The sequence below is a fragment of the Salmo trutta genome, chromosome 29, assembly GCF_901001165.1.
Source record: "Salmo trutta chromosome 29, fSalTru1.1, whole genome shotgun sequence".
In the NCBI taxonomy this organism is placed as follows: Eukaryota; Metazoa; Chordata; class Actinopteri; order Salmoniformes; family Salmonidae; genus Salmo; species Salmo trutta.
The window spans coordinates 32352923-32497101 of NC_042985.1; the positions used below are offsets into that span (position 1 = coordinate 32352923).

Sequence of the window (144179 nt, forward strand, 5' to 3'; positions counted from 1 at the left end):
CAAGTATGCTTTATGGAGAATGTATGGGATCAGGTACAACTAGGTTGGAGTAAGATGGAGTAAGAAAGGCCGACATGCGGGCACCCTGACAAAATTATGTTGGCTAATAAATAATCTGCCTCTACCCTCTGTTCTATTGGCGAATGTACAATCACTGGAGAACAAATTGGACGAGCCCCTTTCAAGACTATACTATCAACGGGACCTGAAGGACTGTAATATATGTTTCTCGGAGTTGAGGCTGAATAAGGACATGAGTAATATACTGTACATCTAGCTGGTTTTTCTATGCAACAGCAGGATTGAATGGCAGTATCGAGTAGGTAAGCTTTTCTCCTAGTGGCCAATGATTTTAATGCTGGGAAACTGAAATCCGTCTTACTGAACTTCTACCATCATGTCACCTGTTCAACTAGAGGAGACAAAACTCTAGATCACCTTTAGTCCACACAGAGAAACACGTACAAAGCTCTCACTCGCCCTCCATTTCGCAAATCAGACCCTATCTCTATCCTCCTGATTCCTGCTTACACACTCAATACGGAAGTGGTAAAATGAAGCAGATGCTAAGCTACAGGACTGTTTCACTAGTACAGCCTGGAATATGTTCTGGGATTCATCCGATGGCATTGAGGAGTTTACCACATCAGTCACTGGCTTCATTAATATTGTAAGTGTATTGATGTTGTCTTCCCTATAGTGACCGTATGCACATCTCTCAACCAGAAGGCAATTGATTACAGTCAACTTTCGCACTGAGCAGGACACTAATCCAGATGTTCATAAGAAATCCCGCTACAACCTGAAAAGATTTGTCATGGGCCCTCAGATCCTAAAAAAGTTCTACAATTGCAACATTGAGAGCATCTTGGCTGGCTGCGTCACCACTTGGTATGGCAACTGCATGGCATATGACCTCAAGACGCTATAGAGGGTAGTGCATATGGCCCAGTACATCTCTGGGGCCCAGCTCCCTGCCATCCATAACCTCTATACCTGGTGGTCAGAGGAAAGTCCTAAAAATTGTTAAAAGACTCCAGCCATCCAAGTCATAGACAGTTCTCTCTGCTACCACATGGCAAGCGGTACCAATGCACCAAGTCTGGAACCAACAGAGACCGGAAGAGCTTCTACCCTAAGCCATAAGATTGCTAAATAGTTTGTTAAATACTGTAGTTAACAAAATAGCTACCTGGACTATCTGTATTGACTCTTTTTGCACAAACTTTTTTGACTCATCACATGCGCTGCTGCTTCTGTTTATTATCTAACCTGTTGCCTAGTCACTCTATTCCTAGTTACACTATATGTACAGGTGAAGTCAGAAGTTTACATACACTTAGGTTGGAGACCTTAAAACTAGTTTTTCAACCACTTCAAACATTTCTTGTTAATTAACAAACTATAGTTTTGGCAAGTTGGTTAGGACATCTACTTTGTGCATGACACAAGTCATTTTTCCAACAATTGTTTACGGACAGTTAATTTCACTTAGAATTCACTGTATCACAATTCCGGTGGGTCAGACGTTTACATACACTAAGTTGACTGTGCCTTTAAACAGCTTGGATAATTCAGTTGGTAGAGCATGGTGTTTGCAATGCCAGGGTTGTGAGTTCGATTCCCACGGGGGACCAGTACGGAGAAAAAAAATGTATGAAATGTATGCATTCACTACTGTAAGTCGCTCTGGATAAGAGCGTCTGCTAAATGACTAAAATGTAATAAAATTATGTCACGCTTTAGAAGCTTCTGATAGGCTAATTTACATAATTTGAGTCAATTGGAGGTGTACCTGTGGATGTATTTCAAGGCCAACCTTCAAACTCAGTGCCTCTTTGCTTGACATCATGGGAAAATCTAAATAAATCAGCCAAGACCTCAGAAAAAAAATTGGAGAACTCTACAAGTCTGGTTCATCCTTGGGAACAATTTCCAAATGCCTGAAGGTACCACGTTAATCTGTACAAACAATAGTACGCAAGTATAAACACGTACTTTGGTGCAAAAAGTGCAAATCAATCCCAGAACAACAGCATAGGACCTTGTGATGATGCTGGAGGAAACAGGTACAAAGTGTCTTTATCTACAGTAAAAACGAGTCCTATATCGACATAACCTGAAAGGCCGTTCAGCAAGGAAGAAGCCACTGCTCCAAAACCGCCTTAAATAAGCCAGACTACGGTTTGCAACTGCACATGGGGACAAAGATCGTAATTTTGGAGAAATGTCCTCTGGTCTGATGAAACAAAAATAGAACTGTTTGGCCATAATGACCATCGTAATGTTTGGAGGAAGAAGGGCGAGGCTTGCAAGCCGAAGAACACCATCCCAATCGTGAAGCACTGGGGTGGCAGCATCATGTTGTGGGGGTGCTTTGCTGCTGGAGGGACTGGTGCAATTCACAAAATAGATGGCATCATGAAGGAGTGAAATTATATGGATGTATTGAAGCAACATCTCAAGACATCAGTCAGGAAGTTAAAGCTTGGTCGCAAATGGGTCTTCCAAATGGACAATGACCACAAATATACTTCCAAACTTGTGGCAAAATGGCTTAAGGACAACAAAGTCAAGGTATTGGAGTGGCCATCACAAAGCCCTGACCTCAATCCGATAGAAAATGTGTGGGCAGAACTGAAAAAGCGTGTGCAAGCAAGGAGGCCTACAAACCTGACTCAGTTACACAAGCTCTGTCAGGAGGAATGGGCCAAAATTCACACAACTTATTGTGGGAAGTTGTGGAAGACTACCCGAAACGTTTGACCCAAGTTAAACAATTTAAAGGCAATGCTACTAAATACTAATTGAGTGTATGTAAACTTCTGACCCACTGGGAATGTGATGAAAGAAATAAAATCTGAAATAAATAATTCTCTCTACTATTATTTTGACATGTCACATTCTTAAAATAAAGTGGTGATCCTAACTGACCTAAAACAGGGCATTTTTTCTTGGATTAAATGTCAGGAATTGTGGAAAACTGAGTTTAAATGTATTTGGCTAAGGTGTATGTAAATTTCCGACTTCAACTGTACATATCTACATCAATTACCTCGTACCCCTGCACATGGACTTGGTACTTCTGTCACGTGTATATAGGCAAGTTATTATTACTAATTGTGTATCTATTATTACTTTTATTATTATATGTTTAATTTGTCTATTATTTCTCTATTTCTTTCTCTCTGCATTGTTGTGAAGGGCCCTGTAAGCAAGCATTTCACTATTAGTCTACACCTGTTGTTTACAAAGCATGTGAAAAATAAAAATTTGATTTGATTTGATAATCAAAGAATGGTTTGTTTCCTGTGTGCTAATGGAGCTCCTAATTTAGGCCTGCAGTGGTGACATGCTGAAGTCCCAGTCTAGGATGCCAGTTGTACACACAGCAATGGCTCTGTGATTAATTCCTCTGACAAAGCAGTAACTAATGATTGATTGAAGATGCCCAGGCCCTAAAGACCATTTCCCCTTCACTTACTTTGCCTTTTTCAAAGTCATCTGATATTTTGATCACCAGTTAGGGCCATGTCAGTACAATTAATCACATATTTAAAGCTAAGCAATTAGCCTGTCCTCATTTAGATAGTATACAGCGTTTTAGGGATTTCTAAGATTTTTTATTTTTTTTATTTTTTTATTTCACCTTTATTTAACCAGGTAGGCAAGTTGAGAAGAAGTTCTCATTTACAATTGCGACCTGGCCAAGATAAAGCAAAGCAGTTCGACAACATACAAAAACACAGAGTTACACATGGAGTAAAACAACATACAATCAATGATGCAGTAGAAAAAAAAATAAGACTATATACAATGTGAGCAAATGATGTGAGATAAGGGAGGTAAAGGCAAAAAAGGCCATGGTGGCAAAGTAATCAAAGATGATGTTCACTTATTTCATTTTTTTGTATTTTATCCGGAAAAAACTGTAGGATGTTAATCTTATTTAAAACCATCATGACCTTCACTCAGTGTGGAGAAAAATATTGGTTTACATGCCAGTGGTGTAAAGTACTTAAGTAAAAACACTTTGAAATACTACTTAAGTCGTTTTGTAGAGTATCTGCACTTTAATTTACTATTTATATTTTTACTACTTTTACTTTTACTTCACTACATTCCTAAAGAAAATAATGTACTTTTTACTCCATACATGTACCCCAACACCCAAAATTATTTGTTACATTTTAAATGCTTAGCAGGACAGGAAAATGGTCCAATTCACGCGCTTATCAAGAGAACATCAGAGGAAGGCCCTAAAAATTGTCAGAGACTCCAGCCACCCTAGTCATAGACAGTTCTCTCTGTTACCGCACGGCAAGCGGTACCGGAGCGCCAAGTCTAGGTCCAAGAGGCTCCTAAATAGATTCTACCCCCAGGCCATAAGACTCCTGAACAGCTAATCAAATGGCTACCCTGACTATTTGCATTGCCCCCACCCCTATGGAACTTAGCTGCTACTCTCTGTTATTGTCTATGCATAGTCACTTTAATAACTCTACCTACATGTACATATTACCGCAATTACCTTGACACCGGTGCCCCCGCACATTGACTCTGTACCGGTACCCCGTGTATATAGCTCCACTATTGTTATTTACTGCTGCTCTTTAATCATTTGTTATTCTTATCTCTTACTTTTGGGGGGTATTTTCTTAAAACTGCATTGTTGGTTAAGGTTCTTGTAAGTAAGCATTTCACTGTAAGGTGTATTTGGCGCATGTGACAAATACAATTTGATTTGATTTGGTCATCCCTACTGTCTCTGATCTGGCAGACTCACTAAAGACACATGCTTCATTTGTAAAATGATGTCTGAGTGTTGGAATGTGCCCCTGGTTATCCCTAAATAAAATAAAAAACAAGAAAATAGTGCCGTCTGGTTTGCTTAATGTAAGGATTTGTTTTATTATTTATACTTTTGATACTTATGTAAGTATATTTAAAACCAAATAGTTTTAGACATTTACTCAAGTAGAATTTTACTGGTGACTTTCACTTTTACTGTAGTCATTTTCTATTAAGGTATCTTTACTTTTACTCAAGTATGACAATTGGGTACTTTTCCCACCACTGGTATATGCACAAAAAATCCTTATCAAGATTATTTAAGAAGACGGAGTAGAAACACAAAAACTTCATCCTCTCACTGGTCCCAAGCAAGTTACATAAGTCTAAAGTTCTGCTAAGTAAGATAATAAAGATGAGATTCCATAAAGCATAACATAAGCATAAAGATGTGTTACTCTTAATTTTAAATAGACACTCCAATGTTAAATGACATACTGTAGCATAAGCAAATGCAAATGGCTTGAGCATAAAATAGGGAAAACATTCCTACATAGCAGAGGCTCTTAAAAATATCATTTTTGAATTCCCATCTGAAATATGCTGCAACATCAAAGTGTGAGTGGGCGGGAAATTAAATGGCTCATAAAAAATAATAGTAGAGTTGATATCTTTGCTAATTGGGATCTATGGCATCTCGGTCAAAGGCCCTAAGTAGTGAGTCAGGGGGAGAAAAAAATTGAGGATAAAGAGAAATTATGTAGTGTAAAACATTTTGATTTTCCCGGAAATTAATGTCTGGTAAAAGATAGATTGACTTCTACCACTATTACTGCTACTATTACAACTACTATTACTATTAAGTATGAACCAATAATATTGATAATTGATATTGAATTATACTGGGAAATAGTGTCAATGTAGTCCCAGTCTTGACACGAATATCAGAGGAACAGTAGGGCCTATAAGCATTCATGCATTATGTGCAGCACAGATGTTTAATAAGGAGGTCTCACAACTGAAAAACACAGACGCGTCCCTGGGTGTTTATTGAACCTGACCATCCACTCGGACTAATAAAGCCCATTCCCTGAAGGCCTGAAGGACTGACCAGTCTGTGTCTCTCTCTGTCAAGGCTGCAGCTTAATAGGCTGCTGAACACTAGAGGGCTCTCACTGTTACTCCGTTTCACTGAGACACGCCACTTCAGACCTATTCTGCTAGTGCACAGGCCTATATCTCACATTAAACATGGAGCGTTCGTATATCATAATCTACAGTGTTACCACTACCAGTAACAATGGAAGTTGTGGTTAAGTTAGCAGTGGTAGTAGTTTATCTGTTGTTTTACCCTTCAGCTACTGTTTCCATGCGACAATAGCTTTGCATGAAGCAAGAATGCAATACTATCCCTTGTGTGTTGCATTGTATGAGTACAGCAACTATTTCATCCTTAGTCAAGCAAATAGAGTGCCCTTTCATTGAAAACATACTCTATGACAATATAATTATGCATACACCTTTTGTTATAGCCTGCTCATATTACCTAAATCTAGGGTTTTCAAAGAAGACAATTTTTCTTTTGATAATAATTGTTTATGTTATTTTGATGAAGGACTTCAACACAATACAAGAAATCTTGTTTTCTCTCCATCATTTCAGCACCTCTGGCTGCAAATAATTGAGAGTAAGTAACCTTTCTTCTGAAGCAAAAAGTTTTTAGTCAAAGGAAAGTGTTGCTTAGACATGAATAAGCATTTTAAGGAAAATGTCTGTTTAAACACATTTCTACATAATCAGCTATAACTGAGGCAAAACACGGCAGTAAGCCCACATTATGGAAAATACAAACGTGTCCCTGGACATGGTTTCCATTAAAATAAAAAGTATAAGTATTTGGCTAAATTAATTTCCACCATACATGCTGCAAGTTTACAAAGTACATTTCTCACAGCTTCTCGCGACTTACCTGTTTGGGTATCAGGTGACCGTGCAGGCCTGCCTAAATGAGTAGCGGGTTAATTGATATATTTAATGTCACTATTGTAATGGATGGGGGGAGGAAAACCCAACAACAAATGCTTTGTGAGCTCATATAACTGGATTGAAGCAACTAATTGAAGTCCATTTGTTTCTATTGCTTTGTTATACTGAAGACAGTGTATGATACGGATACACTATATACACACAAGTATGTGGACACCCCTTCAAATTAGTGGATTTGCTTTTTCCACCATACCCGTTGCTGACAGGTGTATAAAAACGAGCACACAACCATGCAATCTCCATAGACAAACTGGCAGTAGAATGGCCGAGCAGCCGCACACAAGCCTTAGATCACCATGCACAATGCCAAGCGTCGGCTGGAGTGATGTAAAGCTCGCCGACATTCATTGGACTCTGGAGCAGTGGAAACGCGTTCTCTGGAGTGATGAATCAAGCTTTACCATCTGGCAGTCCGATGGATGAATCTGGGTTTGGCGGATGCCAGGAGAACGCTACCTGCCCCAATGCTTAGTGCCAACTGTAAAGTTTGGTGGAGGAGGACTAATGGTCTGGGGCTGTTTTTCAGAGTTCGAGCCAGGCCCCTTAATTCCAGTGAAGGAAAGTCTTAACGCTACAGCATACAATGACATTCTAGATGATTCGGTGCTTCCAATCAGGCCTAATCGCCCAACATCAGTGCCCCACTTCACTAATGCTTTTGAAGCAAGTCCAGAAAGCGATGTTTCAACTTCTAGTGGACAGCCTTCCCAGAAAAGTGGAGGCTGTTATAGCAGCAAAGGGGGATCCAACTCCATATTAATGTCTATGATTTTGGAATGAGATTTTCGACGAGCAGGTGTCCACATACTTTTGGTCATGTAGTGTATCTTTGAAGCAATACTCTACCACCGGCCCGACCATAAACGTTGTGTAGTGTCTGAGCGCCTGCATTAATTTCCGAGGCTGTTGACCTGCCTCTTCATCAGTCCAATGAGCGCGGCAAAAGGGGAGGCTCTTCACACCGAACATTTCTCCTCCATCTCCTCACTTTTCTAGTCAGCAAGCAAGCCTGTCGGAGCTACAATAAGTAGTGCCACTGCGGGGTTACTGAACTGTAAGGATTTCCACCACGTCTTCACACTTTTTGTTATATTTTTTTCATTTGTAAACGTCTCTCCTCGAATGAAAAGAGAAACGCAATTGCAATGCTTTTAATCCATTTTTGAAAGGGTAAAATGGTGCAAGCACAAGGATGCGAGATACTGTAGTAAGTAACAAGGAAAATATATTAACAGGTGCATGAAAATGTTTGGGAGAAAACGGGGCTTTTGTTTGATCTTCTATTGCATGTTTGCATATCGTTCTGCATATCAAAACCACTCAGAGATTAGCTTGTGGATGAGAACATCACAATGAGTCGAAAGAAAGGTTGGCAAATGACCGGCTAACTATCTATGTGAAAACTATTTAAGAAGTGCAGCTTTCCAATGTCGTAGTATATTTTCAGCTCCGTGTATTTTTCTCTCTCTTCGATGGATAGAAAAAGAAACTACATTTGTTGAATGCTTAACTTCCAGGCAGTGCAGTTGAGACGATGTGCTGTCCATTTGCAGTGAAGCCATAGTATGTAAGTAGTTTAACTTAGCAACTTGTCTTCGTTTTTTTGTGGTTGCCAACTATTTCAAATGAATGAGAAAATCATACATTGTTGACCAGGCGTTATGTTGTCACGGGACATTTATTTAGAATGACTTATTGCCTACGTGTTGTAGTCTATTTTGTTTCTCGACGATGCAGGCTACGTGTAGGCTAGTACGGTAGTTGTAGCCCAACGTTACCTCATGTGGCGCTATCCACTCCGAGTGGTGCTGAAACAAGCCGGCAACCAGCTAATACGGCACCGGTCTCCATGTAATTCAATGAGGGTTTCAGTCATCATTAAGCATGTTTATGATGTCTCTATTCCTTTATTCCAATAACAGCAAGTGAACGTGATTAGGCAGCAGTCATAGTCATAGCATGTTTCAATGTAAACTTGCCATGTCGTCCACATTGAAACATGCTATATATATATATATATACACACACACACACATTCAACTGTAATAACCACGGTTGACTGTTTTCAATTATTATTTGGCACAGAGTATGTTGTCATGTTTTGCTTGGCACTAACAGTAGGTATTTGAAATCCATCCAGTTCATAGAGGGATTATGTCTGTCTACTGTCTGTGAAAATTCGGTATTTGCCTCAGAATTGCTTTTGTGCCTGACTTGTTTATCACAGTTTATTTTAGTAATATCTAATAGCTATGTCTTACACAGGCCTTTATCAAGAAATCCTTATGAACTCCAATGCTGTCACTGCTGTCTTTTTTCTTGAACAACTTTGATAAATGGAGAGTCCGTTTTTGAGTGTGTGCATTTGCCCATGGGATTTTAAAATTATTTTATTAATGAGGAGAATGATTGGTCTTTTCCCATTTCATATTGTTTAATTTCAATTGACATAATGTGGAAGATTCCCTCATTGGTCTGTATAGGCTATTTAAAATCCAATGAATTCTATGATTGCAGGACTAAAATTGGCTTCTGTATGCACATTGCAACATGCCACTTTTACTTTTTCTAGTAAATTAACATCAGGTTCTGTAGACATTTCTTGTATATTAGATTTAAGTACCATGAATGATATATTTGTAAAACAGTTTATGTACCACAATGTTTACACTGATTTCTCTCCTTACAGTCAAAATAATAGTTGATTTTCATTCAATCACTGTTTGTATAGAAGTAGTAGATGAGTTGATAAGCAAGATTATATCATATTACTCCAGGCATGATCTCATCAGGGATATAAGTACTTACTGAAATAGAATACCTGGTCTAATCTTTTCAAGCCTCAATTACAGTTATATGTGGGACATTTGATTCATATGGCTAAGGTATTTGATGAAAAGCATATTAGTAAATACATTTTATCCAAAGTAATATGAAAACAATTATCATAACTAACATGTAATTGCTCAAAATCTTTCAAGGATAATCTCCAGAACATCAGATTAAAGATAGGCAATCTCATGTATCAGACTAGACCAGATGTATAAGACCAGAGACACAGTAATTTACCCTACATTGTAGCAGTCTGATATGAGCACAGGATCACACAGGGTAATGCTCGCTGCTGCTTTATACCATTTGTAATGAAGAGGACTGACTCTTCAGCTCTTCCTGCTCCTGTCAAAATCACACAGAGATGACAGACATCAATATATTCATTTTCTTTGATTAATAAATGGTTGATATCATTGTTATATTGTCCATCGATTAACATAAACTAACTCTAGTGATTGATTGTATGAGTTAAATATGAAATATTGCTTTAAAAGTCAGGTACCACTGATCTAAAGTGAGGACCTTGATTTGCTCTCTCAGGTTCCTTCTTTGAATGCTGGAGTTGCCTTGTAATTTATACGATTAAAACAGATCACCTCTGTTTTCTCCCTTTTAGATCGTTCACACTGCTGGAACACCAAATGGATGGTGTATTGAGTAGTACATCCCCTCACCATTTGCAATGGAGGCAAATGAAGCCATGTGAGTGACCTTTATCGCACAATGAATACAAGCTCTGACGCTCAAAGAAGGAAGAAGTAACCATTGTTTATCATCTAAGGGAGAGCTGTTGATCTTGGGAAAATAAGTGTCATAACAATGCCCAAACGGTCCGAGGAGATGCTGACAGACGTGTGGACTTCCTTGTTGCTTGTGTGGATTACGTGTGTTCCTTATACATCCATGACCCCCATCATCAGCCAGTCCAAAAGTTTACAAACTGGTTCCACTGCGCTCCTACGTGGCCTCGTCGAAGGACAAAGAATACTTAGTCGAGCCAAGAGAGGATGGGTTTGGAATCAAATGTTTGTGTTGGAGGAGTTCTCTGGACCAGATCCAATTCTAGTTGGCAGGGTGAGTACTGTAATTGTCAGCTGTATATTAAGCTTGCTTATCGTGTAGAAACATTAATTCAGCCATTTGAATGCTCCACAATTTTTTTTTTTTTACATTTTTGTGGGCTAGTTTTAGTGCTGGAGAGAGAGACAGACACTGGCCTGATCTCATGCAGGGTTTTGGAGAGAACGAATAAATCCACAGCTACCAAATTCTGCGCTGAGGCGTTTTGTGTAGTGTCCCTGAAATATGGAATAACAGAGTGAAAATGAATAACTAATGATGCGTTACATTGCAGTGGAATGACCTACAGTACAACCATATATACAGTAGAAATATCTACTCATTGTTTTATTCTATCTTTTTCTTTTCTCTTTTCTGTTTTCGTTCTTTTGTTGGCCAGGGTGTTGGGTGTGGTTTCCCTTTGAAGTACTTGTCATAGGAACACAGGGATAAAAAGGGGGAATTTGTGCTACATTTCATTGTTGAGCACTTGAAAGAGCCCTACAGTCCAAAGGATGAGGGACACCTGGTACCTGGCCTGTGTAGATGTGGCAGGGCCAAGGCTCAGGGCCCAGGGCCCAGTGAGGGTTGTTGACGAGGCAGGCCAAAGCAGCTTGTTCACAGCTCATTGCAAGAACGCACCTGGGGATTCTCAACCTGGCAGCTACTACCTCTGACCATTACCCAACCACTCTGGCACATGCAACAGAATATGCCATCAAGGATAATATTTGACCCCACAGTAGCATGATTTACACATACCGTACTACAGCTGTTTAACGATTTATTGATGAGGTTATTTCTTGCTGTATATTTTGTACCTTAATGCTGTCATGACATTTACTACTAGTAGTTGGGGGCAAGCTGAAATGACAAGGCAGTTGTTATATTGTTTGAATGATTGCTGCACCTATATCTCAATCCCTATCCCACCATTGCAATATGAAAAAACACATCGTTTTATGTTCAATCATTGCCAAACATAACAGCGATAAAGAAGGAATTCATGCTGATCATAATTAATAGCACAATGGTACTATAAAGCAAGGGCTTCATGGTTAGGTAGAAGTCTCTAAATGTTCATGAGGTGGAAAATGAAACCCTACAGTACTGTCTGAAAGCCTATAGTTTGGCAGGATGTCACCTAATTTAGCACTCTAACTTGATTTCTTTGGGGGATTATTGTCACATGGGTATATCAATAAATCACATGCTCAAAGGCGGTGTTTACACCTGTGCTTTCCAAATACCATACAGACACAAAAATATAGATAAGTGCAGCATTTATATTTCACGAGTTTCAATTAAACAGCCTCTGTCGGATCCTCTAATGGCTCTTCGTATCCCTGTAATGATCTCCGAGGTGGATCTGTGAATTAGATGAATGCAGCTTTTGGCATGCATATAGAGTTGGTCACACTGCTGGAGAGAATTGCCAGGAGGGTTCATGGCAAATAAGGATAGCACTCAAATCTGTTTGGTTTTAGGTGTGCATGAAGCCTCTGTTCTTAGTCGGGATTGTTTTAAGCATATTTAGCCGTTCTCACTCAAAATAATTAGCATGTGTAGGTTGAAGGACATTCCAAGGATTGTAGGAGTTAGTTTGGTTGAGGATGGATTTGTCTCGCATTTGAGAGACAGTGTTGATGAGTTGCATTATTATTCACAAGGTTAAGTACACATGAGCATGGCTGGCAGAGCAAAGATAAGTTCAATGTTGCAGTAAGATACTGGTGTAGGATCTTAATTTGATCACCCTGTTGTTGCAGGAAATGTCCTGCATAGCAGGAAATGCTAACTTGTCGTGCATTCAAGGTTTAAAAAGGCTTCTAACATGTTTTGTATTTCTTACGAAAAACGTATCAACCTCAACAAAAATGTCCATTCATTTTAATCCACACATTAAAACCTTTTGCTACAGGATTATTTTCCTGCTGTGAGAAACTGGTCAAATTAAGATCCTACACCTGTTTGATGTCTCTCTCTCTCTCCTCTCTCTCTCTCTCTCTCTCTCTCTCTCTCTCACTCTTACTCTGGCTCTCTCTTTCTCATGCTTAATTAAAAAATGAATCAACTGGAAGTGGGAGGTGTGATTCAGATCTCAGTTTTTCAGCGCAGCCTGTGGTTGTGGGTTGATTATTGAGGAACCCCAGGCCAAGATTAGACTCATTCCATCCTTTACATTTTATTGTGCAGCACTCTGATGTTTAATTATACATAGATCTCCTGTCTTTTCAGCGACCAAGATCCCCTTGAGTTCCTGCTGGCATTGGAAGGAGACCGTTAGCATAAATGTAAAAGTGAGCGGTGTGGGAGTGTGAGATGGTCACAATGCGTGACGGCGTCATCCTGGCTGTTCTTTACAGCACCGCCATTCTGACATTGTGATTCACTGAGCTGGATCTGCATTACCCTGTGTCACTCCCATTTGAAGGGAATGCAGTACCTGTAAAACTGAAGCTGACGAGACAGCTGTAAAAGCTTGTTGCTCCAATGTAGAAGTGGTGTGCGGGGGATTTTAAGATTAACCCTGACTGAGCAATGTCTCCAAAATAACGACTCATTAAGAGCAATGTGAGTGCAGGTGGGAGATGTGATTTGTAGAATGTCATATTAACGCCATAAAGTGTATATTCTGGCATGACGTTTTATTATTATTATTATTATTATTATTATTTTTGTTTCCTAAATCTTCCTCAGACTACTGTCTGAACTTCTCACAAATCCTAGTCTAAGCCAGGATAGTACGTTTTCATGATGACTTTTTCTACTTTTCATCCTTAGATTTTAACTCTCTGTGAGTTTAACTCTCTGTGAGTTTAACTCTCTGTGAGTTTAACTTTCTGTGAATTTAATCATTTAATGTTGCAAAGTGCACAGTCATTTTCATCCACAAAACCAAACATTACACTGAAAGGAGAGATACATATTCAGCAAATCATAATTTTCCCCAACCAAAGCAAAATTAGATTCTGTTTGTAAAGTGTCAAATTGATTAGAGTCTGTGTTACAGTGTGCTCTATCTCACATAGCACTGTTGCCACTTTCATTTGCCTTTTCTTTTGATCTCATGTATTTGAATGTTTTTAAGAAGTGATAAGAATGGACTCCATTTTTTCCATTGTGGTGCAGATGTATCCAAATGAAACAAATCCTGACTGATCCTGTTTCTTATTGTCCGATGCTTTTATCTCTGATACAATTGTATGTTTTGCACAAAGAGAATTGATAATAAGCCATTAACATTCAACAATTCATACTGAACTACAAGATTGTGAGGACTGACAGTAATAAAGAGATTGGCTTTCATTATTAATGCAGAAAATAACATTTTATATTTTTTTGGGGGGAAGAAAATGTTTCCTTTCGCTGTTCAAAAGAAGATATCCGAAACCATAAGATGGATAGCATGCAAGGCCTGCAAAAGTGTGGGCTTGGATATAGATCCCGTATCTCACATCCCTGCTACCTGTTCTTTGGTTAGCGACTGATTTGATTAATATCACCCATATATCGATGCTAACTGTTTTATCAACATCTTCTCACCATCACTATAATTTTGAAATATTGTCATAGAATATTTCACTAAGTGGCAACAACTCTTAGTGCACTGCTCCTCACAGGTGAAAAGACACTCATCAGGTATCCAGTCAAGTCCCAGGTGTTTGTTTATTCCATAAGAGTAACAAGGAGTGGACTGAAGTTATACTCCTATTCACCTGTCAGTTGGCTCTCTACTTCTGTATGATAGGGTTTGTAAAGTGAGAGGGACTCTTGAGTCCTGGAAAGCTTGTCCTCGGGGGCGGTGGAGTGGGGGGGTGACAGTTTTCAAGTTTCGTTGTATTCGACTTCAATAATGCGTGGCGGCAAGCTCTCTCTGGGTGTTGGTGCTGCTACAGACAACTTCCTCCTCGGAGCTTCCTGACGAGGGTTTTTTAGTAGATCAAATTTAGCCCTGCCAAAGTTCGCCCTTGATTGAAGGCTTCGGAGTGGGAGTTAACACGAGTACTACTCCTCATTAATGAACGCTAATGTGGAGACCGAAATGATAGGTATTGGCTACAGAATCAGTCTAACTATAACATTTATAATGAATATTTTCTCCTTGTATGTCTCTCTACTGTGGGTTATCTTACTCTGTTACTGCTAGTGTATATCATGGAGGCCTTTATATCATTGGAACATGAGCCCAGTCCCCCATTCCATTTCTACAGTGACTGTAATAAAACACCAGGCCCCAGCATTGAGTCTGATTGAGCTGTGGGATCACATTATTGCTTCCTTGGAAGAGGCTGACAGGTTGTCTATTGCTCTGTGTTGTCGTTTTGCTCCCCATTAACAAGGTGTATGTGTGTGGTGTGGAAGGGCACAGGGACAAAACCAAAAATGAGTAGGAAGTATAATCTAAAACACCACGGTCATGATATGAGTGCAATTGCAAAAGTCCCATTGCAATTGCTTTTGACCAGGTGTTGTATCATTAAAAATGCATACAATGCAGGATTTAAATAAATGGCGGCGTTCTATTTCTCTTCATGCTCTTTCTCTCTCTTAGTCATGCTCTTTCTCTTGGTCTCTCTTGGTCATTCTCTCTCTCTGTCTGTCTGTCTGTCTGTCTGTCTGTCTGTCTGTCTGTCTGTCTGTCTGTCTGTCTGTCTGTCTGTCTGTCTGTCTGTCTGTCTGTCTGTCTGTCTGTCTGTCTGTCTGTCTGTCTGTCTGTCTGTCTGTCTGTCTGTCTGTCTGTCTGTCTGTCTGTCTGTCTGTCTCTCACTCGCTCTCTCTCTTTCTTTCTTTCTCTCTTTCTCTCTCTTTCTCTCTGTCTCTCTCTCAGATACACCACCATGCACACCTACGCCTTGTCTTATGGCAATAACACTGAGATGGTGTCTGCATAAATCACATACAGTACGTGCACATACACACACATACTCTATTTCCTCTCTCGTTGTTACCTTTTGGCTGACTGTGAGATTGCACAATGAACAGCATGCGTATATCGTCAGGCAAGATGTAGGAAGCAGGAGATGCCACAATCCCTCAGACGCAGTGATAGATACTCTTAAGGTCATATATTATGTAGAGTGAGACAATTGTTCCCTATACATGCATCAAATATTACAGTACATGCATACAGTGTCCAAGTCTGTTGCCACAGAAACCCTGACTATATGACAAGGTAGCCATTGTTCCCACCAAGGTGCTGGGTTAGTGAGTGTATGATCAGATTCATACAGCTACTTATGGGTATTTTCAGGGTTTAGTGCAGATTCATAATAAATGGGTGTTTTGTGATATAATCTTGGAAAGGCTTGCAGTGATTAGCGCTCCCATGTCAGTGTTAGCGAGCTGATATGTGGTATTAACCTCTCCTCTAGCGACTGGCGGCTCTGCTTCCTGCATCCTGGCCTCGGCTCGATCTGTAGATGTGGTATTGGTGCATTGAGCGGCTGAACGGAGTCGGCTGGCAAAGTGCCGTGAACTCTGCTCAGACTAATAATTGGAATTAAGCAGTTCACCTCTAATGCTTTGCTTGTGCATTGCTTTGGCTAAATCATCAAATTTTTGGGGGGTTGCTCGCTTTTCCCCAGCCCCAAAAAGCCATTTGTTTAATCCTAACAGGCTTAATGCTTTCAGTCTCACAGTCTTTTATTGACATTCCATCATTCATTGTCTTCTAGATATGCCAGTTAACTAACCCCAATTATTCTGGGGATATTATACATGCACCGTATGTGTACCACTATAGAGAGCTCATTATGGAGACATGTTGGGATGTGACCTTTATGTCACCCTCTATGGGTGAATGTAATGTAGGCCTATATTCATTCAAGACATGCACTAAACATTGGGCAGACAGGATCAATTTGCCATAATTGAGGTTACAAATGATTCAAATCTGATTATTCAAATCTACGATTATAATGATCTAAAAGCTACTAATTGGCCTCTTGCAGTGATCGTGGGCAGCTAAGATACCCTTTGAGCCAGTAGATGTTTGGCTCAGCTCTCCATCTCTCTCCTATGGATGGCATCCTCAGCATGAGTAGCTGCAGGCAGCACAGCTTATCCCTGTGCCTCTACTCCAATACACAGCCCAGGAGCAAAACTGGGACTACAAAGTAATCTTGTTAAGAATGGATGTTGTTATTGTGCATTTGGCTTCATGGTTAGCTAGGAGCACATGTGGGCTGCCGGAAGAAAACAATGGGAAGGGGTGGGAGGAAAGCCTATTTCTGGAATTTTCTAAGATGACAGAATCCACCCCCCTTCCCCCTCGCACCTCACCCTCGTGAACCAAAATAACAACAAAGCTGAAATCAACAATGGCGCTGACATTTGCTTGAAGACTCATTTCTTTACCAATCTCCACTAGCGAAGATGATGATAATCATAGCAGAGTGAAAGGGAAAAAAGGTGCTAACCTTAGTCACTGTTTTGTAGCTATTATGGTGAGTTGAGCAGGAAAAATTGTAAAAGAAAGTATCCATGGAGAATCAATGGCCCAGGCGTTTCTCAGTGACACTGCCTCAGCCAACAGACTGTGCCTCTGACCTTTATCACAAATGAATTATTTCTGTTTAATGATCCTTTTTGCAAAAAGAAAGAAATAGCTGAAATAATTGCTGAAAGAATAAAACACGGTAAAAGGGCAACCTAGCGGACTTTCTCAACAACCCAGTGCTCGTACAAACTCATATCCTCTGAAAATGTCTTTGGCTGTATTTGCATCTCCATGGTGTCCATGATTCAACAGCAAGGCCTCACAAATAAAGATTTCAAGTCCAACATATAGAAAGGATCTACTGGCAGGTAGTAGCGGCAACACAGTGAAATGTGTGAAACCTATGGATATACAATATTTGCCCATTTTTCCGTTCTTTCTCGCTTTTCTTTTGGATGACGGGGTGGGGGGTTGGTGCGTGCATGAAAAATTCAGAACGTTGTAATATAAAATCCAGATCAGTCATGAATCCTTAATGGAAATCAGGACCGAACATGTAGGGTTTTGGAATAGTGCTCGAAGAGGGATGGCTTTCTTTGTTAGCCGCCAATTGTGTTGGTAATGGGCTTCTGTTTTAGACACACACATGCCGTTATACAGCATCTCTTCGCTATATTGTGTTGTTCAGACATGTGCCCTTGGCTGATAGTAAGCAAGAGGGATGGGAGGAATACAAGTAAGCCAACAATTGTGTGAAAAGCTATGACTTGCAGTACAGTGAAATGCATTATTCTTGGGGCGTAGCTATAATGGTATATCATCAGTTTGGTTATGCAACTGAAAAGGACATGCATGATAGTGTTCATAGTAATTCACAAGATAAGTCTGAAAATCGGTTCAATTTTTCCTCACTCTCTACCGTTCTATCGTACAATGGACAACTACGATGTGCATATTTTTGTTTTGTTATCAATAGTAGAGGGTCCAATGATCAAATGTACATTTTTTTTAAGTCTTGTGACATTACTCTACATCACTGTCCATGTGGACTGACGTTTAACTTGAGCCCCATATCCCGAGCTCATCTGGTTACCCTGGAACTGAGAATAAACATCAAGGAGTTCACCTGCTCCACCACATAGTGAGAAATGGTACTACCTCATGTGCATGATCATTTAAATAGCACAACCAATGTCAATTACAGATACATATTTTGGGAACTACTCACATTGTAGATGTATGATGTTTATTGGTCATTGACCTATGAGTAACAGGTACCTGGGGAAGCAGTACCTATATTTACAGTTGCTGTGGTAGTTTCATCACTTCATATCTTCATTGATCTTAAACTGTACCACACTGACTCATAGGGGATGACCTAGCAAACCGAGTGCAACCTCTGGATGCTGCCACACAGCACCGTATTTCTCACTGTTTGTATATTCCCCTACCTGGTGATGTCTGCTGAATCCCAGTAGCCTGTATCCCCACTGCTAAAATGTACCATGTTTATCAATGTTTTCTTGCAGGAAAAAAAATAAAAAGAACGTGATGTTTTCTTATCTCCCATTTCTAGAGGTACACAGTGTGGGCTGTGGAAATGCTAATGCTAGTGGTGTATCCATGTTGATGACCTTTTCTTTTTGTTGATGCACGATGTTTTCATAAAGAGCGTACTGATATCCCAGGCTGTGTAATTACTGCACTACAACACATGGAGCCTCTTTATTAGTTTTCTGACAATGGCCTGCCTCGTCACAGCCGGCGGGTAGGAAACTCACTCCTGTTGTCTTGTATATACAAAGATGATTCCCTGTATGCCGTCCTCTCTTCACACATTTTCTCTTGCTTTTGATTAAGCTATTGCGTTAAAGATGCATCTTCAGTGGAACATATTCAGCCTAGATTTAGGTTCACTTTAAGGCTGTTGAGTTACATATCTTTGTCTTATTTCATTAATAAGGGCAAAATGGAACATGTGGGCGTTGCAATAATACAGCTCTATCACTACATCTGATTTATATCAAGTAGGATAAAAGCAAAGCCAATTAACGCTGAGATTATGACTAGCTGACAATGGCTGTTGTATTATTCATGTTCATTTCTGTTCTTTTCATTTAATCATGGCAATGATGTTCAGACATTAAAAGATGAATTCAATAACCTTTTCAACAATGTACTTAGTGAGAGGTACTAATTTCAAGGTAGCCTGCTCATCAACGGACTGAGCAGGTTCATCTCATCACATCTGAAAGGTTGGACCTTTGAAGAATCGGGAAGAGTCTTTTGGATTGGATTATCAAACATTTACAATGCAAGAGAAGGGAGATTCCATCCTTTGTTGCATCACTAGTAGCAAGGATGCTGCATTCCGAAAAGGTCTGTGCATATGTAATTGAATCCCACTCTGTCTGCACTAGCTTTGCACTTGTCGATAAGGATCACGCTCCGCAGGTTCGGCTCTTGGGATTAGGGCAGAGGCGTTTGATCTGAGAAAGGAGAGGGAAACGGATTGCATAAAATCACAACTCCACTGAAACCATTTTTAAAAAGGCTGTGTCAGCTGATTGAGGGTATTGTTACATGCCCAGCCCTGGACTTAGCCTAGCTTATTGTGTCCTCAGGATACCTTTGTCAACAATTAGCTCATACAATGGTGATACGGTGCTAGATCTTTCCTCTTGCTCTGTCCACATACACCGCCACACACCTCAGCACACTTTTCAAAACGAAAGAAACAGTGTTGCTCAAATCGCGTTGGCCCAACCAACACAGCATGTCTCATCACACCGGAAAGTTAACTTGACTTTTATCTTACGAGCTGCTGTCGGCCTGGCAGATAACGGCATGCCCAGAAGTGCCTTGGATCAGCTATCTGGGTCCCCTGTGCCCGACTGGGATCAACACAGTAAAGGGGCTGGATGTGCCAGTTACGGAACATAATTACTACTAATGACCATTAGGAGTTCAGTTTTCACCCTCCAGGGGTTGGAGAAAGGGCTTTCGTCTTATCAGTTGATTAGAGCAAATAGAGGGGCCGGATCCTGCATGTTAAGTAAACGGGGGCTAAAATGTGTTGCATTATCTGGGGAAGACTAATGGAGCAGCTAAGAGTCCATCTCCCACTAATGTACGCCACACATACGGAACTGCTTACAAGAGTGATAGAATCTGGACACAGTTGTTCCCCACTGAAATTACACCCTAACATACGTTTCAGGCTTTTGACATTTCTCCAAATTTTGGATTTTTAGCACTCGCATTCAAATGTTGATGGCACTGATGTTGGTTTTCCTCCTGCTAGATTCATTTGCATATGTAAATTAACAATTGATATGGATCTTCCACTCTCAGATGAACATTTTGCATAGCAAATTGCCAAGCAAGTAATTACTTATTGACAGACTCATATTTTGGAGGAAATTATAACATGAGGTGGAAACAGGGCCAAGTTGAAAACCTCTGCTTAATCAATAGGTGGACATGAGTTGAGAGAGAGAGAGCACTGCCAATCAAGACTGAATAATTAACTTTGTGCTGCTTCAGATTCACCTCGTGTTGAGACTCATCATCATTATTAGCATCCCGTCCACCTTCAGCTGTGGGCCAAAGTTGGTTGGTAACACTGTTTCACTAAAGTACATTTTTATCCTGAAGATACTCCACCTCCTAACATGCATACAATCTTTAAGAACAGTTGAGAATAAAATGTGGGAGAAGAAAATGTGCACAAAATAATGTGTTTTATTCACCAATGTCCGAAGGCATGTTTGCCAGGCTCACATATCCAATCTGGTGATGGCTGGACTCCAAGGCAACTCTAACCAACCAAATGCACCATGTAACCTTGAACACGATGACCCCCTGTGACCTTGAACATTGGGAGTCACAAAAGTCAATAAGCAATTAATATCACTTTGGCCAGGCACTTAGAATTGTGACTGTGGACATTAGATCCTTTGTAATTATCTCATTCATAATCCTCCATCAATAATAATATTTCCTTTGTCTGCATCAGCCTTAATTGCGAAATATTTTCATTGTGTTTGCATCAGCCCTATTCCCCCTTTAATATCATCCTCCCTGTGAGAGCGGCGCCATGAGGAAAGAAAGAGAGGAAAAATCTTTGCAGCTGAGCTTTCTACCAAGTAATCGAATCCCTCAAAAATGGTTTCATTTTTCTTCATTTCTCTGGCACCACAGGACCTTTAAACAGACCTATGCACCAAAAGAAGGCACCATAGAACACAATTATAATTCCAATATAGTGTTGTAGAGAAAATGTAAACAGATAGCTGGCTGCAAAGCTTGTCCTCCTATTTTCCCAAAAGACTGGTAATAAAGTAGAACAGATGTAACAGTCGAAAGAGCTTTATACCTCTGTCCTTTTCTTGCTCCAGAAATTGAAAACTGTGGGCCAGTCAGATGCTAGGAGAAGAAGGGATACCCTAGATTTATGGGAGAGGGGATTTTGCCATGGGCGTTAATGTGGTTTGTAAATAGAATATAATGTATGAGTATAAATCGTGTTCTCCAAAGCTGACATGCCTGCTTTCCCATACAATACGTCTCTATGTTTTGTCACAGGCTTAATTTCAAAGTGGTTAACTGCCAGACTCCGAGGGGAAAATAAACAAACACAGTCCCCCCAGATATCTGAACAAGTGCAAATTGGAGGAAAACTTTGATTTATAGAGTGCTTGTTGTATATTGGCAAATCTGGAATTCTCCAGGCAAGATATGTTTATCCCCATCCATTTTGTCAGAATATTCTGTTTGTTGCATTCTGTCTTGGGGCAGAATTTGTTTTATGTCTGATTTAGTTTTCTTGTTTATACCCCAATCCTTACGATGCACAAACACTAGTGGGCTGCTTATCATCATTGTCTGGCTGTGGTTACAACTGCTGTATTAATGACTAGTGGTGAACGTTATGCAAGGCATACAATTAGTGCCTCAGGACAAATCATTGTTTTTGTCTTCGTGTTCAATGACCAGAAAAGTATATCTGAAAACAAATATTGCATTTTAGCAAAGAAATGACAATATTGTTAATTATAGTGTCTTTGCACAGTTACAGTTCTTTGCATATTTAATTGGAGCGGAAATGCCTCTGCATTTGTGGATGGGTAGAATATAGAAGATAAAACATGTCAAATAATAAAAGTATCCTCTTAGGAAGCATTGTGTTATGAGCCATTCGTCACCATGAGCAGAAAGTGTCCCTTTAAAATATGAATGCCAATTAGCAAAAACAAGTTCCATCCCCCAAACACATTAATTAGTCAATAGTTTTTGTTTATTTCCTTCTCGATTCACTTGTCGTTTTGTGGTAGTAATTAACAATAGTGTTGAGGAAAACACATTTCAAGATAGCTTAATTTACCCTGCTACTGATGCCTTGGGATTCATTTCCGCCTCAGACCATGTAGGCCATATGATCTACTGTCCTGACCTTTAGCATATGAATCCAATCTTGTGGAGTTAGTCACTTAGCCTGGGAGAAGGCTTCTGCAGGCAGTTAAAGTGACGATCCCAACTGGCCTAGCCCTCTGATGTGTGTAAATCAGGGAGCTAGGTCGGGCCAGGCACTCTGGCAAGCAGCTCTGGGAATGCCAGGCAGTGTGACTTCACTGTCTGAGAGGACTAGCAAGCCACTGAAGAACAAGTCATCCGTCTGCTCTGACACTGACACTGTAAAAGTTGTCCTCAGGCAAGGACTCCCTCTGTACAGCATGAGGAGTAGGTGTTAGCGGGAAAGTCTCATGGGCTCTCTCTTTTCCTTTCTTTTTCTCGCAAACAGACTCTCGCTCTCTCCCACACACACACACACACACACACACACACACACACACACACACACACACACACACACACACACACACACACACACACACACACTGGTACATAGAGTGGTGGCTATGAAGACGAGGTTAGTCTAGCACCATCTGCCATATACAGCAAGCTCAGAAAATAACAATCCATTTTCAACAAATCATTGCAGATTCTGTGAGTGGATTTGTTGATTTGTTGTCAGGGGAATTTATATATTGACTTCTGATCATCTGATTAGGATATGATGAGATTTGCCCCATTGTGACTTCAACTAAATTGACTTTATCTATTGTATATCATGTATTATAGCTATGCCTCATGTAAGTACCAGAAACCTATTGGTTTCCAATTTGTGACTGAATTATCCCTGTTTGTTTGCTAGTTTCTTTCTACCAGCTTGTCCCCTTGAATAGAAGTTGTATTATGTTGTGATCCCTCCAATAACAAGCTGTTTGAGGTCTAGCTGGTGCCCCAGTTAGAGAAGGGCATGAAGTTACTGTAAGTTAGTTTAATGGCGGGCGCCTGTTAACCGTTCATGCTCATGAAAAGGCTATGTTGAACAATGGCTAATCAAAAGCTCCACAGTATGAGTGACAGAATCAAAGTGGATCTGCATACTGGGGGAATTCTCCAACTTTCTGATTCTCTGCAATTAAGTCTGTTTGGGGAAAGAAAAGAAATGCGGTGAGGATTTCGTTCACCAGGCACAAACAACACGAGCACTTCTCAATTCTGCTGTGGTGCTTGTGTACATTATTCTCAACCCCTGGAGAGCAAGGAGTTGAGAGAATTAAAAATGAAGAGAGGGAACTAAAGGGTGGGGAGAGGGAAAAATACAATATTTTCACACCATTATTGTTGCAGAGCCTTTTTACAGCAGGAACAATGTTAGACAAATTATACATCGCTCAAGGAAACGCTGTTCTTCCTCTATTATGACCACAACAGACCCCAAATAAGAGCTAGGTTTTGAACTAAAATACTTGGAATTGATTGTTTCTGGTTTTAAAATGTCTTGGAAGAAGTATCTATATCTCCATTCATTTGCTCTAAATGTAACAAAATATGGCATTTAACTCTTCTTATCTCTCCCTCTATATACAACTCCATATTTGTTTTTTTTATCTACCCCCACAGGTATTTCAGGTCAATAGATTTCACCACCCCATTTCTGTGTATGTAAGCATTTTTGTAAGCATCTGGAGCGACTAAATGGATATTGGAACGTGTTATAGAAGCCAGAGGATCATTGGACAATGGTGAGATTGATGAGTGTTTGGGTGCTTTCCCTGTGACCCTTCCGCATCTGGCAGGAACAGAGTCAGGCAGGTGTGACAGCCAGAATCCATCTCCCAGTCAGGGGTAATAGGGAGGGGCACTCATACAGGGACAACCCCCTCCCCCTTCCTGTTATAGCCACCATTCCAGGAAGGACTCTATTTGCTTCAGTGTCTTCCAGTAGGCTATTGGTCTGCTCTCTTATATGATCAGGACAACTTATGGCATTTTTCTGACACGTTTGCTCTGCATAAGACTGTAGCTTTCAAGTAACTATACTAATTCCATAGTGTAGTAAAATATACACTACATGGGCAAAAGTATGAGAACATCTCCTCGTCGAACATCTCATTCCAAAATCATGGGCATTAATATGGAGTTGGTCCCCCGTTGCTGCTAAAACAGCTTCCACTCTTCTAGGAATGCTTTCCACTAGGTGTTGGAACATTGCTGCGGGGACTTGCTTCCATTCAGCCACAAGAGCATTAGTGAGGTCGGGCACTGATGTTGGGCGATTAGGCCTGGCTCGCAGTCGCCGTCCCAAAGGTGATTGATGGGGTTTAGGTCAGGGCTCTTTGCAAGCCAGTCAAATTCTTCCACAACGATCTCAACAAACCATTTCTGTATGGAACTCGCTTTGTGCACGGGGGCATTGTCATGCTGAAAAAGGAAAGGGCCTTCCTCGAACTGTTGCCACAAAGTTGGAAGCACAGAATTGTCTAGAATGTCATTGTGTGCTGTAGCATTAAGATTCCCCTTCCCTGGAACTAAGGGGCCGAGCCGGAACCATGATAAACAGCCCCAGACCATTATTCCTCCTCCACCAAACATTACAGCTGGCACTATGCATTTGGGCAGATAGCGTTCTCCTGGCGTCCGCCAAACCCAGATTCGTCCGTTGGACTGCCAGATGATGAAGCGTGATTCATCACTCCAGAGAACGTGTTTCCACTGCTCCAGAGTCCAATGGCAGCGAGCTTTACACCACTCCAGCCGACGCTTGGCATTGTGCATGGTGTTCTCAGGCTTGTGTGCAGCTGCTCGGTCATGGAAACTCATTTCATGAAGCTCCCGACGAACAGTTCTTGTGCTGACGTTGCTTCCAGAGGCAGTTTGGAACTCGGTAGTGAATGATGCAACCGAGGAAAGACGATTTTTACGTGCTACGTGCTTCAGCACTCGACGGCCACATTCTGTGAGCTTGTGTGAACTACCACTTTGCGGCTGAGCCGTTGTTGCTCCTAGACGTTTCCACTTCACAATAACAGCACTTGCAGTTGACCGGGCGGCTCTAGCAGGGCAGACATTTTACGAACTGACTTGTTAGAAAGGTGGCATCCTATGATGGTGCCACGTTGAATGTCACTGAGCTCTTCAGTATGGGCCATTCTACTGCCAATGTTGTCTATGGTTGTGTGCTTGATTTTATACACCTGTCAGCAACGGGTGTGGCTGAAATAGCCGAATGCACTCATTTGAAGGGGTGTTCACATACTTTTGGTGATGTACTATATTTTAATGAATATGTTATAAGGTAATGCATGTATATTCTGAAATGTACTGTACTGTACTTTATCCCAAGATAACACTACAAGACAAGCTCTGTTTCATAGGGTATTTTCAGCATATCATATTTAAGTTATTTAATACTGTAGTAGGGAAAGTGACTAAATGCAGTCATGCAGAGTCTCTCTCTTGGAGATAAAAGCATCTCTGTGCCGTGTGGCCGAGCAGCATTGTTCGAGTGCGTAACTCCGGAGCCCTGGAGTGTAGCCCTGTCAGTGGCATGGAAAATCCCTTTGTGGCTCAGCTCTGATGTAAATCACAGGTAAGGGGAATCTGAGCCTGGCTGATGTACGGTACCAGCAGTGTGCTGTGAAATCTCTGTTGACATTACCCATAGGCAATTCCAGACAGAGAGAGAAAAAAAGACACATGAACAATTCAAAAAGTTAGTTTTGACTCCTGTCTCTTCTACTATGGAACTGAATTTGCAGCACTAAGGATACCATCCCTGACAGTAACTAGTTAAAAAAAAGAACTAATTTACCTGCTTGTTCTTACATTTACAATACCCTAAAGACCTAACCTGTTTTCTTGTTTTTTCTTGGGTAACCTTTAAACAGACTAAGATATTTTCCAGATTTGATGGGGAGAGAAAAATAGATAACTTTCAAATGAAGTGAGGTAGCTAGGATGAGCTACATGAAGCGATTTCCTTGTTCTTTGACACCGTAGGGAGAAATAAATGACTCTCTTTCTGTAGCATATAACAATATTTAGTTGAAATTATCAAGAGTGAAGTGCTGGACTAAAATGGGAGCACTTTATAGGAACGTTCAGGACCTTGTCTGTTATTTTGCTACATTCTTTTGAGTGGTGCAGTGTGATGTAAAAGGTCAGCCGTTTTGCCATGGGATAAAGTTATGTAATCCTGCGTATTTTCTCTCAAGTGACAGAGCATTGTGAACTGTGTCTCAGAGCTACAATGATAATGCACTTAGATGGCTGAGTTATAAAAGAAAGAAAAAACAGCATCACTGCTGTCTGTGTGGGGGGGTATGGTGATGTCTCTTTCCCTAGTCAATGGTTCCTTGTTCTCAGCGGTGTGAAACACATACACACAAGCATGACTCACGCAGTCAGTCCACTCGGAGGTGATGTGACATCTTCAAACACAGCTTTGTGTAATTCCACATTCAACTAGACTATCTGCGTTGACGGCGCTGCCTAAGTGAGGGACCTTTTCTCTCCACTAGCTATCTGAAGGGAGCTGCCAGCTGCTGCTGTGAAGAGCACTGCTTAATTGTTTTCCGCTACAGCAATGCATCCTTTTCTTTTGTTCACCTAGGAACATAAAATGGAGCTGTTATTTGCATATCTAATGACAATCGAAAAGCCAAGCTTCTTAAGGTGGGAAAAATTTAAATCTGACCAATAACAGCAATGTTTGTAGATTTATTGCATGCCTCCAGATACATCTCTCTCTGATACCTATACATGAAATATCCCAATGGAGAGATATGCAAGCCATGTTTCTATAGAAAATACAGCTTTTGCTGTGTGTTTATTGCTGGATTGTCTACTTAGTTTAATGTTCCTGCTAGCCACAGGGTACATATTCTTGTTTTTAGTGCACTTGTGGCATATTATTCAGTAGTACATACTTACAATGTAGTCCAACAGAGAAAGCTCTAAATGTAGTTGTCCATGACGCTTGGTCAAGCACTCAAAGTCAATTCTTTTGTTATTGAGATGTTGCACAGGTGGGCGTCTGGAGTCGCAATGGTCTGACTCTTTTTTCCGTGGGAGGAAGCTCTAAATAAAGGTTGTTGCATTGCATATCGCTCTTAGTGCTTCGTAATGTATGTCATGACTCATTGTACAGAACATGGGGGTTTAGTCCTCTAGAAGTGTACTGGTTAAACTTATCGTAGAATAAGATTCAATGATTTACTGGAATTATTATTATGATAAATGTATCATTAGCATATTGTCACGCTGATTGGTTGATAGGCTGTTCGATAGGCTGTTTGAGAAGGTTTGAATCCTAAGCAACCTGCTTACACATTGTTTGAAGTACAATAGACCAACATATGTAGCTACTTTAGTAGGTCAAAGCTGTGTGCTGGAAAATCTTGGTAGAGCATTTAAAACATTGTTTTTGTGTTTAATAGACATATGACTTAATAATAGTGTGTTTCAATGTTGACCATGTTCTGTGAAAAAGTTTTAAAAAATCCCATATTATTTTATTTTATTTTTATTTCACCTTTATTTAACCAGGTAGGCCAGTTGAGAACAAGTTCTCATTTACAACTGCGACCTGGCTAAGATAAAGCAAAGCAGTGTGACAAAAACAACAACACAGAGGTACACATAAACAAACGTACAATCAATAACACAATGTTAAAAAATTGAAAAATCTATGTACAGTGTGTGCAAATGTAGAAGAGTAGGGAGATAGGCAATACATAGGCCATAGAGGTGAAATAATTACAATTTAGCATTAACACTGGAGGGATAGATGTGCTGATGATGATGATGGGGTGCAAAAGAGCAAGAGGATAAGTAATAATATGGAGATGAGGTAGTTGGGTGTGCTATTTACAGATTGGCTGTGTAAAGGTACAGTGATCGCTAAGCTGCTCTGACAGTTGATGCTTAAAGTTAGAGAGAGATATATAAGACTCCAGCTTCAGAGATTTTTGCAATTAGTTCCAGTCATTGGCAGCAAAGAACTGGAAGGAAAGGTGGCCAAAGGAAGCTTTGGGGATGATCAGTGAAATATACCTGCTGGAGCACGTGCAACGGATGGGTGTTGCTAAGACGACCAGTGATCTGAGATAAGGCGGGGCTTTACCTAGCAAAGACTTATAGATGACCAGTGGGTTTGGTGTGACGAATATGTAGTTGGGGCCAGCCATCGAGAGCTTACCGGTCGCAGTAGTGGGTAGTATATGGGGCTTTGGTGACAAAACAGATGGCACTGTGATAGACTGCGTCCAGTTTGTTGAGTAGAGTGTTGGGGGCTATTTTCTAAATGACATCGCCGAAGTCAAGGATCGGTAGGATAGTCAGTTTTACAAGGGTATGTTTGGCAGCATGAGTGAAGGAGGCTTTTTTTTGCGAAATAGAAAGCCGATTCTAGATTTCATTTTGGATTGGAGATGCTTAATGTGAGCTTGGAAGGAGAGTTTACAGTCTAACCAGACACCTAGGTATTTGTAGTTGTCCACATATTCTAGGTCCGTCCAGAGTAGTGATGCTAGTCAGGTGGGAGGGTGCGGGCAGCAATCGGTTGAAGAGCATGCACTTAGTTTTACTAGCATTTAAAAGCCGTTGGAGGCCACGGAATGAGAGTTGTATGGTGTTGAAGCTCATTTTGAGCTTTGTTAGCACAGTGTCCAAAGAAGGGTCAGATGTATACAGAATGGTGTCTTCTGCGTAGAGGTTGATCAGAGAATCACCAACATCATTGATATATACAGAGAAAGGAGTCAGCGCGAGAATTGAACCCTGTGGCACCCCCATAGAGACTGCCAGAGGTCCAGACAACAGGCCCTCCGATTTGACACACTGAACTCTATCAGAGAAGTAGTTGGTGAACCAGGTGAGGCAGTCATTTGAGAAGCCAAGGCTATTGAGTCTGCCGATAAGAATGCGGTGATTGACAAATCCAATCAAATCAAATTTATATAGCCCTTCTTACATCAGCTGATATCTACATTTTACATTTTACATTTTAGTCATTTAGCAGACGCTCTTATCCAGAGCGACTTACAGTAGTGAATGCATACATTTCATACAATTTCATACATTTTTTTATTATTATTATTATTTTTTTTGTGCTGGCCCCCCGTGGGAATCGAACCCACAACCCTGGTGTTGCAAACACCATGCTCTACCAACTGAGCTACAGGGAAGGCTCTCAAAGTGCTGTACAGAAACCCAGCCTAAAACCCCAAACAGAAAGCAATGCAGGTGTAGAAGCACGACAGAGTCGAAAGCCTTGGCCAGGTCGATGAAGACGGTTGCTCGGAAACCAGATTGCATAGTGGAGAAGGTGCGGTGGGATTCAAAATGGTCGGTGATCTATTTGTTAACTTGGCTTTCGAAGATTTTAGAAAAGCAGGGCAGGATGGATATAGGTCTATAACAGTTTGGGTCTAGAGTGTCTCCCCCTTTGAAGAGGGGGATGACCGCGGCAGCTTTCCAATCTTTGGAAAGGCTAGTAATAGGGGTTGCAACAATTTCTGTGGATAATTTTAGAAAGAGAGGGTCCAGAGAGAGGGGGACTTTACAGTGTCCCAACACTTTTTGAAATTTGTGCTACAGGAAGCAAATTTCTGTTTGAAAAAGCTAGCCTTAACTTATCTGATTGAGTATATTGGTTCCTGATTCCCTGAAAAGTTGTATATCGCGGGGGCTTTTCAATACTAATGTAGAACGCCACAGGATTTTTTTGTGCAGGTCAAGGGCAGTCAAGTCTGGGGTGAACGAAGGGCTATATCTGTTCTTAGTTCTACATTTTTTGAATGGGGCATGCTTATTTATGATGGTGAGGAAAGCACTTTTGAAGAGCAACCAGGCATCCTCTGCTGACGGGATAAGGTCAATATCCTTCCAGGATACCCGGGCCAGGTCGATTATAAAGGCCTGCTCGCTGAAGTGTTTTAGGGAGCGTTTGACAGTGATAAGGGGGGGGTCATTTGACCATGGACCCATTACACACGCAGGCAATGAGGCAGTGATCGCTGAGATCCTGGTTGAAGACAGCAGAGGTATATTTAGAGGGCAAGTTGGTCAGGATGGTATCCAAGAGGGTGCCCATGGTTACGGCTTTATGGTTGTACCTGGTAGGTTCCTTGATAATTTGTGTGAGATTGAGGGCATCTAGCTTAGATTGTAGGATGGCCTGGGTGTTAAGCATGTCCCAGTTTAGGTCACCTAACAGTGCGAACTCTGAAGATAGATGGTATAATAATTCTCTGTAAATTAGAGTAGGCCTCAGCTACGTTTCATCTCAACAGTCCAACATGAAGAACAGCAGCTCAAATGTCTAAAGTGCAATTCAGAGTCCAAAGCTGCGGATAGCTCGGTGGTCCATTGTGACATATCCATCTGACTTTGCAACCACCATCCGCTGGACTCACAGCCCGACCACGCACCTCCCCAACATTCCTAACCGACGTGGTGACGGTTGGAGAAATGGCTTGAGACGTGCCAAGAATTTGAAAAGTATTCAAGTTAATGGTCCAATATTTAAAAACACTGGTGTGTAGATGCGTGTACGTTTTTGGACTCTGATAAGGACTTACTACGTAACAATGTGTTGCTTGTAGTGGTGTCATTTACAAGATCACATTGCATGTTGTACTGGAGAATGAGATGCCTATCTTCTATCTTCTAGCTAATTCATTCAGTTGTTCAATAATTAAAAAACAAAAGAATGTTGAAATGTGAATTACAAACCCAAGCAGCGCCATCTGGACAGCAATAACAATCTATCATAACGAAATTATGCATCAAATTAGACTTGCTACAGGTTCCATCTGTACCTTGCAAAATCAATCTCATTCTGATTTGAGTAGGTCAGCTGTGTGAAAAAATAAAACAATTTGCTCCTTGATTATTGTTGTTTTGTTCTGGCTTCTCCCCCGGCTTCTGGTGTATATATTTAGGCTCATAGGTAGGCTAATCATACTGTGGAGGAGGTTAAAGCTAAAACCTACCCCCGTTTAGAACACCGCACGGAATCCATCTCCTAATGAATTTTTACTGCTACGGCTTCTTTGTCTCTGCACTCTACATAATGCAGAGGTTCCTGCTTGGGCTTAGACCTTTTTACACAGATTCTCAGAGAATGCATTTGTAATAGGCTATACAATGGATAGAGATACTTATTGTGTCAAGTGCCTTGACATTATTTTATAGTTAAATATTTTTTATAGCACACTTGTGAAGACGTCAGTAGCAGATTGATTGGCTCAGTGTGGGAAATTGTAAGAAATTAAATGAACAGGGGGAATGACTCTACAGTGAGGGAAAAAAGTATTTGATCCCCTGCTGATTTTGAACATTTGCCCACTGAAAAAGAAATGATCAGTCTATAATTTTAATGGTAGGTTTATTTGAACAGTGAGAGAGAGAATAAGAACATAAAAATGCAGAAAAACGCATGTCAAAAATGTTATAAATTGATTTGCATCTTAATGAGGGAAATAAGTATTTGACCCCCTCTCAATCAGAAAGATTTCTGGCTCGCAGGTGTCTTTTATACAGATAAGGAGCTGTGATTAGGAGCACACTCTTAAAGGGAGTGCTCCTAATCTCAGTTTGTTACCTGTATAAAAGACACCTGTCCACAGAAGCAATCAATCAATGAGAGTCCAAACTCTCCACCATGGCCAAGACCAAAGAGCTCTCCAAGGATGTCAGGGACAAGATTGGAGACCTACACAAGGCTGGAATGGGCTACAAGACCATCGCCAAGCAGCTTAGTGAGAAGGTGACAACAGTTGGGGCAATTATTAGCAAATGGAAGTAACACAAAAGAACTGTCAATCTCCCTTGGCCTGGGGCTCCATGCAAGATCTCACCTCGTGGAGTTGCAATGATCATGATAACGGTGAGGAATCAGCCCAGAACTACACGGGAGGATCTTGTCAATGATCTCAAGGCAGCTGGGACCATAGTCACCAAGAAAACAATTGGTAACACACTACGCTGTGAAGGACTGAAATCCTGCAGCGCCCGCAAGGTCCCCCTGCTCAAGAAAGCACATATACATGCCCGTCTGAAGTTTGCCAATGAACATCTGAATGATTCAGAGGACAACTGGGTGAAAGTGTTGTGGTCAGATGAGACCAAAATGGAGCTCTTTGGCATCAACTCAACTCACCGTGTTTGGAAGAGGAGGAATGCTGCCTATGACCCCAAGAACACCATCCCCACCGTCAAACATGGAGGTGGAAACATTATGCCTTGGGGGTGTTTTTCTACTAAGGGGACAGGACATCTTCACCGCATCAAAGGGACGATGGACGGGGCCATGTACTGTCAAACTTTGGGTGAGAACCTCCTTCCCTCAGCCTGGGCATTGAAAATGGGTTGTGGATGGGTATTCCAGCATGACAATGACCCAAAACACACGGCCAAGGCAGCAAAGGAGTGGCTCAAGAAGAAGCACATTAAGGTCTTGGAGTGGCCTAGCCAGTCTCCAGACCTTAATCCCATAGAAAATCTGTGGAGGGAGCTGAAGGTTCGAGTTGCCAAACGTCAGCCTCGAAACCTTAATGACTTGGAGGAGATCTGCAAAGAGGAGTGGGACAAAATCCCTCCTGAGATGTGTGCAAACCTGGTGGCCAACTACAAGAAACGTCTGACCTCTGTGATTGCCAACAAGGGTTTTGCCACCAAGTACTAAGTCATGCTTTGCAGAGGGGTCAAATACTTATTTCCCTCATTAAAATGCAAATCAATTCCTAACATTTTTGACATGCGTTTTTCTGGATTTTTTTGTTGTTATTCTGTCTCTCACTGTTCAAATAAACCTACCATTAAATTATAGACTGAACATTTCTTTGTCAGTCGGTAAATGTACAAAATCAGCAGGGGATCAAATACTTTTCTCCCTCACTGTATAGGGATAGTTTCTTACATAACAAAGGTTATTCCCTCACTATAGCATGTAAGGCCTTTAAAGTGTACTCCAGAATCATTTTCTCTCAGCAGGCGGACAGTCTGAAATACACCCTCCTCACACACACACACATATGGACGCACGTACGGACACACACGCACACACACACTACAAACTCCTCACACACACACACACACACACACAGGCGCACACATGCACGAACACACACACGTACACATTACACCCTCATCACACACCACACTCGCACACACACACACACACACAACATATTTTCATGGATGAGCACATCTAATTGCATTGGCCTCTTAGACTAAAGGTAGCCGAGTCATTTGCTCTGTGATCTTTTTGCCTTTGAATTAATCTTGTGAAGCAATAGTCTGGCTCAACAATAACACAATGGCCGCCATTTCTTCCTCTTCTCTTTCTCCATAGGGTTCTGCATTGAGAAGTTGCACCATTCAAGACAGTGGATCTGACTGTAATTATTGTACCTCTCATTGGTGGAGTAGTGTGGTTCTCACTGAGGACATTTTTGTCAGATTTGATTAAAATGGTACTTTCATGGGATGGACTGCAGGGAAAATTGTCCCCAAGAATAGCTAAGTGTATCATATATCATGCATCGAGCCATCTGTTCCTTAAATTCCAAATGTTATTGCAATATTTAGAATTACAGATTATTCATGTAGGTGTAATTAACAAATTCAATCTTCCTAATGAAAAAGTGTCTATATAAATTGCTAGAATTTTTGCTCAGAATCAAGTAACTACATTAAGTAATTACTTAGTGTAGCCTTAAGGTAAAGTGGAATATACTTTATATACATTTGATGCCATGTTTTTAGTACTACAGCCCCTATGATGACTGTGGCCTCATACAGTGAGAAATTATTACAGTGAGCAATATGGACATCGTATCTGACCCTTTATCTGATTGTGATCCGATCATATGAGAACTCGTAAATAGTAATTCAACTAGGAAATAATAATTCTCATTATCATACCAGCTGTAAACAGGGTTTCAGTCTGTTCACACTTGCTCACATGTTGCGTTAGATACAGTTGTAGTCGCAAGTTTACATACACCTTAGCCAAATACATTTAAACTCAGTTTTTCACAACCCCTAACATTTAATCCTAGTAAAAATTCCCTGTCTTAGGTAAGTTAGGATAACCACTTTATTTTAAGAATGTGAAATGTCAGAATAATAGTAGAGAGAATGATTTATTTCAGCTTTTATTTATTTTATCACATTCCCAGTGGGTCAGACGTTTACATACACTCAATTAGTATTTGGTAGCATTGCCTTTAAAATGTTTAACTTTGTTCAAACATTTCGGGTAGCCTTCCACAAGCTTCCCACAATAAGTTGGGTGAATTTTGGCCCATTCCTCCTAACAGAGCTGGTGTAACTGAGTCAGGTTTGTAGGCCTCCTTGCTTGCACACACTTTTTCAGTTCTGCCCACAAATGTTCTATAGGATTTTGGTCAGGGCTTTGTGATGGCCACTCCAATACCTTGACTTTGTTGTCCTTTAGCCATTTTGCCACAACTTTGGAAGTATGCTTGGGGTCATTGTCCATTTGGAAGACCCATTTGCGACCAAGCTTTAACTTTCTGATTGATGTCTTGAGATGTTGCTTCAATATATCCACATATTTTCCATCCTCATGATGCCATCTATTTTGTGAATTGCACAAGTCCTTCCTGCAGCAAAGCACCCCCACAACATGATGCTGCCACCCCTGTGCTTCATGGTTGGGATGGTGTTCTTTGGCTTACAAGCCTCCCCCTTTTTCCTCCTAACATAGCGATGGTCATTATGGCCAAACAGTTATATTTTTGTTTCATCAGACCAGAGGACATTTCTCCAAAAAGTACGATCTTTGTCCCCGTGTGCAGTTGCAAAACGTAGTCTGGCTTTTTTAACGCGGTTTTGGAGTAGGGGCTTCTTCCTTGCTGAGTGGCCTTTCAGGTTATGACGATATAGGACTCGTTTTACTGTGGATATAGATACTTTTGTATCTGTTTCCTCCAGCATCTTTACAAGGTCCTATGCTGTTGTTCTGGGATTGATTTGCACTTTTCGCACCAAAGTACGTTGATCTCTAAGAGACAGAATGCGTCTCCTTCCTGAGCGGTATGACGGCTGCGTGGTCCCATGGTGTTTATACTTGCATAATATTGTTTGTACAGATGTACGTGGTACCTTCATGCGTTTGGAAATTGCTCCCAAGGATGAACCAGACTTGTGGAGGTCTACAATTTTTTTTCTGGCCTGATTTATTTTGATTTTCCCATGATGTCAAACAAAGAGGCACTGAGTTTGAAGGTAGGCCTTGAAATACATCCACAGGTACATCTTCAGTTGACTCCAATAATGTCAATTAGCCTATCAGAAGCTTCTAAAGCCATGTCATAATTTTCTGGAATTTTCCAAGCTGTTTAAAGGCACAGTCAACTTAGTGTATGTCAATTTCTGACCGACTGGAATTGTGATACAGTGAATTATAAGTGAAATAATCTGTCTGTAAACAATTGTTGGAAAAATTACTTGTGTCATGCACAAAGTAGATGTCCTAACCGACTAGCCCAAAAAACAAATTTTAATGACTCCATCCTAAGTGCATGTAAACTTCCACCTTCAACTGTATCAATTGGATACCCACACACAGATACCCCACATCCTCATTTGTAGAAAAAAAGCAAGTATTTTTGGATGAATTTCACCACACAAATCAGCATATAAGGATTTAAGCTTCCAGAGCGAACAGCACAAAGAAACCCTGCCTAATTGAGCCTTGCGATGAGATTCAGATGGGGAACTGCTCTGACATGCTAGACGCCAGCTGACACCCAGCCTTACAGGGTGACAGGGCCCCCTCTCCCTCATACTCCCTCTCCCTGCATAGAGGAGCAGCACATGCCCTCTCCACCACTTGCCCTGACAAGGAGCAAAATCATTAATTCCCCTTGTAGGGCTTAACGCCACACTTAAGTGTGGAGCCTGAGGCCGAGGGGAATGAGATGTTTCTCATTAGGATGCACTATTGTTCCTCCGATTGCTATAAAAGCTCATCTTGAGTATGGAGTGACATATTTTCTCCTGAGCTTGACAGTAAAAGCAGCCCCATGTGGCAGTGATTGGGGGTACAGTGGGAAGAGGGTATGATTCCCCTCATTGTGCATTGAGATTCATAATGAAGCAGTGAACTATAATGCAGGCCAATAAGCGTGACGTCTGAGTTCTTACATGCAGAGGGGTTTCTAATAAACATAGATAAATAGATGCATGATGGGAAGTCCGGATATGTGAGCAGTTTTCATTATCATGCAAGGCTGCGGTTGTGACATTGCTATTGGGTTATTTTCCACTCATTAATCTACTTATGCTTATTTAGTGCAGACTTGGTCTTAAGTGCAGTTTGAGGGTTTGAGTGGTTGAGTGTCTGTACCATATAACATTATCATTGCAATTGCAAACGTGGACAGAACAGTTTTAATGAACACAAAACGGTTAAGGTTAAGTGTTCCCAGAATGTCATTGTTTGCCGGTGCAGTTTTGTTGCCTTGCTAACTTGGTTAATGATAGACAGCCTTGTCAGCCCCTTTTCTTTAATTCTCCTCTCTGATGATTACTTGTGCATTGTGGTGTAAAGATTGTCCTACGAGAGGGAAAGAGGCACCATTTACACTGGACAGTATGCACTGTATCTAGAAACATTCTGGTGAGAGTTGGTTTCTCACTGCTTACTATACATACATTTATTCATATGATGGGGGGGCGACTGATATTTATTTTTGTTCCATGATAGAATAATTGATCAAATTATGCAAGGAAGACTTCATACCGTGTACGATTTTTCACACACTTGCACACACTTGCACGCACGCACACACACAAACACACACACACACACACACACACACACACACACACACACACACACACACACACACACACACACACACACACACACACACACACACACACACAAACACACATAGAGATAGCCTCCAAGTAAACTGACAGACATTCATTTGGGCTCATTTAAAGGGTTTTGTAGTGTGTGGAATGATGTGAAGCTGTTGTGTTAATGAGCCACATCTTTCATGTGAAACGATGGCACAATTAGGAAAACAAAAGTGCAAGGTGTGACAATTTAAGTGAATGTGCTTTGTCAGTGTCTGTGAACAGCACCTTTGAGACAGTATATGCATAAAACGGGTTTATAAAACAATCATGGAGGCTTTATAGAGGTCTGGATTTTTGTACACACATTTTACCGTGTTACTCTGTCCCCAAACATGGTCTCAAAGGAATACCTCTGGCAAATTTCAGGGCAGAAAATGAAATGGAAGTTGCTGAATAGGATGTTCTGGTGCAAGATCTTTACAAAAATACAAATTAGAAAAAGCACTGCTTCTGGCCATGTTTCAGACCGATGCTGAACATTGTCCAATTTGCAAATGTTCTACTTTATGATCCCATCCCCCCTGCAATCCTTAGTCACTTACATTTGGGATCAAGTTCCTAACATAAGGATAGAATAAAACCAGCCATATTCGCTCCTCATTTGAAAAAAAACTGTCTCTTACCTTGGAGCTCCATTTCTGTTATCATCTTATTCCTTATGAATCTCTTTAGTCGTTTGAAACATGAAAAGGGTTGTCTGTACTTGAATCCGCTAATGTTCACACAATGTGTGCTCGCTTGCCAGACGGCAGTGTCAAAGACCTTGACAGGTGATTCTATACATAGGCAGTGGTGGAAAAAGTACCCAAATCTCATACTTCAGCAAAAGTAAAGATACTTTAATAGAAAATGACTCAAGTAAAAGTGAACGTTACCCAGTAAAATATTGAGTAAAAGTCTTACGTTTTAAATAAACGTAAGTATCAAAAGTAAATGTAATTTCTAAAATAAACATCAAACCAGAATGCAGAATTTTCTTGGGGCACACTCCAACACTCAGACATAATTTACAAACAAAGCATTTGTGTTTAGTGAGTCTGCCAGATCAGATGCAGTCGGGATGGCCAGAGATTTTGTCTTGATAAGTGTGTGAATTAGACAATTTCCCTATCCTGCTAAGCATTCAAAATGTAAATAGTACTTTTGGGTGTCAGGTAAAATGTATGGAGTACAAAGTACATATTTTCTTTAGGAATATAGTGGAGTAAAACTAAAAGTTGTCAAAAATATAAAGTACAGATACCCCCAAAAATGACTTAAGTAGTACTTTACACCACTGTACATATAGGCAATGAAAGTGTTTGATGTTGGTAAGAACAAAAACCTCTGGCCATAGAGTATTTTTTGCACTAATGTGTGCTGGCATTGTTATTTGTATACTGTGCTTCATGATAAGATAATAAAGCAGACATGACCCACTTTCTATTGTGTATCAGTTGACCATATGTTTTGTTCTCAGTGGGCCTCAGTTATCAATATGTACAAAGAAAAATGTTTATGACTACGCCAGTTGAGCCAACATTGTTTTTCAACATAAAACTCTTATCAGTTAACTTAAAGATTATGCCAATGATATAAGAATACATTGTGAAACTTACCAATTCATTCATTTTTTTTCAGCTACACACAGATTTGGATGTTGGCAGCACACCAATAAAGTATGTCCTGGCTGGCGAAGGGGCGGGTACCATCTTTGCCATCAACGAGATTACGGGAGATATTCATGCCATGAAGAGACTGGACAGAGAGGAGAAGGCAGAGTACACTCTTACAGCACAAGTCACTAACAGAGACACCGATCAACCCCTGGAACCGCCCTCAGAGTTCATCATAAAGGTGCAGGATATCAACGACAATCCGCCACAGTTCGTTGAAGGCCCCTACCGGGCCTCTGTCCCAGAGATGTCTCAAGTGGGTAAGTCAAGTGAAGGCCTTCACTTCTCTTTCTGCAGGCATAAAAACGAATCACTACATCATTTGAGAATGTAATCTTTATGTATGTGTAATTGTAGGGTATTTAGGTAACTATCGTGATATTTAATAACCCATTTTTTTGGGGTGTATAGTGATGACAACATTGGACGTCATTATAATACAAACATAGAACAGATTTTTGCCTGACTTTTCAATTACGTGTTACCATCATGAATTCCATGTTGTCATATTAAATATGGTCCTCAGCGTTGAGTAGTAACAATTCCTGCAAGGGGATACCATATACAGTACCAGTCAAAAGTTGGATTAAATTTATGTTTCTCCTCGTCAATCTACACACAATAACCCATAATGACAAAGCAAAAACAAGTTATTATAAAGTTTAGCAAATTTCTAAATAAAAAACCCCAGGAAATATCACATTTATATAGGTATTCAGACCCTTTATTCTGTACTTTGTGGAAACTCCTTTGGAAACGCCTCGAGTCTTCTTGGCTATGATGCTACATGCTTGGCACACCTCTATTTGGGGAGTTTCTCCCGTTCTTCTCTGCAGATCCTCTCAAGCTCTGTCAGGTTGGATGGGGAGCGTCGCTGCACAGCTATTTTCAGGTCTCTCCAGAGATGTTAGATTGGGTTCAAGTCCGGGCTCTGGCTGGGCCACTCAAGGACATTCAGAGACTTGTCCCGAAGCCACTCCTGCGTTGAACTGGCTGTGTGCTTAGGGTCATTGTCTTGTTGGAAGGTGAACCTTCGCCCCAGTCTGAGGTCCTGAGCACTCTGGAGCAGGTTTTCCTGAAGGATCTTTCTGTACTTTGCTTGGTTAATATTTCCCTCAATCCTGACTAGTCTCCCAGTCCCTGCCGCTAAAAACATCCCCACAGCATGATACTGCCACCACCATGCTTCACCGTAGGGATGGTGGCAGGTTTCCTCCAGACGTGGCACTTGGCATTCCGGTCAAAGAGTTCAATCTTGGTTTCATCAGAGCAGAGAATCTTGTTTCTCGTGGTCTGAGAATCCTTTAGGTGCCTTTTGGCAAACTCCAAATGGGCTGTCATTTGCCTTTTTCTGAGGAGTGGTTTCCGTATGGCCACTCTACCACAAAGGCCTGATTGGTGGAGTACTGCAGAGATGGTTGTCCTTCTGGAAGGTTCTCCCATCTCCACAGAGGAACTCTGGAGCTCTGTCAGAGTGACCATTCCGAACCAAGGCTCTCCTCCCCCGATTGCTCAATTTGGCCAGGCGGCCAGGTCTAGGAAGAGTCTTGGTGGTTCCAAACTTATTCCATTAAAGAATGATGGAGGCGACTGTGTTCTTGGGGACCTTCAATGCTGCAGCCATTTTTTTATACCCTTCCTTAGATCTGTGCCTCGACACAATCCTGTCTTGGAGCTCTATGGACAATTCCATCGACCTCATGGCTTGGTTTTTGCTCTGACATGCACTGTCAACTGTGGAAGCTTATATAGACAGGTGTGTGCCATTCCAAATCATGTCCAATCAATTGAATTCACCACACGTGGACTCAAATCAAGTTCTAGAAACATCTCAAGGATGATCAATGGAAACAGGATTTACCTGAGCTCAATTTCGAGTCTCATAGCAAAGGGTCTGAAAACATATGTAAATACAGTATTTCTGTATTTAATATATTTGCAAAAAATTCTTAACCTGTTTTCGCTTTGTCATTATGGGGTATTGTGTGTAGATTGATGATGGAAAAAAATATTGAATCATTTTTAGAATACGGCTGTAATGTAGCAAAATATGAAAAAAGTCATGGGGTCTGAATGGTTTCCGTATTAACTGTAGTGTGCTGTTCTCAATTGAAATGCTCATTGTATTTATCCGTGAGTTTTGACAGTGAAGTGAGGGGAATTGCTAGTAGTGGGGTGAAAAGCAAAGTGCTAGTTGACTGCAGAGACTGGAATTTGCCAATGGGAATGCAATATAAAAATGGAAGTTGGTGGCTTTTGTTATTTCTTTTTTTTTGATCACTGCTGATTAATTAAACATTCACCAATGTTCTCTTGTTAGCTTGAAAGGCTTTTTGAAACGACTTGTTTCCGTCTTTTTAAGTTTTTATGTGTTGTGGCGTTATGGAAGGAATCAAAAGCTCTGGACATAAAGACACAAACAAACATTCAGTGTTTTTTCATCTCCCGTCTCATATTCATCAATCTTTTGTGTTTAATTTCTATCACACTAAAATGAGATTTTATATAGAACTCACTGATGCTCTACTTTCGTGTTGTGCTTTAAAATTCCAATAAAGTCTACTGCGGAAACAGATGAAAATAAACTCTTATTAACATAGAGACTGTTGGATTTCTAACAAAAACATAACTCAAAAGTATTAAAAAGAGCTTGAGGTCAATTCCAAAACCGTAAGCTGTTATTTGGAGCTTTATCAAATAAAGGTTAGCTTTTCAAATGTTTGGGCTGACATGCCTCTCATGGTACACATTCAAATATAGGCTATACAATGCCCCAGTGTCATCACAACCTTGGCAGGCAGTTACCACTAGAAGAAAATATATGTGACGTGTGCTGGTAAGGTCTTCATGTTTCCAGTGTGCAGGCGAACACAAAGGTTAATAGAACATGCAGGAGAATGCCTTGTTCTTTCTGAAGGTGAGCTGGATAAGAATCGTAGCTTTGTTCACTTCATATTATATCATTTATTGAGTAACAAATAAAATAAAAACCATTTACAGTTTTGGTTTTGTTATTGGTGTACTAACATTCTCCATTGAAAGACAAAAGAGTGCAGAGTACATGTCATGACATTTATTTTACTTGTGTGAATTCAACCTATAGGGGATTCTCCAGTTATCTTACTCTGATCTGGTTCCCTGATAGTAACACTTAATGATCTCATTCTAAGAGGACATTAGAAAACAACATTTTGGGGGGGAATTATGTATTTTTTTATACCTGACTGCATGTCTTAAACATTATCTCAAACAGGAAGTTATTGGGGTGTCTGTCGTATTCATTTTTATTACATCTTCCTATCAGCCTTTGAGTGTAGGCAAATACATTTTTGAACAGGCACCAAATGTCCTGATAAAGGTTTTATATTATTATACATTAATATTTAATACACTATACTCATCCATGAATGTTTTGATACTGGAAGTGTGAAAATTCTGTATGTATATTCATGTTATTTATATATTTCAATTTGTCTTAAATTCTAAATGAGTTTATTACTTATTGGTATAGGTCTTCTCACAAGGGGAATTATGCATCATTTGTACGGATTGGACAAATCTCATTGGATTATTGGATCTGTTTTCTTGTTAATGGGGTCTTTGACTTTAAGGCCAAGACAAGCAAGCAAATTCCCCCACTAGGTCCTCCAACCATACGCTGGAATTATAGAGCTCCCTGCCTTCTGGAGCTAACAGGGGGATTGTGATGTAGTTTAAATTACAGAGTCTGCTTGAAGTGACGATTCAGGTAATTAGAATCAGGTCGTCCAACCCTCCTCTCTACCAAAGAAAGGGTGTGAATGACAATAATTGCTACACAGAGAAATAAACTTGGAAAGTTGTTTTGCCACCTAAAAATCCAACGTGAGGTCTCGGGAGCCTTGCCTGTGCCTGCTTCATTATCAAGGCGATTAATAAACTGGTGGAGAGACAGATGGCATGTCGCTCCTCAGCCCTCCTCTCCTCGCAGCGCGGCCGCTCTCAACCCCCTGTAAAATGAGCCTGTGTACAGAAGCACCAGGCGTGCAAACGTGTCAGGATCTGCTAAATTGGAGCACAGACATGAAATTGAAGTGACATTAATAGATTACCTGGAGTTCATTTGCATTTTGAAAGTTATTATGAACGTTGGTAACAGGACTAACAGGCGTGGTCTGTGGCTCTAATGATATTTCTGATTATGCATTGATCAATGATGGCAGCTTGGGAAATAAGTAAAGAGTTGTCGTCATTGATTTTGACTTGATCAAGGAGAGACGTATGGAAATGAGTGCTACATGCGGACTTCCATTGGGCACATTATCATATAGTATACGTACATTAGACACCTCATTTTAATATTAACACAACTTCCTAAATGAATCATATACAGAGTGAAACATAACATGTTTTTATATCAAAGCATGTGAGGAGAGGCATCGATCACAAGTGAAAAAAGCAAAGGGACATAGGTGAAGACTCAGATATGGGTTACATTAGTCAACTGTGAGATGCTCGTACACACAATATTTCAACACATTACAGGTGTCAGATTCATATCAGGACAGCAGGGCTATTTTGATGCTATTCCACGCTCCATTTAGGCCAGATGTGTTATACATTTTCCTTCCTTGATGTCATCAAACATATGATCAGATCTTGGTAGTATAACGCTGATCTTGCTGTCAATTCTGAACAAAACCGTGGCTTTGGAGTAGTGGCAGTGGAACATTATAGCTTAATTGGAGGGTCATAGTCTTATCTTTGAAAACATACATTTTTAGACCATGGTCTTCAACTGTAACAACTTGGTGGAGAACATTGGTGGAGGGCTTCTGTCTGGTGTGACTCGCCTTTCTGATTCAGGACTCTAGGTTCTGGCAGATGGGCAGGGAGGCAGGGGGTTGTGGGCCTTTGACACTGTGTGCAGCTGGGCCATAGCAGAGTCACATCTGCCGTGCAGGCCAGGCATGGTGCTGTAGAAGGCCCATGGCCTCAGCTGAGGCAGGGGTCAGGCCAGTGAACCTGGAGTGACTCTCTCAGCCCAGCCAGCCCATTCGGTGCTGCTAAATAGGGATAGGACAGGAGTCCAAGGCAGAGGGGACTTCACAGACAAGCTGGGCCTAGCTGTAAATAACTTGCTCCTTCTATTTCACCTTATTCTGCGTTTGGAGTGTTCTTTCTCTCTCTCTCTCTCTCTCGCTCTCTCTCTCTCTCTCTGGTTACCTATGCTTATATACAAATCTATATTCATCTTTTGAAACAGCCTTTTGATATGGCTTGTTGGATGATGGAAAACAATTTCAAGTTTTGGGAATTTGTTGTTTTGTCCGACAAACAGTGTGAATATGCAGAGACAACAGGCATTGTCTGGACTGGTTCTGCCATCATTCAATTGAATCAATCACCTAGCTGACGCATCTGTCGGGTTGTACCAAAATAATGAAAGAGCACACACACGCACGCACGCACACACACACACACACACACACACACACACACACACACACACACACACACACACTGACTCACACATGACTTATTCATCACGTTATTTATTATCCAGCGTAACTCTGAATTATGCATGTAATATGATGAGTCTCTGGTCTTTCAAAGCCTCCTAAGGCATTTGTTCTTTGTAGCATACGGTATGTAGGCTTTCTATGTAGCATGCACTCTGTGGCACACCTAACATACCAACAACTGCATTAACACAACTGTGCCCTGCAGTTCCAAACTTGCTGTTGTTTGCGTGTCATTTGGCCTGCTACCCTGTGTGGCTGAGCCTGATCTCTCCCTCTCTAATACCTCAGCTTGGTCTTCCTTGGAGAGTGAACAAAAACTACAGGCTCCCAGGTAATGATGCCCTTCAATATGTTCTGCATAAGATTGGCTCTGCGGATGAATGGTAAAGAGCTCAATGAAACGAAGGACAAAACCCCCGACTGGCGCTTTTCAAAAGTCACCCGGCCATGAATCCCCAAAAAAACGAAGAAGAGATAAGAGACAACATGTGATAAAAGAGAGGGAAATGAATGAGCTGAAGTGTGTTTTTGTCCGGGCAGCTCTTGTGGTGAGAGGAAGGTACATAAACACCCATGGCCAGCGCTAATGGGTCTGGGCAGCATTGTGTCGGCTGGAGTGATGCGACTGATCCCCTTTGACCAGGTAATCAGTACGATGCTCGACACTGACATTATCCCTCTCATGATGGAGAAGGGAGGGATGGAGAGCATGCTGAGAATGGAACATGCTATATGTGATACTACAGGCCTAATCAAGGCCCAGTGTATACAGTAGCTGCTGTCATATGATTTACATTGATATTACATTTATGTTGCCTAGCTTTTTACATACTTAATTTAGCTGGCAAGCGTAGTCCAGTTCTCACATGTAAAAACACAGTGAGGTGCTCAGTCACCTTCCTAACATACATATATATATATATATATATATATATATATATATATATATATATATATATATTTATGTTGTAATGAACACAATGGGAGACAGAGAGCTGGTTTCAAGTGCAGGGCACAGCAGGTGTTTATTGGTAAAGGACCACAGGAAGAGGCAGGTGGCTGGGTCCAGGGGCAGGCAGAAGGTCATACACAGGGGGTCCAAAAAGTCAACAGTACAGGCAGGGAAAAGGCTAGTAACGAAACTATCAGACACAGGAAGTAGAAGTGTGTCACTAAACAAACAATACCTCACAATGATGGGGTGTAAAGAACTGAACTAAATAGTGTGTGATAATGACATACAGGTGTGTGAACAGGTGATCAGAATTCAGGGGATTGGGATCTGGAGAGTGAGCTGCTTTCAGGGGATCTATGTGTTTGAGAGTGTGAGCTGGAAGCAGATGTTCATTTACATTATTGACATTTGCATGGAAGAGATGACTATGTGAGAATGCAGTTTTACATGAGCAAAGTTTTATTAAGCATATTATGAATTAGGCTTGGGTGATATACTGTTTGTACCGTATACTGGCCGGGGTATTTTGAAATTGATGGTATGATTTTAAACCGTATATATATACTGCTCAAAAAAATAAAGGGAACACTTAAACAACACATCCTAGATCTGAATGAAAGAAATAATCTTATTAAATACTTTTTTCTTTACATAGTTGAATGTGCTGACAACAAAATCACACAAAAATAATCAATGGAAATCCAATTTATCAACCCATGGAGGTCTGGATTTGGAGTCACACTCAAAATTAAAGTGGAAAACCACACTACAGGCTGATCCAACTTTGATGTAATGTCCTTAAAACTAGTCAAAATGAGGCTCAGTAGTGTGTGTGGCCTCCACGTGCCTGTATGACCTCCCTACAACGCCTGGGCATGCTCCTGATGAGGTGGCGGATGGTCTCCTGAGGGATCTCCACCCAGACCTGGACTAAAGCATCCGTCAACTCCTGGACAGTCTGTGGTGCAACGTGGCGCTGGTGGATGGAGCGAGACATGATGTCCCAGATGTGCTCAATTGGATTCAGGTCTGGGGAACGGGCGGGCCAGTCCATAGCATCAATGCCTTCCTCTTGTAGGAACTGCTGACACACTCCAGCCACATGAGGTCTAGCATTGTCTTGCATTAGGAGGAACCCAGGGTCAACCGTACCAGCATATGGTCTCACAAGGGGTCTGAGGATCTCATCTCGGTACCTAATGGCAGTCAGGCTACCTCTGGCGAGCACATGGAGGGCTGTGCGGCCCCCCAAAGAAATGCCACCCCACACCATGACTGACCCACCGCCAAACCGGTCATGCTGGAGGATGTTGCAGGCAGCAGAATGTTCTCCACGGCGTCTCCAGACTCTGTCACGTCTGTCACGTGCTCAGTGTGAACCTGCTTTCATCTGTGAAGAGCACAGCGCGCCAGTGGTGAATTTGCCAATCTTGGTGTTCTCTGGCAAATGCCAAACTTCCTGCACGGTGTTGGGCTGTAAGCACAACCCCCACCTGTGGACGTCGGGCCCTCATACCACTCTCATGGAGTCTGTTTCTGACCGTTTGAGCAGACACATGCACATTTGTGGCCTGCTGGAGGTCATTTTGCAGGGCTCTGGCAGTGCTTCTCCTGCTCCTCCTTGCACAAAGGCGGAGGTAGCGGTCCTGCTGCTGGGTTGTTACCCTCCTACGGCCTCCTCCACGTCTCCTTATGTACTGGCCTGTCTCCTGGTAGCGCCTCCATGCTCTGGACACTACGCTGACAGACACAGCAAACCTTCTTGCCACAGCTCGCATTGATGTGCCATCCTGGATGAGCTGCACTACCCGAGCCACTTGTGTGGGTTGTAGACTCCATCTCATGCTACCACTAGAGTGAAAGCACCGCCAGCATTCAAAAGTGACCAAAACATCAGCCAGGAAGCATAGGAACTGAGAAGTGGTCTGTGGTCCCCACCTGCAGAACCACTCCTTTATTGGGGGTGTCTTGCTAATTGCCTATAATTTCCACCTGTTGTCTATTCCATTTGCACAACAGCATGTGAAATGTATTGTCAATCAGTGTTGCTCCCTAAGTGGACAGTTTGATTTCACAGAAGTGTGATTGACTTGGAGTTACATTGTGTTGTTTAAGTGTTCCCTTTATTTTTTTGAGCAGTGTATATATGTTTTTATTTTTTCAGTTTTGGGAGCAAGCCACTGAATATAACTTTACATTAAGTATAACTAGAAGAAATCTAAGATGTGTCAAATAATGGATATCCAGCTCAGGGCTCCAGCTATGCATTTGGTTTGCTAACTTGCTAGCTAGTGGCTAGATGTCAAGATCAAAGTTCTTGGTTACAGCAGAGACATTCAATCCCCTGCTGGATCAAGATCCCTGTTGCCTAAATTGTTTAGTGTTTTATTTTTATAGCGCCCCTTGTGTGCACATTAGATAATACCGTATACCCCAGTATAGTACAGAAATAGTATGAAAATCTGGATACCGCCCAACCCTATTATGAATTGACTAGAGGTGAACAGGGAAACCCAAAGACTGCATGATGGGTGGGAGTGAGGCGGGGAGTGATTGCTGAATGCTAAAGTGTTCTAATTCGCACCCCGGCATTGGCAATGCTTATTCATATCTGCTGGGATGCCAGGTTGCTTCCTCACAGATATTCTTCAGTTCAAAAATATTGCTCCACCCATTAATTATGCAAGAGGAGAGCTGCAGATATGTAATGTTGCGTTGAGGCTTTTTCTCTACAGCTCTCCCTTTCGCTCTTGCTCTGCAAGCCTACCTCTTTTTACTCCCTGCCTCTCTTCCCCACTATCTCTGTGTATCTCTCTCACTGTATTTCACTTGTTTTCGCCCCCAAACTCTTTCCAATGTGTGTGTGTGTGTGTTTGAAGGAATGCTTTGGGGGAACAGTTGTCTATGCTCATGCTCTTCTTGCTCCTGGTGATTGTAGAGTACTCAGCAGTGAGTGCAGGATCCTATGCCCTCCCATCTTTCTCTGTCTGCATTATTAATTGTCAGAGGTACAGACTATAGTTGTTTGGTCCCCACAGGCGCCCAACCGTGCTCTCCCAAATTAAAAAGCACTGATTGCATCCTGTGGAGAAAAAAACAAAAAAAATTATCTTTATAGTCATTTTAAAAGGCTTTATTACTAAAGGCAGTACACAAAGTAAACACTTACTAGAGAAGAAAAAGGTCCATGATTCTACCCACAGTAACTTAAGTATGCATCTCCTTAGTGGAGAACACACACAAAAGTAAAGAGCTTTCTGAGTATCACTTCAGTAAACACACATGTATGAGGGTTTTTTTTGTGGGTGAGTGTGTCACTCCTCTGCTAACACTTCCTGAAGGGGCCCAGCAGAAGATTCATGTGGCATGGCTGGTGGCGGGGATTCCACACAGACACATAAATGGGAGGGAAGCACATTCATCAAGGTGGCAGAGACTTGAACAAAGAGGCCCATCCAATCACAGCAGAGAATAAAGGGAAGGCATAAAAGTCCATGCAGCAAGGTCATTTGAAAAAGAAACAGATAAGAACGTGAGATCAAGTGGTAAATCTCCTGTATGTGGAGCCTTTGTGATCCTCACAGATGTCTGTCCCATTAACGAAAGCCAATGTTCTGTTACACTGCCTCTGCTCATGCTTTCTCCGCCACTTCTCTAACCTGTGTGTGGAAACCTTTAAACAGCACTCAGCCTGTTATATGTTGTGTAGATGATGATTATTCTTTGAGGAGTGTTTTTTTTTCTTCACCTCCCTGCTCATGTTGGTATTTGGCTTGTTTTTTTGCAGCACAGTGCCTTATTCCAGTTTCACTGTTAGTAAAATATTGACAGTTGCATTGCTCCTTACGCCGGAGTATCAACTTAACCAGTCTGTGGTTTCTCCACAGTCATAGGCTGGTGTCCACAGTAGTCAATCCAGCACCAGTCAGTGAACAGGTATGACTATCTCACATCAGGGCTTCTGGGTAATTGGCTGCCCTTTAAAATTTCACCTCACTTCACGGAGTGTAAACAAAGCAGGAGATGACTTGGAGTTTGGAGGCGCATTCCATTGTATTTGCTCTCTTCTTTGTGAGATCCATCTGTTTTGTGTGTGTGTGTGTGTGTGTGTGTGTGCGCGCGCGTGTGTGTGTGTGTCTGTGTGTGTGTGTGTGTGTGTGTGTGTGTGCGTTTTATAGGGATGTAGTGTAAGTGCCCACAAGCTTCTGTGTGTTCCCAATGATGGATTGCTCGTCAGGAGGCAGTAGAAATACTCCATATGCCTGACTGATGCATTGAGTCACAAGTCACGTACAGTGCTTTTGGTCTTACCTCTCAGATTCCTCCGGGAAGCATGTTAACCCTTTTGACTCAACGATCTTGTATTCTGATGGCAGTGCAGCTAAGTTCTCCGGTGTTCCCTCTTACCCTCACATTGCCTCTGAGTACAAGGTGCATGTTTTGATACAGTTCTCTAGTAGGTGTCAGACCCATGTCAAAGGTTACACCTGTGGTAGTTGGTCCTATGTGCCGTTCAAAAGTCCTAGGCTCACCCTCAGGCTGCAGCCCCCCTGGTTATGGGACCTTTGACTACAGCGTTGTAGTGCGACGTAGGGGTCATTTGGATACATTTTACAAGACAAAAAAACAATTTACAATGCAAATCTAGGTATGCAAAAACAGTGTGCTACACTGCATTTGTCTGTGTCGGTGTAGTGCATTGGCCATTATTGTAACACTGTCATTCTTGGTTTCAAGTCTCTGTTGACCGTGGCCAGTTTCAGTCTATTGAATAAACCTTAACCACACTATCACTTTCCAGAACTGTTCCTACAGCATATTGTAACTTGTTTTTCAAAAACATAATTTGTACTAAATATTTACACCCCTTGCTGTTAGAGTATTGGAAAGAACACCATTATGGTCACTTACTCAGGATGAATATATTCATTAGAACATATACCATGACTTTTCATTTGTTATTGCCCAGCCATTATAACTGTCCTGGGAGCAATTAAATATGTGAAGTGTCCCATTCTGTCTCTAACTTTCTTCCCTGAACTATCTGCATGTTGCACACATTTCCTAAGAACTAATTAAAGTGAATCAATGACACAACACTTTAAAATGGCGGCATATGTCACAGCCATCAGCGGTGAACAAAGGACACTCTTAATTGTTTTGTTCCTGTGGTTCCTGTAAACGGCTTGTCACAGCTCACACTCCACAGCCTGCTTGTTATGTAAGGTTTCCTTGTCACTCCCCCTACAACACACACGCAGGCACGCACACACACACACATTCCCTTCTAGTTTCTCAGTGAAGGCTTCCTCTGTGTCTTAGAAAAATACCATTAATTGTACTGCAAAAATGACAATGTAAGTGGTTATGTGTGACAGTCACTTACACTTCACAAGCATGACGTACCCTATACATCACTGGCTCAGGGGAGCAATTTTTTGTGGATATTCTCTTGCTTCCTGTCTGGGCCAACACAGTATCTCTCTGATATTCAACACTTCTTTGATGTAAACACATGGATTTTGATCATCTTAGATTCAGACTGCCCTGACCGTGCTGTCTTTCATTTCTTCCTCATATCCATTAAAGTAGCCCTACTTGCACACCATGTTAAGCATGAGTATGCATGACCAGGTTATGATGAGTGATCTGTTGAGGGAGAGAACGCTTTACTGACTGATTATTATTTCTTGTCAGACTTTTACCACATGCTCATGTCTCCTTATGAGCAATGTGGCATGTGCTGTAACACCATTTTCAATGACAGTGCTAGTTGTAAATCATACTGGATTAAACATTGGGTGGGAAATTGGACTTCCATGTTGAATGGCAGATGACAGAGTTGACACTTTCAAGTCATTTCCATACTGATTTGTTTCAGAATTTCCATCAGATCCATCTGCCTCAAAGTTAATATGTAACCCATATAGAACCTGGTTGACAACTCTGAAAGTACATTGGTAGCATTCCAAGTATGGCATTGCACCTACAGTAGATGGTTGTTTACTGAACCTTGTTGATCCTATTTCTATATTCAAGAGCTTTGGCCTGCTATTTTCATTTGACAACAGGCCTGACAGTGCTTAATGTGTTTCCCAGTCTATGCATTTCAATCAACTGGGTCATACAGCAGCAGCATTCACTACAGAAAGCTAGCCAATCCACATGAGTCTCTTAGTCTGACCATGAGCTATTTTTTTTTTATCGCGGCATAGCCAGAAAAGATAACAGCGCCAATATCTATCTGATGGTAATCAATACATGGTCATTCTCTTGTCACAAGGCTAGTGCATTCATAGACCATTGACTACCGGTCAGCCAGTTGAGGACTGGAACTCATTTGATTTGACCTAGAAACCAGAGGAGATGATGGACCTGGGGAACATCCATTCATCAACATGATGAGTCATTGAAACTTAATTCACATACTGTATTATTCAATACGTTTGAGTATAAATATGTAAAGATATAAATTAGTAATTATTTCAAGGACATTACTTTCATAATATTTATTTGTATATTATTTGCAATCTCAGAGAGAAAATATGGTAACTTTTGATGAGGCTAGACATGAATAATTCTGCCATTCTAACCACTGAGCATGGTGTTCTTGGAGAAAGACACTGTGGTCTATGTGCACCTCACAGTGCAGACACAGTGAGATAACAGCACTGGTGTATCCAATGTTTTAGAGTTTGATACTACTTTCCTTAAGTCTCAGTGACTGCATACATGTACATGTGGCCACAGAGCCCCATTCTCCCTCGCTGTCAGTGGCGAGCCAACCAGGATAGCCTGTCTGACATCCTGTTAGCCTCATGGGTCCCTGGCAACACTGGAACAATTATGACACTGGTTAACAAAAGCCATTGCACTAACCAAGAGCTCCCACTCCCACTCCCACTGCCACCGTGCCACAACTGACATCACTAAGCCTCTGGATTTATCCCCTCTCCAGTTTTCAAGGAAGATTCCTATTGATTTTCTATCACTGTAGCCGTGTACACAGTAAATGGGAGGTGCCCTGTTAGTTTTTCATCTGATGAGACAAAAGGATATACCCCAACATCTTTATCCCGCCCTTGCTCTTGAAACGCTAGCTTTCACATCATAAAGACCATGACCATAACTCCTAATTGCTTAATAGTTCCATAACCTGTGGGCATAACATTTGTTTTCATAATTTGTGTAGCAATAAGTCCTCAGTACTCTAGTTAATATTAATGAGATTACATTAGGTTTACCACAAGAACACAACCTGTAGCATCTCTGGGTGTTTGTGGGCTACTGGAAGAAAACAAAGTCCATGACACATGTCTTTAGACAGGGGAATAGCATGGATTCATTCAATCATCTCAAAGGTAGTTCAGATACTACCACATACTGTAAGTGACATTTGTTTGAGAATTAACGTCAATAGTGTGACTGCACACATCAGTCGATTTAGGCCTCAAACCTGCAGAGGTTTTGTCACAGACCCAAATCAGCTTTGGAATTTCATTTTTTATAAGCGATTGTTATTTTTCGTCTCCTAAAGTTGATATGTATTACATCTTTGTAATTGCACCGGTGGGCTACAGGCATCAAATCAAACCAGAGACAATATTCCCACAATTGAGTTTCCTCGACCAAGGGCCCAGAGGTGCATCCAACTCTGCAGTCATGAGTGTCCCCGAATTCTCGGTACAATATCCAGGAAGGACAAGCTAATCTGTACTGATTTGAAACCGTGCCAAACAGAAGCTTTTTTAATCCCTCATATTTTTTGGATCAGAGGAGTGGAGAATGTACACCTCTGTAAGGAAAAAGGTAGAGGGGGCTATTTCATGGCCCACTGTTTTGTTCCACACTTAAATCCCTATGTATTGTCACATAGTTTGGATTTGCTATTTGCTGCAGACACACCTTTCAAGCAATCAGAAGTATGAAGGTGCTTTCATAATTAAATGCAAATATGGCTCCATTTTCCCACTGCCATTGTAGTATTAGCAATTTAACTTTTAGGCAGATAAGACTTATTATCTCTGAAAATTGGAGCAATTTCCTGTCCTGTCTTAATTTCATTTGACAATTGGCAAATACCTATAGCATATACAATATACATTATTCTCAACCAGCTTTGCAGGAATAGACACATTTTTATTGTTGAATACATCAATAGTACTTCATTTGTAATTCATTTGTATTAGTTCCCTACATTCCCTGCCCATTCCTTAAACAAAGACTTTGTGACACTTTCAATGAATCTAGGTTTACTACAGTTCTGGTATTGTAACAGTATTTGAAGCTGTTCTGTGATTTTCGACCACAAGGAAAACAGTGTATATGAATGATATTGCATAAAATGTCATGAAAGGGTCTGATACGACGTAGCTCATCTCCAGCACGCACGCACACACACACACACACACACACACACACACACACACACACACACACACACACACACACACACACACACACACACACACACACACACACACACACACACACACAGACTCAGAAATAATAAGCAGTATGAATTGTAAAGGTAAGCCCTGGCAACAGTAAGGGTCATCACAGCACATACATTACTAACAAACACATGTCTCAAAGGGCCACTTGAGGCTCTCTATGTGAAATAATTGGGTAGCAATAGCAATGCAGGTTTTTGAGTCAAAGTGCAATGATGGTCTATATGCTTTGTTTTGCTATTGTAAAAGGGAGGACAGGGTTACTATTAATCATTGCTTGACATGTTTTGGCTGTATAAACAGAAAATGCATTCCCCACATGTGCAATATTTAATGACCCTCTCTCATGAAACAGTCTTGAAATTCTACTGGAATGGGTCTTTATTCTGTAAAGTCATATGAACAGGCTCATGAGAATATTATTCAGTGTTCCTGTAAAACAGATGATGAGCAGCACATATTCTGAACTGCAGAATCTGTATCTACAAAGGCACTACTCATGCTCTCAGCCTCAAAAACATTTGCCAAGCCCCAAAGCCAGGTGATACAAGGTACAACAGAGGAGTTTAGGCCAACAGACTGTGTGTTCCTTGCCAGCAGCTGCATGAGGGAAACATCTCCACCTGTATTCCACAACTTTTCTTTCAATGGTCCTAACAACAATCAGCAGAGAAATCAACTAGAATAGAAAAAAGTTAGCATCCTTATATTAAAACTGAGAAGCACCATGTTAAACTGGCCTGGTGTTATTACTTTGTTTGTGCCAGATTAATGTCACAGCCTAATGACAGGCACAGAGGTGGCCTTAACTAGTGTTGTCCCCCACTATGACCCATTCTGTCTCCTGCAGACAACAGGCCTGGATACCTGTGGCTAGGCCTGATGCCTTCTGTAACCATGAACATTTACCGATGTTGTCAGAACACCTGAGAACATATTTTACAAAAAAAATTACCATACCATCTGTACTGTCAAGTTGTTTCCTACGAACAGCTTTCCTCCTTTTATTCTCTTCCCACCTGAGCCACAGACTAATGACGAGTTGGGCATCAGCATCAGCCCTGGTCTTTATTGTTCATTTTTCAAAGCCTTCACTGTAAGATAGTGTTCTCTGTTGGGACGTTGTAGCACAGTATGCTGTGTCATTCATGTGTCTGGCAATAATGTTGTCTTTAACCTTACCAATAAGTACCTCTGGCTTTATAGTGGAACCAGGAAGATTACGGGGGGAAGCTAGCTGTAAGGAGTGATTATGGGTGTCAGAAGTCCACTCTATTTTTAATAATGTGCCCTTTCTCATATACAGGTACATCAGTCACAAGGGTGACGGCAACAGACGCAGATGACCCAGTCTATGGAAACAGTGCTAAGCTTGTGTACAGCATACTGGAAGGACAGCCCTACTTCTCCATAGATCCCAACACTGGTGAGTGGATTGCCATGGTGGAATACTAAATCAAATCAAAGTTTATTTGTCACATGCACAGGACCCAGCATGTGTAAACTGTACAGTGAAATGCTTACTTGCAGCTCTTTCCTCAACAGTGCAAAATAAATGGCACTTTCAGGGTCATGGCATGTAAAGTTGTTGACCCTGAACAGATACACTCCTTTTTTCATGATTCGATGGCAGTCAAAACAAGTGTTGTTTCAGCTACATTTACAGATTGAAAGCATATTATCCATACATAGACAATTACTCAGCATACAGATTATATTTGCGTTTTGAGGATATAACTCTCAGCAAGATATTCAAGGACTGTTACATTTAAATGACAGTGCTATCTTTTTTAATTCCATCTGCCGTCTGCTTATTCTTCAACCTTGACTTTGTTGTTTTCCTAATTGCATTTTCAGCCGACTTGTTAACAGTGTGTCTGTAAGCAACATGATTAAATAATGGTGAAATTACATTAATAAGCAATGAGATGGAAATCAGCTGCTCACAATTTGGATAAACAACATACAATAAACAAGCTCCAAGAACGTCAAAACTGTATGTACATAATACATATGAAGACATATTTCTACATGTAGAAACCCTGTTTCCTCCTCAACAATATTATGTATTTTAATCACACACCTCTGCCACAATAAAATGGAGAAGGTATCGTGAATCTATGAAAGGACAATTTGAGGATCAGCGTGTACGCTTTGCATGATTACTGAGCACATGCAGATGGCTCATTCAAGTGAGCCAGATGTTTTAATGAATGTTAATGACAAATAAAAGGTAAGGGAAAAACAAACATTATAATCCATTTGACACTTCCAAAACCATGAAGGAAACTGAATGCATTTGATAAATAAATAAACATCATGCCCCAATCCATCAATTGGTTAACGGACGGTAGAAAAAATCCTAGAAAATATCTATGGAAATGAGTGTTTGTCTTTCCACCCTTTTCAGTGATTAGGAATTAATTTGAATAGCTAACGATGATCAACAGAGATGACAGTAGAGTGAGTAACAGAGGATAACTGAAGTGTGTGTGTGTGTCTGTGGGTGTGGTGCGTGCATACGAGTGAGTTTGTGTGTGTGTGTGTGTGTGTGTGAGCACTTCTTTTAGGGAGAGTTGTTCTTACCTGCTTCAAAGTCATTTGCGTAGTGTCAAAACATTTTTTCAAGACAGCGTTGCATAAAAGTTATTACTCAGATAATATAGTCTAAATCCCCCCCACCTCCACCCTCATCAGGCATAATATGCCAAGTGTGTCAGGCTAAAGCAGACCTTTATTAAGTGTTGATTATTTATTCGATTATTCTACCGGCCTCTGTTTTCTGAGCGGATTATGCTTGCCCTGAGCACTTTGCCACTGCAGTCAATAAGGTCCATTCTGCATTAAATATTTTTTTTTGTTGATATACAGTACCAGTCAAAAGTTTAGACAAACCTACTCCTTCCAGGGTTTTTCTTAATTGTTTTCTACATTGTAGAATAATAGTGAAGACATCATCACTATGAAATAACACATATGGAATCATGTAGTAACCAAAAAAGTGTTAAGCAAATCAAAATATATTTTAAATGTAAGATTCTTCAAAGAATCAGTTGTGTTGTGACAAGGTAGGGGTGGTATACAAAAGATAGCCCTATTTGGTAAAAGACCAAGTCAAATAAGCAAAGAGAAGTTACAGTCCATTGTTAATTTAAGACATGAAGGTCAGTCAATGCGGAAAATGTCAAGAACATTGAACGTTTTTTTTTCAAGTGCAGTCTCTAAAACCATCAAGCGCTATGATGAAACTGGCTGTCATGAGGACCGGCACAGGAAAAGAAGACCCAGAGTTACCTCTGCTGCAGAGGATACGTTCATTAGAATGAACTGCACCTCAGATTGCAGCCAAAACAAATGGTTCACAGAGTTCAAGTAACAGACACATCTCAAAATCAACTGTTCAGAGGAGACTGCGTGAATCAGGCCTGCATGGTTGAATTGCTGCAAAGAAACCACTTGGGCCAAGAAACACGAGCAATGGACATTAGACCGGTGGAAATCTGTCCTTTGGTCTGTTGAGTCCAAATGTGAGATTTTTGGTTCCAACCGCCTTGTCTTTGTGAGACGCAGAGTTGGTGAAAGGATGATCTCCGCATATGTGGTTCCCACCGTGAAGCATGGAGGAGGAGGTGTGATTGTGTGGGGGTGCTTTGCTGGTGACACTGTCTGTTATTTATTTAGAATTCAAGGCACATTTAACCAGCATGGCTACCACAGCATTTTGCAGCAATATGCCATCCCATCTGGTTTGTGCTTAGTGGGACTATCATTTGTTTTTCAACAGGACAATGACCCAAAACACACCTCCAGGCTGTGTAAGGGCTATTTGACCCAAGAAGGACAGTGATGGAGTACTGCATCAGATGACTTGGCCTCCACAATCACCTGACCTCAACCCAATTGAGATGGTTTGGGGATGAGTTGGACCGCAGAGTGAAGGAAAAGCAGCCAACAATTGTTCATTAGATGTGGGAACTACTTCAAGACTGTTGGAAAAGCATTCCAGGTGAAGCTGGTTGAGCGAATGCCAAGAGTGTGCAAAGCTGTCATCAAGGCAAAGGGTGGCTACTTTGAAGAATCTAAAATTAATTTTGATTTGTTTAACACTTGTTTGGTTACTACGTGATTCCATATGTGTTATTTCATAGTTTTGATGTCTTCACTATTTTTCTACAATGTCGAAAATAGTAAAAATAAAGAAAACCCTTGAATGAGTAGGTGTGTCCAAACTTTTGACTGGTACTGTATATTGTTTATTCTCTGTAATACAACTAGCCACTTAGCAATTTTATAATGTTGGCTTTAGCTATGCCAGATAGGTTCCCAATCTCCCATAACTAGCAACCAAGAAGACATTTCAGGCTATCAATAAAGTTAGAGCAGCTAGCTTGTCTAACTATCTTAGCTGGCATGACTGCTGGCAAGGTTGGTAGACTTTAGAAAAGCAAGCAAAATACTAAATGCACTGAATAAGACTGAATCTTTTACAGAGATGCAGAGAATCATATTTAGCTTTTTTTTTTTTTTAAAGAACCACCAGTCAGGAGGATACAGACAGCTCAAGAGGTATGCTTAGATGTGCAGAAAAAAAACAACATTTTTTTACATAAAATTAAGTATACAAATTATGACTCTAGATTGCAGGAAAAAACTGTTTCAGCTGTTCAAAAATGCTAAATTCTCCAACCCCCAGCCATCCTCACATACTTGGTGTCCCTTCAGATTTTCAGGCTGCATTATGCACCTGGACAGCGTAATTTCCATTCAATCAGAACACAAATTACTTGCAGACAGCAGTACAACACTTCAACAATCAAACACATTGATTTGTAATGCTATTCACAGGATCAGAGCTTCTCTCCAGGTGTTCTGTCAGAAATTCCACTACTGTTTAATAAAATAAGTGCTTAAAGGTTGTTATGAAGGATACTGCAACACTCTTAAAGGTGCAATGAAGTGATCATGTCAAACGTTATGAATGCTTTTGTATACCCCATTCTATTCATTTATGTGTATGTTGATTTTTTGCAATAACAATATATTTGATGTAAATTTTTTTGCTTTCAGCGATCATTAAAATTGCTTTACATGGGATGGATCGAGAGATGCGAGAGGAGTACCTGGTCGTCATTCAAGCAAAAGACATGGGTGGTCATATGGGAGGGTTGTCAGGGACGACAACAGTTACTGTCACACTAACAGATGTCAACGATAACCCGCCAAAGTTCTCAAAAAGTAAGCAAAATGTCCAATTCTCTCTCCATACACTATAGTTAGAACCCATTATTGGCAAATCTGAATGTATTTGTTGTTGTTTTGCAGAGTTATGTTTTTTCATGAATTTCCACAATCAGAATTGTACTAGTTATATAGATGCATAGATAAGGAAACATCTACTGTTAGGGTGAAATAATCATGATGTCCTATTCTTCAGGTCTGTACGAGTTTGTGATCCCAGAGGAGCTTGGCATTGGTAAACCTGGTGGCAAGGTAAAGGCAAATGATAGGGACATTGGCGAGAACGCCAAATCAACGTACAACATCATTGACGGTGATGAGAAGGACGTCTTTGAGATCACTACAGATGCCCAGACTCAAGAGGGGATCCTTCGTCTGAAGAAGGTAAGGACCTGATGCAAACTGCTTTGCCCTAGGGTTCCACCAACAACCACTTCATATCTTTAACAGCTTCAACTTAAACAAGGCCCAAATAGTAGGTTGCAAGACGGGGTATCAAAGGAGGAAGGTCGTTCACACAGGCTACAGGTCAGAGCTGTATATCTAGAATGATTTAATTTAAATTGACCATGGGGAAAAAAATTGTACTACATATATATCATGCAAAACAGTTTCAATGGCGAAGATGCATAAAGACGGCGGCCCCCATTAATGCACCTTCGCCATTGAATTGATCTATAAGAGTATATCAACAACAGCTACCAAAAAAAACTGTTGATTTGGTAGATGATTAAATGTACGAAAGGGAAAACAAATTATATGTCATGTTTGCCTCCAGCAGTCTAAATGTTTACTGTTACACAGCAATATACAGTATCACAATATTTCTGTAGAACTGCAATGATAGAAGGAGCTACTTCAGGCCTGAAGTATTCAAGTGTATACATGAGTGATGGATGTGTGCTCACGTCTTGACTCATGGTTACTTTAATGTCTAGAGTTAGAGCTATAGATCATTGAAGCGCGATAGTATGTCATTGCGTTTGGATTCTAAATGACATTACATTAGGACATCCACTGTGTCTTCCTGTAACTATGAACAAACTATTGGATGAAATGAAAACAATATTTTTTCTGATGATCTGCCTTGAATAGATTATACTCTACTAAACAAAACAGACGGCTTGAGAACAAACTAGACATGATCAATAAGACCTTTGAGATACTTCCCTCTAGTATTTCACAGTGACAGCAGTGCTGTGGCTCTGCCTCGTCACTTTATTCTCGTATACTTGGCCTGGAATCTGTTGCCTGCATTGCTAATAGCATGATGGATGAGATTGCATGTGAAAAACAGGAAATCAACTGCCTACTCTCTTCTCACCTCTACATCTCCAGATGGTGAAGTTCAGATTACTTTAGCAGAATTGGTATTTCTGCTTCCGTTCCGCACTCTGAACAACATATTCTTGGTTTCGGTGCCCTGTTGCACCAGTTTGTGGAGTTTCTTAGCCAATGTGGAAGAACAAAGGATGAAATGGAGCACATAGCACCACCACACCCCCAACAACAAACATATCTCAATAAACTGCTGTCAAATACCAAGTGCAAATGATTAAAGATTCTTTGCAGCAAGGTTAAAAAATATTGATCTAAACACGACTGCAGAAACACAAACTAGGAAGTGGCTTTGTTGTTTTGGGTCTAAGCTTTTTATCTTCCACCCCTCAGGCCTATCGGGGGATGTTAGTGGGAAGTTCTGCTTCCTCCACCAGCCAGCACTGAACTTTGATGTCTCTAAATGGCCTGTGTGTATACATACAGATCCTATCCTGAGGCTCATGGGAATTTGATGCATGGCACAGGAGGGCTCTGAGGTGGGGACATCAACAAGGGACAAGCATGGGGAAAATGGAGTGAAAATGCTGCCCCATCTTCATATGCACATACTGTAGCAACACAAGCCGGTCTAACACTTCCACTACCATGTTCAATCAATATGAAAAACAAAGTGCTGCTCTCCGGATTACAGAGAGTCAAGTGCTGCATGAATTGACCTCCGCCGAAACAATGAGTAATGGCAGAGTGGCATAGAGGGTCAATTCAAATATGGCTGACTCAGTGGAGAGGTCAGATGTCATTGAGGATCATTTGAGAGGATGAGAATAGCAATACTATCTTCAAAGTTCTATTCTGAGGTAAAACTGTCGAGGTAGAGTCGCTTGTTGAAACAATCATACAGTGTTAAGAGACAAAAAAATGAACTTACTGCTTTGTTATAAGGTATGGTCAATTATGCATAACATTTTAGAAGTACAAATATAACTGCAATGCAGTAAGGAGTCTGACTTGTTAATTGTTGTTGTAAATCAAATACAAAAACAGAATAGTGGTAATCAGGAAATAGTGCTGAATAGTTTAACTATTGTGGTATTCCATTCTTTAACTGCGATGTAATCATTCTGACAATTGACCTCTGTACACTTTTAGCCCTGGGCTCCTTTATACTTGGTATTAGGCTGGAATCCTTTGAAACCAATGTTTGCTCTTGGTCCAGCTGTTCACTCCTCTCAACATAGAGGAGGAGGAGAAGAAGGTGGGGAGAGAAGAGAGAGGAAGGGCGGTTAATAATGAAAATGCTCCAAATAGCTTCTCAGACAGCGGAAGACTGGGCTGCAGGGCCCTCTCCATACGGGTGCCCTGACGCCAGACGTGTGGACTTCAAAGCCCCCTGTCAGTCCCCGTCCCCAGCTGCTTTTCTCTCACAGCTGGGCCTGCTGCCGGCACTGCCCCAGCGCTGGCCCGACCCAGCCTAGGGGACCATTGGATTCTTTTTATTTCTTTTGTGAAAAGCTGGAATACATTTTTTGATCCCTCTGCTAACCCCTCTCATTCCCAAAGCCAACTCAGATCCCCTCAAGCGGCAAGGCCCAGTTTTGATTTCCCTATAAATCCTGGTTTTGGAGCGTGGAAGTGACTTGATCCCATTATTTTAGTCTTATAAGAGTGGCCAGAGGTGATTCAAAATACAATTGTGACAGTCTGGGATGGCTGCTGAGACACCAGAGAGTTAAATTGTGATGTTTTTACATGTTGCAAATATTCAATGATGTGTAAAAAAGTAGTGGATATTGGTTCTCAATGTCCTTGTGAAATAGGAATGAGACCAACTGTAATTTCAGGGGTATGTTTCTTGCCACTGAAGTACTCATAGGCATGCAATTCCCCCTAGGAAATGTCATTATTGTGTTAGAATTCCTGAATACACATCCACTTCTATTCATGTGATGATAATGCCTCAATAATTGCTATCCTTCAAAACCGGCAATAATTTTGTAACAGTGTTATCATCATGGTAGTGCACAGCCACAAAATTATATTTTCAGGTAGCACAAACGTACAAATAACATTATTTGAATTATTTCCTAACACATTTCAACCAGATTGATGTGATACCAGATTAGATTAACCTTATTTACAGCCTTATTCTATCCTAGAGCAGATGTCACAAAACAAATTGGTAACACATGGATTACTTGTGGTGAGATTGTGTTTATTGCTAATAATTACAAATGTTGTTCCACCCTGTGCTTGGATTATTTCCTTAAATGTTTTTGATAGGATCAGAGATCACACTATTCAATTTCAACTCCCAAAGTTCTTCTCCATCCACATCAAGTGCATTTTTTCTTGCTGCTTTGGACATCAGTGAAAGGTATTTGTTTCTGTCATTTTCCACAGCCCCTGAACTTCGAGACTAAAAAGTCATATACACTGAAGGTGGAGGCGGCCAACATTCGATTTGATCCCAACAGTGGCGTCCCCTTCAAAGATACAGCCACGGTGAAGATTGCAGTGGAAGATTCAGATGAACCCCCCGTCTTCTCCAAGCCCACATTTGTCCTGCAGGTGGATGAGAATGCCCCCATCAACACGGTTATAGGAACAGTCACAGCCCGCGATCCTGATGTCACTGGCAGTCTAGTCAGGTAAGAAACAAGATGTTATTCACAACCTCATTTCACCAAACACTTGTTTACTTTATTATTTACCCACCCATATAAGGAGTGCAGTGTGCCATGGAATCATATATTCTTTTTTAAAACATAGTCTTGCCACTGTGTATCTTCCTTTGGAGGTGAAATGTGAGCCGATGGCTGCTCTTGTTTCCTTAGGACCGCAATGTAGTAAACTTGAAAGCACAGCACAGCACAGGTAGACTTCTCTTAGTGGTGACTTTGCCTGCTGCGTTTCAGTTGTGTGACTTATTCTTAGACATTTCACAAGGGCACCTTGTATAGGTTATACAGGCAATTTCTCTCCATCCACCCCGTCATTTCATTAATTCTCCAGTGACTTGCCGCGTTCCCCGGACAACACTCAACAGGTTGTGTAATTTCATGGTGAACAGAGTGTGAGCTGGGAATCATTTATTGGCTATTGCCAAAGCAGGGGAATTCAAACTGGTTCCATCTTCATATATTTTTTTTAAATAGGCATACCAATACAATGTAACCTGTTCTCATGTTTGGGTGTCTCTTTTCTTTTCCTTCTTTTTTTTCTTCTTCTGTGACCCCAATGTTCTTTTATGTTGCACTTTCACAAAGTGTTTCATTATCACTGTGCTGCGCGTGCATATTTACTGATGTGTGTAGTGTGTAGATATGTGGTATATATTATTCTGCTGATCTGTGTGTGATAAGCACTGCCCTATTTCATTTTAATGTGAACATGTCTGTCCAAGTGATTGAAATAATTGTCATAAACGTACTATATTGTACTATGTTGACATCTCAGACTGGCAATTAGGAATCACATTTTTCTGTGTAATGATGCATTAGGTTGATTTTTCAATCAGGACTTTCTCATTGAAAATATACTTGTTGATGTTTATTTCTAATTCCTTGTTTTCTGTTTTGAATGAAAGAGCACTTCATGTATTTACTATTTTGTGGATAAGATTACACATTTTGATAAGTGAATTGAGGCTGTAGGATATTATGCCAGTGTTTGTAAGGCTGTCTGAAAGCTTTCAAGCAATCAGACTTAGAGGAGGCTTTACGGAACCTACTTAGAGGCTGTAAGAGTTTGGAGCCGGAAGAAAGTAGCGATTTTCTGCACGTAAGTGGTTAATGTCACATTGCTTCCCATGTCTGCCAATGTCAATGAAGGCATTCAACAGTAAAGCCATTCTATTAAGGAGAGGAAGGGAATGGCTCTTACACAGCTTGAGATGTTCCTGCCATCTTGTGTTGTTTCCCAATACTGATCATTTGCTCCACAGCAAGATGGAATGTACCTTTAAAGCCCCATGCAGTCTTTAAAAAAAAATGTATTCATCACTGTACCCCACACATACAATTACCTGTAAGGTCCCTCAGTTGAGCAGTGAATTTCAAACACAGATTCAACCACAAAGACCAGGGAGGTTTACATGCCTTGCAAAGAAGGGCACCTATTAGTAGATGGGTAAAAAAAACAGACATTGAATATCCCTTTGAGCATGGTAAAGTTATTAATAACCCTTTGGGTGGTGTTTCAATACACCCAGTCACTACAAAGATACAGGCACCCTTCCTAACTCAGTTGGCGGAGATTAAGGTGACTTTAAAACTGTTACAGAGTTTAATGGCTGAGATAACTGAGGATGGATCAACCACTTTGTAGTTACTCCACAATACTAACCTAAATTACAGAGTGAAAAGAAGGAAGCTGGTACAGAATACAAATATTCCAAAACATAGATCCTGTTTGCACTAAAGTAAACCTGCAAACAAATTGAAAAGAAATGTACTTTATGTCTTGAGTACAAAGCGTTATGAGTACCACTCTTCATATTTTCAAGCGTGGTGGTGGCTGCATCATGTTATGGGTATGCTTGTCATCGGCAAGAACTAGGGACGACAATGAATGTTCTTGAGTGGCCTAGTTACAGTTTTGACTGAAATCAGCTTGAAAATCTATGGCAATAGTTTAAAATGGCTTTCTAGCCCTGATCAACAACCAACTTGACAGACCTTGAAGAATTTGTTTAAATAATAATGTACAATCCAGGTGTGCAAAGCTCTTAGAGACTTACCCAGAAACCGCACAGCTGTAATCACTGACAAAGGTGATTCTAACATTGTGTGAATAGTTATGTAAATTAGGTATTTTTGTATTTAATTTTCAATAAGTTTGCAAAAAATTCTAAAAACATGTTTTAACTTTATCATTATGGGGTAGTGTGTGTAAACATCTATTTAATCCACTTTCTGAAGGCACTGTAAATAATGTGGATTTAATTGGAGCTTGAGGTGTCTGATGCTTGTGAGATTTGTTTATGACAGTTTGCGGTGGAACACCTAAAAAATACATGCACTTTTAAAATTGTTTGGCGAGCTACTCATGGGTGGTCTGAGAGATACTGGTAGCTTGTCATCAACCTGTTGGCAACCCATGATCTAGAGTCTAGACTCTAGAGCAGGGATGGGGAACTGGCCCCCCATTTGTAGGAATTCAGTCAGGGTCCAATGCAGCAGTTTATCTCAATATCAAAGTATTTATTGGTAACAATTAAGCACCTTACTGTGATTGTTTTAAATTAAATTGGTCAAAAATAGCAATTTCTCAAAAAATAGTTTTGCAAGGACTGTCTGGGAGTGGTCTGAGTGGGGAGGGGAAAACTGAAAACTAGCTTTTATTGGCAGAGGGGTTTGGAATTCTCTTTCTTATTGGTCTATTAACTGATTGTCACCAGGCAGGTCAAAACTTAATCAGACCAAAATAGATTGAAATTTCAGGCGGTCTTTTCAAACAGCTCTTACACTAGTGCCCCAACCCCCATCAACATTGCCCATCCCTGCTCTAGAGCCTACCCCACATACAAAGTACGAGGATACATATGCAAATACAATTGTAGGCAGGTTTTTGTTGTTGTTCAAGAGCACTAAAAGGGCGTTATCATAATTTTCACAATTTCTGTTTTATTTCGACCTCATAGTGTGGGAACTGCACTGTCTATAAGCCAAGACATTTTGTAAGTTTTCATGATGTGCCAGATCTATAATGTACGTCAAGTGCTTTTCACCACACATAACATGGCATACAATATTGCCATTGACAGTTTAATTTATTAAATTGCTTTTATGTCACTTCTATTCTGTAACGTCTTCTATTTTATCTCCTTGAATTTCTGTCATTTTAAAGTATCTATTTACATTATTTTATGAGTAATTTTGAAAGTGTGGTAATGTGTCATCATAGTACTGTATGTAGTCTCTCAGAGACCCCATGAAGAGACAACCAATGGTAGTCTCATCCTGTTTTTATCATGTTGTAATTAGCATATTGTCTTTGTAGGTTGCCACAAAGTGTTACATTCTCATTGTAAGGTACCACTAGGCAGAGGATGCCCAGACAAATGCTATCCTTGACATACAATGCTTTTGGATAGAGTGCCTCTCTATGGAGTAATAATAAGCAGTGTTGTGACCATTGTGGAGGTAATAGGCTGAACATTGTTAGCCTTAGCAGGCTGTGTAACAGCTTGATCTCATAGACTAGACGAAACCAGGTAGTTGCAAATGTCAAGCAACCTGAAGGTTGCGTGTTTGAATCTCATCACAGACATGTTTAGCATTTTAGCTAATTAGCAACTACTTACTACTTTGCAACTACTAGCATGTTAGCTAACCATTCCCCTTCACCTAATCATAACCTTAACCCTTTAACCTAATTCCTAACCTAAACCCTAATCTTAACCCCCAACCCCTAGCCTAGCAAACATTATCCTCCAAGCTAACGTTAGCGTTAACAACCTAGCCACCAAGCAAACGTTAGCCACAACAAATTAGTATTGGTAACATATCATAAAGTTTTGCAAAATTTTAACATTGTATGAATTGCAATTCGTAACATATCATACAAATTGTAATTTGGATTCTATCATACGAAATAGATGATGGACATCCACAAATTTATACCATATGAAATGTAACATATCATACTGAATGGAGGGAGACAGATTTACATTTACTATGTTACGTCTACCCCTGAATCCAGGTTGTGAGTAAACACTCTCACACCGAAATGACTCACAGTCTCAGTCTGACCAGGATGACTCAAGGGCTGGTTCCTCACTTAGACCTCAGCCCTCAAGCTATATTTTATGCATTCAACCAAGGTTTCAGGTGGACTTCATAAAATGCAACACAATTCCTTCAGCGTCCTCCCATAATCTGTGAATATGATTTTATTCTTGAATGATCATTATGCTCAAGACCTTGGGCGTTACATGGACACTATTGCTTTGAAGGCTAGAGTAAGAGCCAATCAAGGGTCTCATTACAGTACCTGGTATTGATGATGCCTTTTAATAATACATTATGGCTAACCTAGGTAGTTGCTCAAAACATCATGTAGAGAAACATTTTTACATTGGTGGAGCTGAGTGGGACATGCACACAGCACTGAACCTGGTGAGGGTTTAGAAGAGGATCATAGGACTACCAAAGTTTATGGGTAATGAGAGCCAGGTCTGTCAGGTGACTGTGTAAGCTTGTCTGCCTTTCTTCAGGCCCTGCTACATCATTTACTTACCTTGACAGCTGACATGTTGCAAATGTTAATACAAGGAGTCATGTAAAAGAGATTATGTAAAATGAATGTAAATTTAATGTCAATTAGACTTTCTTGTCGAGAACAAGTTCAGGACACGTTCAGGGAAAACAGGAATACATGTGTCCTTACAAAGAACTGGTTAGCATACGGAGGACAGCGAAATTAGTTCTACATCTGTGATCCTCCCAATAGAATTTCTGACCTTATATAAGACAGAAATGTCATGAATACATTTGTTCTCTGTCTCTGTCTCACACTCACACATTTACTGGCTTTATGGCTTATAACCAGCACATTTTAACTATCACTTCTAACATTCCTGTTTGTGACCCAGATAACAGCTTAGTAAATGTAGCTTACAAAGTGTTCAAACCTAAAATAATATTAAGACAGTGTGTAAAAGTTATAAATGTCATATGATTGAATGAGAAAGATGTGGTTAGGGGAGGGCTGCCCAATGTAATTTGAGTCAGGTATTGAAGGAGTGAAAAGTATCAGGTGCTAATTTGTATCGTCCTTTCCCGGCATTGAATTATTCACATCCAATGGTCCGCTCCCAAACACATCCTCACACCTTTGACAGTCAGCACCCATCTCTTGCAAGGAACATCTGATAATTGTATTTGCTTTAATTCTTTTCACATCACATTGTCAGTTTGATTGACACGTGGCAGAACATTTCAGGGTCGGTCTCCCTCCACGTGAAGCTGTCAAAGCCTGCCTGGAATCCACTCCTTCTCCTGGAGACTTCTCCCAGGTGGTTTGGGCTGTCTGCCTGCCTTGAAAGTGCTCTGCGTCTGTTGAGGAGTCCTGCTGGACCTCCCGCCCGTTGTCTGAGGATTTACACCATTTCATCAAAAAAATGGAAATGTCATGGCTCAATACGTCTCCCACAGTTGGAATCTAGGGCAATGGCTTATTTATTTCATTTCGTGTTAGCTCGTTGTTTTCATTATTATTTGGTCATTGTTGTTTTTTTTCGCCCCTATTTCTCATGCAGAAAATACATGGGTCTGTCAACAGGTCTGTGCTGATAATGATGAGCAGTTCCACAGTGAAATAGGATGAGACCCAAGGTCGTGTGTAAAGGGAGATGGGGTTGGGAGGGTGGTTGGAGGAGGTTTGCAAAGCACATTGGGGAATTAGATTAGTGAAAAAGCAAGGCATTGGCCAAACTTTTGACTTGCTTTGAGAGAGGTTCATATACGTTTTGTGTGTCATTGAGTGCATTCAAATAATGAATGCATGCATTCACATGCATATGTGATTCACCACCTGGATTATGTCTTATATAGCAACGTTTAAAATTGTGTTTTTTACATTCGATAAAGGTAGAGACTCAGAGCTACAGAATGGTATATCATACTGCATTTTTGAGGAACAATGGGACAGTAATTCTGCTTTGAAAGCTGATAAACTTGTTAACTCACTTTTCAGAAAATGGCCTTTGAATGTTTTGGTATCTAGTGAAGAGCGATTTGTCTACACCCATTCAGCATCGTTCACATCCTCTTAAGCTTTAGCCCCACCCATCTTGTTTTGCCCTCAGAGTGTGCAGAGCACACACTTGACGCTCTGGCCGATGATTCGTTTACCTATGGATAACATGAAAACGGCTTAACCAGCTATGCTGGCAACAATTTCATTATACTTCTTTGCAGACTTTTACCGATACCGGCCATATTCAACGAGTGATGTACACTTTAGCTTAAGACATATACAGTTGAAGTCAGAAGTTTACATTAGCCAAATACATTCAAACTCAGTTTTTCACAATTCCTGACATTTAATCATAGTAAAAATTCCCTGTCTTAGGTCAGTTAGGATCACCACTTTATTTTAAGAATGTGAAATGTCAGAATAATAGCAGAGATAATGATTTATTTCAGCTTTTATTTCTTTCATCACATTCCCAGTTGGTCAGAAGTTTACTTTACACTCAATTAGTATTTTGTAGCATTGCCTTTAAATTGTTTAACTTGGGTCAAACGTTTCGGGTAGCCTTCCACAAGCTTCCCACAATAAGTTGTGTGAATTTTGGCCCATTCCTCCTGAGAGAGCTGGTGTAACTGAGTCAGGTTTGTAGGCCTCCTTGCTCGCACACGCTTTTTCAGTTCTGCCCACGAATTTTCTATGGGATTGAGGTCAGGGCTTTGTGCTAGCCACTCCAATACCTTGACTTTGTTGTCCTTTAGCCATTTTGCCACAACTTTGGAAGTATGTTTGGGATCATTGTCCATTTGGAAGACCCATTTGCAACCAAGCTTTAACTTCCTGACTGATGTGTTGAGATGTTAATTCAATATATCCACATAATTTTCCCTCATGATACCATTTATTTTGTGAAGTGCACCAGTCCCTCCTGCAGCAAAGCACCCGCACAATATGATGCTGCCATGCCCGTGCTTCACGGTTGAGATGGTGTTCTTCGGCTTACAAGCCTCCCCCTTTTTCCTCCAAACATGATGATGGTCATTATGGCCAAACAGTTCTATTTTTGATTCATCAAATAAGAGGACATTTTTCTAAAAGTACGATCTTTGTCCCCATGTGCAGTTGCAAACCGTAGTCTGGCTTTTTTATGGCGGTTTTGGAGCAGTGGCTTCTTCCTTGCTGAGCGGCCTTTCAGGTTATGTTGATATAGGACTCGTTTTACTGTGAATATAGCTACTTTTGTACCTGTTTCCTCCAGCATCTTCACAATGTCCTTTGCTGTTGTTCTGGGATTGAATTGCACTTTTCGCACAAAGGGTACGTTCATCTCTAGGAGACAGAACGTGTCTCCTTTCTGAGCGGTATGACGGCTGCGTGGTCCCATGTTGTTTATACTTGCGTACAATTGTTTGTACAGATGAACGTGGTGCCTTCAGGCATTTGGAAATTGCTCCCAAGGATGAACCAGACTTGTGGAGGTTAACACTTTTTTCTGAGGTCTTGGCTTATTTATTTTGATTTTACCATGATGTCAAGCAAAGAGGCACTGAGTTTGAAGGTAGGCTTTGAAATACATCCACAGGTACACCGCCAAATGACTGAAATGATGTCAATTAGCCTATCAGAAGTTTCTAAAGCCATTACATAATTTTCTGGAATTTTCCAAGCTGTTTATAGGCACAGTCAACGTAGTGTATGTAAACTTCTGACCCACTGGAATTGTGATACAGTGAATTATAAGTGAAATAATCTGTCTAAACAATTGTTGGAAAAATTACTTGTGTCAGGCGCAAAGTAGATGTCCTAACCGACTTGCCAAAACTATGGTTTGTTTGCAAGAAATTTGTGGAGTGGTTGAAAAACAAGTTTTAATGACTCCAACCTAAGTGTATGTAAACTTCCGACTTCAACTGTAGCTAGCTAGGTAAACAACGTGTAAGATCACACATGTCACATAGCGTTAGCTAATGAGCCAGCCAGCTAACGTTAGCTAGTTAAACAACAATGAACATAGTGCCAAATCATGTCATTACTACTCTTCATGAATATGCTGGGAGCTAACCATCCAGGTTCAATGTTAGCTAGCTAACATTAGGCTCTAACTAGCAAAGCAAACAGCTGTGAGATTTAAATAATAGCGTCAGCTAGGGAGCCAGCCAGCTAACATTAGCTAGCTAGCCAACAGTACACTTTAGCTTGAAATGAAACCACTTTCTGCCAAAATTAGAAACGTGTAATATCTGAAAATGTAGCTAGCTAACGCTACACTATCTTACCTGTATACATCATCATGCATGATGGACATGTCTCCCTGTCATGGATGCCCTTCCACAGTTGCCCTTAGTTTGAAGATGTAATCCCGAGACAGGTGTTTTCTCCATCTCTTTAGCTATCATAGTCTAATTCCACTGATTTCAAAACTTGATCCTCCAGAGAGTTGAGAGCAACACGTAGCTATGCAGATCGACTACACAAAACATTTAAAAAAAGCTGCGTTCGACAGGATTACCAACACAGACTGACCAGCTCAAATAGACAATATGGCAGACCAATCCAAAATTGGTATATCTCTCTCGGTATATCCAGCCCACTCATTATCTCAGCCAATCATGGCTAGCGGGAAGGTTGCTGACTTTTTCTGTGGCTTAACCAACAAGGCACGTAATTTAACAATGTTATTTGTATTTACAGATGGCATACAAGTTTGTTATTAAGGCACATGAAAGTTCACATATTCGAGAAGGCATTTCTGCGACATACACCTAGTTTCCTGAATCGGATCACATATAAAATACCTTTTAAAGGCCTTGTTGCTCTTGGTGACTTTGATTTTTCTGACTGGCAGCCTTAATTAAGGGCAATTCATATTTGTTGATAACATGTTGTGTGGCATTGAGTGCATTTAAATATTGAACGTATGCATTCAAGTAAACATAAAAAATAACACACTTTCACATCAATAACATGTTTTTCACATGCCAAGTGTGCACGCATGTCCTTTCTGAAAGCGTTTGAGGAATTGGCACCACACAATGCATTGTGACAAATCCAGTTCTAAAGTTACAATGATTTTTGAAATCCACATAAATATTAACTTGAGGCTTTTTTTAATGGTCAATTTTCATCATGTTGTTGCTATTGGTGAGGTTGTTGAATTATATATAAGGTTGTTGCCCTTGAAATGCTACTTCCGTCTTGCTTCAATCCACAGTACAGGGACATCAGAGTGAACGAGGATGGTTGATTTGGATTTGAATTTAAATGCAACTTTACATTGTATCCCTTCTACCTTGTGACTTTCCCACCTCTTCTTAGTTTGACCCCTGTGAAGTTTTCAAACGAGGTCAAGGTAAAGTCACAAGGAAAGGAGAGAATGTAAAGAAGGATGATGGTGCTGATGCTGCTGGTCCCTGCAGACTTCACTGGTGACCTATTTGTAGGGAGGGGAACATTAAGGAGCCACTGTTTGGAGACCAAACCAGACTCATGTCCACTTTAATTTTTAAAGAGCCTCCTAAACCATATTGTGCTTTAATGTCCTCTCCTGCTAATCTGAGGTCTGTAATTAATCCTTAGATGATAATTGACTTCCTACTGCTTTTCCCATTCATTCATCCACAGGAACCTCTTGATGGATACGTCGCCATTAGTCAGTACACCCAAGGGATTGTCGAGAACGGTTAGTTGTGTGCTGCATGTAGAACTTCTAATGATTTTCTCTATTTTTGTAGGTACTTTATTGATCGCCACACCGATCTGGAGAGGCAGTTCAATATTAACGTAGATGATGGGAAAATAACGTTGGCCAAACCACTGGACCGAGAGACAGATATGTGGCACAACATCACAGTAACAGCCACTGAAATCAGTAAGTAACATTTCCAATAGATATTTGTACGCTGTTTGTGGTCTACTACATAATTAACTAAATGCAATTTCCTTTTCAAATCAATGCAATGTTGAAGGACGAGTGTAAACTCAAGGGGAAGACAGCTGCTTGTGAACATTCAGATCTGTTTACGAACACAGTTTGAACAACTTCATTGCTGCCTCCAACAAAGGAGTGACTGGCTTTCATAATCCTCTATAAAATAGTCTCGCACTTGTAACCTATTTGATGTTAATGGCCGTAGAGTGTGGTACAAATAATTAGTTTGAAATCACAGGGGTGGAAAATATGTTCATCTGCCGAATTTTGATTGAATTAAACAGCTCAGTAGTCAATTTGTGGAAGTGCGAGTACATTAAGAAGTATCAAATAAACAGTTGTAAACACAAACACCAACGTTGTATGCACCAATGCCAGCTTCCATTACAGATACAGGAACATCTGTGATCCAGGAAACTGACTGACTATACAACATATTTGAGGTAGAACTACAAACAACTCAAACCATATGTAAACCTTTATTTGCATACAGATTGTTTCAGGGGGACTGTATGTTGCTATAAAATGTAATGTACACCTTGAAGCTATTGAATGAGAAATGTACAATACTTGTAACTTGCTCTTCCTCACCTTTCATAATCAAAGTGAAACACACTAATTGCCACAACCATTAAAAAAAAAATATGATGTAGAGCATACATTCGTGGCATGTTATTGTGAATGCAATGTGTCTCTGTTGATATTCATGCTAGCTTTGTCAAGTCTGGTGTTCTACATTTCACTGTGCCTTTCATGACTTTTGCTAAAGTGACTGTGACTCAAGACAGCAGCATCACTGAGCACACTTAATAGAAATTTACCAAAATAAATATGGCTGTTTACTATTCTTTGTGGATTGGAGGCAAGCAGGAATCCTCTCTGGCGTGAAGAGGAAGAACTGTGTTCCCAGTCCAATTCCATTGTCATTTGCCACCCAAACGGTGTGGCGTTCCGCTGCTTGCACCAGTTGACATCTGACTAATCAGATGGCAATGCTGGCTGTGGTGGAGTGAAAGTCACATTAACAGAGCACAAGGAAAATGTGGACACTTCTTTTTTTCCCACTCTGTCCATCTATCACCTTCTAGCAAACTGTCTATTTTAGTTTCTCTCTGTTTCCCACTCTTTTTCTCCTCTCTTATGCTCACCTCTGGGCATTTTGTCCTGAAGCATTCTTAAGTGTAAAATCCTCCACTTGCTGCAGTGTTATGTGAGTGAGCTAAGGGGTGCTTATATCCCAACCTTGTATCTCACAACCATATATCAAAACCATTTTCTGTTTCTTATGTGACAATATGCATCATGTACATCATTGTTTTGAATGTTAGCTATCTGTATGGTCTCACAAAGATACAAAGGAAAGGTGTCAACAGCCAGAGCAACATCTATTGCTCTATGGACCAAATTAATAGCTACAAGTTAGTGGTTGCAACACTTATTAAATACAATAATTTATCTCAAAAGGGACTGTCAATTACAGGCGATGAATAATCCCAATAAAAATCAAATCTAATTAAATTGCCCTTTATTATCTTTTTAGACTTCTGCTGCCGTTGATTCATTAATATGCATTTTTTAACCCTCATGCATAAAACATGAGCGTGTTCAGGGGATTTCAAAAGCACTTTGAATGTGATTTTTTTTTTTCCTCACCACTCCTGTTTTGCATTCTTGATATCAGCTAAAACTCAGATTGATGTGGCTTCTCATCTGTCTTTATCAGCCTAGGGAATTAAATAAAATAACAGAAAAAAATGTATCTGGGTCATGGAATTTACCTGGGATTTAATTTCCCACTGTACAGTATCCAATGTTATTGTATTCATTGTCTGATGTTGGGTTTTGTTTATCAGGAAACCACAGCCAGATATCACGGGCTATCGTGGCCATCCGAGTGCTGGACATAAATGACAACGCCCCAGAGTTTGCGACGGAATACGAGGCTTTCCTCTGTGAAAATGGCAAACCTGGCCAGGTACGGGGCATTCATCATTGTTGTCTCCCCCTGCATCTCCTCAGTAATGATCACCCATGGTGAATTATAGCCTATTTATTTAAATGGGAAAGTACAGAGGCAGGAGTGTGGCCTTTCTCTGAGACTCCTCCCCTGACACAACACACAGAGACCGAGGGAAAATCAGAGCAGTCAGCATTGATCAGAGTGAATCATAATTCAGAGTTGTCTTTCATGTCCTCCTCCAGATGGCACAATGGATCTCTTGCCAAAATTCTGCACAAGTGCTTTGCATTCTCCTTCACATCAATCCTATTCATTCAGACAACTACAATAAAATAAAAAAAGACCAATGACCAAGATAGCTGAATTCTCATTTCTAATCAATCACAGACATACAGCTTGATAAGAACTATGATGGCAGATAAATAGATGAACCCAGGAACCAAAAGTGTGCCAGATGAGACAGCACCACATTGATAACAATTTCAAATTCCTGGAATGAATGGAGGATATTTTTCATTTTCTCTGAGCCAATGTCACAGTCAGGCTTTTTGTGATGGCAAAAACAAAGTAATGGATGACCTCTCTCTCTAATGGCATTGGGCTGCTCTCTTTCTGTCTGTTTCCACAGGTGATACAGACGGTCAGTGCTGTCGACAAGGATGACCCAATACAGGGACACTACTTTGAATACCGCCTCCTCCCAGAGATGTTAAACAATCCTAATTTCACGATAAAAAACAATGGAGGTAAGGACAGAATGTGAGAGAGAATGACAAAAAATGTCTTCTAACCTGCGGCATATTAGTCCAATCGACGATTAAATTTGGTTAGAATTCCATACCCAGTAGTTAGCAGATGCGCAATAGCCTGGTCATCAGCTACTGTTTACTCCCCAGTGGATTTTGAAAGAAAGTAAATTAGTTGAATCCAAATAGTCTGCGGGTAGTCTTGCAGCTCAATGTAGGGTAACTTCCTGAGAGCTGTTGCCGCATGGCAGATGGGACTACATTTGTTTGCTAAATACGGTGATTGGTTTAGCAGGCTTTCTGGTCTACTTTCTCCCCCTCCCCTGCTCTTTTCCATTACTCTCACTGAAGAGCCCACGCTCATCCTGATGTTGTTGCGTAATGTTTTCAAAGAGCTTGGGGCGAAGAATCTTCATCTGGTTCTGTCCGTCTGTTTTGATGCGAAGGCTGCAGGCAAGAGGAACTGCTGTGTCTAGTTGTTAGTAAAGGGAAAATATATAATCAGGACATTAAATGCACCAGCCTCTTTATCTAAATGGAAACCTGCCACCATGGAAACAGGTGTATTAGGAGACAAATAGGATAAGTTCCTGAATCTAGAGGAATTTGTAATGAAGAAACCATAGGCAACATTGAAGCAATATTTTCACATCTAGATAGCATTAAGATATTAATTCAACTGCTACAAACTAATACAAATATATATTTATCGCTAACAGTAGAGACAGATTTTTACATTTTGATGTTCACATTTTCCCAGCAAAAATTGGATAGTTTAAGAAATCACTGTTCTTGTTAAAGTCTACATCTAGCTGTAATGAAGTGTCAGTATTCTACATGAGAAATAAGCACAGCACTTGTATGACTATTTCCATCTGCATACTGCAGGCAGAGCCACTCTAGTGAAGAGTAGCAGGCCTTATGAACTTGTGTGCTGGTTTGTTTGTGATGATGACTCTAATTGCAGTGAATGTGCTGTGGAGAGGATAGGGTTTGCCAGGGCCAGGGAACAGGTTCATCCAGCTAGGATATCCTACTGCACACAAGCAATTCAGGCTTTAACCTCATAGTCTTAAGTTAAAATACCTCAGAGAAACTTTCAGGTAAATATTGTGATCAATGTATTACTGCTGTATTGATTGCACTAAAGATTGACACAATGGGAACCAGCATTTCACCAGCTGCTCTTATCTAAAGCAACTTACAGTAGTGAGTGGAAACATTAATATATTTGTTGTACTGGTCTCCTGTGGGAATTGAACCCACAACCCTGGCATTGTAAGTGCCATGTTCTACCAACAGAGACGAACACTGAGTCTACAAAACATGACAGATTGACCAGCTGATCCCTTATTGACGTCACCTGTTAAATCCACTTCAATCAGTGTAGATGGGGAAGAGAGAGGTTAATAAGGATTTTTAAGCCTTGAGACAATTGAGATGTGGATTGTGTGTGTGTGTGTGTGTGTGTGTGTGTGTGTGTGTGCGCGCCATTCAGAAGGTGAATAGGGAAGACAAAAGATTGAAGTGCCTTTGAATGGGGTATGGTAGTAGATACCAAGTATGTGTAAAGAACTGCCAAGCTGCTGGGTTTTTCATGCTCAATAGTTTCCTGTGTGTTTCAAGAATGGTCCACCACCCAAAGGACATCCAGCCAACTTGACACGACTGTGGGAAGCATTGGAGTCAACATGGACCAGCATCCCCGTGGAATGCGTTTGACACCTTGTAGTCCATACCCCGCCAAATTGAGGCTGTTCTGAGGGCAAAAGGGTGTGCAACTCAATATTAGGAAGGTGTTTTTAATGTTTTGTCAGTGTATACTGACGTACTATATACTGGACTACTGTTGACCAGAACCACATAGGGTTCAGCACATGTTGAATCAATATTATTATTTTCTTCACACTTTTGGTATGAAGATGCTACAATGTGATGGACAACATGTTTCCTTTAGGCTGTATTGCTAATGTTTCACGTTTCTCTGCCACGCATGCTCAGACAGAGGGTAGACAATTCATTTCCCATGTGAAGTGTTCTAAAAACACGTTTTCATGTGATCACATGTGAAGTTAATGTGATAACATGTGACAACATGGAAAGCAACATGTGATAACATGAAACTACACATGTTGAAACGTGATCACATGTAAAATGTATTTCAAAAACATGTTTTCACATGATTTCAAATGTGAAATCATGTTTTTCTGTAAGGGTGAGACTATCAGAAACATATTTTCTACTACACCGGCTTGAGTAGACTCTAACAGGAATAAAAGTGTTTGACAATGTGTGTGTGAGTGGATATGATTAGCTAGATAATGAACACAGAGCTCACAGAAGTGTCATCAAAGAGCCCCTGGCACCTCTCAGAGTTCCCTTGTACCATCTTCTAAGTCAGTGTCGCACTGACGTCGCTTCATTTCCACATCTTAGTAAGGGTATGACAAAATAGGGTTCAATCTCTTACAGAGTTCTGCTATTGGAATATGTTGAGGAGGAAGGTGACTGGAAGCCATCAACAGAATATAAATGTGAGACCACAAACCACTTGGCAGCCAATGCCACTGCTGTTTTTTTAGTGTCATCACCTCAACCTCATTTGAATTATAATTTTTTTTACTGGATTGCAAAACATTTTGGTTTGTCACTCTACAAAAAACATGCTCTTACTCAGCAGAAGCTAGTTTGCTCCATTTTTTACAACTACTTTCTCTCCCCACAGACAACTCCATCAGTGTTTTAGCCAAGCATGACACCTTCCGGCGCCAGAAACAGGAGATGTATTTCCTGCCCATAATTGTGACTGACAATGGAAATCCTCCAATGAGCAGCACTAACACGTTGACCATCCGGGTATGTGGATGCAGCAGGGAGGGAATAGTCCAGTCATGCAACGTAGAGGCCTATGTCCTACCCATTGGCCTCAGCATGGGAGCTTTGATTGCCATCCTGGCCTGCATAATACTACTTTTAGGTAAGATAATACTGATACTTAATGCAATTTGATTACATCTGAAAAATAGACATAACAAAAATCTACAAACATTGTCTTTGTGAGCACATGACTTTGACATGTCCTCTTATTCGGCAGTTATAGTGGTGCTGTTTGTGACGCTGAGAAGACACAAGAACAAGCCACTTATCATCAAAGATGACGAAGATGTGAGGGAGAACATCATTCGGTATGACGATGAGGGGGGTGGAGAAGAAGACACTGAGGCCTTCGACATTGCCACACTGCAGAACCCTGATGGAATCAATGGTTACCTGCCCCGCAAGGATATCAAGCCAGACCTGCAGTTCATGCCAAGGCAGAGTGGTGGCCCTAACGGTGTGGACGTGGATGAGTTCATCAATGTCAGACTCCACGAGGCGGACAACGACCCCACAGCCCCTCCCTACGACTCAATTCAGATCTATGGCTATGAGGGACGGGGCTCCATTGCTGGGTCTCTGAGCTCCCTCGAGACTGCGTCCTCAGACTCAGACCAGAACTATGACTACCTCAGAGAGTGGGGTCCGCGTTTCAGAAGACTTGGGGAGCTCTACTCAGTGGGTGAAAGTGATAAGGAGACTTGACCTTTGATCAGCAGATACCCTTTGATTTTGTCCACATACTTGTGTATTATGCTAGGGTTTGCCGGCTTATAGAAACAGCTGTTTAAAAAAGGGGGCCACCTTTTGTACTCTTAGAGTGAAGTATAGCGTTCATCATCTATCACGTCAAGCGCTTTGTATTGTTGAGCCAAACTTAACAATGTCGATATTAGGAGGTCTAGGATTCTTGTGGAGTGTAATTTAGATTCCGTTGTGGAGTGTCTAGCAGTATTTTGGGTATTTGTCATTCGCTGTGACTGCCAGAAGCATAAAGACCTGGATTCTTGGTAGTTGCCTGATGAAAGAAGAGAGGGATTGTGTGACGTTCTACAGCCTTCTTGGACAACATGGAGATTCAACCACAGAACAATTGTACTACTGAGTGGCCCTCATCTCAGATCTCTACCCACCACCCAGATAATCAGAGATAAAATAGGAAACTAAAAGAAAAAGCAATATTTGGTCTACAATACAATGTTGAATGTATGTATGATTTGAAAAAGCAAAATGAGAACCACTACCATATTGGCTTTAAAATGAATTTGTTTAGATATCATTTGATACCAGGTGGCCACATTTATAAACTGTCTGAGCCAGACAGCTTGCTTTATACAACTATTTGTATTTACACGCTCCAAGTGTGGTTTGCAAATATTATTAGCCTATAAAAGACTAAAGCGAAAGACAAAAAAAGAGAAATGTAGAAACTTTGAGGCCTTCTTTTTACAGAAGCAAGCATTAAATGCAATTGTATTCAAATGTTTTTTGAAAATGATCGTCTTGATTCCTCATTATCGTTGTATGATTAGTTTTTATATATCTGTTCTTATTTGCGTTCGTTTCTGTGCTACAGGTTATAAGTGAGTGAGAGTTTAGAATGATCCCTTTTCCCAACTGTTCTATCCACCGCTGAAGCTATTTCATCACAGCTGAACTTGTTGTTTAGATATTGCTGTTAATAAAGTATACAGAGAACAGGAATTACTGAATAGTAAAAGATTGGATGGAAAGGGAACTTTTACACATACAATTAATGTATACTGTTTATCATTATTCTGTATACAGAGTTACCAGTGACCATTTAAGCACAATAGCTGGGATAATTTAATTGATGTGAATATTCGACCCCTCAATTTTCAATTTCATTTAGGAACCACTGGTAACAAAACAGATAAAAATAAAATACAGACTCTTGCATATTGTGCTACACTGTATATTATTAGACAAAAAGACATGTACATAGAGTTACTGATAATATCTGTAGCTTTCATTGAGGTGGTAGGTTTTGTCTATGCACGTTAGCTCTTGCACATGAGAATCTAAAATGGCACTTCAGCTGCGTGCATACTCAATTTGTACTGATACAGTATATGGCAGTTCTCAGTAGACTTAACAATATATATGAAATAGTCTTACATGCAGATCATATTTTCTACTGTGCTTTAATGCTTATAAATGTGTATGTTTAATTATTCACTCCCTGTAATGTAATCTAAGATACCCTGTATTGTTTCCTACTTTGTGAAATATATTTTTATAAATATTGCTGAATGAGTTTGCCTTTCTTTAGCAGCAAAAATGTTTGGAATAAGAGAGATTTGCATAGTTCCTACTTGAATTGTCTATGTCCATCATTGTGCATCAGTAAGTACATATATCAACATGTCACATATCTTATAATTAGAAATAATTTATTTGGTAGTTGATGCAATGGCTGGTTTTGAAACCTACAATCAGGGAAATTATTGGAACCCTTGATGAAGATGAGTACAGAAGCCCCAAAGCCCTTGGTATCTTGTTCAAACAAGTTAGTATCTCATTGGAATGACTAAATTGTTATTGTCTAATTAGGCCTCATTTGTGACTGACCGGCTCAAATCGGTCTTATGTAGCAATATTTGAAATTGTGTTTTTTACATTGGATAAAGTAGAGACTCAGAGCAACAAAATGGTATATCATGCACTGTATTTGAGGAACAATAGGCAAGTAATTCTGCTTTGAAAGTTGATAAACTTGTAAACTCATTTTTCAGAAAATGGCCGTTAAATGTTTTGGTACTAGACCTACTGGAGAGCTCTCATTTGACTTCACCCGTTCAGCATTGTTCACACCCTCTTAAGCCAGCCCAATCCATCTCTTTAAGGATTCACATCTAAGATCATGTGCTAAACAGTGAGTAGTGTAGTAAAGATGAAGACTAAAAGTGGTAAAAGTAGTAGCCTACAATAAGGAAAAAATCCAGGTAAACAGAAAGTGTCCAGATACAAATATTGTTTAAATGTTAGATGCCACTTACCCAGACACACTTGTCTAAATTGATGGGTCATGTAAAATAAATGCTATAACCCCCAGCCACATCTTGCTAAGTGGATGGGTCTCTACAGAAGGTGAAAACGATACAGCCATATGGTTGCTTGCATAGTAGCTATATCAGAAATAGATAGTGTCAATATAAATAAAATAATATACAGTATGTACAAGAACAATATAGGTGATAGATATACACTCCAAAAAATCTACGTCCTTAATCAGTATAAAGGAGGAAATGTTGCTCACTTGTTGAGCAAAATCAAAGCTATAATGCATCCTGATGTCTTTGCTTGCTAGTTCAGTAGGGGCCCCCAGAGACAACTGCAGGTCTTCACGGTTGTCTTGCAGTCAGCAACCATCTTCTGGTAGACAGACCGCTCACTCTGAACAAGCAGGAGATGCTGCTCTTGCTTCTTCAGCTTGGCTGACTTAACAGCTTCTGGCAGATTGGCAGATCTGAAGACCTGATAGTTGTTCCTCTGGCACTGCAAGCACAGGTCTGTCCTGGGCTTAGTGCTTGAGATGTGGGGCAGCAATTTTCCCCACAGATTCCTGAAGGAAGACAGCACAACTACACATACCTCTGGAAAATATAGAAATAATGTGACATCAATAAAAGTAGTGCCAATCATGTTGGAGGTCAATTAAATAATCAAAATGTGTTGTTTATGCTTTACATACCAAGTGTTGTCATCGATTCCTTGTAGAGGTGCCACACTGCTGCTTTTGTCACATGGGATGGCAGCAGCTTTCCACCAAAGTGTTTGTGTCCTGGGTGGCGACCTGGTATACTATTTCATTATCCTCTGCATAGTTGTTGATGAAGTTAACCACTTGCTGCAAGTACTCATGCTTTAGGTGTAACCTGTGCTTGCTTGGGCCAGCTCATTTTGATGGGAGGCATTAGATAATTTTCCTCGTATCATGAACTGGCTCGTAACCCGTTACAAAGAGGGAGACAACGTGGAGATCAAGGAATAACAAAAATATATATTTATTAAATAAAGTAAATTATATACAATTAACTTCTTAGGGCTAGACTGCTTTTTTCTCCACTTCCTGTCTGAATGACATGCCCAAAGTAAACTGCGTGTAGCTCGGGCCCTGAAGCCAGGATATGCATATAATTGGTACCATTGGAAAGAAAACAATTTGAAGAAATGTTAAAACAATGTAGGAGAAAAACCAACCCATTTTTTTTGAGAGGCCATCCTCTTAGAAATGCAAGAGTAAGGTCATATTGAAAATTAGCTCCCTGGATGCCATTCCTATGGCTTCCACGGGGTGTCAGCAATCTATGTTCAAGGTTTCAGGCTTGTAACTTCAAAAACGAATAAGAAATATCAATTTTAGCAGAAGGACACAGTCTTGGAAATTCGCGTTTGCGCGCGCCATGAAGACATTATGCACCTGCTAAAATCGGTTTCCTATTGAACATACTTCTTTCCGTAAGAAATATTATAGTTTGATTACATTTTAGGGTATCTGAGGAGTTAATAGAAACATATTTTGACTTGTTGAAACAAAGTTTAGGGGCACATTTTTGGATTCCTTTCTCTGCAAGTTGAACGAGTGGTTTACTCAAATCAATGGCGCCAACTAAACTGACTTTTTGGGATCTAAAGAAGGATTTTATCTAACAAAACGACACTACATGTTATAGCTGGGACCCTTTGGATGACAAATCAGAAGAAGATTTTCAAAAAGTAAGTGAATATTTATCATTATATGTGAATTTATGAAACCTCTGCCAGTGGAAAAATATTTTGATGTGGGGCGCCATTCTCAAACAATCGCATGGCATGTTTTCGCTGTAATAGCTACTGTAAAACAGACAGTGCTTAACAATAATTTAAGCTTTCAGCTGATATAAGACACTTATATGTACATACATGTTTAAATTCCATAATATTTAGGATTATTTATTTGAATTGCTTGCCCTCACACCTGTGTGTCCCATTTCACTGACGACCCTCCCGGCTCCGCCCACCGACATCCTATTAAGGAAAACAAGAGCAAAGAGAAAGCATTCGGCAGACATAGTGGGAGGGTTGTCCAAACAAAAACACAAACAAAATACTGCCCTGGTTAATACTATCCCCCTGCCCAAGCCAACTTTGTCCTCCGCAGACCTCAGCAACCCCTGCACAAAGAACAAAGAAGAAAATGGGTACAGCAGGAAACAGATGATAGGAGCAACCAGAAAACACAAAATAAACAGTGGTCAGTCACATGGACGACACGCATACACTCAGGGACATCGCACATGAGAAAACTCGTGTCCACCGATCAATAGGACCAGACGCGTTCAGAAACAGGACTTATGAGAGAGCGCGTCAGCAACAACATTATCCGGTTTACTGACCAAGATACAGGGAGAAGCCCAGCTGGAGAAAGAAGGCTCTGCAGTATCACTCTCCAGCAAATACCTGATCTTAGCATCCAGACAATGCCGTTTCTCTGAAGAAACTCTATAGAACCACTGACGGTTCGGGTCAACATCCCCAACATCAATATGTGTTCTATTAAGTTTGCATGTGTAGCTGTATCAGAAAACAAAACGTGAAAACTCAGAATCCGACCGACCAACTCGTTTCACTTATCAGCAGGTAGATGACCGAGAAGGCTATCCAAAACATCCAGTGTCTCTGAAATGTTCAATCTACCCTGCAGTACGCAATCATTGGGACCAGGGACATCCTCCTCACCATGAACGGACCTAGATGATAAAAAAGAACCCAGCGTTGTAACAGTACCGGCCAAAAGGACAGGTTTACTGACCTCTGCAGACTCCCACACTTTAGCCCCAGAGGAACCTGCGTAATAGGGTTTTAGCAGATGTACATGATACAGTTGGTGCACTTTCCTCCGTTCCGGAGTGGCAACTAGATAGTTTTGCTCAGTCCACTGTCGCATAACCACCTATGGACTTTGAAACTTGGCTTGAAAAGGAGAACCAACAATTGGCAGCAGAGCAAGAACCTGGTCACCTGGACTAAAGTGATGAGTCTCAGCTCGCCAATCAAATATTCCTTTCATCCTCCCCTGTGAAGATATTAGCTTCTCTTTAGACATCTCACCAGCGGCATACAGGCGTTGCCAGAAATCTCACACATAAGATAACAGGAACTGAGGTGGCTCAGGAGACTTCCAGTCATCCTGGAGCACCGCTAGAAGTCCACGCACACTATTTCAGAACACTAGGTCATTTGGACTGAAACTTGTGAGCTCCTTTGAAACGTCCCTGGAGGCTAACAGTAACCAAGGCAACCCCTCCTCCCAATCCTTATCCATCTCCGTACAATAAGCTCTCAACAAAGACTTAAGTGTTTGATGGAAACGTCCCAGCGCTCCTTGACTCTGCACGTGATAGGCGCTAGCCAAATTGTATTTAATATGGAGCTTTTGGAAAACCTGACCAAACAGATTAGAACTGAACTTGGTCACTCAGATTAGAATTGAACCTTAGGCACTCTGAATAACCTTAGGGATTCCAAACAGCGAGAAACTGAGTCAAAGCTTTTTGCATAGACTTAGTCGTGATAGACCGGAGAGAATAGGCAGCAGGAAACCTAGAGTAGTGGTCTGACACATCACAGTGAACAAGTAAATACTACCATTCTTAGAGCGAGACAGAGGGCCAACACAGTCAATAATCAGATACTCAAAAGGTTGGCTGAGTACGGGAATAGGAAACAGCAGTACCGACTTAATAGCTTGATTAGGTTTACCCGTTAATTGACAGGTCTGACAGGTTTTGATGAATGCAGAAACATCCCTCTTTAACCTAGGCCAAAATAAATGTCTCAGTATGCGATTGTAGGTTTTCCTCACCCCCAGATGTCCAGCAACATTGTCGTGGGAAGTGTAACACAAATTCACAAAACTTAACTGGTACAAAAACCTGACTAATAGCCTCCCCCACAAAACAACTACTATGAGGCACCCACTTTCTCATCAGGACATCATCCTGGAGAAAATAGCCATGCGTGACATTTCCCAACTGTTCCACAGGCACAATTTGGTCACGCAACTCTTCTAATGTGGGGTCAGCCCATTGCTCCTTGATTAGATCGGAGTGGGGCACAGATAACGGGATCACAGGAAAAGTAGTGACATTTCTTTGTAACATTATCGTTAGCTGGGGCAGTGACCAGGTCGCCACGGCTCATGGAACACGTCACCGTGCACGCAGAGAACACCGATGGGAAACTCTGCGCGCTCTCATCGGGAATCCCTACAAACGACGGCTTAGCGGAAACCACTAGAGATGGAGACACGACAGGCCATACACACCAGCCAAGTTATTACCAAGGATCACGTCAATACCCTCAGTAGGCAACGAAGGACGTATCCCTACAACTACCTCGCCTTTCACCAGTTCAGAATCCAACATCAGTTTATGCAATGGAACTGACAGTGTTCAAACCGATTCCCATAATTAAAACACTATTCCCCGAATCAGTCTTAGCAGAGAAGGGTAAGACAGACTAACACAAATGACTCAGAGGCACCTGTGTCCCTCAGGATCTTCACTGGCACTAGGTCCTTACTCCCTAACAGAGACACAAAACCCTCCATAATGAAAGGTAAACAATCTGGGTCATTTGGACTTTACCAGTCAACACACTGCAACATTAAAGTGTGATCAGAATCAGACAACTCCTAGCGTCAGCAACACTCTCAAACAATGAAAAGAACGTCTCATAAATCTTTTTGGCAACAGCCGTAAGTTTCCAACAATATCAAATGTGTCCTTGGCATGACCGAGAGAGGAGCCACCCCTACGTAAATCAGGGTCACCTTCCCAAAGCAAACTCTTCCTTCCTTAACCAAATCTAACTGCTCTTGTTGCAGCTTGATTTTCGCACGGTCCAAATCTTGTTTAAATTCCAATTCCTTTTCATGCTTAACACGATCATCACACTTCAAATCCTGTTTAAATTCCAATTCCTTTTCATACTTAACACGATAATGCTCCAGTTTAGCTTGTTCCAACGCCCACTCCTGAACCCGCTCATGCTCTAGTTGTAACAGAAGTAGTTATTTCTGCTGTTAAAAAGGAAGACTACTAGTGCTAACCGATGGAGCAGCCATTGTAGCGAACCGGGGACACCGCTGGGGAGGTGGCGAGTCCTCGGTGGAGTCTGCCCCAGTGGTCACTTCAAATATACCACTCTCCATCAGATTGGCCTTCAATATCAACCTAACATAGTATTTTTGGGTCGTTTATCACTAATTTAAACCTGGTAGTGTTCAGCGATCTTCAACAGTTGTTCTTCAGTACATAATTCTAACAGTTCCTCTGATGGAACGCGAATGAACTCGTCTACATTAAATGCCATAGTCACAAGTATATAAGGAGTTTCCCCAAATCCTACAATAACTCAACCATAGTCGTCTTCGTGCGGATTCGTGGTGGGTAATTGTGCACTGTAGCCCGCTGGCATGGAAAAACACACCAGCACGCTTGCAGATTCCCCCCAAGCCATGAATGTGCCCCCGAGACAACTGCTCAGTCCAGATACAATTATACAATAGATAGCCGTAATTATCGTCAGACACACCTGGCTAACTTGATGGGCCGTCAGCTAGCTAACTAACAGTAAGCTTTAACTTGGTGTCTTTTATTTAGACATGTAGTTAGCTAGCTAGCTAGTGAAATGAATGCTAATGAACCATAATCCCAATCCATAGAGTACTGCAATACAAACCGATTGTCATAGCTAGCTAAAGTTAACCAAATAGGTTCAATGTTAGCTAGTTAGCCAGCTAACATTAGGCTATAACTTACTCCTATGAAGTCGTGACTTGCGACACACGCCTAGTTTCCTGAAACAGGTCATGTTTGTTGCAGTGCCAGTTGTGCTTGTCAGACCTTCGCTGCAGCCATTAATTTACTGATTCCATCCATTGATATGATTATTCATTAACAGTTCTTTGATAGGGCTGCTTTTGAATGCCAGAGCTTGTAAGTGGGAAACAAGATCTCATGTTTTTACCAATTTGACTTCAGATTCTGACATTTATCCACTTTTCTCCAAACGTTTTGAAGTTGCTCCAAACATCACATTTCTAAGTGTTTTTGACACCCTGAGTTGCTCCTCCTGCTCAGCATCATTGTTCATTAATTCTAAATGCTAAAGTTAAGGTTTAAAGTTTTGGATAGGGTTAAAACAAAACAACTATACTGTTAAGTTTATGGCAATCATTCTGAATTGTTTAAGTAAGAGTTAAGGTTGGGATAGGGTTAAAATGAAAACATATAAAACAAGTGTCTTCCACTGGGATTGAACATGCGACCCTCGGAAGGATGAACTTAGTATCTCGAATGACTTAGTATCTCGAATGACTTAGTATCTCGTTTGAATGACTAAGTAATTCAAAAAATATACATTTTGCTTCAGGGCTTCTGTAGATAAGCAAAAAAGATTGTTTAAAATAAATAAAAGAAATACTGAGCTATATTGTATGCTCAAATTTTTTTATACAGTTGCTCAGGGAAAGAGATTTAGTTTTACCTTTAAATACATCACCTTGCGAGGATAATGTCACTGAGGCGTTTTCATGTTTAATGAGATTGAGGGATCTTAGAACATTCCTCTACACAGAATCTGCCCAGATCCTTGATTTCCTTTGTCTACGCTTATGGAATGGACAGCCACAGGTTTTTAATTGGATCTGGATACTGAGATGACCATTGCAAAATGTTGATTTTGTGGTCAATTAGCAATTTCTTTGTGGATTTTGATATGTGCTTAGTGTTATTGTCTTGCTGGAAGATTCACTTGCGGCCAAGTTTCCGCCTCCTGGAGAGGCAAACAGGTTTTTGGCTAAAATATCTGGGTACTGGGTAAGGTTCATGATGCCGTTGGCCTTAACAAGGGCCCAAAGAGCAGTGGATTTAAAATAGCCCTGTAACATCAAAGATCCACCACCATACAGTAGGCATGGGGTTATTTTCTTCATAGAGGTCTTTCCTCTGATGCCAAACCCACCACTGGTGTGCGTGCCCAAGGATATCTATTTTCATGTCATCTAACCATAGCACAGGTTCCCAATCCAAGCGCCAATGCCATTTAGCAATGTCCAGGCGCTTACATTTTGTCACGCCCTGGTCTGAGAGAGCCTTTTTATGACTCTATTTAGGTTTGGTCAGGGTGTGGTTTGGGTGGGCATTCTATGTCCTTTTTTCTGTTTTTGTATTTCTTTGTTTTGGCCTGGTATGGGTCTCAATCAGAGACAGCTGTACATCGTTGTCGCTGATTGGGAGCCATACTTAGGCAGCCTGTTTTCCTCTGGGGTTTTGTGGGTAGTTGTTTCTGTTGTGTGGTTTGCAGCTGACAGAACTGTTGGCGTTCATTTGTTTCTTATGTTCAAGTGTTTTGTATTATTAAAACTTCAATATGAACACTCACCACGCTGCATCTTGGTCCCCTCTTTCAGATGATCGTTACACATTTATTGGATGACATAACAATTTAGCTTTTTGGCTGTGCATATAGAATCTCTTTCTCTGAGCAATTGTACTAGTACAAAATTATATAATATTCAACCCCCCAAAAATGCATACAATATAGCTCAGTATTTGTATTATTTATTTGATACAGTCTTTTTTGATTATCTTTATTAAGGGTGCCAATAATTTTGGGCCTGACTGTATTTCCTCAAGAATTCTGTCTTTGCTGTTAACATGGAAAGCAAAAAAAACATTGACATTTGAGCCAGAAAAGTAAAAAGTATTTTACAATCAAGATTATTGACTGTGAACCTAAATGTTAAACGGCATTCAGAAAAAACAGGAAATGTCAACTGCTTATCATTTGTTGCTCCAAGTAGCTTTTCTTTAAAAAGTACTGTGTTGATGAAGGCATGCCTTTATCCACATAAGATGCTGGGATTGTTCTCAACCTATACAGTCTTAAAGAAATACTATCAGTTTAATATGATGGAATTAAGTTGATTTAACTTTATAAATCACATACATTGTCTAAATTGCTTGTTTATTGAATGTGACAAACTTACATGGGGGGACTTGTACTTTGTCTGTTCAGCAGAAGCAAAAGTAAACTTCACACCTTTTGTATGCTCAGACTGGGTAGCTCAGCTCTGAACAACAGTAAAACATGAAACTGTCCATAATAAAGATCAAGGGCTTGAGACATTGTATTCCATTTCTAATTCTAGGACATAATGTAGAAAAGCGACTAATGGATTTCTGTACAACATGTTCACAACTATTTACAATGAAAGAAATGGCTCATGTCCCATTACAATGTGTAGAGGACTATGCAGGTATGCAAGGTTGTTACCATCAGCGACAGAGGGTGGGAAAAGTTTAAGTCTGCTCTGTGAGATCATGGTCACTGGACTAATTTCCTTTTGAGTAAGTACCCCTCTTCATGTGTCATTTCGGGTCAATTGAATATGTATTAATTTTTATTTTAAATGAAAATCACTGTCTCAAAAAGCTATTTGGTGAACATGCAAGGCCATTACACCATTATCTTCAATTTGATATCTGCCGAAGCCCGTCAACCTGCAAATAAATATTGTGAAGTCTGTTAAACAAATCTGTTTTTCAATTAGATTGAACAGATGTTCTTTATGTATACCCTCTCACCACTCATTTCTCTTCAAAGAAAGTGAACCCAACAACGTTCTGTCTCGGAAAGTTACCTACTCATGTAAAAATGTTTCTCATGGAATGAATAGGCCTTGATTATATTAAATAAATTGAATTCCATTGTATAGCTGTGTGTTATATAGTAATAATAGTCTGTCCCTCATTGTGTTAACAAACAAGAGAGACTTAGAGGCATTGCAATTTTCCTTTTTTTACTCACGTCTTCTTAAACAGAGATTTATTTTGAGAATCACCTTCTCTCGTGGTTAATCCTGCTGAAAGATTAGAGTTCAATCTTATCTGATATTTTAACGACTCTTCATGAATAACAAAATAACTTGATCTTGTCGATTACCGACTGTGCTTGAATTCATTTCTATATCGTTACAGAAAGAGAGTGGGGGGGATCATTTATTTCTGTCTTTGTTTATTTGAATCCCATATACTTCATAGGCAGTTAGAAATGTGGATATACTGTAGAAGTTCACCATTAACACTTGTTTGGTGTTCATGTTTTTGTTATTCACCCAATGTTTGCGGGTCTGATGGACCCACAACATTGTGTTTTTCAAACAATACAGCCATAACAATTTATTTAGATTTTGACTTTTATCAATCAATTCGTGGGTGGAATAAATCATGTTTATCTTGAACAAATATAAATTAAAGAAAGGTTTTCATCACAACTGATATTTATTTTTGAATTGAACAAATTGGAAGGACAAATTTTACATACAGCCCTAGAACATGCCCTAGAAAACACACGCATGCAACAACATCACGCACACGTACTTCCGATGTTGGAGTTGTTGGTTCTGTGGGTTGGGCGGATGGGGCACCAGCATCCTCCTCCTGAATCCTCCTCACGATGGAAGCTGAAGCTGGGGTCCTTGGGATATGTTGCCTCCTCTGGATTTGAGGTCTTACCAATGCCTTGCCCAGCTCCTCGAGAAAGAGCCGTCTCCTCTGGAGCTTCCCTCAGTTCCAATCTGGGTTCAACGCCATCCAGATGACAAATGTGTTGTACTCCGGGATGTCCACGATATCGAAGAATATCACAAGTTGCCAGCGTAGGGTTCTTCTTTTGCAGCTGTAGTCAGTCACCAGCTTGTCTAAATTGTCCACCCCTCCTTTTGTGGCATTGTAATCCATTATGATTTCTAGTTTTTGATGTTCCTGGCCACAGATTCTCCCATCCCTACACAGAGTACTCATGAGTACCACATTTTTGCTTTTCTTTGGCACGTAGGACACTAGGGACGTGTCTACTGTGAACACAAACTTAGAGGAATTGATAGGCCTGGTCAGTGTATTCAACAGCTGAGGTGGGACTCTGGATTGTTTTTTCGTACTGTTCCTACCATAGTCAGCTTCCTCTTGAGGAGCTCCTGTCCCAGCTTGTGCGAAGTTAAAAAGTTATTGCATGTGATGTTGATGTCACGGAGTCCCTGTGTCATGTCCAGGACAACCCGCATCCCGTGATTCTTCTCAGGGGCTCCTCCATCTGGCTTCCCTGTATACACTTGCAAGTTCCACGTATATGATGAAGCAACATCACAGGCAGCCCAAATCTTGGTTCCATATTTAGCCTGTTTAGACGGTATGTACAGCCTAAAGGGGCAGTGGCCTCTAAATGTCATAAGCTGCTCATCAACAGTAACGCTGGACCCAGGGTTGTAAAACAGGGGAAAGCGGTCCACCCACTTGTACAACACTGACCCGATTGCAGCTAGCTTGTCTCTCTGCCGCCGATCTGGTTTGGGGTCTCGGTTATCGAAGTGGATAATCGTGGAAATAATGTGGACGTTTTTCAGAGACGAGACATTGTTGCATGGAAAAGTTCTCTGCCAGTTTCTGCATCCCACAGGGATTCCCCATTGGATCTGAAAACACCAGCAAGGATAAGAACCCCAAAGTATGCATGTAAATTTGTTTGGTCCATCTCCTTCCATCTCTCTCCAAAAACACGCCTTCTCACCAAATTAGTGCAGTCCAGAATGATTTTCTGGATGGTGTCTGGGATGAACAGTTCAATAGAAGACTTCATGTCCTTAACATGACTAACCGCCATCCGCGTCGGCCCTGGTTGCATCCTTATCACATTGGCAGCCATGCGGGGTGGCTCATTCCTTGGGGAAGAAGACCATTCAATTTCACCATTTTTTTGACATCCATATTGCTCCTTCTGTAGGCTGCTGATGGGCTGGTTGGTGACGGGCTGGTCCTGGGGCTGGCTGAGGGTCAATCTCATCTTCTTCTTCTAACTCACTGTCAGACTCCGAATTGACAGAGACATGATCCTCATACTCAGAAAATTCAAAGTGGAAGACGCTCCTTCTACACTAGCTCCTCGCTCTGCAGAAAATAGTTCTAACGCCCTTTGAGCAAAGATTATTTTTGCCATACTGATTGATTATGGTGAGGAGCCACACATGCAAAAGCTATTTATTTGTGTCCCTCCCCCAATTTGCACGTGACTGGGGTAGAGTGTGGGAAAATACTGCATTTTTTTTACAATGTATCTAAGTAATGTATTGTAATAACATTGTGCAGGATCCGCAAGACATTGTGTAGTTTCACACACTACAAAGGGTAAAGAGTTGCGAGAAAAGCTGGAGACAGACAGACAGGTTCTCAGTGCTATGTTGAAACAGCAAGCCCAGGGAGGAGGAAGACAGAGTGAAGGCACGCAGCAAACCTTTGTTTCATTTTTACTTGTTTTCACCTACACACACACACACTTCTCCACACTTTTATTACCCTCAGGTCCAGTGGACCTGAACACTACTTAAATGTAATATACATGTGTAGGGGGGTGCACATTGTGCACTCAATGAAATTGCTTTCTTTTACATGTGTTCTTTTACAAATATGAAGCTAACTCATCCAAACTAAATACTGCAATACTAGTATACTTTACTGGAAATTATACTGAACAAAAATATAAACGCAACATGTAAAGTGTTGGTCCCATGTTTCATGAGTTGAAATAAAAGATCACAGAAATGTTCCATATGCACAAAAAGCTTATTTCTCTCAAATTCTATGCACACTGACTGCAGGAATGTCCACCAGAGCTTTTGCCTGAAAATGCAATGTTCATTTCTCTACCATAAGCCGCTTCTAACGTCATTTCAGAGATTTTGGCAGTACGTCCAACCGGTTTCACAATCGCAGATCACATGTAACCTTGCCAGCCCAGAACCTCCACATCCGGCTTCTTCACCTTTTGTGATCGTCTGATGAAACTGAGGAGTATTTCTGTCTAAAAAAGCCTTTTTGTTGGGAAAAACTCATTTTGATTGGCAGGTCTTGGCTCCCCTGTGGGTGGGTCTGGCTCTCAAGTGGGTGGGCCAATGCCCTACCAGGCCCACCCATGGCTTCGCCCCTGCCCAGTCATGTGAAATCCATAGACTAGGGCCTAACGAATTTATTTCAATTGACTGATTTCCTTATGTGAACTGTAACTCAGTAACATTTTTGAAATTGTTGCATTCTGTGTTTATATTTTTGTTCAGTATATTTAGAAAGGAGGTTTCCCTCCTTGATTCATTTTTCTTAAAGTTTTGACATAAGTGAATCTAACATGTGTGACCCCGACAGACCAACTGGCTCATTTGCAGTCACGGTTCATGAAGTCACAGTTCCTCCAGTCACAGTTATGTTTTTATCTGCAGGTCTGACTAAGTCTCCTTAACTAAACAGCAAATCTAATTATCTTCCAACTTTTGTCACGTAATGGAAGTGACCCTCTGGTGACAATCTTGCACATATTCTCTACTGAGTTTAAATACTGTCTGGTGGCTCCTGATTGTGTGGGGAAACTAACTATGTTGCCAAAAGTGCTGCCCTCTATCATTAAAACCTGCAACACATGCAAATGTAAGAATATGTTAGTCTGCAGCTTAAATTATATAGTCTGTTTTTGCATTTTGTTTTGCATTATCTGTCTTCATGACCTTTGTCATGACTCTTCTGTCTGACTGTCCATAAACCACATTTATACTGATATTATCACTACCATTCTGTTTATCCCCGGTTTCTTTACACTTGGCATTATAATGACCAGAATGCCTCATAGCCCAACTCGGGAAGGTGATATTACGAGATCCTGCCTACTGTGACCGGATTTCACCGGATGTGGGCACAGATCCAATCACAGGATGGATGTTATTACTAAATATGAAAAGGCACATTCATAGTCAGTGTAGTCACAGCAGACACCTAGGCCAATGCTGTAATGTGGTTTCATGTTAAGCCAATTAGTGTTTACAGTATATAGACGTCTCACAACATCAAAAAATACTGTTTCTAGTAGGTGGTTGCTACGTACACATCTTCAAATGCCAAGACTAAGTTTAAATTGAACACATAATTATAGCATTCATTATATGATTAAGAGCATTTTACCTTTCGTCACAGTCAAATTTAATTTATTATTTAATTTGAATGTTTTCATTGAATCTATTTTTAAGAGCAGGGTTGTGGTTATTGGTAATGCCGTAACACAGTGGTGCTGATCATGCACTGTGGAGTGCGTAATTGACCCACTCGTGTAATTAGCATTAATTAGCACCTCTGTTGGCGGATAGCACGGCTGAACCTGGATGTCCTGTAGTTTGGAGTGTGCACTGCTGTCACTTCTACATTGAGCCACATGAAAACTGTCTGGCTACTTTGGCTGCAGTGGCTTTTCTCTGCAAGAGCCAGTATCAGTGACCGAAAGAGTGATGGGATCTGAGGTGCACACACTTTCTGGTTTAGTTGAAAAGATTCCCGTGAATATAGCAAATGTACGTTTGCATCACAGTTTCATCAAACCTCTTCGTTCTTTGTGCCCTTTCGTCAATGTTCACTTTGCACTTGAGTGCAAAGAAGTTTGCTGAACTTGAAGATATTTAAACATTTCATTTCTGTAATACATGTTCTGGACAATCAAATTCTAACTGTCCATTTACTTGGGCAGCATTTCAAAAAAATAAAACTCTAAATTTGATACGTATCGAAACTTTACAACCTTGGAAGCTGACCACTGTAATACTTAATACTGGAACATCATCATAGTTGTCCATAATTTAATAATATTGGCACAACATAAGGAAACCGTATCAGCAGACATTTGCAATATCCATGACTTTGTATCTAGCAGTACCAATGCTATAGAGAACAATAAACTGGCTGTTCCAGGTCAGGACGTTTGGGGTGATGGAATGGCAGTATTGGGTTTATTGCCTTAACATTTATTTTCTATCACACACAACTGGATCAGTAAAAAGGTAAAACCAACATGCAAGCATATATATACACATATACACACACACACATACCACCGTTCAAAAGTTTGGGGATCACTTAGAAATGTCCTTATTTTTGAAATAAAAGCACATTGTTTTGTCCATTTAAACAACATCAAATATATCAGAAATACAGTGAAGACATTGTTATTGTTGTAAGTGACTATTATAGCTGGAAATGGCTGATTTTTTATGGAATATCTACATAGGAGAACAGAGGCCAATTATCAGCAACCATCACTCCTGTGTTCCAATGGCACATTGTGTTAGCTAATACAAGTTTATCATTTTAAAAGGCTAATTGATCATTAGAAAACCATTTTGCAATTATGTTAGCACAGCTGAAAACTGTAGTGCTGATGAAAGAAGCAAAAAAACTGGCCTTCTTTTGACGAGTTGAGTATCTGGAGCATTAGCATTTGTGGGTTCGATTACAGGCTGAAAATGGCCAGAACAAAGAACTTTCTTCTGAAACTCGTCAGTCTATTCTTGTTCTGAGAAATGGGAGGCCCCAGTGCACAGCTGAGCAAGAGGACAAGTACATTAGAGTGTCTAGTTTGAGAAACAGATGAATGTGATGATAAAGATATTTTAGCTTTCCACACTTGGAGTAACATAATCTAAATCTAGACACTAATGTACTTGTCCTCTTGCTCAGTTGTGCCCTGGGGCATCCCACTCCTCTTTCCATTCTGATTAGAGCCAGTTTGCGCTGTTCTGTGAAGGGAGTAGTACACAGCGTTGTACGAGATCTTCAGTTTCTTGGCAATTTCTCGCATGGAATTGCCCAAATAAATGCTTCACAGAGTTCAAGTAACAACATGAACTTGTAGCAGTATTTATTAGAGAGGGGTAAAGATAAAGATTTTGTTTGGGCGCCAAGCAGGTATTAACCATGCCTATAGCAAAAGAGTAGAATAGAGAGTACCACTACCAGACCAACACACATCAGCAGAAGAGACTGCCTAGAGTGTAGCCTGTTTACCAGATAGCCAGTGGAGTGAAAAGAGAATACACACCCTATAAAACCCACATCACAGCACACGGTTAACCCCACCAAGAATACCTCATATTATAATAATAATAATAATAATAATAATAATAATAGCACAGCAATTGAACAGCAACTTCATAGAAACAATTTACAAGAAAGAACCCATTCATCAGAGGATTTGCAATAATCTGTATTATCTTCCAGTGGAGGAGTGCAGAGGGTATGAATGTGGGGGGTGTTCATAGACGAAACAAAGGCCTTAAAAATGTCCCCAATCTTATCGGCCTCATGTCATTAGTACACACCACTTCAATACAGTTCAAATAACCATCCACAACTTGCAAGCAACCTCCCTTTTAACCTGTTGGGGATAGGGGGCAGTATTTTCACGGCCGGATAAAAAACGTACCCGATTTAATCTGGTTATTACTCCTGCCCAGAAAATAGAATATGCATATAATTAGTGGATTCGGATAGAAAACACTCTAAAGTTTCTAAAACTGTTTGAATGGTGTCTGTGAGTATAACAGAACTCATATGGCAGGCCAAAACCTGAGAAGATTCCATACAGGAAGTGCCCTGTCTGACAATTTGTTCTCCTTCTGGGGCATCTCTATCAAAAATACAGCATCTCTGCTGTAACGTGACCTTCTCTAAGGCTTCCATTGGCTCTAGGAAGGCGCCAGAAAGTGGAATGAGAGCTCTCCAGTCTCTGGGCGAAAAACAGCAGGGGTTTTTGTGAGTGGTCCTTCTGAGAACAATGACACTGAGGCGCGCGTGCACGAGACGTCTCCATTTTTTTCTTTCAGTGTTTGAATGAACACAACGTCGCCCGGTTGGAATATTATCGTTATTTTACGAGAAAAATAGCATAAAAATGTATTTTAAACAGCGTTTGACATGCTTCGAAGCACGGTAATGGAATATTTTGAATTTCTTTGTCACGAAATACGCCGGCGCGTCACCCTTCGGATAGTGACTTGAACGCACGAACAAAACGGAGCTATTTGGATATACCTATGGATTATTTCGAACCAAAACAACATTTGTTGTTGAAGTAGAAGTCCTGGGAGTGCATTCTGACGAAGAACAGCAAAGGTAATCCAATTTTTCTTATAGTAAATCTGAGTTTGGTGAGGTCCAAACTTGGTGGGTGTCAAATTAGCTAGCCGTGATGGCCGGGCTATCTACTCAGATTATTGCAAAATGTGCTTTCACCGAAAAGCTATTTTAAAATCTGACACCGCGATTGCATAAAGGAGGTCTGTATCTATAATTCTTAAAATAAATTGTTAGGTTTTTTGTGAACGTTTATCGTGAGTAATTTAGTAAATTCACCGGAAGTTTGTGGTGGGTATGCTAGTTCTGAACATCATATGCTAATGTAAAAAGCTGTTTTTTGATATAAATATGAACTTGATTGAACAAAACATGCATGTATTGTATAACATAATGTCCTAGGAGTGTCATCTGATGAAGATCATCAAAGGTTAGTGCTGCATTTAGCTGTGGTTTTGGTTTTTGTGACATTATATGCTTGCTTTGAAAATGGCTGTGTGATTATTTTTGGGAGGGTACTTTCCTGACAATCTAATGTTTTGCTTTCGTTGTAAAGCCTTTTTGAAATCGGACAATGTGGTTAGATGAAGGAGAGTCTTGTCTTTAAAATGGTGTAAAATAGTCATATGTTTGAGAAATTGAAGTTTTTGCATTTTTGAGCTATTTGTAATTCGCGGCACTCTATACCATTGGATATTGGTGAGGCGATTTGACAACATCCGGGGGAAGTTTCAGAGCGACAAACTAAAAATACAACATTGTAACATTAAACATTCTTGAAAATACAAGTGTCTTACATCTTTCAAAAGATTCAAATATTGGTAATCAAACTCCGTTGTCTGATTTAAAATAGCTATTACAGAGAAAACATGCCATGCTTTTGTTTGAGAAGAGCTATCAACAACAACAACAAACTTTTTCCGCCATGACAGGTTTGACACATTCACATCTGAAGGTAAAATTATGACTTACATTCAGATATCTTGCTCTTATTTCTCCTCCTGAGAGTCCCAGTGATCAAATTAAGTGCCGTTTTCTTTGATAAAATCAATTTTTATACCCTAACACAAAACATTTTGTAAACTGCTTGTGTCGTGAATTCTCTCTATCAACTTTTGACGAAGCATTCGATGCAATTACACACACTAAACATATGTTTATCTAGTCATGGTTGGTTTCATTGCAATCCTCTGGATATTTGTAACACAGCCATACTTGATGGTTCTTTTTGCGGGGCGTATTGACCGAAAGGAACTGATTTGAAGACAATGAGCAAGGACCTCATTGCGCACCAATAATATTAGCGAAGTTTCTTTGATTGACTGTATTTCTGGCCAATGACTACTGATCTTCTTGAAATCTAGCTTGGTAGATAGTCAATGAGCTGAGGTAAACGCCAGTATGTGATGGTTATGGGTTGGAACACCAGCCCTTGTTAGTAAACGCATGCGTAATGAGCTTCATTCACCATTGAAGATCAGACTTGTTGCAGGCACACGTGTTACGCACAGCAGTATTTTGTGAAGAGTATTTTCAACGATTTTATAGAAAACATTGTGGCAAATAAATCAGGAAAAGCGAAGTCAAAGTCTAAGTATACAGATTTGCACCAAATTTTAGAAGAAATAGATAGGGAAAGTGAGACAGAATTGTTGCTAGAAGATGAATCTTTGAGTGAGCATAGTTTTGACTCACAGACTGAAGAGATGTTTCTGCAAGGAGAGGACATAATTCTGGACTGGTGAGTGCTATTGCCGTTGTTTGAAATATAATTAATTTGATATTTTTTGGCTAATATTTATATATATTTTTTGCAATTTATTGAAATATAATCAGTAATGAAATGTGTGATGAAATGTGTGTGTGTGTGTTTGTTTGTTTGTTTGTTTGGTTGATGTAGGTGTGTGTGTATGTATGTATGTATGTATGTATGTATGTATGTATGTATGTATGTACGTATGTACGTATGTACGTATGTACGTATGTATGTATGTATGTATGTATGTATGTATGTATGTATGTATATTTTAAATGTTTTATTAAAATGGAATGGAGTAGAACAGCAACACACACACACGGCCACTGTGCCGAGATGCGTGTGCCTGCTGCTCCACTCCACCTCATTTCCATATGAAATAGCCATTGGATGCTGTTGGGGGGAGAGAAGGCCCACAACAATGACCGGAGTTGAATGGAACAGCACTTCACCATAGTGACTGTTTTCCCTCTGCTCTATATAATACATATCTGTTTATTTTCCGTGATGATACAAGGCTCGTAAATAACAAATATTTTTTTTTATGTTTTCCTTTCACAGTGATAGCGACTCCGACTGGGAGCCCCCGGTGCCAAGGTGCCCATCCCCCACTGAAGCTGGTTCATCCAGCCGGACCCCTGCTGTCTCCGGCTCCACACCTACCCCCGCCTGGCCATCTAGAGGTGTGAAGACACTATCAAAGAAGTGGAGGAAGGGAAGTGTGGAACCTGCTGGCAGAGAGGTAGATGGGCATTGGCACTCTGTGCTGGAGGAGGATGTAGATCCAATTCCACCAGTATTTTGACCGAAAAGGCAGCCAGGACCGCAACTAGACATGACTGCGAAGTACAGCCCCCTTAAAACAATACATGCGTAACAAACCAACAAAATGGGGTTACAAACTGTTTGTTTTGGCTGATCCTGTGTGTGCATACACGTGCAATTTTTTTGGTTAATGAGGGGAAAAGCAGTTTTGCGACCGGTTAGGGACTCAGTTATGATTCCGTCATGGAGTTATTGGATTTTCAACTGCTCGGGAAGGGCTACAAACTGTTTGTGGACAACTTTTACACAAGCCCTACCCTGTTTGCAGACCTGAGGAAGCTGAATGTGTGGGCTTGTGGCACCATTCGTACCAACAGAATGGGCTTTCCAAAGACAAAGGTAAACGACATGCCTAAGCGGGCTGAGTGGGGTACCATGCGATGGATTCGTGAAGATGGCCTGCTCTTTGTGAAGTGGATGGATACCAGAGAGGTGGTCATGTGCAGTAGTATCCACAAGTCCTTCAGTGGCGATCACTTCGTCAGGCGTGTGAAGGACGCTACTGGGGCATGGACCACCAAAAATTTCCCCATTCCTGCAGCTATCAAGGACTACAACAAAGGCATGGGAGGTGTGGACCTGACAGATGCACTGATAGGTTACTACAATGTTCTCCACAAGACAAAGAAATGGTACAAGACATTATTTTATCATTTCATCGACATTGCTGTGGTGAATTCCTTCATCCTCCAGAAGGAAATGGCGAAGAGCTGTGGACAGCCCCCCATCTCACAGCTAGCCTTCAGGGAGCTGCTCATCCGGGAGCTTGCTGGCTATAGCACAAAGTCCACTGCATCACTTTCTGCCCCCTCTACCTCTGCCTCCTCTACTCCTGCCACCAGTGGTGTTCACATGCCAAAATTCATAACTGCAGGCATGAATGTGCCTCAGGGCCAAAAGGGCACAGCATGGAGGTGTTGTTGTGTTCTTTGTCGCATGAAGTCCCCCATCACCTGCACCACGTGCTCGGTTTGCCTCTGCTTTACAGCAGAAAGAGACTGCTGTGGGACATGGCATCAGCAACAAAATATTGTGTAGAAGACTGAGGGTCTTCCAAGGCTCTACCCCTGTTGTTTTCTTTTGTAATATTTGTTTTTTAAATATAATTTTTTAAATATTTTTTGACCATTTTTATACATTTTTTTGTGTGTTAGAATTGCATTTTGTTATGCTGTATATAGTTATTTGCATAAAAATGTATCATTTAAAAAATATATATTTTTGAAACATTTTTATAAAAAAATGTGTGTTAGAATTGCATTTTGTTATGTTGTATATAGTTATATATCACTTCACCAATTCGGCCACTTGGGTACATTTGGGCAACTTGTGTGGGACACCTGGGTGACTTCATGCTAAATGTCATATAGCTCACTCATTCCTGAAGTTATCAGTCTGAAACTTTGCACAACTACAGTTGCCCTCTTGTGTTCTCCATGTAAATTATCCACAGCATCCTATCTGACTGTTTGGATATTCTTGTACATGTGAAAGATGATGCTACAACAATAAAACAACAGAAAACATATGCTTTTTCTTTCTCTTTTCTTCTACCAGATCTATTGTGTTATATTCTCCTACATTCAATTAACATTTCCACAAACTTCAGAATGTTTACATTCATATGCATATCCTTGCTTCTGGGCCTGAGCTACAGGCAGTTAGATTAGGGTATGTTTTCAGGCGGATATTGAGAAGAAGGGAGCAAGCCATAAGAAGTTAACCACATGACCAAGGAACTTGAGTTCTGGCAAACAGAAACGACACTTCTTCAAGTTCAAGGTCAAACCTGCAGTCTTTAGTCTGTCGAAGACGTCTTGCAGATGATGTCTTGCAGATGATCCGCGACAGAGGAGGAGTAGATTATGACGTCATCCAGATACACAAGACAATTTCTACCCCTCAGATCTCCCAGGACAGTCTCCATCAACCTTTGGAAGGTTGCTGGAGCATTCTTCAAACCAAAAGGCATGACTTTGTCATGACGTTGGCCTGTGGGTAAGGTTTATGACCCCCCCCATAAATACCTTTCTCCCTTCCCCTCTCTGACCCTACTGAAGGACTTGAATAGCCTGTGTTAAATATAGAGAGTCTGGGAACATCAAACAAATGGGGAAAAGGAACCATATTTTGGTAATAAAACCAGTTGGAAATATGCTTGGGAACGTAATGAGTATGTATGTCAGTTCGGTTGTCATCTGAGACATTATGGCTGATGACAGGACGACATAAACTGTACCTGGGAAAGTATACACCGTCTAGTTATCAGAGTCACATGGAATTGTTATGCAATTGAAATGTTTGATATTGAAATTGTTTGTTAGGAGATTAAATGTAATTTTAGCTTCCAAATGAGAGAATTGGGTTTTCATAAGGAAAGTGCCCTGCTTGATCAGTGGCCCACCCCTGTGAAGAGACAGGGGTTATAAACGATGAAACACATCCTACCCCCTCTCCACTATATAAGCCTTTGACGAAAAGATAACCACTTTGTTCCAGTACGTGAGGTCTGCAGCCTCTACGTTAGAAGGACACACATGTCAAGTACAGAACTAAGCCAACCTCGGCGTGAGCTTTGGTGGCGAATGGTATGAACTTTGAGCTTATTCACTACAGAAGTGATACTTCCTAGCCGTTGAGTTAGCAGCGGCCGCTGTAGACGTGGGCTAGGAAAGGACAGACGACGGATCCAGTCTAACAGACGGACGAAGATACCACCACGTATCCAATGTACCACCAGAGACATTCTTCCGAGGACAGGAAGATCTGTTGGCTAACCCGGCCAGCATCTACGACCAATCTACCGAAGCGCAGCTCAGAGTAAATATTTATTGCATTTTCCTTTTCCAAATGGGCGGTAATTTAGAATGCATAAGATAATGTATTTACGATAGCATAGCTGCTGTTTGTTTGTTCCTAAGTCTTCCCGCTCTTTCATTCAAGCCCAACCCCCTTTCCTTTGTGTAACCAGCTGTCATATCTGTTCCGTCCACCGGGACGTTTTCTGTATGACATCATTTGTATTCTGTGTATTTGTAATTCTGTGTGATTAGTTAGGTATTTAGTAAATAAATAATTAAACACAATTTTACAGTGCCTTCTCCACTTGTTAGCCCAGAGTATACTCTGCTTCCTACGAATTTAACATTGTTCAATGATCCGAAAAGGGTGTGAACAGACATATTTGGCGCACCCTGTGTGGACTCTAAAACTAGGCCGCACGTTTGGGTAATTTCGATAACATTTGGAGCCCCCGTGCGAGGAATCTAAAATAGGATGACGCTTTCATGTTGATTCAGCCTATATAAAATTGAAAAGCAGATTACATAATATACCAAGTTTATTATATACATTATGGGAATTGTAGACCGGAATTATTGGTGCGTGTGTGCTCTGGAGAATCGCCTCCGTGTTGTGCTCTGACGTAGTCAGTGGGTAGCATACCCTATACAGTTCTGTATGAGGACTGATAAAGCTATCTGAGAAATAGCGCGTTTGGCCAAACGCTGGGCTATTTCTGCCTCGCGCGTTTCAGACGCAAGCGAGGACAAAGAGCGAGGACAAAGAGCCAGCCGATTGAAATTTAGGAGAGATTAGCTTGACCAGCGATAAGTATCTCTCTGTCTCTCTCGCGTTTCGATGCGAGTAGACCACGGTGCATTTCGTTGTTTGCCACGAGTTCCGGTTAAAACATCGTCAAATTTCGCCGAAAAGGGTTTGAACATAATACGTTATAAGTAAAACCTTTCCCTTGCCAAGGGAATCCTATGTTGTGCATTTTTCAGGCATAAAGTAGCATTAGCTTGCTCGAGATGCTAAGCTAACAAAAGTGAAAACAGCCATTTTGTTATGTGCCACATTGTAAATCCTCCGCCTTGCTGAACGGAAGTCCCGCCCTGGGTACTTCCTCTTGATTTCAGCGTGTGCCAGCAGGGACCTCTGATTAGTCACCAGTACTTTCCTTCAAGAAGAATTAGTCAGGTGACACTCAAGTCGTTACTCATGATATCCAGACGGATATCGATGTCTTATTCAATTGAACTAATAAGTGAAATTGCCAGATTTACATTCTCAAGTGGATCTTTTAAATAATATCCAAATTGATGAGTTTTCTAAATGAGACATTGTAATCTTTTTCCCACATTAACCTAGATGAATAAACCTCTCAGGTTAATTAAAGTTTAAATCCCAAATAGCCTATACAGGTTTGATTTATCATTAAAATTGATCAATCAGTAAAATTTGGTTTTTGCAAAACCCATTCAGTAATCCAGTACTGACAGAAGTCCCGCCCCCGCGGGAATCCCATGTGGCTTCGGCCCAAGGAAGAAGTGTACCATAGTGGGGAGTGTTCCCAACATTTGATCGACTGTTTACACTTATGAAATCCAATCAATGGAGATTGTATGGATTATCGTCTCATTCAATTTAGTAAGTTAAATTGTTGAACATACCTTAATGTTCTTCCAATCAAATGAGACACTTTTAAAACTTCTCATTGTCACGTCCTGGCCAGTATAAAGGTTAATTGGTATTGTAGTTTGGTCAGGACGTGGCAGAGGTTATTTGTTTTATGTGGTTCTGGGTGTTGTATGAGTTAGGAGGGCATTTGATTTAGTATTCCGGGGTTTTGGGCACTGGGTGAGTTTCATGAATTCTATGTTGAGTCTAGTGTGTCTGTTTCTATGTTTGGATTCATTGGGGTTGGGACTCTCAATTGAAGGCAGGTGTTGTCTATTTGCCTTTGATTGAGAGTCCCATATATGTGGGTGTGTTTGTCTTTTGTGGGAGATTGTTCTGTGTGTAAGCCTTATGCTTAGCCAGACTGTTGGTTGTTCGTTCATTCCTTCTCGTGTTTTGTTATTTTGGTATTCATTTTAGAAAGTTAAATAAACGTCAAGATGAGCCTACACGTACCTGCTGCGTTTTGGTCCTCCTTTACCGACGACAACCGTGACACTCATATTAACCTGGATGAAGCAACCTCTCAGGTTAATTCAAGTTTAATACCCAGATAGCCTACCCAGGTAGGATTAATCATTGGCATTGATTCATTAATTCAATTTGCTTTTGCAAATTCATTCACGTTCAACTTCCACATTACTGGTACAGTACTGATGGTTCGTCAACATCTATAAATAGATTAAACTTGTCTTTGCAGCTTCCAATGAATTCCAAACCCAAACATTGAAAAAAAAAATAGGAACATTTTTCCTCTAAATTTTTCTAATAATGTGCAAGCTACCAAAGGAGGTGGTCACCACTCCTCCGCTAATTAGTGAACCTCCACCCATAAAAGGATTGATCTCTGACCTCAGCAGCGATACCAACCCTAATTATGCCATTAGTGAAAAATCAGCCGAAATTGCGAACGCTGTCCAAAATCAACCATCAAACACAGGCTTTGTGACGGTTCTCTCCACTTTAGCACTTATGTATCGCCATCAAAGGTTGGCATCGATCCAATACCACAGTGCACAGCTGAAGCACGTGCAAGACATGGCTAACATGAGGGCAAAGGTGGAGAGAACTGAGCAACTATTGACAAAAGCAGGAAATTAAAACATTCTGCTAGCCGAGGAACTGCGTTTGAAATCGGAAGAATTAAAAGTAATTGCAAATACTTATGACGATGAACGAGCACAAACTCTCCAACAAAATCGTCATCTGCAGGAACAACTCGATTTAGCCAAAACTAAATACGATGTAGTCCACTCCAAACTAGATAAATCTGTCGAGTTATCTATAAACAGGAGCGCACAATTTGATAACATGCAGGCAGTTTTGTTGAACGTTACTCAAGGTAACAATGTTCTACTCCAAATTCTGCAGACCAAAGACAATCAGTTGATGAACACAATGACAAAGTTGGATGACAAATCAGCAGAACTTATTGAAGTCACTGACCAAATGAATGATGAGAGAACTCAGGTGATGAGGATGGAAATATTGATTTCTAAGCAAGCAGAGGAAATCTCAACACTGAATCTCTCGCTCTGTACTCGAGACCTCTATCTGCAAATCATGACAGATAAGTTTGAGACGGAAAGAAGCAGAGGTGACACTCACGTGTCCAAAATCGGTACTCTAAGTGCTCAAGTGGACTCTGCAATGCAGCAGAAGACCACCCTTAGGTACCATCTGGAGGAAGTCCAGAATAGTCACGCTCTACAGCATGACTACCCATCCAAGCAACCGGAGTCCGGTACTCAAAGGAGTGAAGACGATAGGTTTCAGACATTGCCTCCATCATGTGTCCCTCAGTCTTCTCCTCTTGGCCATTCGGCACTGAGTAGTATGGAGCCTCTTGGCCAACAAAGCCAAAGCTTGGCTTCTCCTCTTGGCCTGTCGGCCCCAATTTCTCCACAGGATGAAGCCAACCCTCTCCGCCCGCTTGGCGCGGAATACCTTGACAAACTCGTCAAGAATTTCCCCACCTTTGACCCCGTTCCAGGTCAGCCAAACGATACTGAGACGTTCCTAGCTGACATAGAGGACACGTTGGGTGGCTACCCGAATGCTACGGGTTCTGACAGGGTTTACCTGTTGAAGCGAACGTCGAATAGACACGTGACAAGGTTCATTCGCCTACAACAACAACACGTGCTAAATGACTACGCTAAACTTGCCACAGCTTTGAAATTAGAATTCAGTGGTTCTGCGACTCGCAAACACGATAGCTCACTGGCTAACACGGTCAAACAAGCTCGAAACGAACACCCACAAGCTTTCTATCATAGGCTTCGTTCAGCTTACTTTGGCCTACTCACGGAAACAGGAATGGAAGAGCTGTTACCATTCAAACAAATGTTTCTGTCGAACATGTATCCCACCTTCATTACCTACTTGGGCCCTGCAGCCCACGTTGGCTTGCCTATCTTACAACTCAGAGAGCTTGCAAGCACAGCTTTTGAGGCATCAAAAGCTCGCAACTCTAAGAGCCCTGACCACTCGGTTTGGAAGTTTGACCAGGAGCACTCACTCCAGTTAGAGGGTGCATTATCAGGTATTGGAGCGTCGAGAGATGACGCACAACAACAGTTTCTACCACGAAACCATGATTCCAATAACCGCCGCGGTCGAAATAACTGTAATGTACGTCGCCTTCAAAACGACTACCGCTACAATCGACCTGTTCGCTACCTTCCTGCACCCAACCCACACAAAGTGTCAGAGCACAAGGGTAACAAAGGGTTGAAGGACGATCAAAATGTAGACCAGTGTTCTCCAGAAGTCCCACTACGGGAAGAACTAAAGCGAGAACAATTTGAGAAAAGGGTAAAAGATAAGTCACAAGGACTAGACGGGGAATTACCGGACACCAGGTCGGCAGAAATTAACACCCATAGCAAGGACGTTAAAGTTCAAATTTCTCCCGCTCTCATTCAAGACCCTATCCAGGGCCCGCTTGATCAATAAACAAGCCCCTGGGCTTTGTCTGTAGACTCTGATACAAAAGTTGCGAAGAAAAAGGTCAAACGCTTCGTTAAAGCCAAGCCCACTCAAAATCGGAAAAGTCAATCTGCTTCCACCTTGAACAGAAATGGCACATCAGGTTGTTGCGAACGACCACTCCACTTTGCGGGGAATATGTCCACTAACCACGAATCTAAACAGCCATACCTGGAAACAGTCCTGGAGGACTGCTTAACTTGTCATGAGCTAATTGATTCGGGTGCGACAATATCACTCATCTCTCAAACATTGTTTGATGATCTCAAAAGGGCTTTGAAGCCAACTAAACGTTGGTTAAAAGTGGAACGATGCGACACTACACTTCGAGGGGTCACTCAGACTACCTCGCCTCTCACATTGAGAGTCATGCTGAAACTACAGTTCAAGGACGTATCGCTCGTTCACCCTGTGTATGTTACCAGCCTCGAAACTGTACCCCTGCTACTTGGAGCAGACTTGATGGATCGATTACTCCCATTGATGGATTGGAAAACCAACCAGGTATGGTCACAGGCCACAGTGCCTTCTCCACTGACCACACTGTCTTCCCCTAACACTAGCTGCAACGCAGTCATTCACGAGGGGTATCTGTCGAAAGCACCCCTTGGGAAAAAGACGTTTAGAAACCTCTTGGTGCAGAATCCGATCCAAGGAGATATTACGATATCTCGACACATTCCATCAGCCAATCTGATTGACCATTCTTTTCATGATTTCGAGCCAGCTGTCTCTGTGAATGAGCAACTTCCCTCCTCCTTGCAGTCGTGCAATACGGTAGTTGAGATTAACTTCTCTTGCCCTTCGGGACACTTCCGCAAGCACTGCGGCCGTCTCAGCAAGAAAAACATTGATGCGCAGAGTACACTCTGCTTCCGATGATACACCTTCTGCTTTGTTGGGGACTGTCACCCCTTACAATGACACTAATGGCGTCAGTCCAGCAACTGACCCGATGACTCCCACTGGTGAAACACTTTGCGATATCACAGACCGATATCCTCGTCTCAGTTTGCAGGTACTGAAGAGGTTGCCACACGCAGACGCGGTGGTGACTGACAGACCTCGACAGCCACTGAGGGTGTTGAAGCACAAACACCAGGAGATTTGGTTGAAAGGTTACAGCCATTCTCATAATAACGCGGCCACTGACAACTCGTACATAGGGTCCGACCATTTCGTTTGCGCCTCGGACACCAACACCACCCGCTGGTGGGGGGGTCCCGAGACACAAAGGGGGGGAATAGTAGCCCAGACCCATGATGAGCCTCATCGAGGCCGGTGGGGGGATCGAGACTAGGACAACACCGTACGAGGCCGCCAGAGCATAAATCAAATCTAGTTGTAAACTCCCCTATGAGAACAGTGAGGAGCAGACAGGCCCCTAGACGGGGATTATCTTAGAACACATCTAAGATAGTTCTGAGGTGTACCACACTGGTCGTAAAGGAAGTCCAGTGGACTTGTCCACCTCCAAAACAAATGGCAACAATAATCATTCCTTGCCATGTGTAGGTTCAAATACAATACAACTGGTAATATGCTCCAATCATGTGTTCCGGTAGATAATATTTCAGAATAAATCGGTAGGACAACTGGACCCCTTGAATACCAGTACCAATACCACAGTCAGTCCAGCAACACTCAGTAAGAGGATTAGTAACCTCACAAGTTAAATTGCTATTGATAATAGCGACATAGGAGTCACTCAGAGTGCAACACGGGGAAGGGAATCTCCATTGCTCTCTTCCAATGGTTAACACATGCCACTAATAAATACAACCCTCCGTTCAGGAGAAAAGTTATTAGAAGTCATGAACCATGATCACACCACGTATGACTGGTCCAATACTTAAAGAGTACTTCTGTCGTGAGGTTAGCTCCTCCGTGGATAACATAGCTATGAAATAGACTTCATACCTACCGCCACTACAATAGCGGAAGACACAGTGACTTGTAGAAAACTACTACAGACTCCCTTGACACCAATTCTGACTGACCTCCAGGCATTGACCTGAAAATTACCTGACTACGTCAGACTCATTCTGAACAATTTGTAATCTGCCAGGATACTTGCTTTTCTTCCCTTGACATGCGCGATTGTGTAAGCATAAACGCACATGCACAACGGAACATCCAATTAGGATTTATGCTAGGATCACTTAAGGGTCCAAGCAAAATACCAGCCTTAGTAAAGTTGAACATTTACTTCTAGGCCTTTGACTCTACAGCACTCACCAGTTTTCTAACCAGAAGTCCATAGGTCATCCCTGTAGACTGCCCAAAACTAGTGCCTTACACCTGTAGACTTATCATATAGTTGTCAGCTTAGGATAGTACCCTAAGCGCCACCCCGCAAATTAGGAAAGCCCTAGATATGACATTAGACAATCCCATGATAGGGTCATTTTGCCAAGACCATGGACGTAGATAGAATACAGTCCAATTAGATGATTAAGGTGGCATAACTATATTTTGTTTTGTTTATGCTTTCATTCATTTTGTTTCATTTTCTTCGGCACATAGAAAGTGATAGAGCCATAAACAACTCCCCCATACAACCATCAGTTAGTGCCACAACGCCGCTCATTTGGGAGGAAATGTAATGATATATTTCATGAGTGTGTGTGCGTTAACATCTGCCTAAGTTACTGCCCAGATATTCCAGTCTGGACGACCAGACGACGGGTCCGGAACGGCGATCCCAATCCGGACATCCGCTGCCGAGCCATGGAACGGACTTCTTCATTTGCAGAGACCCTACCCGGGTCGACCACCAGAGGGGGGACTGCAATAGCAACCACCAACTGGACATCTGCTGCCCAGCCTTGGAGCGGACTTCTTCATTTGCAGACACCCTACCCGGGTCGACCGCCAGATGGGGACCACAACGATGATCCACAACCAGGACAACCCACGTTAATTTTTATGTTGGTTTACAACATGCAGTTTAAGATTGAACCCAACATGGGGGGACTGTCATGACGTTGGCCTGTGGGTAAGGTTTATGACCCCCCCATAAATACCTTTCTCCCTTCCCCTCTCTGACCCTACTGAAGGACTTGAATAGCCTGTGTTAAATATAGAGAGTCTGGGAACATCAAACAAATGGGGAAAAGGAACCATATTTTGGTAATAAAACCAGTTGGAAATATGCTTGGGAACGTAATGAGTATGTATGTCAGTTCGGTTGTCATCTGAGACATTATGACTGATGACAGGACGACATAAACTGTACCTGGGAAAGTATACACCCTCTAGTTATCAGAGTCACATGGAATTGTTATGCAATTGAAATGTTTGATATTGAAATTGTTTGTTGGGAGATTAAATGTAATTTTAGCTTCCAAATGAGAGAATTGGGTTTTCATAAGGAAAGTGCCCTGCTTGATCAGTGGCCCACCCTTGTGAAGAGACAGGGGTTATAAACGATGAAACACATCCTTCCCCCTCTCCACTGTATAAGCCTTTGACGAAAGATAACCACTTTGTTCCAGTGCGTGAGGTCTGCAGCCTCTACGTTAGAAGGACACACATGTCAAGTACAGAACTAAGCCAACCTCGGCGTGAGCTTTGGTGGCGAATGGTATGAACTTTGAGCTTATTCACTACAGAAGTGATACTTCCTAGCCGTTGAGTTAGCAGCGGCCGCTGTAGACGTGGGCTAGGAAAGGACGGACGACGGATCCAGTCTAACAGACGGACGAAGATACCACCACGTATCCAATTTACCACCAGAGACATTCTTCCGAGGACAGGAAGATCTGTTGGCCAACCCGGCCAGCATCTACGACCAATATACCGAAGCGCAGCTCAGAGTAAATATTTATTGCATTTTCTTTTTCCAAATGGGCGGTAATTTGGTAATGCATAAGATAATGTATTTACGATAGCATAGCTGCTGTTTCTTCGTTCCTAAATCTTCCCGCTCTTTCATTCAAGCCCAACCCCCTTTCCTTTGTGTAACCAGCTTTCATACAGGTTCCGTCCACAAGGACGTTTTCTGTATGACATCATTTGTATTCTGTGTATATGTAATTCTGTGTGATTAGTTTAGTTATTTAGTAAATAAATAATTAAACCCAATTTTGTATTGCTGATTCAACTTGTTAGCCAGGGTTCGTGAAGATAGCCAAGAATTTACAACTTTCATTATGAGACTGAAAATAAGATAAGGGTTAATATTGACTGCTATCGATGTAAAATATTACTAAGTATTTTAAGAGTTTATTCGGAAGATAACGGCTCTATAAACGTTCTTCCGTGGTGCCCCGACTTTCTAGTTAATTACATTTACATGATTAGCTTAATCAGATAATATTAATTACAGAGAAAGGATTTTATAGGTTAGCATGTCATATCACTTTATCCGGCATAGCCAAAGACACGACAACTTTGAAGGAGTACAAACCAGCAAGGATGACAAAGGCTGTCTTGTCCTGACAAGCGGGATCCATTGCCACCTGCCAATAGCCACTGTTCAGATCCAGATTACTAAAGATGGATGCTCCTGCCAGAGATTCCAGTATGTAATTTATGTTTGGTAGAGGGTAGGCATCGCTTTCTGTTATGGCATTCGGCTTCCTGTAGTCCACACAGAATCGATATCCACCATCTTTCTTTGGAATCAGGACAGGCGGAGAAGCCCATCCAGGAAAAGAAGGTTCCAGAATTCCATTCTCCAACATGCTTTTGAGCTGTTCATTAAGAATTGCCAGTTTGGCGGGGGACAGCCTGTAGGGACGCTGCTTAATGGGTACATCATGCCGGGTATAGATTTCTCCACAAACTGTTCAGAGGAGACTGCATGAATCAGGCCTTCATGGTAGAATTGCTGCAAAGAAACCCCTACTAAAGGACACCAATAAGAAGTGAATTCCTTGGGCCAAGAAACACAAGAAATTGACATTAGACCGGTGGAAATCTGTCCTTTGGTCTGATGAGTCCAAATATGAGATTTTTGCTTCCAAATGGCGTGTTTTTATGAGTAGGTGAACGGATGATCTCCGTATGTGTGGCTCCCACCCTGAAGCATAGAGGAGGAGGTGGGATGTGTGGGGGTGCGTTGCTTGTGACACTGTCAGGAATTTATTTAGAATTCAATGCACACTTAACCTCTCTAGGGTAGGGGGCAGTATTTTCACATCAGGATAAAAAACGTACCCGATGTTTTTTGTGAACGTTTATTGTGAGTAATTTAGTAAATTCACTGGAAGTTTTCGGTATGTTTGCTAGTTCTGAATGTCACATGCTAATGTAAAAAGCTGTTTTTTTATATAAATATGAACTTGATTGCACAAAACATGCATGTATTGTATAACATAATGTCCTAGGAGTGTCATCTGATGAAGATCATCAAAGGTTAGTGCTGCATTTAGCTGTGGTTTTGGTTTTTGTGACATTATTTTCTAGCTTGAAAAATGGGTGTCTGATTATTTCTGGCTGGGTACTCTCCTGACATAATCTAACGTTTTGCTTTCGTTGTAAAGCCTTTTTGAAATCAGACAATGTGGTTAGATTAACGAGAGTCTTGTCTTTAAAATGGTGTAAAATAGTCATATGTTTGAGAAATTGAAGTAAGGTATTTGAATATCGCGCCACTCGATTCCACTGGCTGTTGAATAGGTGCGACGATTTCGTCCCACATACCCTAGAGAGGTTAACCAGCATGGCTACCACAGGATTCTGCAGCGATACACCATCCCATGTGGTTTGTGCTTAGTGAGTATCATTTGTTTTTCAACAGGACAATGACCCAACACACATCCAGGCTGTGTAAGGACTATTTGACCAAGAAGGAGAGTGATGGAGTGCTGCATCAGATGACCTGGCCTCCACAATCACCTGACCTCAACCCAAATTAGATGGTTTGGGATGAGTTGGACCGCAGAGTGAAGGAAAAGCAGCCAACAAGTGCTCAGCATATGTATGAACTCTTTCAAGACTGTTGGAAAAGCATTCCAGGTGAAGCTCATTGAGAGAATGCCAAGAGAGTGCAAAGCTGTCATCAAGTTAAAGGGTGGCTACTTTGAAGAATCTGTTTAGCACTTTTAAGGCTACTACATGATTCCATAAGTGTTATTTCATGTCTTCACTATCATTCTACAATGTATAAAATAGTACAAATAAAGAAAAACCCTTGAATGAGTAGGTGTGTCTAAACTTTTGACTGGTACTGTAGATTTAGAGTTAGATAAACTTGGATTTTTCTCCAAAGATATTTACAGAAAATTACCCTCCACAACATAACATTCACTCCAAATCAAAAGTCCAAACATACAACCTGATTTTGGACAAAATTACCTGGTAAGAATTCGTACTTACAAATATTATTTTTTCCAAGGTCTATACAGCAAATGCTCTGGCAAACCAATGACCAGCAAAATAAGTACAAGAAGCCTGAAATCACCATCCAACCTAGAATTGAGGTAGTAATGTTAAGTCTGAACCTACTTTTGAAGCCAAGAAGAAAAATACAATACAATGATATATTTTACTTTATAAGGTTGAATGCTAAGTTAAGGCTACCAAGTTTGCTAGAACAGAACAGATCTGATTAGCACAGAGGTGTGAAGTGAGAGGTGGCAAAGCCCTTGAGCCCAACCTTGGCAGGAGAGTTTCACAGCCTCCCCCACCCAAATGGAGAGGCCTTTGAAGACCCCTGGATTCATCTCTATTTTGAACTGATATGCAGCCAGGACACTTAAATTGTAAATTGCCACAATAAGAAACAATATTGTTGCTTTGATCACATCAGAAGATGTTCTCCTCGCAATCTCCAAAATACAACAGCCACAGGACAACTTTGTTTGACATCGTAAAGGACAATTCGTCGAAACTGAAGAGATATAGCCAGCTAACAACCTCCTTTTCAACGTGGAAAAAAGAAATGGACAGAGACCTGCTTGCTAAATTAGCTAGCTAGCTGGGATTTACTACAAGGAATCTGCCTCCCAAAAAAAGCTTATCCCAAGGTGTGACACCTACTCCTGTTGCCTGCTGCACTGCTGCTTGGATTCCACCTGGTGATCTGTTCACCATCTGCCCTGGCCTGTAACCTTTATTCAACTAGGCAAGTCAGTTAAGAACAAATTCTTATTTACAATGATGGCCTACCAGGGCACAATGGGTTAACTGCCTTGTTCAGGGGCAAAACAACAGATTTTTACCTTGTCAGCTCAGCGATTCGATCCAGCAACCTTTTGGTTACTGGCCCAATGCTCTAACCACTAGGCTACCTGCCACCCCTGTCTCCCTCCAGCTGGTACAGGTACCCCCACCACACTCCCCCCACTCTCCCAAGCTTTCTCTCACCTCCAGCACACACGCACTGTTGGGGCAAATGACTCTGAACTTACAATGGCTATTCCCAAGTCGTTATATTTTTTTTCTTGTGCTTAATGCTATTTGCCTCATGACTCCTGCGGGCTTTGTTGAGTATGGACTTGCTTGTTTACCCGACCGTGGGACAGACTGTTTTTTCCCACACTCGGGACTCTGACTTTCTATTGGTTACACGGACCCGGCCTACCATCCTATTCTAACCACCGCTCGCCGGCTTTGTATTCATGTTACCTGATGAAATTACTGTTCAACATGATCTTGTTGCCATTTAAAGCACATGTCAAAAATCAACACCGCAGAGCTCTCCCTGTCCGCAGAGCTCTCCCTGATTGCATTACTATTGATGATATCTGGAAATGTGCTTGTACACCCTGGCCCATCTACTGTTGCTAGCCCCAATTCTAACTTTAGCTCTGATATCTGCTTAACTGATTTCTGCTCTCGTGAAAGTCTGGGTTTTCCGCACGTTAACACTAGAAGCTTATTACCTAAAATGGATCAATTTAAAGTGTGGGTTCACAGCTCCAATCCAGATGTGTTGGTCATTACTGAGACGTTGTTGAGAAAGAGTGTTTTGAACACACATCTTTCTCAGATTATTACCAATCCTATAAAGTATGACTCCAAACACCCAGAAAAGGCTACTCTCCTTGTTATCCTCACAGATAATCCTGATAGGTATCAGTCTGGTGTTTTCTGTAGTGACCTTAGTGATCACTGTTTTACAGCCTGTGTTTGCAATGGCTCCTCAGTGAAACGACCTGCACTGATTTGTCATAGACGCTTGCTAAAAAACTTTAATGAGCAAGCCTTCCTTCATGACCTGGCCTCGGTAAATTGGTATAGAGTCAGCTTGATCCCCTCTGTCAGTGGTATTTTAAACAAACACGCCCCCATAAAGAAAATTACAATTAAAAACAGGTTCAGCGCCTGGTTCGACCGTGATCTGGCAGGGTTACTCCACCTCAAGAATTCCATTAGGCATATGGCTGAGCTCTTTAATCACCACTTCATTAAGTCAGGATTCCAATTTGACTCAGCCATGCCTCCTTGTCCGTCCAACATTTCCTCATCTTCCAACCCTTCTAATGCGACTAGCCCCGATGCTCCTCTCCCTTTTTCCCTGCCTCGCTACAAAGTTTCTCCATGCAGCCGGTCACTGTGTCCGAGGTGCTAAAGGAGCTCCTTAACTTGACCCGCAAAAAAACATCTGGGTCAGATGGTTTAGACCCTTTTCTTTTTTAAGGTTGCTGCCCCTATCATCACCAAGCCTATCTCTGACCTTAACTTGTCTCTCCTCTCTGGGGAGGTTCCTATTGCTTGGAAGGCAGCCACAGTGCATCCTTTATTTAAAGAGGGAGATCAAGCAGATTCTTACTGTGTTGGAAAATGTGTCAATAATCAACTGACTGGCTTTCCTGATGTCTATAATATTCACTATGGTATGCAATCTGGTTTCCACTCAGGTTATGGATGGGTCACTGCAACCTTAAAGGTCCTAAAAGATGTCACCATTGCCCTTGATTCTAAGCAATGTTGTGCAGCTATTTTTATTGACTTGGCCAAAGCTTTTGATATGATAGACCATTCCATTCTTGTGGGCCGGCTAAGGAGTATTGGTGTCTCTAAGGGGTCTTTGCCTGGTTTGCTAACTACCTCTCTCAAAGAGTGCAGTATATAAAGTCAGAACATCTGCTGTATCAGCCACTGCCTGTCACCAAAGGAGTACCCCAAGGCTCGATCCTAGGCCCCACGCTCTTCTCAATTTACATCAACAACATAGCTCAGGCAGTAGGAAGCTCTCTCATCCATTTATATGCAGATGATGCAGTCTTATACTCAGCTGGCCCTTCCCCAGATTTTGTGTTAAACTCTCTACAACAAAGCTTTCTTAGTGTCCAACAAGCTTTCTCTGCCCTTAACCTTGTTCTGAACACCTCCAAAACAAAAGTCATGTGGTTTGGTAAGACGAATGCCCCTCTCCCCACCGGTGTGATTACTACCTCTGAGGGTTTAGCGCTTCAGGTAGTCACCTCATACAAGTACTTTTGAGTATGGCTACATGGTGCACTGTCCTTCTCTTAGCAAATATCAAAGCTTCAGGCTAAGGTTAAATCTAGACTTGGTTTCCTCTATCGTAATCACTCCTCTTTCACCCCAGCTGCCAAACTAACCATGATTCAGGATGACCATCCTACCCATGTTAGATTTTGGAGATGTAATTTATAGATTGGCAGGTAAGGGTGCTCTCGAGCGGCTATATGTTCTTTACCATTCAGCCATCAGATTTGCCACCAATGCTCCTTATAGCATACATCACTGCACTCTATACTCCTCTGTAAACTGGTCATCTCTGTATACCCGTTGCAAGACCCACTGGTTGATGCTTATTTATACAACCTTATTTATAAGGCCTCACTTCCCCCTATCTGAGATACCTACTGCAGCCCTCATCCTCCACATACAACACCCATTCTGCCAGTCACATTCTGTTAAAGGTCCCCAAAGCACATACATTCCTGGGTCGCTCGTCTTTTCAGTTCGCTGCAGCTAACTCTCAAACTGGACAGTTTTTTGCGATCTCTTCAATCAAAGACTCATTCATGGACACTCTTACTGACAGTTGTGGTATTGTTATCTCTAACCTTCTTGCCCTTTGTGCTGTTGTCTTTGCCCAATAATGGTTGTACCATGTTTTGTGCTGCTACCATGTTGTGCTGCTGCCATGTTGTAGCTACCATGTTGTCATATTGTGTTGCTATTTTTATTTTTTTATTTTTTATTTCACCTTTTTATTTGGGCTGCAATTTCTGAGGCTGGCAACCAGTTGTGTAAAGTACTTAAGTAAAAATAATTTGAATTACTAGTCAAGTAGTTTTTTGGGGTATCTGCACTTAACTTTACTTTACTTTACTATTTATATTTTTGGCAACTTTTACTTTTGCTTCACTACATTCCGAAAGAAAAAAATATACTTTTTACTCAAATGTTTCCCTGACACCTAAAAGTAACAGTTTATTTTGATATGAAAATTGTCATATTCACACACTTATCAAGAGAACATCCCTGGTCATCCGTACTGCCTCTGATCTGAAGGACTCACTAAACAAAAATGCTTTTTTTGTAAATTATGTCTGAGTGTTGGAGTGTGCCCCTGGCTATCTGTCAATATAAGGCATTTTGAAATGGTTTATTTTTTTACTTTTGATACTCAAGTACATTTGAGCAATTTCATGTACTTTTGATACTTAAGTATATTTAAAACCAAATACTTTTAGACTTTTACTCAAGTAGTATTTTACTGGGTGACTTTCACTTTTGCTTGAGTCATTTTATATTAAGGTATCTTTACTTTTACTCAAGTATGACAATTGAGTACTTTTTCCACCACTGCTGGTAACTCTAATGAACTTTTCCTCTGCAGCAGAGGTAACTCTGGGTCTTCCTTTCTTGTGGTGGTCCTCATGAGAGCCAGTTTTATCATAGCGCTTGATGGTTTTTGCGACTGCAATTGCAGAAACTCTTGAAATTTTCCGGATTGACTGACCTTCATGTCTTAAAGTAATGATGGACTGTTGTTTCTCTTTGCTTATTTGAGCTGTTCTTGCCATAATATGGACTTGGTCTTTTACCAAATAGGGCAATCTTCTGTATACCACCCCTACCTTGTCACAACACAACTGATTTGCTCAAACGCATTAAGATGGAAAGAAATTCCACAAATTAACTTTTAACAAGGCAGACCTGTTAATTGAAATGCATTCCAGGTGACTACCTCATGAAGCTGGTTGAGAAAATGTGAAGAGTGTGCAAAGCTGTCATCAAGGCAAAGGGTGGCTACTTTGAAGAATTTAAAATATAAACAACATTTTGATTTGTTTTACACTTTTTTGGTTACTCATGATTCCATATGTGTTATTTCATTGTTTTGATGTCTTCACTATCACTCTACAATGTAGAAAATAGTAAAAATAAAAACCCCTGTAATGAGTAGGCTTGTCCAAACTTTTGACTGGTACAGTTAAAACACACACTGAGTGTACAAAATATTAGGAACACCTGCTCTTTCCATGACATAGACTATTAAATTGTCACATGTTAAATCGACTTCAATCCGTGTAGATGAAGGGGAGGAGACATGTTAAAGAATTATTTTTTTTATCCTTGAGACAATTGAGACATGGATTGCGTATGTGTGACATTCAGAATGTGAACGGGCAAGACAAATTATTTAAATGCCTTTGAACAGGGTATGGTAGTAGGTGCCAGGTGCACCGGTTTGAATGTGTCAAGAACTGCAACGCTGCTGGGTTTTTCACACTCAACAGTTTCCCGTGTGTATCAAGAATGGTCCACCACCCAAAGGACATCCAACCAACTTGACATAACTGTGGGGAGCATTTGTGTCAACATGGGCCAGCGTCCCTGAGAAACTCTTTTGACACTTTGTAGAGTCCATGCCTCATTTCTGAGGGTAAAAAGGGGGGGGGGCAACTCAATATTAGTAAGGTGTTCTTAATGTTTTATACACTCATTGTATATCCTGTATATAACAATTGGGATAATGGGGAACATTGGAAGAAGCGTATTCCAAATCGTCATTGGTAAGGAGAGCTCATTAGCTCAAACACTGGAATGTTCTTAACAAAACTACGAACTGAACGAATCCACAAGAGATGGGGAGAGATATAAAGCAAGCAGTCTCAGTTCTTGCTGCAAGTCAGATATATAGCTCGACCACTTCACAAGAGCAGTATGCTGGAAATCAATAGTGTCTGGTCAGAGCTCTTCTACCGCAGCACTTACTCCAGTTCAAGAGCCCCTTAAATGACTGAGGGTGGGTCCGTGGCCCAAACCACAGTACATTTAACTACTTTCTATTTACAGAACTTAGTTCATCTTGCTGTCACTATGTTTTCTCAACTTGACGAAGATAAGATGCCTCACACCATCCGTGATTAAATTGAGACATTGATCCAACTCCGTCAATTGAATCCTACACTCTCTTTGCATTGTACCTTAAATTATTTTCTCTCTAGCAAGATCATGCACAAGCCCCACTGGAGAGATCCAACTGGTTGGTCAGGTTGACAAGGAATTATGTCATTTTTATAGGATTCCAGGTCACACTAGGGACACTAGTCTAAGAACGGTGGTAGAGTGTTCCTGATATACAGTACAGTGAGTTTACAAAGTATTGGGACAGTGACAATTGTTGTTGTTGTTTTGCCTCTGTACTCCATCACTTTGGATTTGAGATAATACAATTGAAGTGTGGACTGTCAGCCTTAATTTAAAGGGTATTTTCATCCATATCGGTGAACCGTTTAGAATTTACTGAACTGTTTGTACACAGTCCTCCCGTTTTGGGGGACCATTACTGATAATCCTGAATGAATCGTGAATAATGATGAGTGAAAAGTTACAGATGCACAAATATCATACACCCAAGACATGCTAACCTCTCACCATTACCATAACAGGGAACGTTAGCATTTTTCAGCATCTGCATCTGTATTTCTCACTCATCATTATTCATGATTAATTCGGGATTATCCGTAAACATGGCAGCATCCACATTTATGTAGAAGTGTTTGGAAACAAATTCTATTGTTATTTACAATAAAAGTGACTCTGAAATGACACAATACATTATCTACCATTCATTTCTATTGGGCACAAATCGGAAACACAACCAAAACAAACAGAAAATGCATCTCAAAAATGTATAGAGTCACAATTTTGATGTAGTCATTGCATGCTATGAATATGAGACCAAATATTTTGCTTGTTTTCTACTTTAATCCACATAAGTGAATTTGTTCCAATACTTTTTGTCCCCTAAAATTGGGTGACTATGTACAAGAAGTGCTGTAATTCCTAAGCGGTTCACCCGAAATGGATGAAAATACCCCCCACATTAATTCTGACAGTCTGTCCTTTAACCTCATAGTCATTATATCATTTCAAATCCAAAGTGCTGGAATACAGAGCTCACTGTAAAAAGCACATACCGTGACTCCGAAATTCTTCACACCCTTGACTTTTTCCACATTTGTTGTGTTAGAAAGTGCAAATAAAATGGGTTTGATTGTATTTTTTTTGTCAACAATCTACACAAAATACTCTGTAATGACTAAGTGAAAGAAAACTTTCAAAAAAACCCGGAAAGTTTGAAAAATAAAGCACTAATATATCTTGATTAGATAGATGTTCAAACCCCAGACTTACATACATGTTAGAATCACCTTTGGCAGCGATTACAGCTGTGATTACAGCTTTGCACTCCTGGATTGCACAATATTTGCACGTTATAATTTTTTATATTCTTCACAGCTCTGTCAAATTGGTTGTTGACAGCCATTTTCATGTCTTACAATATATTTTCAAACCAATTTAAGTCAAAGCTGAAATTAGGCCACTCAGGAACATTCAATGTCATCTTGGTAAGAAACTCCAGTGTGTATTGTCCTGCTGAACGGTGAATTTGTCTCCCAGTGTTTGTTGGAAAGCAGACTGAAGCAGGTTTTTCTAGGATTTTGCGTGTGCTTAGCTCTATTCCGTTTATTTTCATCACCAAAAACGTCCTAGTTCTTGCCAATGACAAGCATATCCATAACATGATGCAGCCTCCACTACGCTTGAAAATGTTAAGAGTGGTACGCAGTGTTGTGTTTGCCACATTATTTGCAGTTTTAATTTGTTTTTGAATATTTTTATTCTGTACAGGCTTCCTTCTTTTCACTCTGTCAATTAGGTTAGTATTTTGTCCTATCACAGCTTTTAACTGTAACTGTTTTAAAGTCACCATTGGCCTCATGGTAAAATCCCTGAGTGGTTTCCTTCCTTTCTGGCAACTTATTTGCAGTGTCTGGGTGTATTGTAGTGACTGGGTGTATACACCATGCAAAATGTAATTAATAACTTCACCACGCTTAAAGGGGAAATATATTATTTTTGTGCATCTACCATTAGGTCTCATTCTTTGTGAGGCATTGAATACCTCCCTGGTCTTTGTGGTTGAATCTGTATTTGAAATTCACTGCTTGACTGACACAACTTACAGATAATTGTATGCGTGGGGTACAGAGATAAGGTAGTCATTAAATAATCATGTTAAACACTATTATTGCACACAGAGTGAGTCCATGCAACTTACTATGTGACTTGTTAAGCAACTTTTTACTCCTGAACTTATTTACCCTTGCCATAACAAAGGATCTGAATTCCTTTTGACTCAAGACATTTCAGCTTTTAATTAAAATGTTTAATTAATTTGTCAACATTTCCAAAAACAAAATTCCACTTTGAAATTATGGGGTATTGTGTGTAGGCCAGTGAGCAAAAATCTAAATGTAATCCATTTTAAATTCAGTCTGTCACACAACAAAATGTGGAAAAAGTCAAAGGGTGTGAATACTTTCTGAAAGCACTGTACAAAATCAATAGTTCTTGTGCCACACTTGTAATTAATTCATACATTTAAAAGTGTGTTAACCTTTTTGATATTTAGAAAGGCTCAATCTTTATCATGCTACATTGTGGTGTGGTCCATAGTAGTGCATGGTTCCGAGGTCTTTATTATTGAATGAGTTGCATCAACTTTGGGCTGAGAGGTCTTGTTGAGATGCAGCCTCACTCTCCCCCTCGCCGTTGATAGTGTCATGCATATTTCATGATCAATGTAATGTCAATGAGTCCTATACTAATCCACCTGAGAGCCAGAGCGAGTAGACCCAATGATCAGGGTGAGTGAACTCAAACAGACTGGGATAAATATTGTATTTTGAGAGGCAGAGGTAGAAGATAGAAATAGAGAGAGAATGGAAGGGCAATATAGAGAGCCTGGTATTTACCTTCCTCTTTTGATAACAAGTTGTAGATTTAAGATTAAAACCTGAGGATTGCTATTGTGGACACCGAGGCAGACATATCCCCCATTCTAATTGCTATCTGCAGGTCATGCAGATGTCTGCAAAAAATAACTCGCATTAGTGTAAAGTTGATATTTTGCTCTAGCATTCAAGGGAGAAAAAAAGGTGCAGAAATGAATTTAGAGTGTGGGATAATTGATTGCAAAGTGGGTATGTGTCTTGACAAGTCAATAAGCTGTAACAGCCAGTGCATTCAATGAATGCCCTGCTGTGTTGAAACAGAGTTCACACACGGTTCCAAAATATCATAATATATATATATATATATAAAAACTATACAGTGAGTTTAAAAAGTAAACCTTCCTAATACTGCATTTTTCTTACCCTCAGAACGGCCTGAATTAATTGGGACATGGACTCATGTTGACGCCAATGCTTCCCACAGTTGTGTCAAGTTGGCTGGATGTCCATTGGGGGGTGGACCATTCTTGATACACACGGGAAACTGTTAAACGTGAAAAACCCAGTGTGCCTGGCACCTACTACCATACCCCTTTCAAAGGCAATTCAATATTTTGTCTTGCCCATTCACCCTCTGAATGTCACACATACACAATCCATGTCTCAGTTGTCTCAAGGCTTAAAAATCATTCTTTAACCTGTCTCGTCACCTTCTTCAACACTGATTAAAGTCGATTTAACAAGTGCCATCAATAAGGGCTCATAGCTATCACCTGGATTTAACTAGTCGATCTATGTCATGGAAAGAACAGGTGTTCCTCATTTTATAGTACATCGTACATCACATTACAGGTAATTCTGACAACTTGAAAGCTTTATTTCCCTAAAACAATGTGTAGATGAAGATCAAGGTTATTAACTGAATTCACCCTCAAAGTAAATCCATTTTTAAGTGGGATGTCCAGTGGGAGGTTTACCAAAGACACCCCTGTGAGCTGATTGGTTGATACTTCCTTTTCAATGGGAGCAGAGGGACTACTCAAATAGAACTGTGTCAGATCTCAGTCCAAATGCATTGAGAACAAGCTCGCAAGCCAAGCTAATTAGACTGAAAGATATTAGGGAAGTTTCCTACAACGTAAACAGACACTGATAGAGGCTTTGAAACTGCATGAGAATTTCAGTTTAAACCCAGGCTGTTACCTCAGCATTGGGCTAATATTAAGAATGTTTATCCACTGGATTTACGCACATGTTTGGAATATCCAAACATATCCTTCCTCTCATACTTAGGCAGGTTATTCTGCCCTAGGAGTAGAGTAACCTGCCTAATGCCAATTTTTTCACATTGACATTTTCACTCCGGTGCGAGTGTTTCAAACACTTTCAAAAAACTTTAATGTGACAACATTTATAGAGTGCAGGGTAACAAAATAATTTATTTAGATAAACAGGTATGGATGTTCTTGCACTTTCTTTTAGACCCATTTGACACGGAACAAAATTATTATTGCGACTGAGTGATCCTTGTTCCCATGTAGCTAGGGGAGTTAACGTGGAATTACAGGAAGAAAGGTTGTATTTTACATCAGATGATTAGCCTTTTTAGACCTAATTATGTCCCAGGGGTGCCTGGGACTTTTCTCAGCACTTTTCTCTGACACTGCGAGCTCTACCTTTTCCTTCTCCACTCAACTGCTGACCGACGGATACAGACAGACTTACTCCTCTCAATTATGCTCAAATTCCCTGCAGTGCCCATCCAAAGACCTCCACTCCAATGTATGTTAACGTGTCGATTTCTTTTACCCAATTAGTCTCGCTTATTGGTTTATTCTTTGCTTAAATGCCACATCAATGGGATTCATCCTCAAGTATGATGTCAAGCTGTTTTGTGATTGAACACATTGCATCGATTTCCAATATGTATATATGGACGTTAGTGTTAGGTAAAGCAGGGATTGCACTTTCTATCCCAGAAGATATTCAACAAGTGAACACTATCCGGTCATTTGTACTACTCTCTCTCATAAGGAGGGCCTCTGATAAGCCAGACAGATGTTCAGGTTCTATGCACGTCAGATTAAAATGGTGGTTATTTACACCAACTGAAAACATAGCTGTACAGTTGGGGCCCAAGGTCAAACTTCTCAACTGTCGAATCTTGGTCATAATTAATTATCTATTGAAAAGGAATAAAAGCCAGATCAGAACAAGTTATCTTTCTAACATGAAACAAAAAACTGAGCAATACGTAGACCAGAAGTCCACTAACTGCGATACATGAAGTCTGTCCTTAGTTGTTTTGCAAATGCAAGTTATCTTTCAAAAAAATGTTGAGCAGATATTGTACTTGAACACAATTGACTGCTCTCGGAACCTGCAGTTGAAGGACAAGTCAGTGTTAACATTTACTGGTGGAAATAATGAAGTGACATTAAGCATACTGCATAGCCATACCACTGTTAAATGCATCAGTGTAACAACATGTCTCTAGAATGAGTTCTCTCTCCTTTTAATTGTATTCATAGTGACCTCAAATGATTCATTCTTAAAGTGTCCCTGGCAGCTAGACAGCACAAGTACTAACTGATCGCTTAGATAGTTTTGGAATGTGCTATAAATTGACATTGGTGCACTAGGCAGTAGACCAGAACTGGAGAACTGGAGTGCATGTCCCTTGATTAGATAAGTATGCAAAGTGTTTGTCTGTCTTTGGCATGTGCTGTGCTATTGCACCCTATTAGAGTGGGACCACTTGTCTTGGGGAGGGAATGAACATAACTTAAGCCAAGCACCCTGCAATTCAATTTAGAGGCGGGCAGGATGTCTGAAATTCTCAGCACACTCTAAGGTAAAGTCTCATTAATAAAGAACAAAATCACTATTAAGCCATTAGATTTGGTTCTATCAGTAAATGAGTGTTCCTGGCTGTGCATGTGCATTTTGATTGAGACTGATTTGACCATAGCTGGCAGTAATAGCATGCAGATTTAGTGGAACATACATACCAACTCATCTCAATATCGGATATTGGATACAACTGAATGTTCATGGTCAGTACTGCAACATTTTACGGAATGGCAATCTCTTTTCAAATGTAGAAATGCTGTTGTCATTCTCGTTATGCCCTAATGTATATAAATGGATAAACTGTAACTGAACTATAGTGTAATCATCATTGAAAGCCTTCACAGTAACCATTCTACCATGATATTGTGTTAGGGTTGAGGCATTGTTCATTCAATACTATTGTGCGGGACTACGAGCATGGGATGTTTACCACTACTTAATTGATAGTGTCATTATAGAGATAAAGCTGCTTATTTGGTTTTAATTTCGATAACCCCCCCATGAAAAAAGTAGCTGATTATGACTTTTTCTTCCATGAGTCCACTCTATGTGTTTTAGGCACTCAATGTCTGCTCTCTCTAATTAAATGAGGTGAAACAGCCTTGTGTTGCACTTTTATGTTTCAATTTTGTCAGCATGTTTCCAAATGCACCCATCTGAATTCCAAATGATAAATGTAAATATAAAGTCTACTCTCAGAGAAGCAATTACATTAAAGGCTACATTATGGAAATAAAGACAAAAACCTACAATGTGTAATTTAATTTCCTGCATTTAGTTCCTCATAGGGATATGAAGAAAATAACATTTATTCAATTTGCTAATATTTAAGTGCTTAGACTTCCCTGAAAAACCACATTACTGCTGGAATAAATGAAATATTTGCACTGTGCATTTCTAGATTTTCTTTTTTTTTACTACAGTTATTACATTTGAATCGAGGATACCTCATAGTTTTGAATTGGACTTATTTTAACATTAACCTTATGACCTCAGGCAGGATAATATTTCATTTTTTTGGCATCGATTACAAATCTTTAACCAAAGAACTGTAGTTGCATGTAGCCTTGTAAAAATTCTGTCAGATTAACTCCTATTCCTCTTCGGTCTAACAGCGAATTTAACTAGCATGTGATTCCCAGGTGTGCCTGAAAATATTGTACAACTCACATGTTGCTCAAGTTCATTAATAAGTTGATCGTTAACTTTACTACCAAAATCCATACATATTGGGAAACTCATTCCTAAAAGAGTTAAAAATGCTTGGGAAAATATAACTGATTGCATTGGCTGACCAAAGCGCTCTAAGACACAAAAGGTGACCTGTCACTAAAAGATTAATGAAATTCAGATACATGACTGAATAATCTGTAAATCATACTAGAAGCCATTCCTAGAGATAATTTTTCCATGCATGGTTCCAACATCGCTGGTATTAGCAGACATATGGATCACAGCCTGCAGGAATGCTTCATTCTCACTGCAGAATCATTATATAGATAAACGGAGCCAGGTTACAAATAGGCTCAGAGTTCTTGGGTGGCTCTCTTTTTGTTTCCAGACTCCCTTTTTTCTTATTGATCTGAATCTGTTCAGCCAAAGCATCTTTAAGAAAGACAGGCGAAATAGGGGGTACATTTTGTCCACTGTGGTCTATAGTGTCATTTAAATGTTGGGCTATTCACCTGCAGTAGCGGTGCTTGGGTAAAATCACTGGGGAAGTGAAGCCAGAAGGAAAAAGCATACTACAACCTGTGTTGGGATAATTGTGTTGTTTGCTCTATAACCTGTTAGTTAATATGCCTTGCCACTGTGAAATATAGTCCTAAGGCCGAGACAATAAGAAGACACACTGGCAGAATAAATCAACCACGCCTTATTTTCATCACAAAACCGGAGAGCAACATCTGTCCAGTGAACTCCACAAAGCATATTGCATATAACAAACAGTTACATAACCTACAGCATGGTCAAGCAAGTTAATTTTTCCGACTACTAAACAACTATTGATTTAGAACCACAGAAAGTTACCGGAAGGAGCTGCCTGCGCTATTCCAGCACCATTTCATTTTCAACATTTCAACATCATCAAATCACTTATGCTTAGTCTAATACAGTGACAACAAAAAAAGATAACAAAAACTATTTAGTCCAATCATATGATGTGAATATGATGTGGCTGTCCATGGTTCTGATTTATCTGTCTGTGTGTGTGTGTGTGTGTGTGTATGTGTGTGTGTGTGTGTGTGTGTGTGTGTGTGTGCAAGTAGAAAAAACATGTTGACTCACCTTACTTGTAGAGAAACGCCAATGCCATCCTCCTCTTTTTCATGTTCTCGAAACGGTCTATGACTCTGTCATACAGTACATTCTATTAGCTTTTGTTGCCCTAGGCTACCTGGCTAAAATGCTTGTTTGCTAGCCAAACTTCCTTTCATGGGCAACAATGAGCCAGCTAGTTAACACTAGCCTACAACATCTAGCTACATATTGAACTTCCATCCTCTCAGGCCAGGGGCGCAATGTATGAATTGATGGTTGGATCATAATTGCTGTTATAATAATTGGCCAGTACGGAGAATTAAGGAAAACCACAAGTCCAAATCCCTATCTTCCTCCCTGGCTGATTTAGGAAAGGGACGATTGTTGCTAGCTAGCCACCGGAGGACAACAACACAACGAGATGCAGCAACTGTTTTCTGTCAATGACGTTTTGCATTTGATGTGATGAGATTGGAATGAAGCCAAATACAAACTGGCCTCCCGTAACACTTTTTTGGGGTGTGCCAGGGCCATTCACAGTTGAGCTCAATGCTGATTGGCTATTATTCTATAAAACGATATAAAAAGAGGCTAAATGCTTAATGGCTTCACTTGCATTCAATGCTACGGGCAGCAACAATGTCATACTCATTTTGACCAGACAGCAACAGATATATGGGCTACACATACTGAGATAGAGGGGCGCTGTTTTGCTAGCTTGGATACTTTCTCCAGTGAGATACAGTCATTCAGGCTCTTGCTAATTGAAGTAAAATTATGAAACACAAAGAGATTTTTGTATTTGTAAATTTTTTGGGGAAGCCTGGCTCCCTTGGCATTCATGAATACACACCATTGTTCACCTGATAATGCTATGTTTCATTTATCTAAATCAAAGTAACACATACAATCAATTGGCTAATTACAAGTGTATCAAATCCTCTATAAACCAATTGAAAAGACACATTGCATGTTTTACACTCAAAGTTTGCTATGAGAAATTTGAATTAAAACCTGTCAGCATTACTAACAAAACGTATCTGACAATGCATACAAACTCATAAAGGCCGCTTATACAGTTTGCATGATGGCTTGAGTGGGTGAATTTTTTGCAGTGTGACATGGCCTCGGAGAGGTCTGAAATCACAGATGTGCTCTACAGGGCTCCGTGCTTTTACACCACCGTCAGCATCTTTCCCAACCACCTAGCATATGTGGTGTTTCAGCCTGGATTGCATCCATGAGGAAGCGCAGGAGAAGGTTTGCTGACCCTAGTCAAAAAAAGAGAGAGAGAGAGAGAGAGAGAGAGAGAAGCCCTGTTTATAACTGGTTCTAACATGTGGCCTTTATCCTGATCTTGTCCATATCCTGATAATGCACACATTTTTTAGATGTGTGCATTATTGTTGACTACGTTTACACAGGCAGCCCAATTCTGATCTTCTTTCCTCTAATTGGTCTTTTGACCAATCACATCTGATCTTTTGACATCAGATACTTTTTAGAGCTGATCTGAATGTTCAAAATACCAATTAGAGAAAAAAGGTCAGAATTGGGCTGCCTGTGTAAATACAGCCAACGTGTCTTTAGATTGTCTACACCTGTCTAAAAAATGTGATCATTATGTTCTGATTTCGATGGACCTGGACTGTGAAATCATTTCAATCATCATTATTCTGCCCTCTAAAATCATTGACAGGTGGCACCATTGACTTATGGCATCAATATGTGTCAACATATATATTATTTTGAAAGAATATCTTTCAAATAACTTGCATATAAGGAGGGACCAGGAAATCTGTTCACAATGCGGACACAGTGGACGGATAATAGGCACATTCATATTAACAATTTTCTAGGAATTAGAATGTTATTATAAAAATGTGAATGTCAATACTATTTTCATCCACTACTGTTTTACCCATAGCATCTCCACTCTTCAGGATCCATAGGAGATCAAGTCATGCAAACCTGCACAAATCATGGAGGAATAGGGGAAGACAACAATTTATTGTAATGTCATTCATCATTCACTCTCGGCCAGGTAATTGATTGTAGCTTTGCCTCATTAATAGCAGGCATTGTTTCCCCCGTCTTTTTCATGGAGTGAGTGCAGCTCTCTGATTAGCACCACATTTTTTGATGAACACTATATCAGAGCAAATGTTTATGAAGGTACACCAGCTATTTTGACATTAAGGACTTTATCCAGACAAATTCATCCACACTCCAAAGTTGCAGTGAGAAGGTGTATTTGGGGCGTAATGAAGCAATGTTTAATTCACTGCAAACTACATTGAGATAGCGATTTTTATGACTAAAAAGACTCAATGTTTTGGACTATATACTCAGGGAAAGTTTGCCGTCTAAGAGTAACTTAGATACAACATTTTAGGGCTACGAGTCCAAATTGAAAAGTATTCACATTTCTACCACACTTTTGTAGGTGGTGTAGCTAAGGCTTGAAAACAGTTCATTCAAAATACATTATCTTGGCTGGTGTCAACTGACTATTTTTCATTGTCTGCTTGGGTTATTTAGCTAGTTTCATTAGCCTTTGGCTAGCGTTAGCCTCCTTGGACAACAAATAGAAGCCATGGGGACATTTTGGGTGCAAGCTCTACAAATAATACTACACATAATGAGGCTTAGCTGTCAAGTTATTTTAAGGTCCCAAGAGAGGTGTTTCCATGTTCCCTAACTTAGTGACCAAAACTTGTTGCATAAGCCACGTAAGGTAGAGATGAGGGATGGTGGGTGGGGGACTGGATGACCTTTTGGAAAAGCTCCCTCGTTGAAGCTGTCCCGCAGCTTTGGCTGTAGTGGTATTTACATTAACATTTCAATACATCCAGCCTGGTCAGGGATAAAATATTCATTTGACCTTTAAGGCTAAAAGACTTAGTTAAATGCTGTCATATCATTTAACCTTAAAAATGTACACTGCAGGATCCAGCAGCAGGACTATCCCTCATTACTGCCACATTCTAGACAAGGATAGGTACCTTTGCTGACAGCTCTGATGTGACAAAGGGACTGTTCTATTGTTAGCTGTGAAAGCCATTCATCCGATTTTCTCCCATTGTAAATTTGGTTGGCAGTTTTGACAAACAAGGTGTGTCCTATTATCACACACATGCAGACCTGTGAACACACACACACACACACACACACACACACACACACACACACACACACACACACAAATGCATGAAGGCACGCATGCACGCACGGACACAAACACCCCCCCCTCCCATCTGCTTGAAACAAACAAAATGGATGCATGCCCTTTGGGACCCCTAGCAATTGAATACTGTTGACAGAACAATTAGCATTTTAAAGACGGAATAACCTTTACTCAAGACATCATTTTTATTTCTCTGAACTTTCAATCAGCAGCAGGACCCCAAGCCTGATGCAATTTATTTTAAATATTTAACTAGGCAAATCAGTTAAGAACAAATTCTTATTTATAATGACAGCATAGGAACAGTGGGTTAACTGACTTGTTCAGGGGCAGAACATCAGCTTTTTACCTTGTCAGCTAGGGGATTCGTCTAGCAACCTTTATTGTACTGGCCCAATGCTCTAACCGCTAGGCTACCTGCCGCCCCAATTGTCTATAGCTTGAAGCCTGAGGAACCCGTGAGAACTGTTTATTGTGCTAAAGCAGATGCAGTCAGACAGAAAGGGCATTCTAGGCAGAGATGGATTTGTCATCTCCTGACCCTCACATCACAACTGTGCCAGTGAAGTGTGCCGAGGTGCACACATTAGACACACAAACCCCTTGGATCGGTGTTAACTGGTAGCACGCTGCTTCCATCGAGGAGGTATCTGCCATATTTTCTGACCATAATTCCATCCTCCTGATCCCTGCTTACAAGCAAAAATTAGCAGGAAGACGAGGGACTAGATCAATAAAAAAGTGGTCAGGGGAAGCAGATGCTAAGCTACAGGACTGTTTTGCTAGCACAGACTGGAATGTGTTCCGGGATACCTCCAATGGCATAGAGAAGTACACCACATCTGTCATTGGCTTCATCAATAAGTGCATCGATGACGTCGTCCACACAGTCACCGTACGTACATACCCCAACCAGTAGCCATGGATTACAGGCAGCATCCAAACTGAGCTAAAGGCTAGATCTGCCACTTTCAAGGAGTGGGACTCTAACCCGGAAGCTTATAAGAAATCCCACTATGCCCTCCAACGAACCATCAAACAGGCAAAGCGTCAATACAGGACTAAGATCTAGTCGTACTACACCAGTTCTGACGCTCGTCGGATGTGGCAGGGCCTGCAAACCATTAAAGACTACAAAGGGAAGCACAGCCGAGAGCTGCCCAGTGACATAAGCCTACCGGACGAGCTAAACTACTTCTATACTCGCTTTGAGGCAAATAACACTGAAACATGCATGAGAGCACCAGCTGTACCGGAAGACTGTGTGATCACGTTCTCCGCAGCCGATGTGAGTAAGACCTTTAGACAGGTCAACATTCGCAAGGCCGCAGGGCCAGACAGATTACCAGGATGTGTACTCAGAGCATGCGCTGACCAACTAGCAAGTGTCTTCACTGACATTTTCAAGCTCTCCCTGTCCGTGTCTGTAATACCAACATGTTTTAAGCAGACCACCATAGTGCCTGTGCCCAAGAAAACTAAGGTAACCTGCCTAAATGATTACCAACAAGTAGCACTCATGTCTGTAGACATGAAGTGCTTTGAAAGGCTGGTCATGGCTCACATCAACATCATCATCACAGAAACCCTAGACCCACTCCAATTTGCATACCGCCCCAACAGATCCACAGATGATGCAGTCTCTATTGCACTCCACACTGTCCTTTCCCACCTGGAGAAAAGGAACACCTATATGAGAATGCTATTCATTGACTACAGCTCAGCATTCAACACCAGAGTGCCCTTAAAGCTCATCAATAAGCTAAGGACCCTGGGACTAAACACCTCCCTCTGCAACTAGATCCTGGACTTCCTGATGGGCCGCCCCCAGGTGGAAAGGGTAGGTACCAAAACATCCGCCACGCTGATCCTCAACACAGGGGTCCCTTAGGGGTGCATGCTCAGCCCCCTCCTGTACTCCTTGTTCAGTCATGACTGCACGACCAGCCATGACTCCAACACCATCATTAAATTTGTCGATGACACAACAGTGGTAGGCCTGATCACCGACAACAACGAGACAGCCTATAGGGAGGAGGTCAGAGACCTGGCCGTGTGGTGCAAGGACAACAACCTCTCCTTCAATGTGATCAAGACAAAGGAGATGATTGTGGACTACAGGAAAAAGAGGACCGCGCACTCCCCCATTCCCATCAACGGGGCTGTAGTGGAGCAGGTTGAGAGCTTCAAGTTGCTTGGTGTCCACATCACCAACAAACTAACTTGGTCCAAGCACACCATGACAGTCATGAAGTGGGCACGACAAAACCTATTCTCCCTCAGGAGACTGAAAAGATTTGGCATGGGTACTCAGATCCTCAAAAGGTTTTACAGCTGCACCATCGAGAGCATCCTGATGGGTTGCATCACTGCCTGGATTGGCAGCTGCTCGGCCTCCGACTGCAGAGGGTAGTGCGTACGGCCAAGTACATCACTGGGGCCAAGCTTCCTGCCACCCAGGACCTCTGTACCAGGTGGTGTCAGAGGAAGGCCCTACAAATTGTCAAATACTCCAGCCACCCTAGTCATAGACTGTTCTCTTTGCTACCACATGGCAAGCGATACCGGAGCGCCAAGTCTAGGTCCAAGAGGCTTCTAAACAGCTTCTACCCCCAAGCCATAATACTCCTGAACATCTAGTCAAATGGCTACCCAGACTATTTGCATTGCCCCTCCCCTCCCCTCTCCACACCACTGCCACTCTCTGTTGTCATCTATGCACAGTCACTTTAATTAACTCTACCTACATGTACATACTACCTCAACTAACCGGTGCCCCTGCACATTGACTCTGTACCGGCACCCCCCTGTATATATTGTAATCTTTCACTGCTGCTCTTGAATTACTTTTTGCTCTTTAGTTACTTTTATCTCTTATTCTTATCCATATTTTTTGAAACTGCACTCTTGGTTATGGGCTCGTAAGTAAGTATTTCACTGTAAAGTCTACAGCTGTTGTATGCGGCGCATGTGACTAATACAATGCTCTACCTTGGCTCAGTTGGTAGAGCATGGTGTTTGCAACGCCAGCATGGTGTGTGCAACGCCAGGGTTGTGGTTTCGATTCCCATGGGGGGCCAGGACAAAATGTAAAAAATAAAAAATGCATGAAATGTATGCATTCACTACTGTAAGTCGCTCTGGATAAGAGCATCTGCTAAATGATTTCATTTGGTCTGATAAATCACATACCGTAATTTCCGGGCTATTAAGCGCACCTGAATGCAAGCCGCACCCACTGAATTGAATTTTATAAATTTTTTTGAACGCAAATAAGCCGCACATGTCTATAAGCCGTACATTGAAACAAATTAACTTTACACAGGCTTTAACGAAACACGGCTTGTAACAAAAATAAATAGGCTTTAACGAAACACGGCTTGTAACAAAAATAAATAGGCTTTAACGAAACACGGCTTGTAACAAAAATAAAAGTTGTCTTTTTGCACTGAGTCAATTCCTCACGCTGCTGTTTCCAACGTTTTATCATCGACTCATTAAGACCAAGCTCCCGTGCAGCAGCTCTATTTCCTTTTCCAACAGCCAGATCAATCGCCTTCAACTTGAAAGCTGCATCATATGCATTTCTCCGTGTCTTAGCCATGATGAGGGTGACAAAATGACTACCTTAATCAGAATGCTGGGAAGTTTGAGAGCGCTCGATTTAATCTAAACAGTAAACAAAAAAGTTGTTTGACCTTAACCCGTTCGGCAATTTCATTGGTCTAATGAAAGCTTTATGCCGCCAAAAAACTGAACACGTCACAGAATGTGTTTTTTTGGAGAAAAAAAATTGAAAGTGGGAGAAATCCATATATTAGCCGCGTCATTGTTTAAGCCGCGAGGTTCAAAGCCTGGGAAAAAAGTTGTGGGTTATAGTCCGGAATTTACGGTACATTGAATACTTAGTACACCATTCCAAAAAGATCCCTTTGGAAATTAGGTCTATAATCACAGAACATTATTAATTGAATGTATTGTGATATATTTCAAATTTTGGCATTTGGATTCACGGCCAACAAAACATAAAATACATTCCTAGTATAACTGCCAAGAGATTGTAGCTTCACTGTAATACGTGAGTAGACTTTGTCCAGAATGGTCCTTGTAAGGCAGTGGTTCCCAACCTTTTTCAGTTACTGTACCACCAACTTAATTTTGTTCTGCCCAGAGTGTCCCTGAAGTACCTCCTTGTGTGCATTTTACCAGCAGGCCTTTGGTCTCATGAGTCTTCTCAAGTACCCCCTGTGGATAGGCAAAGTACCCCCAGGGGTCCTAGTACCCATGGTTGGGAACCACTGTTGTAAGTCAACAGTTTCGCTGATTGGTATGATGTCTGGTAAATTTGTTGATAAAATAAAACATTTTCTAATTGGATTCATGTTTGTATGCACAGCTGTCTGTGGAAGTGTTGTGTGTGTGTGTGTGTGTGTGTGTGTGTGTGTGTGTGTGTGTGTGTGTGTGTGTGCGTGTGTTTGCGTACATGCATGCATCTTTGCGTGCGTGCTTGCGTGCATGTGTGGTTCACCTTTCGGCTCTTTTAGGTGTCTGAAACCAAGAGGAGCTTTGAGTAAGGTGGACATTTTCACTTAAAAGCTCACTCTCAAACCTCAATTTAAAGAAGAAGGAGCAGAGGGACTAATATGAAGGTCTTCAGAGTCTGTTGACTGTATTGCTTTTATCCACCCCTCCCGTTATCCACTATGGAAATCTACTCGTCATCTTCCCAAAAGCCCATCTATGGATGGGTATTGAAAATAAGCTACACACACTGTCAATTTGAAATGTTATTTTATTGACAGTAATCTACTTACAGTGTCTGAAAACTGTAATGTAAAGTATATGTTGTCTGAATACATTTTGGAAGGCCAACTCTGAAGACAAACTGAATTGGTGATGCATAGTCAGGAGTCCAAGTGGTATTTTGCCATGCCTTCTCCTGACCAACATATACTGCATTACCAAAATTATGTGGATATCTGTTCGTCGAAATCTCATTCCAAAATCATGGGCATTAATATGGAGTTGGTACCCCCTTTGCTGCTTCCCATTAGATGTTGGAACATTGCTGCGGCGACTTGCTTCTATTGAGCCACAAGAGCATTAATGAGGTCGGCACTGATGGTGGGCGGTTAGGCCTGGCTCGCAGTCAGCGTTCCAATTAATTCCAAAGGTGTTCCATGAGGCAAGGGCTCTGTGCAGGCCAGTCAAGTTCTTCCACATTGATCTCGACAAACCATTTCTGTATGGACCTCACTTTGTGTATGGGGGCATTGTCATGCTAAAGCAGGAAAGGGCCTTCACCAAACTGTTGCCACAAAGTTGGAAGCACAGAATTGTCGAGAATGTTATTGTATGCTTTTGCGTTAAGATTTCCCTTCACTGGATCTAAGGGGCCTAGTTCGAACCATGAAAAACAGCCCCAGACCATTATTCCTCATCCACCAAACTTTACAGTTGGCACCATGTATTCAGGCAGGTAGCGTTCTCCTGGCATCCGCCAAACCCAGATTTGTCCGTAAAGACTGCCAGATGGTGAAGCGTGATTCATCACTCCAGAGAACGCGTTTCCACTGCTCGAGTCCAATAGGCCAGCATTACATCACTCCAGCCACCGCTTGGCATTGCGTATGGTGATTCTTAGGCTGTGTGTGGCTACTCGGCCTTGGAAATCCATTTCATGACGCTCCCTACAAACAGTTACTGTGCTGACGTTGCTTCCAGAGGCAGTTTAGAACTCAGTAGTGAGTGTTGCAACCGAGGACAGACTAATTTTACGCGCTACGTGCTTCAGCACTCTGCGGTCCCATTCTGTAAGCTTGTACGGCCTACCACTTCGCGGATGAGCTGTTATTTCTCCTAGATGTTTACACTTCACAATAACAGCACTTACAGTTGACTGGGGCAGCTCTTGCAGGGCAGAAATTTGACAAACTGACTTATTGGAAAGGTGGCATCCTATGACGGTGCCACGTTGAAAGTCACTGAGCTCTTCAGTAAGGCCATTGTACTGCCAATGTTTGTCTATGGAGATTGCATGGCTGTGTGCTCAAAAGTATACACTTATCAACAACGGGTGTGGCTGAAATAGCCAAATCCACTAATTTGAAGGGGTTTCGACATACTTTTATATATACAGTGTATTTATCTTACAAACTTTCCACATGAGCAACACAACATTTTAGTGGCTTTTTGTGTGACTTTCCTTGTCCATCAGTGCATCAATGTTTTGTTACTTGTCATGTTTTGTGTTTTTTTGTGGACCCCAGAAAGAGTAGGTGATGCTTCTGCAAAAGCTAATGGTGATCCTAGTAAAGAAATAACAAATAATAGTGGGATTTGTGAGATGTTGAGATAATAACCCTTCTCTAACCAAGTGATAGTGAAGTATGTCACTGCCAAAACTGGACTACACTATACAGTATCGCTCACACAGCTGCTTTGACACAGAAATGTGTAATCACCCAGACATGAAATGTCATGAACCTACTTGCCATATTTCTCTCTCTCTCTTTAACTGAACATGCAATAAAGCAAATCTAGTCAGAATAAATTGTGGTACTGTAGAGCTGTCATTTTCTGTGTATTTAATTTCACACATATTTGCACAGGGAAATTACACTTTCCTTATCTTATGTAGTCAAGGATTATGTGTAAATACCAGGTTTCTGGATTGCTCTTGGATATTGCACCATAAACATGACCCTTTACACTTTGGGCCAATGCACGTGAAGAAAAAACGATGAAGTGGCAAATAGATGATTTCATTTTGAAATATTTGCTTATTTGTCAAAATGTTCTAATCATTTGAGTAAGTGATTTATTGATGATATTGTACATTGTTAAGTGCAGATGCATAAAACAAGGGCTCAACTAAAATACCAACAGATTTTCCACATGATCAGTTAACTAACTCAGCAAGGGTTAAACTCATAACCCAATCACGTGATGCACTGAGTGGATATCCAATGTAAAGCCACATAATCCATAAAACTCCTCCAAACCTCATCAGCCAAGTAAACTCATATTAATCCCCTGGCATCTTAATATGTTATCAAGAACAATAATTATACTTCTTAACTTGATTATTGTTCTTAATTTGAGGTTTCCTTTTAAAATGTTTTGAGAAATATCAATGTATTGAAAATTGTTTACCATAGTTTAAAATACCATATCAAGCTATTCTTACACTGTGATTACACTGTACCTAGCAATGTAATTATTATTATGTAAACAGTATTAACAACACTTGATCTAAAGTGTGACTTTTGTTTCAAATTGCAATGCCTTGAGAGGTAACAAACACATGATCCATTTGAAGACTTTTGATTTATTTTGCTTATTGGTCATATGAAAAAAGCAAAGGTTCCCTGACGAAGGTGCACATGTCGCATGCTAGAGTTAGGCGTTTCACTGACTGATCTCTTGGATGAGGAGAAATTGAAACTGAAGAGAATGTGAAGAAGCCGCAGGAGATCCCTAGCTCCCCTGTCGAGAACGTTATGAACTTGTCTAGGAGACTGAAATAGAGGACGCAGGGCTGATACAATATTTATCATTCTCATTGTGCCAGCGTAGACACAAACAATGTATAATGGATCAAATATCTTTGCAAAACAGTGTTCTCATAACCTTTACCTTTAGGCACTTTTCCTATTCTTTCAACCATGGTCTAATTGCATGTGTGTTGCAAAAACCACGTTGCGGATCAAAACAGTCACAGGTTAATAAGTACCTTGTTCTGGTGTGTGTCAAGATATCCCCATTTCCAAGCCCACTTTTGCCTGGAGTGAGTAAGCATCTTCAAAAGGATGGAGAACTTGTTTTCAACTACAAGCAGGTTTGTATTCTCCCATCCTTTGTTATACTAATCATCCCATGGGCAAACACCGTAGATAACAAAGGATGGAACAACAAGCCGTTATCTCGCAAGAAAACAGGAAAATAGATATCCCCATTGTGCATAATTTAGCTGTGCTCCCATTTCTTTCTACCAATACAGAGGAAGAATGAGGTTGTAGTCTCTGTAAGAGGGAGAGAAATACTCATTCCTGCAGTCAATTTGTTACTGATGGACATCTATGGATAATGTTCAAGTCTTCAAGATCACTTACACTCCAAGAAAAAAGGTGCTAAGTAGAATCATGAAGGGCTCATCGGTTTGTCCCCATAGGGGAACCCTTTTTGGTATTAAGTAGAACCATCTATGTAGGGTTCTTTATAGAACCCCCTGTAAATGGTTGTACCTAGAACCCTATATGAAGGATTCTGCCTAGAACCCTCTACAAACGTTCTACCAATAACCCTTTTATCCTCTAAAGGTTCTTCCTAGAATCCTTTATGAAGTGTTCTACCAAGAACCCTTTAATCTTACAAATAACAACAACTCCATTCAGAATATTAAGAGGCAGCCTACATGTTGGCTCGCGGATGTTGTAGCCTATCCTTCTCCTTTAACTTTGAATTCCAGTATTTTCATTCCATCTTCCACTGATTAGAAATCTATATTTATTTTATTTTACCTTTATTTTACCAGGTAAGTTAACTGAGAACACATTCTCATTTACAGCAACAATCTGGGGAATAGTTACAGAGGATAGGATGAGGGATGAATGAGCCATTTGTAAACTGGGAATAATTAGGTGACCATGATGGTATGAGAGCCAGATTGGGAATTTAGCCAGGACACCGGGGTTAACACCCCTACTTTTACAATACGTGCCATGGGATCTTAAGTGACCACAGAGAGTCAGGACACCCATTTAACATCCCATCCGAAAGACGGCACGCTACACAGGGCAATGCCAATCATTGGGTGCCTCCTACTGACCCTCCAACACCCCTTCCAGCAACATCTGGTCTCCCATCCAGGGAACAACCAAGACCAAGCCAGCAGTGGGATGCAGGGTGGTATGTTACTGGCCTATCACTAAACTTTTGCCACACATGGAGGCTCTGTGACTGTAGCCTATTGCTACTTTGATGACTTATGATCGGCCAACAACATCAACCTATACGTGCCAAGCTCCCCTCTCTTGAAAAGCAACAAGAGCAGCAGCATAAATTATAAAATGTCTCTCTCTCTTTCCCTACTGCAGCAGTCACGTTCAGATCTATATGGGCCCATTTTAAATTACACATACCCGAGGCCCGTGACAATCAAATCAGATCAGTCCCAGACCCGTGACATTCTTTAGAATTCTGGATCCGAACTTACTCGGTTCCCGGATCGGGTCTCGGGTTTTCGGTTAAAGGTGGATCTGTGAAGACCTCTAGAGTGAGGATATCCATCAATGGGAACTTTTAATCACCCGCAACCTGCATTCAGAATGACTGCCAGGGTAGGAAAGATTGATTAGTGAGACTACCCAAATCATCTAAAGTGGAACAACCCTCTCAGTTTTGGGTGCAATAAGTCCAACTACTAATAGATTGGATTAGTTTAGAAAAATATACTGCATGTTAATTATCTTTGTGTAGCATAACTGTCACGCTCGTCGTATGAACTGAAAGCATACTCGGACCAACGTGCAGCGTGATCTTGGTTCCACATCATTATTAGTGAAACACACAAAACAATAAACAGCAAACGAAACGTGAAGTCATGGAGTGCTCACAGGCAACTACACAGAAACAAGATCCCACAAAACACAGTGGGGAAATGGCTGCTTAAATATGATCCCCAATCAGAGACAACGATAAACAGCTGCCTCTGATTGGGAACCATACCAGGCCAACATGGAAATAAATAACCTAGACTAGAACAGTCACACCCCGACCTAGTCACACCCCGACCTAACCAAAATAGAGAATAAAAAGGCTCTCTATGGTCAGGGCGTGACAATAACATTAATCAAACAATCTATCTACATGCAAAAACACATATTGAAACAAACAATTCTGAAAATCCACGTGCAATAGAGCATGCTGAGAAATATGATAATGAAGGGTATGGTTTTTAGTGTTTTACTCTATACAGAGTAAAAATTACACAATCATACTCAACTCTGGTTATTAACACCAGCACTGGGGCTCTTTCACACCACTGAGTGTTAAGTTAATTTAACTCCTGAATCAACACTAGACATTTTACACACAAAAAAACTTGCCAATTTTCTGTGTACCATACAATACATTCCTGGTTCACTCAGACTCTCTTCTATTCTCCTACTATCCTACTCCTACTACAATAAAATGACAGAAAATACTCATTTGAAAGACAGAAGTCGTGGCAAAGATCTCAACTATGCCAGTACTATATATGTAAAATGATTAAGGGAATACCAGATACATGCTAAAATAGTTCCATATAGCTACAGTTTAAAACATTCCCACACCTATCTTTTTAAACGTATCAGATTACTCAAACTCCTGATGTTGAAGTTTAAACACTGATGTAAAAACTAATGCTCAGGCACTATTTGAAAGAAAGAATTACAATCATTACAATCAAAAAACCCTTCTTGCTTTCCAAATAATCTTTTTTTGCTTTCCAAAGAATCATCAAAGAACCCTTTCTTTCAAAAACAGTTCATCAGGTTCTTGGTACTGTAGAACCCTATCAAGCCGCAAATAACCCTTTTGGTTCTTTGCAGAATGTATACTGTCCACCTTTGACATGAAGTGTATTATGCATATTGGATGAATAGTTGTTTACACTTACACAACCAATAAGTAAACCAATTCATGATCAAGTAAGAGTCATCACCGTGGTCATCCACTGTTTCTAGGAAAAACAAGACAAAAATACCTCGAAATGTAATGAAGGACTTACCCTTGAATAAAAGTCCTACAAAAATGACAAAAAGGTTACAATTTCCTAGTGTCAAGTGAAGCTCAACATCATGCACATCACAAAGTCTAACATGTTTGTGAAGACAATTCATTCACTCCTATTTCTATCATGTGTCAACTTCCTCCAAACAGGACACCTGGCTGTGCTATTCAAACCCTCCTCTAATTGAATGCCTGTCAATTCACTTCCTGTAAAGATTGAAATTCCGGCCTTAGTCTTCATTATCCGACATTGTTTTCCTTTATGTTAAGAAATAAACAGCAAGAACAAAAATGCAAATAGAACATTATGGGTAACAATTGTTGGACTGAAGGACGTCCAATTCTTTAGGTTTTATCTTATCTTGCAGAGCAGCAAACCATTCATTAGATGTTGGAGTGGCTGCATGGTGGGCTTGGGTGAAGATAGCGCTCAGGTCCGGGCAGTAGGGCTGAGGGGCTGGTATGAGACTGGCACAGCATTTGATCACTGCACATTGGTAAGGTAGAGGGTAGGCTGCATTGAGGAAATCCCAGATGACCCTTGGGGGACAAGAAGAGAGTGTGATGCACCAAGAAGCCAGACGAATGCTCCTCTGGGTGAGACGGTGGCTGTCAGCTGCCCCTCTCTGCATGACCTGACCACCCTTCAGAATACACATGCCATTCCACCCTCCCACCAAGACAGTTCATCAGCTTTCCCACAGGCCATCTGTAAATCTCTCTTTGACATTCAAGTAACTCATGAGACCATGGAAACTACTAGATAAATAGTGAAGAAGGTAGACTTAGTTAAGCTCTGTTTCTTTTGGCATTGAAGGTATGTACTCTCGTAAAGGGCGGTTGTATGTAAAAAAAAAAACTGTGCTGTTTCTTGAATGCTCATTGACCCTTGCTTTACCAGTCTCTAACCATGCCTCCAGAAATGTAAAAGCTCTCAACTACTGGTCTACAGGAGACATTCCAACTGAGAAGCAAGTGTGACAAGGTTTAATTCAACCTTTATTTAACTAGGCCAATCAGTTAGGAACAAATACTTATTTACAATGACAGCCTACCCCGGCCAAACCCTCACCCGGACGACGCTGGGCCAATTGTGCACCACCCTATTGGACTCCCAATCACAGCCGGTTGTGATACAGACTGGAATTGAACCAGGGTCTGTAGTGACACCTCTAGCATAAAGATGCAGTGCCTTAGACTGCGGCGCCACTCGGGAGCCAGGTAGACTTGCAAATTGACATGTTTGCATGCATTGCTGTATTTCAGTTATAAACATTCATCAATCCCCATACCGCACATTCAGGTGCGCACATAAAAACAGTCAATGTCCATAAAACAGGACATTAGGATTTTTGAATGTTTTCACGTATGACACAATAAAGACAGACTGAAATTATGAGAATGGACAGTTTGATTCCATATACTGTATTGAGATTCAAGATATTGATTTCCTGATTAAAGGGTTGCTCAAGAGATGTGAGGAGAGTGTAAACGACCTCCTTTTAAAATCTCAATTCAGTTCTCACTTTGAAAAGCACTCTCAATGTCAAGGCAGTGCTGTTTTCAGCTGTAAACAGTGACAAGACTCTAATAAACAATCTGCCACGGTTCACTCTGTATAAATAACTAACTTTCATCTACTGTCAATCTTAATACAAAGCTCCAATTATCCAGTCTTTACTGGAGTGGAAAGAATTGGTTTATCCATACTTGCCAGAGAACTACGGAAGTCCACTAGCTCACTGGGTGAAATCATTTGACTTCTTTATAGTTGCTCCATTGGAGTTATAATCGTACTGTTATGTCTGTTGGGAAGTACTGCTGGGACGTAACAGGCTTAATGTAGCTTAGTTGGTAGAGAATGGCGCTTTCAATGCCAGGGTAGTGGGTTTTATTCCCAGGACCAATCATATGTAAAAATTGTATGCAAGCATAACTCTGTTACTCCTGTAGGTCTAAGCCCTTAGATGGTGATATCTAGATGGACCATTTAGCTATTTGACTTAGAATTTTAGGACCCCTGTAAGTATGAAAAATATGTACATATTATTTGATCGAACATTGAATTTGGCCTTAGTGCCATTAGCCCATAGAAACTAATTGAATACATGGAAAAGGATACACCAAAAATAAATCAAAAGGAAGTATGGTTTGAAGTGTCT

General features: G+C 40.9%; 1 protein-coding gene across 2 annotated transcripts; it reads left to right on the plus strand.

Moving 5' to 3' along the window:
* The first annotated feature begins 7743 nt into the window (after positions 1-7743).
* LOC115167410 (cadherin-8-like) lies at positions 7744-80986 on the plus strand. Of its 2 annotated transcripts, none has more exons than XM_029721815.1 (12): positions 7744-8044; positions 10289-10746; positions 39050-39344; positions 55303-55422; positions 59064-59231; positions 59431-59618; positions 62916-63163; positions 72941-73077; positions 74991-75112; positions 75726-75843; positions 78569-78820; positions 78938-80986. In XM_029721815.1, the coding sequence occupies exons 2-12, from the start codon at positions 10492-10494 to the stop codon at positions 79423-79425; spliced, it is 2391 nt and encodes a 796-aa protein (XP_029577675.1). In that variant the 5' UTR covers positions 7744-8044; positions 10289-10491; the 3' UTR covers positions 79426-80986. The 2 variants fall into 2 exon arrangements, with proteins under 2 accessions (XP_029577675.1, XP_029577676.1); XM_029721816.1 differs by having other exon boundaries at positions 78944-80986.
* The last annotated feature ends 63193 nt before the right edge of the window (positions 80987-144179 follow it).

Excerpts from the sequence above, each read along its gene's own strand:
- LOC115167410 (XM_029721815.1), top strand. The coding sequence starts at position 10,492 with ATGCCCAAACGGTCCGAGGAGATGCTGACAGACGTGTGGACTTCCTTG. Across the intron at positions 39,345-55,302 it reads CCCAGAGATGTCTCAAGTGG|GTACATCAGTCACAAGGGTG; the intron begins GTAAGTCAAGTG and ends TCTCATATACAG. Across the intron at positions 59,619-62,915 it reads GGATCCTTCGTCTGAAGAAG|CCCCTGAACTTCGAGACTAA; the intron begins GTAAGGACCTGA and ends CATTTTCCACAG.